This window comes from Acipenser ruthenus, chromosome 59, assembly GCF_902713425.1.
Source record: "Acipenser ruthenus chromosome 59, fAciRut3.2 maternal haplotype, whole genome shotgun sequence".
NCBI lineage: Eukaryota > Metazoa > Chordata > Actinopteri > Acipenseriformes > Acipenseridae > Acipenser > Acipenser ruthenus.
Genome location: NC_081247.1, coordinates 3914206 through 4058384, shown reverse-complemented (window position 1 = coordinate 4058384; position 144179 = coordinate 3914206). Strand labels below are relative to the sequence as shown.

At 46.0% G+C, this 144179-nt stretch overlaps 2 protein-coding genes across 3 annotated transcripts; both read left to right on the top strand.

Annotated features, from left to right (window-relative positions):
- The first annotated feature begins 29451 nt into the window (after nucleotides 1-29451).
- LOC131725047 (interleukin-11-like) lies at nucleotides 29452-43195 on the top strand. The gene is made up of 5 exons (XM_059018446.1): nucleotides 29452-29712; nucleotides 34765-34919; nucleotides 38333-38419; nucleotides 38972-39133; nucleotides 40898-43195. Exons 1-5 carry the CDS (start codon nucleotides 29706-29708, stop codon nucleotides 41063-41065), a joined length of 579 nt encoding a protein of 192 aa, XP_058874429.1. The 5' UTR covers nucleotides 29452-29705; the 3' UTR covers nucleotides 41066-43195.
- Nucleotides 43196-57603: 14408 nt separating this feature from the next.
- LOC117410069 (C-Jun-amino-terminal kinase-interacting protein 4) lies at nucleotides 57604-137256 on the top strand. 2 transcript variants are annotated; one of them, XM_059018323.1, is made up of 28 exons: nucleotides 57604-57806; nucleotides 67431-68275; nucleotides 68955-69149; nucleotides 74313-74433; nucleotides 74630-74700; nucleotides 77449-77507; nucleotides 77749-77821; nucleotides 83520-83767; nucleotides 83873-83988; nucleotides 84273-84330; nucleotides 87794-87946; nucleotides 92907-92949; nucleotides 94114-94244; nucleotides 94587-94640; nucleotides 94794-94961; nucleotides 95608-95767; nucleotides 103308-103382; nucleotides 107427-107474; nucleotides 108087-108228; nucleotides 112809-112872; nucleotides 115304-115384; nucleotides 125609-125676; nucleotides 127094-127245; nucleotides 128781-128952; nucleotides 132155-132268; nucleotides 133520-133636; nucleotides 133879-133965; nucleotides 135328-137256. In XM_059018323.1, the coding sequence occupies exons 2-28, from the start codon at nucleotides 68195-68197 to the stop codon at nucleotides 135414-135416; spliced, it is 2940 nt and encodes a 979-aa protein (XP_058874306.1). In that variant the 5' UTR covers nucleotides 57604-57806; nucleotides 67431-68194; the 3' UTR covers nucleotides 135417-137256. The 2 variants fall into 2 exon arrangements, with proteins under 2 accessions (XP_058874306.1, XP_058874304.1); XM_059018321.1 differs by lacking the exons at nucleotides 132155-132268; nucleotides 133520-133636; nucleotides 133879-133965; nucleotides 135328-137256 and having other exon boundaries at nucleotides 57605-57806; nucleotides 127097-127245; nucleotides 128781-129008.
- Nucleotides 137257-144179: the final 6923 nt, after the last annotated feature.

The window sequence follows — 144179 nt, the reverse complement described above, 5'->3', positions numbered from 1 at the left end:
GTCACTTCCAATAGGAGCTCGTTTGTTTGACGTCTCATCCTGAAGGACGGAGCACAAGGAGGTTCAGTGTCTTGCTCAGGGTCACACACACACAGGGAGTCAGTGGCTGCTGCAGAGTCACTTCCAATAGGAGCTCGTTTGTTTGACGTCTCATCCTGAAGGACGGAGCACAAGGAGGTTCAGTGTCTTGCTCAGGGTCACACACACACACAGGGAGTCAGTGGTGGCTGCTGCAGAGTCACTTCCAATAGGAGCTCGTTTGTTTGACGTCTCATCCTGAAGGACGGAGCACAAGGAGGTTCAGTGACTTGCTCAGGGTCACACACACACAGGGAGTCAGTGGCTGCTGCAGAGTCACTTCCAATAGGAGCTCGTTTGTTTGACGTCTCATCCCGAAGGACGGAGCACAAGGAGGTTCAGTGTCTTGCTCAGGGTCACACACACACACAGGGAGTCAGTGGGATCTCAACCTCCTGGTTTCAAGCTCTTTTCTTTAACCACCGGACCACCAAGCCCAGCTATATTTACAATAACCTTTTTTTGGTTCATTACATTAGTGAATAAATCCATAGCGCCATAAAACCAGGGGGCGACGCCGTGTTGCTAGTTTGTGGTCGTTAACCCCGTTGCTAAGCACATGACGCATCGACTTTCCATGCTGGAATTTCACTACCGTCTCCATTGTTCCTGTTTGCGGAAGTGACGGGTGGAGAGGCGGGCTTCTGATTGGCTCTTTAAATATAGGATTTAAACAAGGGGCCTATTTTGGGAAGTTGTTTCTGACAAACAGTTTTTTCCTAAAATGTAATTATTACTAAACCTTTCAATATAGAACAAAAAATCAACAGTGCTCGTCAGGGTGACGTAGGCGAAGGATTCCCACGACACGGTGATTGTTATTATTACTGCATCTGAGGATTACAAAAGCGATGCAGACTAATGGCGCAGTCAAGCTTACGGAAAAGTGAGGCAAGCGAGGAATTACCAGATTCCCAGAGAGAGAAAAAAAAAGAAAACGGGACTTTCTTTATTCTTCAATTCACTGACGCCGCCGCAAATCCGACGCAGTTACAATGACAGTATGTCATCATTATTAATAACACAACACAGTCATCGTTTACAAATTAAACACTGGCTGTATTTATATTATAGAGCAGAACAGCTCGTTGCTTTCTTTCTGTTGTCATCGAATAAAAAAAAAAATAGATCAACTATTACCATTTAAACGTGATATATGCTGAATATAGAGACAAACACAGAGACTTAGATAGAGAGACAGTATGACAGACACACAGATACTTAGAGACAGATAGACAGTATGACAGACATATAGATACTTAAATAGAGACAGATAGACAGTATGACAGACATAGATACTTAGAGAGACAGATAGACAGTATGACAGACACACAGATACTTAGAGAGACAGATAGACAGTATGACAGACACACAGATACTTAGAGAGACAGATAGACAGTATGACAGACACACAGATACTTAGAGAGACAGATAGACAGTATGACAGACACACAGATACTTAGAGAGACAGATAGACAGTATGACAGACACACAGATACTTAGAGAGACAGATAGACAGTATGACAGACACACAGATACTTAGAGAGACAGATAGACAGTATGACAGACACACAGATACTTAGAGAGACAGATAGACAGTATGACAGACACACAGATACTTAGAGAGACAGATAGACAGTATGACAGACACAGAGATACTTAGATAGAGAGACAGATACAGTATGACAGACACACAGATACTTAGAGAGACAGATAGACAGTATGACAGACACACAGATACTTAGAGAGACAGATAGACAGTATGACAGACACACAGATACTTAGAGAGACAGATAGACAGTATGACAGACACACAGATACTTAAATAGAGACAGATAGACAGTATGACAGACACACAGATACAGTGGCTCTCAAAAGTATTCACCCCCCTTGGACTTTTCCACATTTTATTGTGTTACAACATGGACTCAAAATGGATTTAATTAGGAGTTTTTGCCAGTGATCAACACAAAAAAGTCCATAATGTCAAAGTGAAAAATAAAATCTACAAATTGTTCTAAATTAATTACAAATATAAAACAGAAAATAATTGATTGCATAAGTATTCACCCCCTTTGCTATGACACACCCAAATAAGCTCTGGTGCAACCAATTGTCTTTAGAAGTCACATAATTACTTGAATGGAGTCCACCTGGGTGCAATTAAGGTGTTTCACATGATTTCAGGTTAAATACACCTGTCTCTGGGAGGTCCCACAGTTGGTTAGTACATTTCATAACAAAAACTAGCTGGGAGACACTGTGCATACGGCAACAATAGCCCGGTGCTTCACAAAATTGGCCTTTATGGGAGAGTGGCAAAAAGAAAGCCATTGTTGAAAAAAACTCGCATCAAATCCTGGCTAGAGTTTGCCAGAAGGCATGTGGGAGACTCTGAGACCAAGTGGAAGATGATTCTATGGTCTGATGAGACCAAAATAGAGCTTTTTGGCCTCAACGCTAAGCACTATGTTTGGCGCAAGCCTAACACCACACATCATCCTGAGAACACCATCCCTACTGTGAAGCATGGTGGTGGCAGCATCATGCTATGGGGATGCTTCTCTGCATCAGGGCCTGGAAAGCTCGTGAAGATAGAGGGCAAAATGGATGCAGCAAAGTACAGAGAAATCCTGGAGGAAAACCTGCTGAAGTCTGCAAGAGACCTGGGACTTGGGAGAAGATTCATCTTCCAGCAGGACAATGACCCCAAACATACAGACAAAGCCACACTGGAGTGGCTTAAAAACAAAAAGGTCAGTGTCCTGGAGTGGCCCAGTCAAAGCCCGGACCTCAATCCAGTTGAGAATATGTGGAAAGAGTTGAAAATTGCTGTTCACCAAAGGTCCCCATCCAACCTGACAGAGCTTAAGCAATTTTGCAAAGAAGAATGGGCAAAAATTGCAGTGTCCAGATGTGCAAAGCTGGTAGAGACTTATCCAAATAGACTTATGGCTGTAATCGCTGCCAAAGCTACCAAATATTGACTCAAGGGGGTGAATACTTATGCAATCAATTATTTTCTGTTTTGTATTTGTAATTAATTTAGAACAATTTGTAGATTTTATTTTTCACTTTGACATTATGGACTCTTTTGTGTTGATCAGTGGCAAAAACTCCTAATTCAATCCATTTTGATTCAATGTTGTAACACAATAAAATGTGGAAAAGTCCAAGGGGGGTTAATTTTTTTGAGAGCCACTGTGATAGACAGATAGATAGACAGTATGACAGACACACAGATAGTTAAAAATCCATTATAAAAATGGCTGTGTTAATCAAGAGACAATTGGAGCTAACTTAAAACATTAACTTGGCTACCAAGATAAGAAAAAAAATAGACATGGTCCAGGAAGCTAAACAGAATCTGAATTATTAAACACATAATCCGTAAGATGGTTTATTTTATTTCGGATTGGCGCTGACACACCCTAATACATTACTGTGCTGTTAATTTGCTCAGCACACCGATACGGGTTTGTACTAAAAAAAATAAAATAAATAAAACTGGCTACAAGTAGCAAAACCGGGACGATTAACACATGTGCTGTATGAGTCCAGATTCCCGGGGGTCTGGTATTAGCGCTGCACAGACTGTAGCTTGTGAGGAGTCCAGATTCCCGGGGGTCTGGTATTAGCGCTGCACAGACTATAGCTTGTGAGGAGTCCAGATTCCCGGGGGTCTGGTATTAGTGCTGCACAGACTATAGCTTGTGAGGAGTCCAGATTCCCGGGGGTCTGGTATTAACGCTGCACAGACTATAGCTTGTGAGGAGTCCAGATTCCCGGGGGTCTGGTATTAACGCTGCACAGACTATAGCTTGTGAGGAGTCCAGATTCCCGGGGGTCTGGTATTAGTGCTGCACAGACTATAGCTTGTGAGGAGTCCAGATTCCCGGGGGTCTGGTATTAGCGCTGCACAGACTGTAGCTTGTGAGGAGTCCAGATTCCCGGGGGTCTGGTATTAACGCTGCACAGACTATAGCTTGTGAGGAGTCCAGATTCCCGGGGGTCTGGTATTAGTGCTGCACAGACTATAGCTTGTGAGGAGTCCAGATTCCCGGGTGTCTGGTATTAGCGCTGCACAGACTATAGCTTGTGAGGAGTCCAGATTCCCGGGGGTCTGGTATTAGCGCTGCACAGACTGTAGCTTGTGAGGAGTCCAGATTCCCGGGGGTCTGGTATTAGCGCTGCACAGACTATAGCTTGTGAGGAGTCCAGATTCCCGGGGGTCTGGTATTAGTGCTGCACAGACTATAGCTTGTGAGGAGTCCAGATTCCCGGGGGTCTGGTATTAACGCTGCACAGACTATAGCTTGTGAGGAGTCCAGATTCCCGGGGGTCTGGTATTAACGCTGCACAGACTATAGCTTGTGAGGAGTCCAGATTCCCGGGGGTCTGGTATTAGTGCTGCACAGACTATAGCTTGTGAGGAGTCCAGATTCCCGGGGGTCTGGTATTAGCGCTGCACAGACTGTAGCTTGTGAGGAGTCCAGATTCCCGGGGGTCTGGTATTAACGCTGCACAGACTATAGCTTGTGAGGAGTCCAGATTCCCGGGGGTCTGGTATTAGTGCTGCACAGACTATAGCTTGTGAGGAGTCCAGATTCCCGGGTGTCTGGTATTAGCGCTGCACAGACTATAGCTTGTGAGGAGTCCAGATTCCCGGGGGTCTGGTATTAGTGCTGCACAGACTATAGCTTGTGAGGAGTCCAGATTCCCGGGGGTCTGGTATTAACGCTGCACAGACTACAGCTTGTGAGGAGTCCAGATTCCCGGGGGTCTGGTATTAGCGCTGCACAGACTACAGCTTGTGAGGAGTCCAGATTCCCGGGGGTCTGGTATTAACGCTGCACAGACTACAGCTTGTGAGGAGTCCAGATTCCCGGGGGTCTGGTATTAGCGCTGCACAGACTACAGCTTGTGAGGAGTCCAGATTCCCGGGGGTCTGGTATTAGCGCTGCACAGACTACAGCTTGTGAGGAGTCCAGATTCCCGGGGGTCTGGTATTAGCGCTGCACAGACTACAGCTTGTGAGGAGTCCAGATTCCCGGGGGTCTGGTATTAGCGCTGCACAGACTACAGCTTGTGAGGAGTCCAGATTCCCGGGGGTCTGGTATTAGCGCTGCACAGACTACAGCTTGTGAGGAGTCCAGATTCCCGGGGGTCTGGTATTAGCGCTGCACAGACTACAGCTTGTGAGGAAATATTCTCTCTAAAGCGTGGCGTGGTTCTGCGTTCCTGGACTACATGAGGAACTCGGGACCGCGATTAGGATCGACAGGGATGCTCCTGACGAAAACAAATGTTACCGTTGAATTTATTACGTATAGTATTTTTTTTTTTTATAATTATATATTATTATTCATTGCAAAAACTGTACAATAAATACCCATAAATGCTATATATATATATATATATATATATATATATATGGAGTAGTGGTTGGGGCTCTGGACTCTTGACCGGAGGGTCGTGGGTTCAATCCCAGGTGGGGGACACTGCTGCTGTACCCTTGAGCAAGGTACTTTACCTAGATTGCTCCAGTAAAAACCCAGCTGTATAAATGGGGAATTGTATGTAAAAATAATGTGTAAAAAATAATGTAATTGTATGTAAAAATAATGTGATATCTTGTAACAATTGTAAGTCGCCCTGGTTAAGGGCGTCTGCTAGGAAATAAATTATATATATATATATATATATATATATATATATATATATAGCAAAAAAAAAGGCTTTTGTGCACTACAGTGCTTAATATTGACGAGGTGCTGACCAGTATAAGGTAATTACATGCAATAAAAAGTGAAGTCTCTACTGAAAAACAAGTGTTCAGAATTCTTTCAGCCAGACCACCAGTTTAAACAGCTTACCAAAAAGTGTTCGTAGAGACATTCATGGTCGCACTCTCGTCATTTTTCTTCAAAAGGATTAATTATTTAACTCCTGCTCATTTATTTTCTTAATAAAATGTATCTTTATTAATTTAAAACCATGACCATGAATGTCTCTACGAAAACTTTTTTATTGCATATATATATATATATATATATATATATATATATATATATAATGAAATGTATTAAAACAATACATTAATAAATAAAAACATATAATATTTAGATATTACATCCAGTTCAATTCATATTAGTCACCCCATTACTTGAACACATTATTCATAGCAATAGAATACGTTTACATGTATAATATTTTTAGTATTTACAAACCCACACATATGGAAAGCCATCTGGGTCAAAACACATTATTTACTACACGCTTCAAATATTTAGTACACGTATTGATTTGGACCAATCAGAATATATAAAAAACTACGTGTTCTAAATAAATGTAAATTAACTACACAGTATCTACGTAGGGCCTGGTCATTTTACAGCAGTATCTATGTAGGGCCTGGTCATTTTACAGCAGTATCTACGGAGGGCCTGGTCATTTTACAGCAGTATCTACGTAGGGCCTGGTCATTTTACAGCAGTATCTACGTAGGGCCTGGTCATTTTACAGCAGTATCTACGTAGGGCCTGGTCATTTTACAGCAGTATCTACGTAGGGCCTGGTCATTTTACAGCAGTATCTACGTAGGGCCTGGTCATTTTACAGCAGTATCTACGTAGGGCCTGGTCATTTTACAGCAGTATCTACGTAGGGCCTGGTCATTTTACAGCAGTATCTACGTAGGGCCTGGCCATTTTACAGCAGTATCTACGTAGGGCCTGGTCATTTTACAGCAGTATCTACGTAGGGCCTGGTCATTTTACAGCAGTATCTACGTAGGGCCTGGTCATTTTACAGCAGTATCTACGTAGGGCCTGGTCATTTTACAGCAGTATCTACGTAGGGCCTGGTCATTTTACAGCAGTATCTACGTAGGGCCTGGCCATTTTACAGCAGTATCTACGTAGGGCCTGGTCATTTTACAGCAGTATCTACGTAGGGCCTGGTCATTTTACAGCAGTATCTACGTAGGGCCTGGTCATTTTACAGCAGTATCTACGTAGGGCCTGGTCATTTTACAGCAGTATCTACGGAGGGCCTGGTCATTTTACAGAAGTATCTACGTAGGGCCTGGTCATTTTACAGCAGTATCTACGTAGGGCATGGCCATTTTACAGCAGTATCTACGTAGGGCCTGGTCATTTTACAGCAGTATCTACGTAGGGCCTGGTCATTTTACAGTAGTATCTACGTAGGGCCTGGTCATTTTACAGCAGTATCTATGTAGGGCCTGGTCATTTTACAGCAGTATCTACGTAGGGCCTGGTCATTTTACAGCAGTATCTACGTAGGGCCTGGTCATTTTACAGCAGTATCTACGTAGGGCCTGGTCATTTTACAGCAGTATCTACGTAGGGCCTGGTCATTTTACAGCAGTATCTACGTAGGGCCTGGTCATTTTACAGCAGTATCTACGTAGGCCTGGCCATTTTACAGCAGTATCTACGTAGGGCCTGGTCATTTTACAGCAGTATCTACGTAGGGCCTGGTCATTTTACAGCAGTATCTACGTAGGGCCTGGTCATTTTACAGCAGTATCTACGTAGGGCCTGGTCATTTTACAGCAGTATCTACGTAGGGCCTGGTCATTTTACAGCAGTATCTACGTAGGGCCTGGCCATTTTACAGCAGTATCTACGTAGGGCCTGGTCATTTTACAGCAGTATCTACGTAGGGCCTGGTCATTTTACAGCAGTATCTACGTAGGGCCTGGTCATTTTACAGCAGTATCTACGTAGGGCCTGGTCATTTTACAGCAGTATCTACGGAGGGCCTGGTCATTTTACAGCAGTATCTACGTAGGGCCTGGTCATTTTACAGCAGTATCTACGTAGGGCATGGCCATTTTACAGCAGTATCTACGTAGGGCCTGGTCATTTTACAGCAGTATCTACGTAGGGCCTGGTCATTTTACAGTAGTATCTACGTAGGGCCTGGTCATTTTACAGCAGTATCTATGTAGGGCCTGGTCATTTTACAGCAGTATCTACGTAGGGCCTGGTCATTTTACAGCAGTATCTACGTAGGGCCTGGTCATTTTACAGCAGTATCTACGTAGGGCCTGGTCATTTTACAGCAGTATCTACGTAGGGCCTGGTCATTTTACAGCAGTATCTACGTAGGGCCTGGTCATTTTACAGCAGTATCTACGTAGGCCTGGTCATTTGACAGCAGTATCTATGTAGGGCCTGGTCATTTTACAGCAGTATCTACGTAGGGCCTGGCCATTTTACAGCAGTATCTACATAGGGCCTGGCCATTTTACAGCAGTATCTACGTAGGGCCTGGTCATTTTACAGCAGTATCTACGTAGGGCCTGGTCATTTTACAGCAGTATCTACGGAGGGCCTGGTCATTTTACAGCAGTATCTATGTAGGGCCTGGTCATTTTACAGCAGTATCTACGGAGGGCCTGGTCATTTTACAGCAGTATCTACGTAGGGCCTGGTCATTTTACAGCAGTATCTACGTAGGGCCTGGTCATTTTACAGCAGTATCTACGTAGGGCCTGGTCATTTTACAGCAGTATCTACGGAGGGCCTGGTCATTTTACAGTAGTAATTTAATTTAAGAATCAACTTAAGAGTAATTTCGATGGATGCGCACCGATGAAGCGATTTATTTTCTGTGTGGAAATCAAAATAGTCTTTCTGTACCGTGCCATTGAATAAGCATCAGGAACCTGATTCCCTACGTGCCAGTACTGATGGTACACGAATCAGAGTCTCTGTCTCCGGTAACCGGCACGTATTTTAAATGTTTACAGAGTCACGATATGCACACAGATCTCCTGATTCCTGCATAATTGTATGATTCAGTCAGTCGTACTTGTGATGCAATGAAGAGAACATTAGGAACTTCTATTACAAACTACAATAAGCTACTAGAGTTTAATAGGGCTAACAATGTTTTTTTAGTAAAAATGCTGATGAAGAAGTAGCCAAATTGTGTTTTTTAAAGCAGCCAAAAACCGCACTTACATTTAAGATTTCATGTATATTACAAAAGCAAGTGTTACACATTTATTTTTTTTAAAAAATGTTATAAACTATGTATTAATTTATCTGCTTTGCTTGTTTTTTTTTCTCACAATTTACAGAACCAGAACCGCTTCTTTATTTTTGTAATGTTGTTGAAGCCGACATCCTGGGATCCTTCAAGAAGCTGACACGCTGGGATCCTTCAAGAAGCTGCTTGATGAGATTCTGGGATCAATAAGCTACTAACAACCAAACAAGCTTATTGGTCTGTAGTTACCTGGTTCTGTTTTGTCTCCCTTTTTGTGGATCGGTATTACGTTTGCAATTTTCCAGTCTGTCGGTACAACCCCTGTGTCAAGAGACTGTTGCATGATCTTGGTTAGCGGTTTGTAAATAACTTCTTTCATTTCTTTGAGTACTATTGGGAGGATCTCATCTGGCCCAGGGGATTTGTTTATTTTAAGAGCTCCTAGTCCCTTTAACACTTCTGCCTCTGTTATGCTAAAGTTATTTAAAATTGGATAGGAACAGGTTGACGTGTGGGGCATGTTGTCCGTGTCCTCCTTTGTAAAAACCTGTGAAAAGTAATCATTTAATATATTTGCTATTTTTTTTCTTCATCTATGATTTTGCCATTTGTGTCTCTTAGACATTTAATAACCTCCTTTAAATTGTCCAGAACTGTCAGCGGATATGTTCTTTAAAAATACATTGAAAAACAATTGTAACTGTACAGTTCTGAAATTGGTGACAAATAAAAAATAACAGCGTTTGTGTGATTTTATTGGGGGAGGACATTATTATTATTATTATTATTTATTTCTTAGCTGACGCCCTTATCCAGGGCGACTTACAATTGTTACAAGATATCACATTATTTTTACATACAATTCCCCATTTATACAGTTGGGTTTTTTTACTGGAGCAATCTAGGTAAAGTACCTTGCTCAAAGGTACAGCAGCAGTGTCCCCCACCTGGGATTGAACCCACAACCCTCCGGTCAAGAGTCCAGAGCCCTAACCACTACTCCACACTGCTGCCCAGGACATGATAGACTATACCGGACGCTGTGGGGATTGAAGCTCTGTGCTGGTGATGACCTCATAATCGAAAGGAACAGAAAGAGAACATGCACGATACAAATAACTAGACCACCAAAGGCAGTATTTACCTGCAAGATGCTTTCAAAACAAGACACATTTGGCTGGAAAAACTACCAATCTGGCAGCACTGACCAGGGGAGTAGACTATAAAAGTCGCATGCGAGACGCATTCATTACCTATTCAATGTTACCTCAAGCTCAATGAACAAATACTGTATAAATACTGTATATCTGTTTAGGAAATCTTGGATTTGGACTACACCACTGGTACCTACGTAGGGGCTGCTCATTTTACAGGCATGCAGCGTCATTGCAAGAGTAGCCAATCACCTTCGGGATAACATCTTTTGAATTTCAGAGATGAAATAGGCTTTAAAAAAATCAATAAGGAAAATTGCAAACCATGGTGGTGAGAGATGTTCTTCTAAGCTGCAAATCTAGATTTGCTGAATGCTGCCGACTTCTTGAGATAGACCGTGCTGACCGTGACACGGTTCAGTTTGTATTAACAATGCACACAATCTGTTTTTTATTTTCTAATTATATTTATTTCAGTTTTACTAATATTGAGTTACCATAGCTAATATTACATTCCATATCAGATCATGGCGACTTACAATCGTAAGCAAATACATTTCAAGGATCACAGTACAAGTAATAATACAATTAAGAGCAAGATAAATACAAAGACTTTGGTTCTAGCAAGTACAAGTATGACAAAATACGATTCAATAATACAGCAGATAACAGTGTCACATCGGGATATAATTAAATACAAAATACTACAGATTAAATAACACTTGACAGATTACAGTACTCTAAAGTACAGGATTAAATGCAGTAAAATAGGGGGCAGATAAGAGCAAGTAAAGCGCATTTAAGGAAGGGTGATAAGTGTCCCAGGGGAAAAACAGAGGAGTTCTACAGGTGCTGTCTGAAGAGGTGAGTCTTGAGGAGGCGCCGGAAGGTGGTCAGGGACTGGGCAGTCCTGACATCTGTAGGAAGGTCGTTCCACCACTGCGGGGCGAGGATGGAGAAGGAGCGGGCTCTGGAGGAAGGGGAGCGTAGCGGAGGTAGAGCCAGTCTTCTAGTGCAGGAGGAGCGGAGAGGTCGAGTGGGGGTGTAGGGAGAGATGAGGGTCTGGAGGTAGCTGGGTGCAGTCTGGTCAAGGCATCTGTAGGCTAGTACAAGAGTCTTGAACTGGATGCGAGCGGTGATCGGGAGCCAGTGGAGTGAGCGGAGTAGTGGAGTAGCGTGGGCGAAGCGAGGCAGAGAGAACACCAGGCGGGCAGCAGAGTTCTGGATGAGCTGGAGCGGACGGGTGGCGGACGCAGGGAGGCCAGCCAGGAGGGAGTTGCAGTAGTCTAGGCGGGAGAGTACCAGGGTACTTGTTTAAAATTACATGTTAATTCTAGTGGGGTTACCACTGGATTAAAGCGGTTTCTAAGGCTCTGAAGCTGCTGGTTGAAGAATGGGCAAAGATTGCAGTGTCCAGATAGGCAAAGCTGGTAGAGACTTATCCAAATAGACTCATGGCTGTAATCGCTGCCAAAGGTACCTCTACCAAATATAGACTCAAGGGGGTGGTAAATAAAATGTAAAGTGGAAAAGTCCAAGGGGAGTGAATAATTTTGAGAGCCACTGTGTGTATATATATATATATATATATATATATATATATATATATATATATATATATATATAAAAAACTTTTACTATATATAAAAACCTATACTATATATATATATATATATATATATATATATATATATATATATATATATATATATATATATAACTTGAAAAAGGAGCAAAATCAAAAATGAAAAGGTAATGTAGGTACACAAACAATTGATACAAAAAATCAATTATATCAGGATGTTTTGGACTACAAAAACAAACTTATCTTTAAAAAATAAATATCAATTTAAGATGATGGGAAAATAAAAGTTCAGTTTTGCCCAGTTATTCAAAGCCTCCCTCTCTCTCTGGTTTTCTCTGAACCTCATTGTTTTCCTCCTCACGCTCACTTCCTGATTGAGCCTGTGGTCAAACCATTGATGTATCGTCCGCTCCTAATTGCAGGCCCTCACGAACACAGATGCGCTTAAACTGTGTGGGAACACACCTGCAGACACAGTGAGAGAGAGAGACACACACACACACACACCGAGAGAGAGAGAGAGAGACACACACACACACACACACACACACACACACACACACACACACACACACACACACACACACACCGAGAGAGAGAGAGAGGCACACACACACACACACACACACACCGAGAGAGAGAGACACACACACACACACACACCGAGAGAGAGAGAGACACACACACACACACACCAAGAGAGAGACACACACACACACACACACACACCGAGAGAGAGAGACACACACACACACACACACACACACACACACACACACACCAAGAGAGAGACACACACACACACACACCAAGAGAGAGAGAGACACACACACACACACACACCAAGAGAGAGAGAGAGACACACACACACACGCCAAGAGAGACACACACACACACACACACACACACACACCAAGAGAGAGAGAGACACACACACACACACACCAAGAGAGAGAGAGACACACACACACACACACCAAGAGAGAGAGAGACACACACACACACACACACCAAGAGAGAGACACACACATACACACACACCAAGAGAGAGACACACACATACACACACACAACAAGAGAGACACACACACACCTGCAGACACAGTGAGAGCGAGAGACACACACACACACAGCAAGAGAGACACACACACACACACACACACACACACACACACACACACACACACACACACACCAAGAGAGACACACACACATACACACACAACAAGAGAGAGACACACACACACCTGCAGACACAGTGAGACACACACACACACACACCGAGAGAGAGAGAGAGACACACACTAAGAGAGAGACACACACACATTGAGACACATACACACACCGAGACACAAACGTACACACTGAGACACAAACACTGACACACAAAGTTATTTTTTATTTGTTTATGTACTGGAATTAGTGCATGTGCAGTTCAAGTTCATGTTGAAGTTAAAATACTTGGCATGACAAGTCTGTCTCTGTCTCTCTCACACACACTGAGAGACACACACTGACACACACACACACTGGCACATACATACACACACTGACACACACACAGTCAGTGACACACACACTTACACAAACACACACACTGACACTGAGACACACACACTGACACACACACACACTGGCACATACACACACACACTGACACACAGACACACAGTCAGTGACACACACACTGACACACACACACACAGTGTCCGTGACACACACAGTCGACTCATCTCTTCTCAGTCAAAGCTCAGCAGTGCAGTTCTCAGCATACAGTTAAAAGAATGTCTTTGTCTCTAAAGGCCAGTCCAGGGAAAATAATGCGTGGCCTTTGAAGGGCCGGCCTGACTGCTGAAGTGCCTTCTTGTGTAACCCAGGCGTCACTGAACTGTATTCGTTTTCCTGTTTTCTACAAGCCCTAAAAACAACAGTGTCACTGTGACAGGACAGCACCGTGATGATCAAAATAGCAGAACAAAACACGGGACTGTGGAACACAGACCAGGGGCCAAAAGAAACACATGAAACACGACACAGGGGCCAAAATAAACACACGAAACACGACACAGGGGTCAAAATAAACACACGAAACACGACACAGGGGTCAAAATAAACACACGAAACACGACACAGGGGTCAAAATAAACACACGAAACACGACACAGGGGTCAAAATAAACACACGAAACACGACACAGGGGTCAAAATAAACACACGAAACACGACACAGGGGCCAAAATAAACACATGAAACACGACACAGGGGCCAAAATAAACACACGAAACACGACACAGGGGCCAAAATAAACACACGAACCACGACACAGGGGCCAAAATAAACACATGAAACACGACACAGGGGCCAAAATAAACACACGAAACACGACACAGGGGCCAAAATAAACACACGAAACACGACACAGGGGCCAAAATAAACACACGAAACACGACACAGGGGCCAAAATAAACACACGAAACACGACACAGGGGCCAAAATAAACACACGAAACACGACACAGGGGCCAAAATAAACACACGAAACACGACACAGGGGCCAAAATAAACACACGAAACACGACACAGGGGCCAAAATAAACACACGAAACACGACACAGGGGCCAAAATAAACACACGAAACACGACACAGGGGCCAAAATAAACACACGAACCACGACACAGGGGCCAAAATAAACACACGAAACACGACACAGGGGCCAAAATAAACACACGAAACACGACACAGGGGTCAAAATAAACACACGAAACACGACACAGGGGTCAAAATAAACACACGAAACACGACACAGGGGCCAAAATAAACACACGAAACACGACACAGGGGCCAAAATAAACACACGAACCACGACACAGGGGCCAAAATAAACACACGAAACACGACACAGGGGTCAAAATAAACACACGAAACACGACACAGGGGTCAAAATAAACACACGAAACACGACACAGGGGTCAAAATAAACACACGAAACACGACACAGGGGTCAAAATAAACACATGAAACACGACACAGGGGCCAAAATAAACACACGAAACACGACACAGGGGCCAAAATAAACACATGAAACACGACACGTTGATCCCATTGTCATGAAACTTGCTATTAACACTATTTAGCAGAATATATTGAGACTATGAGATTGTGGGGATATTGGAGGGTGTCTGTCTGTCACTCTTCACACCTTTTCTCTGGAGAGCTGCTTATCCCATTGTCCTGACCCCTGTCTGGTGTATGGGAATGTGATCCATGCCCGTACTGGGGGTGCGGAGGCAGCGGTTTGCGAGTGTGTTTTGAGTTCTTGTGGAATGTGTGGAATGCCCCGGTCCTGCTCTATCACTGCTGTTTGATCTGGGCAGCGCTAAGAATAGATGTGTTGTTGTGTGAGAGGCAGGGTCACCAGAGAAGAAACAAAAACATCAATCCATACAACTAACAGCACAGATTAACCACAGCAATCATTATTATTATGAATTAGTCATCAACAACTGCTGCTGCTGCAGAGTCACTTACAAGAAAACCTCGTTTGTTTGACGTCTTATCCGAAGGACGGAGCACAAGGAGGTTAAGCGACTTGCTCAGGGTCACACACAGTGAGTCAGTGGCTGAGCTGGGATTTGAACCACCTGGTATCAAGACCCTTTCTTTAACCACTGGACCAGCAAGCCCTATCACAGTGGTTCCTAACCTTTTTCAGTGTTGGGACCACCTTGGTGTTTGGATTTTTCCCACAGACAACCTGCCACGTATTTGTGAAGGCGTTATCATTAGCAGAGGAGAAGCCATACTAATGGGGGATTTCAACTTCCCCCATATAAAATGGGAAAACCCGGTGGGGAGCACGACGGACGAAATTGAAATGGTGGAAATGACAAATGACTGCTTCCTAATGCAATTTGTCAAGGCACCGACTAGAGGGGAGGCATGCCTTGATTTAGTCTTTTCAAATAACGAAGACAGAATAACTAAAACAGAGGTCAGAGAGAAATTGGCAAACTCAGACCACAACATGGTCTCATTTGAAGTGATTTTCAAAACCCAAAAAGTAATGACTAAAGCTAAGGTTTACAATTTTAGAAAAGCAAACTATGAAGGTATGAAAACAGAGACTAACAGAAGTAGATTGGAGTAAAATAGAGAAAACATCCACAGAAAAAGGATGGCTATTTTTTCTTTTTAAATGTAGCACTAGAGGCGCAAAACAATTGCATCCCAAAAGTAGACAAATCTAACTCTAAAACAAAATGGCCAACGTGGTTTAATAGATCAATTAAAAAAAAATATTCAGCGAAAAAAGGCACTTTACAGAGCATTTAAAAGGGACCAAAAACAAAGCACACAGAAAGAGTACTTGGAACTGCAAACACAAGTCAAAAAGGAAGTTAGAAAGGCCAAGAGAGAGATAGAAATCAATATTGCTAAGGGGGCTAAAACCAATTCCAAAATGTTTTTCAATATTATAACAGCAAGAGAACATTCAAAGAGGAGGATAAATGTCTAAGAGACACAAATGGCAAAATCATAGATGAAGAAAAAAAAAATAGCATATATATTAAATGATTACTCACAGGTTTTTACAAAGGAGGACACGGACAACATGCCCGACATGTCGACCTGTTCCTATCCAGTGTGTTTGGCGGCACACACAATTACATTTTCCATTTTGTTCAGGGCACTGCAAGAACCCACGTGTCTTCCCAGTCGTTTTTCATTGGAAAAGGCCATTGCACACTGGATCCGATGACGCATCCAAATTTAACATGCGTCTGTCTAAACAGAAAAAAACGATAATGTGCATTCCCCATAGCAGCTTGCACACTAATTGTCGAACAACTTTGATGTGTCAATTTTGGAATCGAAACAAGTTTGATTTGATCTGATTTGACGTGCGTTAAAAATGACATTGACCGGGGGCTCCCGAGTGGCGCATCCAGTAAAGGCGCTCCTCGCAGGATGTGCTCTATAGCCTGGAGATCGCTGGTTCGAATCCAGGCTATGTCACAGCTGACCGTGACCGGGAGTTCCTAGATCTGTGTTGTCCTCCGGCACTATAGGTCTGGTAGCATTGCTGTGGATCTGCAGTGCGAAAAATGACGGCTTGGAAGGAGCACGTTTCGGAGGACTCGTGTTCCAGCCTCCATTTCCTGAGTCGGCGGGGGGGTTGCGAGCGGTGAGCCGGGGATACAGATAATAATTGGGCATGCTAAATTGGGGTGAAAACCGGGGTAAAAATAATTGGCGACGACTAAATTTATAAAAAAAAAAAAAAATGACATTGACCAATGAAAAACGACTGGGAAGACACGTGGGTTCTTGCAGTACCCTGAACAAAATGGAAAATGTAATTGTGTGTGCCGCCTAACAAAAATTACTTTATGACAGATCCAGCAAAGATTACAAAGACTTTGAAAATAAAAGAACACATATGGAAAGACATTGCTGTAGACTTGTGCATGAATGATATGGATTATAAAACATGAAAATGTGGATTCTGTGCAGTGTAGGTTACTACAAGCATATGCTTTGTACTTCAGTTGTAGTCGAGGAAGTAAAGAAACAACCTAACCTGGAGACACACATCAGAGAAAGAAGAGTGACAGGGCAAGAGCGGTCAGGGCTGAACAGTCACAAAAGAGGGGCAGTACATGAAAGAGATGGAAAGTATTTTCAGTAGCTCATTGCTAGCTTCACAACTTTGAGATATATAAGAACATAAGAACATAAGAAAGTTTACAAACGAGAGGAGGCCATTCAGCCCATCTTGCTCGTTTGGTTGTTAGTAGCTTATTGATCCCAGAATCTCATCAAGCAGCTTCTGAAGGATCCCAGGGTGTCAGCTTCAACAACATTACTGGGGAGTTGGTTCCAGACCCTCACAATTCTCTGTGTAAAAAAGTGCCTCCTATTTTCTGTTCTGAATGCCCCTTTATCTAATCTCCATTTGTGACCCCTGGTCCTTGTTTCTTTTTTCAGGTCGAAAAAGTCCCCTGGGTCGACATTGTCAATACCTTTTAGGATTTTGAATGCTTGAATCAGATGTGCAATGGCCTTTAGTGCTTGTTTCACATTAAAAGCTGTTTCAGTTAATGGCGGTTTTGAAGGCGATGCTTGGTATTGCATCAAAGGGAGCTGTAATAAATATATATTAATTTATAAACACGCCCGTAATAAAAGAAAACAGATAAAGGGTTAAAATGCAGACTGCATACATATCTTATAATTATATATCACGTGGTTAAAGATGTTTGTTGTGTTGTAATATTGGCAGCACAACTTGTGATTGTGTAGAAATTGCTTTTTGCAAGAATTGTGTAATCGAATTTTGGGAGTTGTTTGCGGAACACCTGGAGTTTATTCACAGACCACAGGTTGGGAACCACTGGCCCTATCATAACCCTCCACACAGCCAAGACAGAAGCATGGTTTATACTCTGGAGGGTGTATTAATATTACTATGCATTAGTTTACCAGGGTTTGTTTTTTAATATGCTTTACCAGACCTCTCTGTGCTTTACAATGCTTCCCTATGCTTTACCAGACCTCTCTGTGCTTTACAATGCTTCCCTATGCTTTACCACACCTCTCTGTGCTTTACAATGCTTCCCTATGCTTTACCAGACCTCTCTGTGCTTTACAATGCTTCCCTATGCTTTACCAGACCTCTCTGTGCTTTACAATGCTTCCCTATGCTTTACCAGACCTCTCTGTGCTTTACAATGCTTCCCTTGCTTTACTACACCTCTCTGTGCTTTACAATGCTTCCCTATGCTTTACCAGACCTCTCTGTGCTTTACAATGCTTCCCTATGCTTTACCAGACCTCTCTGTGCTTTGCAATGCTTTCCTATGCTTCAGCACTGGTATAAGGTGTATGTTAGGAATGCGTGGAGGAGATGTTATGGGGGCTGTGGGGGGGGGGGGTGTCATTCCTGAGCAGTGAGTGCCCCCCCTCTTACTCACTGACTGACCTCAGGGGGGGGAGAGAGGGGGGGGGCTCTTTGTTCTGTCAAATATTTGGGGCCCCGTCACAGACTCTGAGACGTCAAACAGGCTTTATGAGACAGAGGTACTGACGTACAGAGGGAGAGGGTTAGGGGGGAGAAGGGGGAGTGGAAAGGAGAGAGAGAGGAGAGGGGAGAGGAGAGAGAGGGAATAGAGTGGGGGAAAGGAGAGGAGGGGAGGGAGGGAATGGGGGGTGCAGGAGAGGAGAGGGGAGAGGAGGGGAGGGAGGGAATAGAGGGGTGCAGGAGAGGAGAGGGGAGAGGAGGGGAGGGAGGGAATAGAGGGGTGCAGGAGAGGAGAGGGGAGAGGGGAGAGGGGAGAGAGGGAATAGAGGGGTGCAGGAGAGGAGAGGGGAGAGGAGAGAGAGGGAATAGAGGGGTGCAGGAGAAGAGAGGGGAAAGGAGAGAGAGGGAATAGAGGGGTGCAGGAGAGGAGAGGGGAGAGGAGGGGAGGGGAGGGAGGGAATAGAGGGGTGCAGGAGAGGAGAGGGGAGAGGGGAGAGAGGGAATAGAGGGGTGCAGGAGAGGAGAGGGGAGAGGAGGGGAGGGGAGGGGAGGGAGGGAATAGAGGGGTGCAGGAGAGAAGAGGGGTGAGGGGAGAGGGAATATAGGTTAGGGAATAAGAAAATATGAGAGGGAGGGGGATAGAGGGGTAGAGGGAGAGAAAGGGGGATAAAGGGAGAGACAAAAGAGGGATAGAGGGAGAGAGGGGGAGAGAGAGAGGAGAAAGAGGAGAGAGGGAGGGTGGATAGAGAGAGGAGGATCGAGTCATAGGGTCAGTGAGGGGAAAAGAGAAATTGACGTCAAGAGAGAGAATAGAGGGAGGAGGAGACATGCGGGAGAGAATAGAGAGGAGCGGTCAGTAAGGAAGATGAAGGAGAAGAAAGACAAAGGGATGGGGTGACATCACGAGAGTGAGAGAGTGAAAGAGTGGGAAATGAAGAAACAGACTTAAAGAGAGCCAGCCTGTCCGTGACATCCACCCCCATCCCAGCAATATAAACCAGCCTGTCCGTGACATCATCCACCCCCCATCCCAGCAATATAAACCAGCCTGTCAGTGACATCCACCCCCATCCCAGCAATATAAACCAGCCTGTCAGTGACATCATCCATCCCCCATCCCAGCAATATAAACCAGCCTGTCAGTGACATCCACCCCCATCCCAGCAATATAAACCAGCCTGTCCGTGACATCCACCCCCATCCCAGCAATATAAACCAGCCTGTCAGTGACATCATCCATCCCCCATCCCAGCAATATAAACCAGCCTGTCAGTGACATCCACCCCCATCCCAGCAATATAAACCAGCCTGTCAGTGACATCCACCCCCATCCCAGCAATATAAACCAGCCTGTCAGTGACATCCACCCCCCATCCCAGCAATATAAACCAGCCTGTCAGTGACATCATCCACCCCCCATCCCAGCAATATAAACCAGCCTGTCAGTGACATCATCCACCCCCATCCCAGCAATATAAACCAGCCTGTCCGTGACATCATCCACCCCCCATCCCAGCAATATAAACCAGCCTGTCAGTGACATCATCCATCCCCCATCCCAGCAATATAAACCAGCCTGTCAGTGACATCATCCACCCCCCATCCCAGCAATATAAACCAGCCTGTCAGTGACATCATCCACCCCCCATCCCAGCAATATAAACCAGCCTGTCAGTGACATCATCCACCCCCATCCCAGCAATATAAACCAGCCTGTCAGTGACATCATCCACCCCCATCCCAGCAATATAAACCAGCCTGTCAGTGACATCATCCACCCCCCATCCCAGCAATATAAACCAGCCTGTCCGTGACATCCACCCCCCATCCCAGCAATATAAACCAGCCTGTCCGTGACATCCACCCCCCATCCCAGCAATATAAACCAGCCTGTCAGTGACATCATCCACCCCCCATCCCAGCAATATAAACCAGCCTGTCAGTGACATCATCCACCCCCATCCCAGCAATATAAACCAGCCTGTCCATGACATCCACCCCCCATCCCAGCAATATAAACCAGCCTGTCAGTGACATCATCCACCCCCCATCCCAGCAATATAAACCAGCCTGTCAGTGACATCATCCATCCCCATCCCAACAATATAAACCAGCCTGTCAGTGACATCATCCACCCCCCATCCCAGCAATATAAACCAGCCTGTCAGTGACATCATCCACCCCCATCCCAGCAATATAAACCAGCCTGTCAGTGACATCATCCACCCCCCATCCCAGCAATATAAACCAGCCTGTCAGTGACATCATCCACCCCCCATCCCAGCAATATAAACCAGCCTGTCAGTGACATCATCCATCCCCATCCCAGCAATATAAACCAGCCTATCAGTGACATCATCCATCCCCCATCCCAGCAATATTAACCAGCCTGTCAGTGATATCATCCACCCCCCATCCCAGCAATATAAACCAGCCTGTCAGTGACATCATCCACCCCCCATCCCAGCAATATAAACCAGCCTGTCAGTGACATCATCCACCCCCCATCCCAGCAATATAAACCAGCCTGTCAGTGACATCATCCATCCCCATCCCAGCAATATAAACCAGCCTGTCAGTGACATCATCCACCCCCATCCCAGCAATATAAACCAGCCTGTCAGTGACATCATCCACCCCCCATCCCAGCAATATAAACCAGCCTGTCCGTGACATCCACCCCCCATCCCAGCAATATAAACCAGCCTGTCCGTGACATCCACCCCCCATCCCAGCAATATAAACCAGCCTGTCAGTGACATCATCCACCCCCCATCCCAGCAATATAAACCAGCCTGTCAGTGACATCATCCACCCCCATCCCAGCAATATAAACCAGCCTGTCCATGACATCCACCCCCCATCCCAGCAATATAAACCAGCCTGTCAGTGACATCATCCACCCCCCATCCCAGCAATATAAACCAGCCTGTCAGTGACATCATCCATCCCCATCCCAGCAATATAAACCAGCCTGTCAGTGACATCATCCACCCCCCATCCCAGCAATATAAACCAGCCTGTCAGTGACATCATCCACCCCCATCCCAGCAATATAAACCAGCCTGTCAGTGACATCATCCACCCCCCATCCCAGCAATATAAACCAGCCTGTCAGTGACATCATCCACCCCCCATCCCAGCAATATAAACCAGCCTGTCAGTGACATCATCCATCCCCATCCCAGCAATATAAACCAGCCTATCAGTGACATCATCCATCCCCCATCCCAGCAATATTAACCAGCCTGTCAGTGATATCATCCACCCCCCATCCCAGCAATATAAACCAGCCTGTCAGTGACATCATCCACCCCCCATCCCAGCAATATAAACCAGCCTGTCAGTGACATCATCCACCCCCCATCCCAGCAATATAAACCAGCCTGTCAGTGACATCATCCATCCCCATCCCAGCAATATAAACCAGCCTGTCAGTGACATCATCCATCCCCCATCCCAGCAATATAAACCAGCCTGTCAGTGACATCATCCATCCCCATCCCAGCAATATAAAGCAGCCTGTCAGTGACATCATCCACCCCCCATCCCAGCAATATAAACCAGCCTGTCAGTGACATCATCCATCCCCATCCCAGCAATATAAACCAGCCTGTCAGTGACATCATCCATCCCCATCCCAGCAATATAAACCAGCCTATATAGAGCCTATATATATCATTCTATATAGAGGGGGTGCAATTCAATATGTTAACAAGGGAACATTATTCAGCAGCTTTCATTGGACTCTATGAAGCTGAGGGAGTTCATTCTATATAGAGGGTGTGCAATTCAATATGTTAACAAGGGAACATTATTCAGCAGCTTTCATTGGACTCCATGAAGCTGAGGGAGTTCATTCTATATAGAGGGTGTGCAATTCAATATGTTAACAAGGGAACATTATTCAGCAGCTTTCACTGGACTCTATGAAGCTGAGGGAGTTCATTCTATATAGAGGGTGTGCAATTCAATCTGTTAACAAGGGAACATTATTCAGCAGCTTTCATTGGACTCTATGAAGCTGAGGGAGTTCATTCTATATAGAGGGGGTGCAATTCAATATGTTAACAAGGGAACATTATTCAGCAGCTTTCATTGGACTCTATGAAGCTGAGGGAGTTCATTCTATATAGAGGGGGTGGAATTCAATATGTTAACAAGGGAACATTATTCAGCAGCTTTCATTGGACTCTATGAAGCTGAGGGAGTTCATTCTATATAGAGGGGGTGGAATTCAATATGTTAACAAGGGAACATTATTCAGCAGCTTTCATTGGACTCTATGAAGCTGAGGGAGTTCATTCTATATAGAGGGGGTGGAATTCAATATGTTAACAAGGGAACATTATTCAGCAGCTTTCATTGGACTCTATGAAGCTGAGGGAGTTCATTCTATATAGAGGGGGTGGAATTCAATATGTTAACAAGGGAACATTATTCAACAGCTTTCACTGGACTCTGTGAAGCTGAGGGAGTTCATTCTATATAGAGGGTGTGGAATTCAATATGTTAACAAGGGAACATTATTCAGCAGCTTTCATTGGACTCTATGAAGCTGAGGGAGTTCATTCTATATAGAGGGGGTGGAATTCAATATGTTAACAAGGGAACATTATTCAGCAGCTTTCATTGGACTCTATGAAGCTGAGGGAGTTCATTCTATATAGAGGGTGTGCAATTCAATATGTTAACAAGGGAACATTATTCAACAGCTTTCATTGGACTCTATGAAGCTGAGGGAGTTCATTCTATATAGAGGGTGTGCAATTCAATATGTTAACAAGGGAACATTATTCAGCAGCTTTCATTGGACTCTATGAAGCTGAGGGAGTTCATTCTATATAGAGGGGGTGCAATTCAATATGTTAACAAGGGAACATTATTCAGCAGCTTTCACTGGACTCTATGAAGCTGAGGGAGTTCATTCTATATAGAGGGTGTGCAATTCAATATGTTAACAAGGGAACATTATTCAGCAGCTTTCACTGGACTCTATGAAGCTGAGGGAGTTCATTCTATATAGAGGGTGTGCAATTCAATATGTTAACAAGGGAACATTATTCAGCAGCTTTCATTGGACTCTATAAAGCTGAGGGAGTTCATTCTATATAGAGGGGGTGGAATTCAATATGTTAACAAGGGAACATTATTCAACAGCTTTCACTGGACTCTATGAAGCTGAGGGAGTTCATTCTATATAGAGGGTGTGCAATTCAATATGTTAACAAGGGAACATTATTCAGCAGCTTTCATTGGACTCTATGAAGCTGAGGGAGTTCATTCTATATAGAGGGGGTGGAATTCAATATGTTAACAAGGGAACATTATTCAACAGCTTTCACTGGACTCTATGAAGCTGAGGGAGTTCATTCTATATAGAGGGGGTGGAATTCAATATGTTAACAAGGGAACATTATTCAACAGCTTTCACTGGACTCTATGAAGCTGAGGGAGTTCATTCTATATAGAGGGGGTGGAATTCAATATGTTAACAAGGGAACATTATTCAGCAGCTTTCATTGGACTCTATGAAGCTGAGGGAGTTCATTCTATATAGAGGGGGTGGAATTCAATATGTTAACAAGGGAACATTATTCAGCAGCTTTCATTGGACTCTATGAAGCTGAGGGAGTTCATTCTATAGGGGGATGCAACACTTTTGGCCAGAGCTGTGTGTGCTGTTCTGCACATGCTGCTGATATATGGCATTGGAGAGGGGAGAAGAGGGAGAGGGAGAGGGAGAGGGAGGGGGGGAGGGGGACGGGGAGAGGGGGGAGGGAGAGGGAGGGGGAGAGGAAGAGGGAGGGGGAGAGGGGGAGGGAGAGGGAGAGGGATGGGGAGAGAGGGAGAGGGAGGGGGAGAGGGAGGAGGAGGGAGAGGGGGACAGGGAGAGGGGGAGGGGGGACAGGATGTGGCCTAGGTTAGCTGATGAGAGGGAAAGTCTGAGAGACTTTCCTCTCCTCTGTCTCCCTCCGTCTTGTTCTGTTTGTTTTTGTCAGAGATTCCTCTAGAGGCTGTCTGACACTCACTCTCTCCTTTAGTCATTCCCCTCTCCCTCTCTCCCTCCCTCTTTCTTCCCTATCCCTCGCTCTCCCTCTCTCTCCCACTCTCCCTCCCTTTCTCCCCTATCCCTCGCTCTCCCTCTCTGCTCTCCTCTCCTCTCGCTCTCCCACTCTCCCTCCCTCTTTTTTCCCTATCCCTCGCTCTCCCTCTCTGCTCTCCCCTCTCCTCTCCTCTCCCTCCCCTCCCTCTCTCTTCCTCCCTCTGGGGCTGGTTCATTGTCTTCTCTGTGTTTACTACACTGTGCAGTGATTTTACTATGGGATACTGCAGTACACTTTGAAAGGACCTGGTTCATTATCTTCTCTGTGCTTTACTACACTGTGCAGTGCTTTTACCCCTTTGAAAAGGCAGTGTGTGTGTGTGTGTGTGGGGGGGGGGGTGATGTCATATACGAGGACAGTCTCTGTGTTTTGGCAGCTCTGTCTCTTGTTGCTCTGCAGCTAGTGTGAGATTTCAGTCACACGCGTAACTCTAGAAGGCTGTCTGTCTCTGTCTCCTCTCTTCTCTCTTCTCTCTCTCTTCTCTCTCTGCTCTCCTCTCTCTTCTCTCTCTCTTCTCTCTCCGCTCTCCTTTCTCTCCTCTCTTCTCTTACTTCCTTTTGGCTCGGAAGGCAGTTAGTCAGAAGTAAAGACGCAAGAAGTTTGGAAAGAAAAGGCTTTCACTCTGGCAGCTGGTCAAGAATCACAAAGAGAGAGAGAGAGAGAGAGAGAGAGAGAGAGAGGATGTAAATATTTTGGTATTTCCTCATTGTCTCAGGGAGAGTTAATTCCAATGTTGCACAAAACAGAGCAAGAGAAAGAGAGGGGGAGTGGGAAAGGGAGAAAGAAGGAGGAAGAGGAGAGAGAGGAGAGAGAGGAGAGAGAGAGAGAGAGAGAGGAGAGAGAGAGGAGAGAGAGAGGAGAGAGAGAGAGAGTGAAGAGAGAGAGAGAGTGAAGAGAGTATATGGAATATATATACGGATATACCGATATATGTCTAGAGAGTCTGATTGTGATGAAACTCGCTTAGGACTTTCTTTAGCTCACAAGAATCTGGGGGTGTGTCTCCCGCGTTGTGTGGAGGCTGTCTGTCTGTCTGTCTGTCTGTCTGTCTGTCTGTCTGTCTGTCTGTCACACTTGCATTTTTACACACACACACACACATATATATATACATATAGAAAGTGTCCCACAATAAAAGCACAGTAAAGTGTAATAAAGCATGGTAAAGCATAGGGAAGCATTGTTAAGCACAGAGGGTATGGTGTGTGTGTCTGTGTGTGTGTGTCTGTGTGTGTGTGTGTGTGTGTGTGTGTCTCTGTCTGTGTGTGTCTGTGTCTCTCTCTTTGTGTGTGTGTGTGTGTGTGTGTGTGTGTGTGTGTATGTGTGTCTCTCTCTGTCTGTCAATCTGTAGGTCAGGTGATCTCTCTCTGAGTTACAGCGGAACCGCAGCAAGGAAAGAGGGAGTGATGAAAACCAGAAGAAACGCGGGAGACAGAGACAGAGAGAGAGAGAGAGAGAGAGAGAGAGAGAGAGAGAGAGAGAGAGAGAGAGAGAGAGAGAGCAGGAAGGGGGAGGGGGGAGGAGTTACTCAGCAGCACAGCTGGGACATGAAAGCCGTGTTTGATGTTTGATGTTTGTTGATGTGGTCAATTTAAACACACTTGGAAAGTTTAAAACAGACTCAGACCCAGAAACACTGAGATGCATTGCGATATACTGAGACACACACTGAGACACACACTGAGCTACATTGAGACACACTGAGACACACACTGAGACACACTGAGAGATACACTGAGATACACTGAGAGATACACTGAGATACACTGAGACACACACTGAGATACACTGACACACTGAGAAACACTGAGAAACACACTGAGACACACACTGAGAGACACACTGAGATACACTGACACACTGAGAGATACACTGAGATACACTGAGACACACACTGAGACACACACTGAGAGACACACGGAGAGACACACTGAGACACACTGAGAGATACACTGAGATACACTGAGACACACTGAGAGATACACTGAGATACACTGAGACACACACTGAGACACACACTGAGAGACACTGAGAGATACACTGAGATACACTGAGACACACACTGAGATACACTGAGACACACTGAGACACACTGAGAGACACACTGAGATACACTGAGACACACTGAGACACACACTGAGATACACTGAGAGACACACTGAGATACACTGAGACACACTGAGACAGTGAGATGTACTGAGACACACTGAGATACACACTGAGATACACTGAGAGACACACTGAGATACACTGAGACACACTGAGATACACTGAGACACACTGAGATACACTGAGACACACTGAGACACAGTGAGATACACTGAGACACACTGAGACACAGTGAGATGTACTGAGACACACTGAGATACACACTGAGACACACACTGAGATACACTGAGACACACACTGAGATACACTGAGACACACACTGAGATACACGGAGACACACTGAGATACAGAGACACACACTGAGATACACTGAGATACACACTGAGATACACTGAGAGACACACTGAGATACACGGAGACACACTGAGATACAGAGACGCACACTGAGATACACTGAGACACACTGAGACACACTGAGATACACTGAGACACATACTGAGATACACTGAGACACACTGAGATACACTGAGATACACTGAGACACACTGAGATACACTGAGATGCACACTGAGACACAGTGAGATGTACTGAGACACACTGAGACACACACAGAGACACACTCAGACACTGAGATACACACTGAGACACACTCAGACACTGAGACACATTGCAATACACTGAGATTCACACAAACACAGAGAGGGTAGTGTAGGGGTCATATTTTGGGAAATGCTCCTGTAGCCAATCACAGTGCAGGAATTACCTCCTCAGTGAATGACCTCATTGGAAATGCATGAACTTTCTCACGCTGACTACATCAATCTCCCTCCCTCCCTCCTTCCCTCTCTCTTCTCCCTTTTTTCTTTCCTCTTTCCTCTCTCCTCTCTCCCTTCTCCTCCCCTCTCTCCTCTCCTCTCCCCTCTCCCCTCTCTCTCCTCTATCCTCTCTCTCCTCTCTCTCCCCTCTCCCCTCTCTCTCCTCTCTCCTCTCTCCTCTCTCCCCTCCCCTCTCCCCTCTCTCTCCTCTCTCCTCTCTCCTCTCTCCTCTCTAATCAGCTGCAATCTCCTGAGGGATGTTTACATTCCTCTCACACTCTAGTAGAGAGAGTTCATTGTCCTGGGAAACCACAGACTCACAGAGAGCTCCTGATTCACTTCCTCACCGACCCCACAACAAGATCTGACAGGCAGGGGTGTCCGTCTGTCTGTCTGTCTGTCCGTCTGTGCACCCCTTCATCCCTCCCTCCGTCCATCTGTCTGTCACACTTCACACATTGCAGCATGCATCTGGAGAAGCACCTATCGCATTGTCTTGAAACTTTGTATTAACATTATTTAGCAGAAGATATTTAACATTCTTGGGATATAGGGAGCTGTCTGTCTGTCTGTCTGTCTGTCTGTCACACTTTTAGACCTTGAGAACACAAGACGTTATTCCACACACTGTAAATCATTTCAATAGATTTTGCCAGGACACCTTATTCACTTACCTTGAAAGTCTTCAATATTATTTATTGCCACACTATAAAACCCTGTACAGAACTACAGCAGCTACCCAACAAGCGTAGTGCGCTAGCATTGTCTGCAGTGTGCTGGGCAGAGCCTGGCTGTACTGTCCTGTACACAGGGCAATGCTGGCGGGACCGCACTATACAGAACTAATATAAAATCCTGGAGAGAGGGGAGAGGAGAGGAGACAGAGTGGAGAGAAGAGAGGAGGGAGGAGACAGGAGAGAGAGGATAGAGGAGAGAGCGGAGAGGAGACAGGAGAGAGAGGATAGAGGAGAGAGCGGAGAGAGGGAGAGGAGAGAGGGGATGGAGGAGAGGAGAAGGAGAGAGGAGAGAGAAAGGGGAGAAATAGGAGAGGGGAGAAGAGAGGGAAGAAAGGACAGAGGACAGAGGAGAGAGGAGAGAGGAGAGAGCAGGATAGAGGAGAGAGGAGAGGACAGAGGACAGAGGAGAGAGAAAGAGGAGAGAGGAGAGGAGAGGACAGAGGAGAGATGGGAGAAGAGAGGAGAGTGGAGAGAGGAGAAAAGGGAGAGAAGAGAGATGAGACAAGAAATAAGAGAGAGGGGAGAGTGGAGAGGAGAGGAGAGAGAGGAGAGTGGAGAGAGATGAGAGAGGAAAGAGAGGGAGGAGACAGAGAAAGTAAGAAATAGGGAAATGGGAAGACATGGGAAGAAATGATAGGGTGGGAAAGATACAGTGAGATATACTGAGACAGAGAGGGAGAGAGAAAAAGAGAGAAGGACAAGGAGAGGTATAGAGGAGAGAGAGGGTGAGTGGACAGGGTGAGTGGAGAGAGGAGGGAGGGAGGGAGGGAGGGAGGGAGGGAGTCTGTCTGATTTTGTGAATGGCTTAGTGAGTGACTCATTATTTGTCATGCTGCTCTCTGAGTATAAAGGAAGTTGTGAACATGCCTGTGCATCTCAGCAAAGCTGCAAAAACGTGTCTGTCTGTGTGTGAGAGGAGCCCGCTCTGTATCTCCACATCTCTCTGTCTCTCTGTCTGTCTGTCCCACACTCTCTCCATCTCTCCATCTCCCTCTCTCCCTCTGTCTGTCTGACTGTCTCGCTGCAACCTGACTGGAAGAGCAAATCACCTGGGAACAGAGAATCGACCCTCAACCATGAACAGTAAGTAACTTCACTGAGAGCTGAGTGTCAGTGTATTCAGAGAGACTTCACTGAGAGCTGAGTGTCAGTGTATTCAGAGAGACTTCACTGAGAGCTGAGTGTCAGTGTATTCAGAGAGACTTCACTGAGAGCTGAGTGTCAGTGTATTCAGAGAGACTTCACTGAGAGCTGAGTGTCAGTGTATTCAGAGAGACTTCACTGAGAGCTGAGTGTCAGAGTATTCAGAGAGACTTCACTGAGAGCTGTGTGTCAGTGTATTCAGAGAGACTTCACTGAGAGCTGAGTGTCAGTGTATTCAGAGAGACTTCACTGAGAGCTGAGTGTCAGTGTATTCAGAGAGACTTCACTGAGAGCTGAGTGTCAGTGTATTCAGAGAGACTTCACTGAGAGCTGAGTGTCAGTGTATTCAGAGAGACTTCACTGAGAGCTGAGTGTCAGTGTATTCAGAGAGACTTCACTGAGAGCTGAGTGTCAGTGTATTCAGAGAGACTTCACTGAGAGCTGAGTGTCAGTGTATTCAGAGAGACTTCACTGAGAGCTGAGTGTCAGTGTATTCAGAGAGACTTCACTGAGAGCTGAGTGTCAGTGTATTCAGAGAGACTTCACTGAGAGCTGAGTGTCAGTGTATTCAGAGAGACTTCACTGAGAGCTGAGTGTCAGTGTATTCAGAGAGACTTCACTGAGAGCTGTGTGTCAGTGTATTCAGAGAGACTTCACTGAGAGCTGAGTGTCAGTGTATTCAGAGAGACTTCACTGAGAGCTGAGTGTCAGTGTATTCAAAGAGACTTCACTGAGAGCTGTGTGTCAGTGTATTCAGAGAGACTTCACTGAGAGCTGAGTGTCAGTGTATTCAGAGAGACTTCACTGAGAGCTGAGTGTCAGTGTATTCAGAGAGACTTCACTGAGAGCTGAGTGTCAGTGTATTCAGAGAGACTTCACTGAGAGCTGAGTGTCAGTGTATTCAGAGAGACTTCACTGAGAGCTGAGTGTCAGTGTATTCAGAGAGACTTCACTGAGAGCTGAGTGTCAGTGTATCCAGAGAGACTTCACTGAGAGCTGAGTGTCAGTGTATCCAGAGAGACTTCACTGAGAGCTGAGTGTCAGTGTATTCAGAGAGACTTCACTGAGAGCTGAGTGTCAGTGTACTGATATGAAACATAAGTGGACAGCAGTGTGGAGTAGTGGTTGGGGCTCTGGACTCTTGACCGGAGGGTCGTGGGTTCAATCCCAGGTGGGGGACACTGCTGCTGTACCCTTGAGCAAGGTACTTTACCTAGATTGCTCCAGTAAAAAAACCCAACTGTATAAATTGGTAATTGTATGTAAAAAATAATGTGATATCTTGTAACAATTGTAAGTCGCCCTGGATAAGGGCGTCTGCTAAGAAATAAATAATAATAATAAGTGACTTCATTGAGAGCTGAGGCATCTAGTAGTGTTAGTATTATAATCAGTATTATTATCAGTATTATTACTAGCAGTGTGTTACAATAATCAGTTCTCAATGAGACAAAGCACTGCATTAGATCAGTCTGTCTGAAGCAGCAAGTCTCAGCTCAGCTCTGTTCTAGATCAGTCTGTCTGAAGCAGCAGGTCTCAGCTCAGCTCTGTTCTAGATCAGTCTGTCAGAAGCAGCAGGTCTCAGCTCAGCCCTGTTCCTAGATCAGTCTGTCAGAAGCAGCAGGTCTCAGCTCAGCTCTGTTCTAGATCAGTCTGTCAGAAGCAGCAGGTCTCAGCTCAGCTCTGTTCTAGATCAGTCTGTCTGAAGCAGCAGGTCTCAGCTCAGCTCTGTTCTAGATCAGTCTGTCTGAAGCAGCAGGTCTCAGCTCAGCTCTGTTCCTCACATGATAAAAGGACACTTTGTTAACTTTCCTCGTGTGTCTCGATTGAGAGATCAGGTCACAGATCTTGAGCCCCAATCTCTCATTTCTAGTTCTATTATTATTATTTAGTCATTTAGCAAAAAACTTACAGAGACTAGGGGGGTGAACTATGCATCACAACTGCTGCTGCAGAGTCACTTACAATAGGACCTTGTTTGTTTTACGGAGCACAAGGAGATTCAGTGACTTGCTCAGGGTCACACGCACACACGCACACACACACACACACACACGCACACACACACACACACACACACAGTGAGTCAGTGGCTGAGCCGGGATTTGAACCTCCTGGTACAAGTATTTCTTTAACCACTGGACCAGCAAGCCTCCTAGTTCTGATGAGCAGCTGTGCTGGAGTCTGTGTGGAGTAGTGGTTCGGGCTCTGGACTCTTGACCGGAGGGTCGTGGGTTCAATCCCAGGTGTGGGGACAACGCTGCTGTACCCTTGAGCAAGGTACTTTACCGAGATTGCTCCAGTAAAAACCCAACTGTATAAATGGGGAATTGTATTTAAAAAATAATGTGATATCTGTATAATGTGAAATAATGTATAATGTGATATCTTGTAACAATTGTAAGTCGCCCTGGATAAGGGCGTCTGCTAAGAAATAAATAATAATAATAATAACTCAGGTAAACCTGCATGTTGTTTAGTTGTTTCTGAGAGTCCACAAGCAGAACCTCTGTGTGTAATCAGAACTCAACATTAAACAGGCGCAGCGGGTTGTGGGAATTGGGCCTGTAGGGTTGAGCTATTGATTGGTTGGTTAAGATATTGATCGATTAAGCTATTGATTGGTTGATTGGTTGGTTAAGTTGTTGATTGGTTCAGCTATTGGTTGGTTAAGATATTGATTGGTTGGTTAAGTTGTTCATTGGTTCAGCTATTGGTTGGTTAAGATATTGATCTATTAAGCTATTGATTGGTTGATTGGTTAAGAGATTGATTGGTTGGTTAAGTTGTTGATTGGTTCAGCTATTGGTTGGTTAAGAGATTGATTGGTTGGTTAAGTTGTTCATTGGTTCAGCTATTGGTTGGTCCTGTAGTTATCTCACATGTACAGACAGCAGGGAGGCTGTCTTGTGTTTAGAGATGAGTGAGCTGTATCAATGGACTCCATCCTGGACACACACTGATCTCTGTACAGCTCTGGATATATATCATCATGTAATCAAAGAAACTACAAAATGATCTTGCAAAAAAAGTCTACCGGAAGCCATAATAGAAGTACAGTAGATTTCAGAAATTGTTTTCAGTTTTTCGTTGAGTATCTGGAAAGCTGCAAAGCGGTGTGTAATTCAATATGTTAATGTACCATTATTCAGCAGGTTTCATTCCACTTTATGAAGGAAAATGCATTCATTCTATAGGGGAGGAGATGCAACACTTTTGGTCAGAGCTGTACATGCGATTCTGTAATAAATACTGTGCATACATGAATGCTAACCTACAGGACATACTGCCTTACATTTGAACTGCAATGTTAATTTGAACTGTGACCTAATACTTTTAAATATACAATAATACACACAACACCACAATACACACAATAATACACACAATAATACACACAATACCACAATACACACAATAATACACACAACACCCCAATACACACAACACCTCAATACACACAATAATACACACAACACCTCAATACACACAATAATACACACAATACCACAATACTACACATAACAAAACACACAACACCTCAATACACACAACAATACACACAATAATACACACAACACCTCAATACACACAACACCTCAATACACACAGCACCTGTGCTCTAGTCTAGCTGCTGTAGTCAGCAATCACTGTGCTCTAGCTGCTATAGATACAGTATGGTATGCTGTACATGCGATTCTGTAATAAATACTGTGCATACATGAATGCTAACCTACAGGACATACTGCCTTACATTTGAACTGCAATGTTAATTTGAACTGTGACCTAATACTTTTAAATATACAATAATACACACAACACCACAATACACACAATAATACACACAATAATACACACAATACCACAATACACACAATAATACACACAACACCCCAATACACACAACACCTCAATACACACAATAATACACACAACACCTCAATACACACAATAATACACACAATACCACAATACTACACATAACAAAACACACAACACCTCAATACACACAACAATACACACAATAATACACACAACACCTCAATACACACAACACCTCAATACACACAGCACCTGTGCTCTAGTCTAGCTGCTGTAGTCAGCAATCACTGTGCTCTAGCTGCTATAGATACAGTATGGTAAGAGACAGGGAGAGGGGGGTCGACTGGACACTGATATTAGTTTAGTGAGGAGAGGCAGGGGGAGGGAGTGTTGTGACTTGTTCATTACTTCATGTTTCAAGCCCCGCCCCTCTTGTCAGTGTAAACAGTGTCTTTGTAACACCACGGCCCATGCTAGCATGCAAATTCTCAGGCTGTTATCTGTGTCTCTGATGCAATCACCGCTATAAATCACATCCTGAACAAACTACTGGCAGTGAGATTTCAGATATGTGATACAGAAGATAGAGACATCACAAAGAAAGAGAGAGAGAGAGAGAGAGAGAGAGAGAGAGAGAGAGAGAGAGAGAGAGAGAGAGAGAGAGAGTAGTTACCTTGCTACTGAAAGCTGCAGACAGACAGACAGACAGACAGACAAAGTGCCTGAAACTAAACTGAGTCAAGTAGACAAGCGTTTGGGCTCCAGTGTGTATTAATGCCTTCATCATCCAGAACTTCACTCAAAATCAGAAGAGACTAATAAAGAACTCAAGCTGGCAGACACACAACCCGTCCTTCAGAGATGTAAAACAAACAAGGTCCTAATGCAAGGGACTCTGCAGCAGCCGTTGTGATGCATGGTCAGTCGCTTGGATAAATGTGTCTGCTAAATGACTCATTAATAATTAATTCATTTGGCAAAATGTGTTGTATCCTGTTTGGTGATTTCATTCAAATGTAATACCACTCTTATCAGTGTAAACAGCTGTATAACGCAGGGTTACTGGCCCTGCCAATATGCAAATACTTTGACAAATTTCCTTATTGACAGAATACAAGGCAAAATACTTTCTCTAACCTCTCTCTCTCTCTCTCTCTCTCTCTCTCTCAGATTTCTCTGCTCAGATCCTATTGGCTCTCTTCAGCTTGTTCTGTGACATCACCAGCGTGGTCTCCGCCCCCCACCGTTACCGCGGCGACTTCAAAAGTCTTGTCAATCAGGCGCAAACTCTGCTGACAGAGAGCAAACACCTGCTAAACCACATGGTGAGGAAATGAACCAGAAACACACCCTACCCCCTACCCCCTACCCTACACTCTCTCCTACTACCTCTCCCCTCTCTCCTTTCTCCTCTCTCTCCTCTCCTCTCCCCTCTCTCCCTCACTCTCTCCTCTCCCCTCTCTCCCTCACTCTCTTCTCTCCCCTCCTCACTCTCTCCTCTCCTCTCCTCTCTCTCTCTAATAAAGCTCTTGTTGTTTTCAGTGCAAGGAGGATGTTACTCAATCCAGGAATTCTCTCCTCAGTGTTTTGGCTGCAATTCAAACTCTCTGTCTGCATTAGAGAGTTCAAGACTAGACTCTCACCTCCGAATACAGGAAGTGTCTCTCAGAACACTGGCCTGTGAATTAGTATGCAGCCGAGTCTGTCTCTTATATCAGTTAATATGTACATCGACCCTGTCTCTTATATCAGTTAATATGTACATCGACCCCGTCTCTTATATCAGTTAATATGTACATCGACCCAGTCTCTTATTATTATTATTTATTTATTAGCAGACGCCCTTATCCAGGGCGACTTACAATCGCAAGCAAATACATTTCAAGTGTTACAATACAAGTAATACAATAAGAGCAAGAAATACAATAACTTTTGTTCAAGTGTGACAAACCACAATTCAATAATACAGCAGATAATAGTGATAGTGACATCAGGATATGATTAAATAGTGATAGTTACATCAGGATATGATTAAATACAAAATACTACAGGTTAAACACTTGGCAGATTACAGTATTCTGAAGTACAGGATTAAATGCAGTAAAATAGGGGGCAGATAAGAGCAAAATAAAGCACATTTAAATGAAGGGTGATAGTGTCCCAGGATACAAACAGAGGAGTTCTACAGGTGCTGTTTGAAGAGGTGAGTCTTAAGGAGGCGCCGGAATGTGGTCAGGGACTGGGCAGTCCTGACATCTGTAGGAAGGTCATTCCACCACTGCGGAGCAAGGGTGGAGAAGGAGCGGGCTTTGGAGGCAGGGGAGCGTAGCGGAGGTAGAGCCAGTCTTCTAGTGCAGGCGGAGCAGAGAGGTCGAGTGGGGGTGTAGGGAGAGATGAGGGTCTGGAGGTAACTGGGTGCAGTCTGGTCAAGGCATCTGTAGGCGAGTACAAGAGTCTTGAACTGGATGCGAGCGGTGATCGGGAGCCAGTGGAGCGAGCGGAGTAGTGGAGTAGCGTGGGCGAAGTGAGGCAGAGAGAACACCAGGCGGGCAGCAGAGTTCTGGATGAGCTGGAGCGGACGGGTGGCGGACGCAGGGAGGCCAGCCAGGAGGGAGTTGCAGTAGTCTAGGCGGGAGTGTACCAGGGCCTGGACCAGGAGCTGGGTAGCGTAGTTGGTGAGGAAGGGTCGGATTCTTCGGATGTTGCTCAGGAAGAATCGGCAAGTGCGTGCCAGAGTGGAGATGTGCTGGGAATAAGAGAGGCAGGGGTCCAGGGTGACTCCAAGGTTCTTAGCGGAGGAAGAGGGAGAGAGTGTGGTAGATTCCAGAGGAACAGAGATAGAGAGATCAGAGGAGGGGGAGGAGGCGGGAAAGAAAATGAGGTCAGATTTAGAGAGGTTGAGTTTGAGGTGATGCGAGTGCATCCAGGAGGAAATAGCAGAGACAGGTAGAGATGCAGGAGGAGATGGTGGAGTCAGAGGTGGGGAAGGAGAGGAAAATCTGAGCATCATCAGCATAGAAATGGTATGAGAAACCATACCATTTAGTCGACTCTGTCTCTTATATCAGTTAATATGTACATTAAGGGGTCTTTTTTTCCAGATTTAACTTAAATCTTGTATTTTTTCCCCGGATTTATAAATGTTGTGAAAATAAATAAGTACAGTATATATATATATATATATATATATATTGTAAAAGATTGTTGCTCACACGGGTTCGTGCCCCTTTAAAATTACGACCCAGCACAGAGAAATTGAGTTTTTAAGCGCGGTTGCGCTACTTTTAATTAAACACAAAAACAAACAAAAACCTAACTCCGTTTGGAGCGCTTACTAAACAGGTACTTTCCCTGACTAACTTCCAGGACGGCTAAGCCGTTTACCTGACACCACAAACCAAACAAACCACGCAGGTCTCCAGCACTTACTTTTATATGACTGCTCGGAAGCAGAGCACCTCTCTTCAGCTTCCTTCTGCTCAGCAGCCTTGAGCAGACAGACTGCTCCTCTTAAATACCCTGCACCTGGTCCCAATTCTCAATTACTGCCCAGGTGCAGGGGATAATTAAATAATAAAACAGTTAAATTAAACAAAAGAACAATTAACAAAACTGATTAACTGAAAAACAAAACAATTAAATACAAAAGGTGCATTTTCTTTCTTTTTTCTTCTTCAGGGAGGTTTCAACCCCCTCCCTGCTGTCTCACACAACACGCTGCCTTACTATATATATATATATATATTTTAAATGTGTACATTCAGATATAATTTATAAATCTCTTAACAAGATTTAACATTTAGCTAAATATTTACCTGGCCAGCTAAACCTGGAGTTTGTATGGAAATGAGCTCCTCCCGCTTTGTGCTTTCTCTCGATTTGATTGGCTCTTGTAATGCCAATCAGGAAATATGCAAATTTCAGCATTACAAGAGCAAATCAAATCGCGTGAAAGCACAAAGCAGGAGGGGCTCTGCATACAAACTCCAGGTTTAGCTGGCCAGGTAAATATTTAGCTAAATGTTAAATCTTGTTAAGAGATTGATAAATTATATCTGAATGTACACATTTAAAAAATATATTTATTTATTTTCACAACATTTATAAATCCAGGGAAAAAAATACAAGATATGGGTTAAGACATCTTAAAATAGTAACGCTTTTTTTTACACATGGCACCCCACAGTACATCGACTCTGTCTCTTATATCAGTTAATATGTTTAGTCGACTCTGTCTCTTACATCAGTTAATATGTTTAGTCGACTCTGTCTCTTATATCAGTTACTATGCAGTTTTGTCTCTCTTGTAAAGATCCACGTTTTTTTAATCTATGATGCCCTCTAGTGTCTGTTTGATATATTTGCAATAACATTTCTTAAAATCAAAATAATGCACCCATTTAATACCAATACAACCAGATGGAGATTTAAAAAATAATCTCAACAATGATTTAAAATCTATCTATCTATCTATCTATCTATCTATCTATCTCTCTATCTCTCTATCTATCTATCTATCTCTCTCTCTATCTATCTATCTATCTATCCATCTCTCTCTATCTCTCTATCTATCTATCTATCTATCTATCTATCTATCTCTCTATCTATCTCTCAATCTCTCTATCTATCTATCTCTCTATCTCTCTATCTATCTATCTATCATCTATCTCTATCTCTATCTCTCTATCTGTATGTGGTGCAGTGTGACATGAAGTGCATCTCTCTCTCTCTCTCTCAGAAGTCCCACTCTGATGCAGACGGGGATCACAAGCTGGACTCTCTGCCGGTCCTGTCTGTCAGCGCCACCAACCTCTCAACAGCACAGGTACGGGAGAGCAGGAGAACATGAGAGAGCATTGCAGATACTGATTCTCTTAATGAGAGCATTGCAGATACTGATTCTCTTAATGAGAGCATTGCAGATACTGATTCTCTTAATGAGAGCTTTGCAGATACTGATTTTCTTAATGAGAGCATTGCAGATACTGATTCTCTTAGTGACAGCATTGCAGATACTGATTCTCTTAATGAGAGCATTGCAGATACTGATTCTCTTAATGAGAGCATTGCAGATACTGATTTTCTCAATGAGAGCATTGCAGATACTGATTCTCTTAATGAGAGCATTGCAGATACTGATTCTCTTAATGAGAGCATTGCAGATACTGATTCTCTCAATGAGAGCATTGATTCTGACACTACTGCTAATACTACGATGCTACTGGCAGTCATGATACTGATGAGAATGCCAATGGTAATGTAATAATACTCATAATATAGACCATGATCTACTTCTCTATGACAGTATATTAACCCTCCTCCCTCTCTCTCTCCCTCCCCTCCCCCTCTCCCCTCCCTCTCCTACCCCCTCTCTCAGGTGAAATCGACTCTCTCCAAGCTCCTCTCAGACCTGTTCTCCTATGAGAAGCATTTTGATTGGCTGCGCCGGGTGAGCGAGCGACCTCATCACGGGCACCTCCCCAAAGTGGTAGGAGTCCTGACTCACATCCGCAACATGATCGCCAGCCTACAACACCAGGTGAGACACCACGACAAACACAACAACACAAACACAACAAGAGATACCAACACATACACGACAACGAGTACAATGCAGAACAACAAAATACACAACAACACAAACACAACAAGAGTACAATACACACCAACAGGTGAGGCAACAACAGATAATACAACAATAATACACAACAAGACAACTACACGACTACACATACACTTATACAATTGTGTTGGTAAGTCAGTGTGGTGTCGTGGCGGGCAGTCAATGCTGGTCACCGGCAGGAATAGGAAACCCAGACTCAGAACCTGCAGTTTACACTCTTACACACACTTTCAATAATTCAACAAAAACAAGTTTTAAACAAAACTCTTACCCAATACAAACTCGAACACAAATGAACACAACGGCACCTAAACTACAGCTATCCCAGTGCAGGGCAGACAGTACACCCTGCGTCTCTCACCCTGCTCTCTGCATATGCTCTCCACCCTGCTCTCTCCATGTGCTCTCACCCTGCTCTCCACCCTGCTCTCTCACCCTGCTCTCTGCATGTGCTCTCACCCTGCTCTCTCCATGTGCTCTCCACCCTGCGTCTCTCACCCTGCTCTCTGCATGTGCTCTCACCCTGCTCTCTCCATGTGCTCTCCACCCTGCTCTCTGCATGTGCTCTCCACCCTGCTCTTGCATGTGCTCTCCACCCAGCTCTCCACCCTGCTCTCTCCATGTGCTCTCCACCCTGCTCTCTCCATGTGCTCTCCACCCTGCGTCTCTCACCCTGCTCTCTCCATGTGCTCTCCACCCTGCTCTCTCACCCTGCTCTCTCCATGTGCTCTCCACCCTGCTCTCTCCATGTGCTCTCCACCCTGCTCTCTCCATGTGCTCTCCACCCTGCTCTCCACCCTGCTCTCTCCATGTGCTCTCCACCCTGCTCTCTCACCCTGCTCTCTCCATGTGCTCTCCACCCTGCTCTCTCACCCTGCTCTCTCCATGTGCTCTCTCACCCTGCTCTCTCCATGTGCTCTCCACCCTGCTCTCTCACCCTGCTCTCTCCATGTGCTCTCTCACCCTGCTCTCTCCATGTGCTCTCCACCCTGCTCTCTCACCCTGCTCTCTCCATGTGCTCTCTCACCCTGCTCTCTCCATGTGCTCTCCACCCTGCTCTCTCACTCTGCTCTCTCCATGTGCTCTCCACCCTGCTCTCCACCCTGTTCTCTCCATGTGCTCTCCACCCTGCTCTCTCACCCTGCTCTCTCCATGTGCTCTCCACCCTGCTCTCTCACCCTGCTCTCTCCATGTGCTCTCCACCCTGCTCTCTCACCCTGCTCTCTGCATGTGCTCTCCACCCTGTTCTCTCCATGTGCTCTCCACCCTGCTCTCCACCCTGCTCTCTCCATGTGCTCTCCACCCTGCTCTCTCACCCTGCTCTCTCCATGTGCTCTCCACCCTGCTCTCTCACCCTGCTCTCTCCATGTGCTCTCTCACCCTGCTCTCTCCATGTGCTCTCCACCCTGCTCTCTCACCCTGCTCTCTCCATGTGCTCTCTCACCCTGCTCTCTCCATGTGCTCTCCACCCTGCGTCTCTCACCCTGCTCTCTCCATGTGCTCTCCACCCTGCGTCTCTCACCCTGCTCTCTCCATGTGCAAATACAAAGCAATACAGCAACTGCCCCAACTATACAAATACAACAATACTACCACACAATAACTGCGGTAATGGATGTGTCTGTGTCTGTATTAACCCTCTCCTCTCCCCCCCTCTCTCCCCTCTCTCCCCCTCTCCAGATGATACAGTTGAATGTGCCGCGCCCGCCACCCCCCTCCCCCTCGCTGCCCCCCCCCCACCCCCCCGTGTGGGAGGCGGTCCAGACAGCGCACGCCATCCTCAAGAGCTTCCGGCTCTTCTCTGACTGGTCAGTGCGGGCGCTGCTCTCGCTCAGTGACAGGCTCTGATTGGACGGAGAGAGGGGGAGGACAAATGGACGCAATACTTGAATCAGCAGGCTGAGTTAAAGAGATCCCAACTGACAAAACAACATCTCACCTGTCTGTTCTGCACCTCACACACACACAGGTCCCAAACGTGCAGTTTGGAAAGAAATTCATAGTTACAGCAGAACATGGAAATCTGTTACACCCACACTTCCAGGTCAGCAGTGTCTTGTGGGTCGCTATCTGAAAGCGTGTCAGTCAATAAGCAAAGCTGAAGAAGAAGCCAGTGAAGGGGACGGGGGACAATTTCACCCTCCAGCTGCACACAGAGATGTCACCACCCCAGTGTAGCAGTCTGGTTTGTGCACAGAGATGTCATCACCCCAGTGCAGCAGCCTGGTTTGTGCACAGAGATGTCATCACCCCATTGTAGCAGCCTGGTTTGTGCACAGAAATGTCATCACACCAGTGTAGCAGCCTGGTTTGTGCACAGAGATGTCACCACCCCAGTGTAGCAGCCTGGTTTGTGCACAGAGATGTCATCACCCCAGTGCAGCAGCCTGGTTTGTGCACACAGAGATGTCATCACCGCAGTGTAGCAGCCTGGTTTGTGCACACAGAGATGTCATCACCCCAGTGTAGCAGCCTGGTTTGTGCACAGAGATGTCATCACCGCAGTGTAGCAGTCTGGTTTGTGCACAGAGATGTCACCACCCCAGTGCAGCAGCCTGGTTTGTGCACAGAGATGTCATCACCCCAGTGCAGCAGCCTGGTTTGTGCACAGAGATGTCACCACCCCAGTGCAGCAGCCTGGTTTGTGCACAGAGATGTCACCACCCCAGTGTAGCAGCCTGGTTTGTGCATACAGAGATGTCACCACCCCAGTGTAGCAGCCTGGTTTGTGCACAGAGATGTCACCACCCCAGTGTAGCAGCCTGGTTTGTGCATACAGAGATGTCATCACCGCAGTGTAGCAGTCTGGTTTGTGCACACAGAGATGTCATCACCCCAGTGTAGCAGCCTGGTTTGTGCACACAGAGATGTCACCACACCAGTGTAGCAGCCTGGTTTGTGCACAGAGATGTCATCACCCCAGTGCAGCAGCCTGGTTTGTGCACAGAGATGTCATCACCCCAGTGCAGCAGCCTGGTTTGTGCACAGAGATGTCATCACCCCAGTGCAGCAGCCTGGTTTGTGCACAGAGATGTCATCACCCCAGTGTAGCAGCCTGGTTTGTGCACAGAGATGTCACCACACCAGTGTAGCAGCCTGGTTTGTGCACAGAGATGTCATCACCCCAGTGTAGCAGCCTGGTTTGTGCACACAGAGATGTCATCACCCCAGTGCAGCAGCCTGGTTTGTGCACAGAGATGTCATCACCGCAGTGTAGCAGTCTGGTTTGTGCACAGAGATGTCACCACCCCAGTGTAGCAGCCTGGTTTGTGCACACAGAGATGTCATCACCCCAGTGTAGCAGCCTGGTTTGTGCATACAGAGATGTCATCACCGCAGTGTAGCAGTCTGGTTTGTGCACAGAGATGTCACCACCCCAGTGTAGCAGCCTGGTTTGTGCACAGAGATGTCATCACCCCAGTGTAGCAGCAGACATCATGCTGTACAGGAGAGCCATGCCTTGCTGTAACTCTGTGTTTCTTTCCATGTAGAAGGACTGTCTAGAGGAAGTGTGATGTATCTGAAAGCCCGTGTAGTAGCTGGGTATAAACAGATATCAAATGAAATGACATATTTTTGCTCTAACTATGTGCTTCTTTCCAAACTGCAACTGTGAGATTCAGGGGCTGCTCTCTCCTCCCTCTCACAGCGTTGACCGACACACTTTGTCAAAGATTTCTTCATTCTCTTTGAAAATCTTTATTTTATAACAAACCTGCACTTCCGTTTTGTACCACAAGTAGGCACCACCGTTGTGTATCTCTCTCGTCAGCTGACACGGGACCAGTATAACAAACCAGTTTAACCACTAAGGCCACTGGTTTACCATTCAGCGAGATTACTTATTTATTCCAATTGTGTCTGGAAGACAGATTGTCTTTGTAAGTTATTTATTTATTTATTTATTTCATTATTATTATTATTATTATTATTATTATTATTATTATTATTATTATTATGATGATGATGAATATTAAAGCCGAGGTGTAGACTGCAGCATGTTGTAGTTATTCTTATGTTCTGTTGTTTCATTGATTCTGATTCTGTTTTGAAGGAGTTTTCTCCTCTCCTCTCTGATTGATTTTATTTATTTGTGTGTTTGTTTGAATTTCTATTTAATTCCTATTTATTTAATTTATTTCAGTCAGAGGCTCCACTGGCTTTTATATGCCGGATGCATTTTGTACTCTTTGTTATTTAATTTTTAAAAATGAATAAAAATATAAAATTTATACAAAAAAGAATCTGTGATTGTCTTAAATTATTTAGCTGTGTCTGTGTGTCTGTCTGTCTGTGTGTCTGTCTCTTTGTGTCACTGTGTGTGTGCGTGTGTGTCATTGTGTGTGTCTGTGTGTCAGTGTGACAGTATGTGTGTCAGTGTGACAGTGTGACAGTGTGTGTGTCTGTGTGTCAGTGTGACAGTGTGTGTGTCAGTGTGACAGTGTGACAGTGTGTGTGTCTGTGTGTCAGTGTGACAGTGTGTGCGTCAGTGTGACAGTGTGTATCTGTGCGTCAGTGTGACAGTGTGTGTCTGTGTGACAGTGTGTGTGTCAGTGTGACAGTGTGTATCTGTGTGTCAGTGTGACAGTGTGTGTGTCAGTGTGACAGTGTGTATCTGTGCGTCAGTGTGACAGTGTGTATCTGTGCGTCAGTGTGACAGTGTGTGTCTGTGTGTCAGTGTGACAGTGTGTGTCAGTGTGACAGTGTGTATCTGTGCGTCAGTGTGACAGTGTGACAGTGTGTGTCTGTGTGTCAGTGTGACAGTGTGTGTGTCAGTGTGACAGTGTGTATCTGTGCGTCAGTGTGTCAGTGTGTGACAGTGTGTGTCAGTGTGTCAGTGTGTTTGTGACAGTGTGTGTGTGTGTGTCTGTGTGACAGTGTGTGTCAGTGTGTCAGTGTGACAGTGTGTGTGTCAGTGTGTTTGTGACAGTGTGTGTGTCAGTGTGTTTGTGACAGTGTGTGTGTGTCAGTGTGACAGTGTGTCAGTATGTCAGTGTGTTTGTGACAGTGTGTGTGTGTCAGTGTGACAGTGTGTCAGTGTGTTTGTGACAGTGTGGGTGTGTGTCAGTGTGACAGTGTGTGTGTGTCAGTGTGACAGTGTGACAGTATGTCTCTCTATATATTTAGGAAGCTCCCTACAATCTCCTTTTTCAATCTCAATAGTGTCTCTCTGAAGACTGCAGCTGTTTATAGACGGAGCTCGCATTCAACATGATGCAAAGCAGGGACCGAAAAATGAATCATATCGTATCGTATCGTATCGTATGGCATGGCATGGCATCGTATCATATCGCATCGTATCGTATGGCATGGCATCGTATCGTATCGTATCGTATCGTATCGTATCGTATCGTATGGCATGGCATCGTATCGTATCGTATGGCATGGCATCGTATCGTATCGTATCGTATCGTATCGTATCGTATCGTATCGTATCGTATGGCATGGCATCGTATCGTATCGTATCGTATGGCATGGCATCGTATCGTATCGTATCGTATCGTATCGCATCGTATCGTATGGCATCGTATCATATCGTATCGTATGGCATGGCATCGTATCGTATCGTATCGTATCGTATCCTATCGTATCGTATCGTATCGTATCGTATGGCATGGCATCGTATCGTATCGTATCGTATGGCATGGCATCGTATCGTATCGTATCGTATCGTATCGTATCGTATCGTATGGCATGGCATCGTATCGTATCGTATCGTATCGTATCGTATCGTATCGTATCGTATCGTATCGTATCGCATCGCATCGTATCGTATGGCATGGCATCGTATCGTATCGTATCGTATGGCATGGCATCATATCGTATCGTATCGTATCGTATCGTATCGTATCGTATCGTATGGCATGGCATCGTATCGTATCGTATCGTATCGTATCGTATCGTATCGTATCGTATGGCATGGCATCGTATCGTATCGTATGGCATCGTATCGTATCGTATCGTATGGCATGGCATCGTATTGTATGGCATGGCATCGTATCGCATCGCATCGTATCGTATGGCATGGCATCGTATCGTATCGTATCGTATCGTATCGTATCGTATCGTATCGTATGGCATGGCATCGTATCGTATCGTATGGCATCGTATCGTATCGTATCGTATGGCATGGCATCGTATCGTATGGCATGGCATCGTATCGCATCGCATCGTATCGTATGGCATCGTATCGTATCGTATCGTATCGTATCGTATCGTATCGTATCGTATCGTATCGTATCGTATGGCATGGCATCGTATCGTATCGTATCGTATCGTATCGTATCGTATCGTATCGTATCGTATCGTATCGTATGGCATGGCATCGTATCGTATCGTATGGCATCGTATCGTATCGTATCGTATCGTATCGTATCGTATGGCATGGCATCGTATCGTATCGTATGGCATCGTATCGTATGGCATGGCATCGTATCGTATCGTATCGTATCGTATCGTATCGTATCGTATCGTATCGTATCGTATGGCATGGCATCGTATCGTATGGCATCGTATCGTATCGTATCGTATCGTATCGTATCGTATGGCATGGCATCGTATCGTATGGCATGGCATCGTATCGTATCGTATCGTATCGTATGGCATCGTATCGTATCGTATCGTATCGTATCGTATCGTATGGCATGGCATCGTATCGTATCGTATCGTATCGTATCGTATCGTATCGTATCGTATGGCATGGCATCGTATCGTATCGTATCGTATCGTATCGTATCGTATCGTATGGCATGGCATTGTATCGTATCGTATCGTATCGTATCGTATCGTATCGTATCGTATCGTATCGTATCGTATGGCATGGCATCGTATCGTATCGTATCGTATCGTATCGTATCGTATCGTATGGCATGGCATTGTATCGTATCGTATCGTATCGTATCGTATCGTATGGCATGGCATTGTATCGTATCGTATCGTATCGTATCGTATCGTATCGTATCGTATCGTATCGTATCGTATGGCATGGCATCGTATCGTATCGTATCGTATCGTATCGTATCGTATCGTATCGTATCGTATGGCATGGCATCGTATCGTATCGTATCGTATCGTATCGTATCGTATCGTATGGCATGGCATTGTATCGTATCGTATCGTATCGTATCGTATCGTATCGTATCGTATCGTATCGTATCGTATCGTATCGTATGGCATCGTATCGTATCGTATCGTATCGTATCGTATCGTATCGTATCGTATGGCATGGCATCGTATCGTATCGTATCGTATCGTATCGTATCGTATCGTATCGTATGGCATGGCATCGTATCGTATCGTATGGCATCGTATCGTATCGTATCGTATGGCATGGCATCGTATTGTATGGCATGGCATCGTATCGCATCGCATCGTATCGTATGGCATGGCATCGTATCGTATCGTATCGTATCGTATCGTATCGTATCGTATCGTATGGCATGGCATCGTATCGTATCGTATGGCATCGTATCGTATCGTATCGTATGGCATGGCATCGTATCGTATGGCATGGCATCGTATCGCATCGCATCGTATCGTATGGCATGGCATCGTATCGTATAGTATCGTATCGTATCGTATCGTATGGCATGGCATCGTATCGTATCGTATCGTATCGTATCGTATCGTATCGTATCGTATGGCATCGTATCGTATCGTATCGTATCGTATCGTATGGCATGGCATCGTATCGTATCATATCGTATCGTATCGTATGGCATCGTATCGTATCGTATCGTATCGTATCGTATCGTATCGTATCGTATGGCATGGCATCGTATCGTATCGTATCGTATCGTATCATATCGCATCGTATCGTATGGCATGGCATCGTATCGTATCGTATCGTATCGTATCGTATGGCATCGTATGGCATGGCATCGTATCGTATGGCATGGCATCGTATCGTATCGTATCGTATCGTATCGTATCGTATCGTATGGCATGGCATCGTATCGTATCGTATGGCATGGCATCGTATCGTATCGTATCGTATCGTATCGTATCGTATCGTATCGTATCGTATGGCATGGCATCGTATCGTATCGTATCGTATCGTATGGCATGGCATCGTATCGTATGGCATGGCATCGTATCGCATCGCATCGTATCGTATGGCATCGTATCGTATCGTATCGTATCGTATCGTATCGTATCGTATGGCATGGCATCGTATCGTATCGTATCGTATCGTATCGTATCGTATCGTATGGCATGGCATCGTATCGTATCGTATCGTATCGTATCGTATCGTATCGTATCGTATGGCATGGCATCGTATCGTATCGTATCGTATGGCATGGCATCGTATCGTATGGCATGGCACCGTATCGCATCGCATCGTATCGTATGGCATCGTATCGTATCGTATCGTATCGTATCGTATCGTATCGTATCGTATCGTATCGTATGGCATGGCATGGCATCGCATCGTATGGCATCGCATCGTATCTTATCGTATCGTATCGTATCGTATCGTATCGTATCGTATGGCATGGCATCGTATCGTATGGCATGGCATCGTATCGCATCGCATCGTATCGTATGGCATGGCATCGTATCGTATCGTATCGTATCGTATCGTATCGTATGGCATGGCATCGTATCGTATCGTATCGTATCATATCGCATCGTATCGTATGGCATGGCATCGTATCGTATGGCATGGCATCGTATCGTATCGTATCATATCGTATCGTATCATATCGTATCGTATCGTATCGTATGGCATGGCATCGTATCGTATCGTATCGTATCGTATGGCATGGCATCGTATCGTATCGTATCGTATCGTATCGTATCGTATCGTATCGTATGGCATGGCATCGTATCGTATCGTATCGTATGGCATGGCATCGTATCGTATCGTATCGTATCATATCGCATCGTATCGTATGGCATGGCATCGTATCGTATGGCATGGCATCGTATCGTATCGTATCGTATCGTATCGTATCGTATGGCATGGCATCGTATCGTATCGTATCGTATGGCATGGCATCGTATCGTATGGCATGGCATCGTATCGTATCGTATCATATCGCATCGTATCGTATGGCATGGCATCGTATCGTATGGCATGGCATCGTATAGTATCGTATCGTATGGCATGGCATCGTATCGTATCGTATCGTATCGTATCGTATCGTATCGTATGGCATGGCATCGTATCGTATCGTATGGCATGGCATCGTATCGTATCGTATCGTATCGTATGGCATGGCATCGTATCGTATCGTATCGTATCGTATCGTATCGTATCGTATCGTATGGCATCGTATCGTATCGTATCGTATGGCATCGTATGGCATGGCATCGTATCGTATGGCATGGCATCGTATCGTATCGTATCGTATCGTATGGCATCGTATCGTATCGTATCGTATCGTATCGTATCGTATCGTATCGTATCGTATCGTATGGCATGGCATCGTATCGTATGGCATCGTATCGTATCGTATCGTATGGCATGGCATCGTATCGTATGGCATGGCATCGTATCGTATGGCATCGTATCGTATCGTATCGTATCGTATCGTATCGTATCGTATTGTATCGTATCGTATCGTATCGTATGGCATCGTATCGTATGGCATCGTATCGTATCGTATCGTATCGTATGGCATCGTATCGTATCGTATCGTATCGTATGGCATCGTATCGTATCGTATCGTATCGTATGGCATCGTATCGTATCGTATGGCATGGCATCGTATCGTATCGTATCGTATGGCATGGCATCGTATCGTATCGTATCGTATCGTATCGTATCGTATCGTATCGTATGGCATTGTATCGTATCGTATCGTATCGTATCGTATCGTATCGTATCGTATCGTATGGCATCGTATCGTATCGTATCGTATCGTATGGCATCGTATCGTATCGTATCGTATCGTATGGCATCGTATCGTATCGTATCGTATAGTATCGTATCGTATGGCATGGCATGGCATCGTATCGTATCGTATCGTATCGTATCGTATCGTATCGTATGGCATTGTATCGTATCGTATCGTATCGTATCGTATCGTATCGTATCGTATGGCATGGCATCGTATCGTATCGTATCGTATCGTATGGCATCGTATCGTATCGTATCGTATCGTATCGTATCGTATCGTATCGTATGGCATGGCATCGTATCGTATCGTATCGTATCGTATCGTATCGTATCGTATCGTATCGTATGGCATGGCATCGTATCGTATGGCATGGCATCGTATCGTATCGTATCGTATCGTATGGCATCGTATCGTATCGTATCGTATCGTATCGTATCGTATTGTATCGTATCGTATCGTATGGCATGGCATCGTATCGTATCGTATCGTATCGTATCGTATCGTATCGTATCGTATGGCATGGCATCGTATCGTATCGTATCGTATCGTATCGTATGGCATGGCATCGTATCGTATCGTATCGTATCGTATCGTATCGTATCGTATGGCATCGTATGGCATCGTATCGTATGGCATGGCATCGTATCGTATCGTATCGTATCGTATGGCATCGTATCGTATCGTATCGTATCGTATCGTATCGTATCGTATCGTATCGTATCGTATGGCATGGCATCGTATCGTATCGTATCGTATCGTATCGTATCGTATCGTATCGTATCGTATCGTATCGTATGGCATGGCATCGTATCGTATCGTATGGCATCGTATCGTATCGTATCGTATCGTATCGTATCGTATGGCATGGCATCGTATCGTATGGCATGGCATCGTATCGTATCGTATCGTATGGCATCGTATCGTATCGTATCGTATCGTATCGTATGGCATGGCATCGTATCGTATGGCATGGCATCGTATCGTATCGTATCGTATCGTATGGCATCGTATCGTATCGTATCGTATCGTATCGTATGGCATGGCATCGTATCGTATCGTATCGTATCGTATCGTATCGTATCGTATCGTATCGTATGGCATGGCATCGTATCGTATCGTATCGTATCGTATCGTATCGTATCGTATGGCATGGCATCGTATCGTATGGCATGGCATCGTATCGTATCGTATCGTATCGTATCGTATCGTATGGCATGGCATCGTATCGTATCGTATGGCATGGCATCGTATCGCATCGTATCGTATCGTATCGTATCGTATCGTATCGTATCGTATGGCATGGCATCGTATCGTATCGTATCGTATCGTATCGTATCGTATGGCATGGCATCGTATCGTATGGCATGGCATCGTATCGTATCGTATCGTATCGCATCGTATCGCATCGTATGGCATGGCATGGCATCGTATCGTATCGTATCGTATCGTATCGTATCGTATGGCATGGCATCGTATCGTATGGCATGGCATCGTATCGTATCGTATCGTATCGTATCGTATCGTATCGTATCGTATCGTATGGCATGGCATCGTATCGTATGGCATGGCATCGTATCGTATCGTATCGTATCGTATCGTATCGTATCGTATCGTATCGTATCGTATCGTATCGTATCGTATCGTATCGTATTGTATCGTATCGTATTGTATCGTATCGTATCGTATCATATCATATCGTATCGTATCGTATGGCATGGCATCGTATCCTATCGTATCGAAATCAATAACATCTCAGCACGTTCCACAACTCAATCAATTACAGGAATACAACAAGATAAGCAATAAACAAACATGTCAGACTGGACTTCAGCACAGTAAACTTCACACACACACACACACAACAATGATCTGATCAGCACACTGACACACAGAACAGTGTGCAGCTCAGGAGCACAGTAACTTCACACACACAACAATGATCTGATCAGCACACTGACACACAGAACAGTGTGCAGCTCTGGAGCACAGTAAACTTCACACACACACACAACAATGATGTGATCAGCACACTGACACACAGAACAGTGTGCAGCTCTGGGGCACAGTAAACTTCACACACACACACACACAACAATGATCTGATCAGCACACTGACACACAGAACAGTGTGCAGCTCTGGAGCACAGTAAACTTCACACACACACACAACAATGATCTGATCAGCACACTGACACACAGAACAGTGTGCAGCTCTGGAGCACAGTAAACTTCACACACACACACAACAATGATGTGATCAGCACACTGACACACAGAACAGTGTGCAGCTCTGGAGCACAGTAAACTTCACACACACACACACACACACACACACACAACAATGATCTGATCAGCACACTGACACACAGGACAGTGTGCAGCTCTGGAGCACAGTAAACTTCACACACACACACACACAACAATGATCTGATCAGCGCACTGACACACAGAACAGTGTGCAGCTCTGGAGCACAAGTTTAGCATCTCCTACAATTTTAGGATTGAGACATAATTTAAAAAAAAACAAAAAAACAATATGAACATAATTTAGATATTTTATTTAACATCATGCAATCAAATAACATACTAAATGATATCGTAAAGCCATCACAGTCGTACAGTAGTGTTTCATGTTAGATTTCAAAATGTCACTTTCTTTATTTTTGCAATTTGTCAGTTTTTCATGAAGTATATGGAAAAATACAAAGCGGTGTGTAATTCAATATGCAACATTATTCAGCAGGTTTCATTCGACTTTATGAAGCTAAATTAGTTGTACCATTTATTAACCTGTAACACTCTGCCCTCTAGTGGATGAAAGAAATACAACAGTAAGAAATATATCTGGACCTGAATACGCAGTCATGTACCATTATTAAGCTGCAACACTCTGCTGCCCCCCTAGGGGATGAGGAGAAGTTTAACATGGTATTTCCTAATCATGTAATATTAATAAAACTAATAATTTATAATTGACTAGCCCCCCCCCCCCTCTCATCCCTCCTCTCCTCCACTCTCCCTCCCTCTTCCCCCCTTAGCTGTACGTGAACAGAACTGCACAGCGGGGCTGCGTCTGAGTCGAGACACAGAGGAGAGTAAATCACAGAACTGACCAGCCCTGCAGCGCTATCTCCTATCTCCTATCAAAGAGAATCCACACCAGGAGACTCCTATCAAAGAGAATCCACACCAGGAGGCTCCAATCAAAGAGAATCCACACCAGGAGGCTCCAATCAAAGAGAATCCACACCAGGAGGCTCCAATCAAAGAGAATCCACACCAGGAGGCTCCTATCAAAGAGAATCCACACCAGGAGGCTCCAATCAAAGAGAATCCACACCAGGAGGCTCCAATCAAAGAGAATCCACACCAGGAGGCTCCAATCAAAGAGAATCCACACCAGGAGGCTCCTATCAAAGAGAATCCACACCAGGAGGCTCCTATCAAAGAGAATCCACACCAGGAGGCTCCTATCAAAGAGAATCCACACCAGGAGGCTCCTATCAAAGAGAATCCACACCAGGAGGCTCCGATCAAAGAGAATCCACACCAGGAGGCTCCTATCAAAGAGAATCCACACCAGGAGGTTCCTATCAAAGAGAATCCACACCAGGAGGCTCCTATCAAAGAGAATCCACACCAGGAGGTTCCTATCAAAGAGAATCCACACCAGGAGGCTCCTATCAAAGAGAATCCACACCAGGAGGCTCCTATCAAAGAGAATCCACACCAGGAGGCTCCTATCAAAGAGAATCCACACCAGGAGGCTCGCTGGTCCAGTGGTTAGAGAAAGGGTCTTGATACCAGGAGGTTCAAATCCCGGCTTAGCCACCGACTTGCTGTGTGTGACGGAGAAGTTTAACATGGTATTTCCTAATCATGTAATATTAATAAAACTAATAATTTATAATTGACTAGCCCCCCCCCCCCTCTCATCCCTCCTCTCCTCCACTCTCCCTCCCTCTTCCCCCCTTAGCTGTACGTGAACAGAACTGCACAGCAGGGCTGCGTCTGAGTCGAGACACAGAGGAGAGTAAATCACAGAACTGACCAGCCCTGCAGCGCTATCTCCTATCTCCTATCAAAGAGAATCCACACCAGGAGACTCCTATCAAAGAGAATCCACACCAGGAGGCTCCAATCAAAGAGAATCCACACCAGGAGGCTCCAATCAAAGAGAATCCACACCAGGAGGCTCCAATCAAAGAGAATCCACACCAGGAGGCTCCTATCAAAGAGAATCCACACCAGGAGGCTCCTATCAAAGAGAATCCACACCAGGAGGCTCCTATCAAAGAGAATCCACACCAGGAGGCTCCTATCAAAGAGAATCCACACCAGGAGGCTCCGATCAAAGAGAATCCACACCAGGAGGCTCCTATCAAAGAGAATCCACACCAGGAGGTTCCTATCAAAGAGAATCCACACCAGGAGGCTCCTATCAAAGAGAATCCACACCAGGAGGTTCCTATCAAAGAGAATCCACACCAGGAGGCTCCTATCAAAGAGAATCCACACCAGGAGACTCCTATCAAAGAGAATCCACACCAGGAGACTCCTATCAGAGAGAATCCACACCAGGAGGCTCCTATCAAAGAGAATCCACACCAGGAGGCTCCTATCAAAGAGAATCCACACCAGGAGACTCCTATCAGAGAGAATCCACACCAGGAGACTCCTATCAGAGAGAATCCACACCAGGAGGCTCCTATCAAAGAGAATCCACACCAGGAGGCTCCTATCAAAGAGAATCCACACCAGGAGGCTCGCTGGTCCAGTGGTTAGAGAAAGGGTCTTGATACCAGGAGGTTCAAATCCCGGCTTAGCCACCGACTTGCTGTGTGTGACCCTGAGCAAGTCACTGAACCCCCTTGTGCCCCGTCCTTCAGATGAGACGTCAAACAAAAGAGCTCCTATTGGACGTGACTCTGCAGCAGCAGCAGTTGTTGATGATGCATAGTCTCTGTCAGTCACTTTGGATAAGTGTCTCATAAATTACTCATTAATTATTATTATTATTATTATTATTATTATTATTATTATTGTTATTATTATTATTATTATTATTATTATTATTATTATTATTATTATTATTATTATTATAATTTAATAATAATAATAATAATAATAATAATAATAATAATAATAATAATAACTCCAGAGGAAATATTATAGTTTAGGCTGTCACTCGTATCAGCAAAATCCCCTCTAATACACCATTATAAAACCAGACCACAGTAACTCAGCAAGGTAATCCCCCCCCTCTCTCCCACATACTTGTACTGTGCACTTACCATAGCTCACCACACCTCTTTGTGCACTTACCATAGCTCACCACACCTCTCTGTGCACTTACCATAGCTCACCACACCTCTCTGTGCACTTACCATAGCTCACCACACCTCTCTGTGCACTTACCATAGCTCCCCACACCTCTCTGTGCACTTACCATAGCTCACCACACCTCTCTGTGCACTTACCATAGCTCACCACACCTCTCTGTGCACTTACCATAGCTCACCACACCTCTCTGTGCACTTACCATAGCTCACCACACCTCTCTGTGCACTTACCATAGCTCACCACACCTCTCTGTGCACTTACCATAGCTCACCACACCTCTCTGTGCACTTACCATAGCTCCCCACACCTCTCTGTGCACTTACCATAGCTCCCCACACCTCTCTGTGCACTTACCATAGCTCCCCACACCTCTCTGTGCTTTACAATGCTTCCCTATGCTTTACCAGACCTCTCTGTGCTTTACAATGCTTCCCTATGCTTTACCATAAACTCTCTGTGCTTTACAATGCTTCCCTATGCTTTACCAGACCTCTCTGTGCTTTACAATGCTTCCCTATGCTTTACCAGACCTCTCTGTGCTTTACAATGCTTCCCTATGCTTTACCAGACCTCTCTGTGCTTTACAATGCTTCCCTATGCTTTACCAGACCTCTCTGTGCTTTACAATGCTTCCCTATGATTTACCACACCTCTCTGTGCTTTACAATGCTTCCCTATGCTTTACCAGACCTCTCTGTGCTTTACAATGCTTCCCTATGCTTTACCAGACCTCTCTGTGCTTTACAATGCTTCCCTATGCTTTACCAGACCTCTCTGTGCTTTACAATGCTTCCCTATGCTTTACCAGACCTCTCTGTGCTTTACAGTGCTTGTCCACACCTCCCTATGCTTTACCACACCTCTCTGTGCTTTACAGTGCTTGTCTATGCTTTACCATACCTCTCTGTGCTTTACAATGCTTCCCTATGCTTTACCACACCTCTCTGTGCTTTACAATGCTTCCCTATGCTTTGCCACACCTCTCTGTGCTTTACAATGCTTCCCTATGCTTTACCAGACCTCTCTGTGCTTTACAATGCTTCCCTATGCTTTACCAGACCTCTCTGTGCTTTACAATGCTTTCCTATGCTTTACCAGACCTCTCTGTGCTTTGCAATGCTTTCCTATGCTTTACCAGACCTCTCTGTGCTTTACAATGCTTCCTTATGCTTTACCAGACCTCTCTGTGCTTCACAATGCTTCCCTATGCTTTACCAGATCTCTCTGTGCTTTACAATGCTTCCCTATGCTTTACCAGACCTCTCTGTGCTTTACAATGCTTCCCTATGCTTTACCAGACCTCTCTGTGCTTTGCAATGCTTTCCTATGCTTTACCAGACCTCTCTGTGCTTTACAATGCTTCCCTATGCTTTACCAGACCTCTCTGTGCTTCACAATGCTTCCCTATGCTTTACCAGATCTCTCTGTGCTTTACAATGCTTCACTATGCTTTGCCAGACCTCTCTGTGCTTTACAATGCTTCCCTATGCTTTACCACACCTCTCTGTGCTTTACAATGCTTCCCTATGCTTTACCAGACCTCTCTGTGCTTTACAATGCTTCTCTATGCTTTACCAGACCTCTCTGTGCTTTACAATGCTTCCCTATGCTTTACCACACCTCTCTGTGCTTTACAATGCTTCCCTATGCTTTACCAGACCTCTCTGTGCTTTACAATGCTTCCCTATGCTTTACCACACCTCTCTGTGCTTTACAATGCTTCCCTGTGCTTTACCACACCTCTCTGTGCTTTACAATGCTTCCCTATGCTTTACCAGACCTCTCTGTGCTTTACAATGCTTCCCTGTGCTTTACCAGACCTCTCTGTGCTTTACAATGCTTCCCTATGCTTTACCACACCTCTCTGTGCTTTACAATGCTTCCCTATGCTTTACCAGACCTCTCTGTGCTTTACAATGCTTCCCTATGCTTTACCACACCTCTCTGTGCTTTACAATGCTTCCCTATGCTTTACCACACCTCTCTGTGCTTTACAATGCTTCCCTATGCTTTACCAGACCTCTCTGTGCTTTACAATGCTTCCCTATGCTTTACCACACCTCTCTGTGCTTTACAATGCTTCCCTGTGCTTTACCACACCTCTCTGTGCTTTACAATGCTTCCCTATGCTTTACCAGACCTCTCTGTGCTTTACAATGCTTCCCTATGCTTTACCACACCTCTCTGTGCTTTACAATGCCTCTCTATGCTTTACCAGACCTCTCTGTCCTTTACAATGCTTCCCTATGCTTTACCAGACCTCTCTGTGCTTTACAATGCTTCCCTATGCTTTACCAGACCTCTCTGTGCTTTACAATGCTTCCCTATGCTTTACCAGACCTCTCTGTGCTTTACAATGCTTCCCTATGCTTTACCAGACCTCTCTGTGCTTTACAATGCTTCCCTATGCTTTACCAGACCTCTCTGTGCTTTACAATGCTTCCCTATGCTTTACCAGACCTCTCTGTGCTTTACAATGCTTCCCTATGCTTTACCAGACCTCTCTGTGCTTTACAATGCTTCCCTATGCTTTACCAGACCTCTCTGTGCTTTACAATGCTTCCCTATGCTTTACCACACCTCTCTGTGCTTTACAATGCTTCCCTGTGCTTTACCAGACCTCTCTGTGCTTTACAATGCTTCCCTATGCTTTACCAGACCTCTCTGTGCTTTACAATGCTTCCCTATGCTTTACCAGACCTCTCTGTGCTTTACAATGCTTGACTATGCTTTACCAGACCTCTCTGTGCTTTACAATGCTTGTCTATGCTTTACCAGACCTCTCTGTGCTTTACAATGCTTCCATATGCTTTACCACACCTCTCTGTGCTTTACAATGCTTGTCTATGCTTTACCTCTCTGCTTTATTACACTTTGCTGTTGCAAATACTTCAGCGCTATAATCCACTCACTTCCTCTTTTTAAATCAGCGCTATAATCCACTCACTTCCTCTATTCAAATCACGGCAAGACAAGCTTCAAGTTTGACTATTTTTGTAACCTGTCGATTTCCTGTCGGCGCTGAAGGGGTTAACCAACCCAGGTGTTTCCTGAGCTCTGTCACATGACCTCCTCTGCCGCACCGCGATCATGTGACGAGCAAAGTTTCGGAAAGTTCAAATATACACCACAATACAGGAACTAGATAAGTCCCGCCCTGCTCACTCTCCCATTTGCTAAGAAGCTTCTATCTGGTGTCGGCATTGGGCCGTCTTGTTGTCACTCAGCCACCGATGTCCCGCCCCCGTCCTTGGGACTTGAAATTGATACTTAGCGAATTCTGAGGAGAGAGAGAGAGAAGGAAAAATAGAGAAGACGAGAAAATCGATTAAAACAAGAAAACAGAGCCATGATGTGAAGAGAAGAGAAGAGGAGAGAAGAGGGACGGAGGGACAGACAAGGTAAGAGAGACGAAGTGACTTCTTAATGCTAACGCTGCAAAATACTAACACAGTTCGACTTTAAAAAATACGTTTTAAATGTTCTCAATTATTATTATTATTATTATTATTATTATTATTATTAGTAGTAGTAGTAGTAGTAGTCGTAGTAGTCGTAGTAGTATTGTTGTTGTTGTTTTGAAATGTCCTTACAAACATAACTAAAACTTACACTAACTTGACTTTTGAAATTCCTAGTGTGTGTCTCAGTAGATTTTGTATCCAGTATATTTTGAACCGCTATATTTGGTAAAACCTGTGTAACTATTTGAATGTTATTGAGAGATGAGAGAGAGGTGGCGAGTCTAACATTACAGAGGTAATGTAATTTAAGACAGAGAGAGAATATGAGAGGAGAGGAGGGAGTGTGAGAGAGGGGAGGGAGTGGCAGACACTGTTGAAGCAGCAAAGGTCATTCAAAATGATCTAGACAGCATTCAAAATTGGGCAGACACATGGCAAATGAAATTTAATAGAGAAAAGTGTAAAGTATTGCACGCGGGCAATAAAAATGTGCATTATAAATATCATATGGGAGATACTGAAATTGAAGAAGGGAACTATGAAAAAGACCGAGGAGTTTATGTTGACTCAGAAATGTCTTCATCTAGACAATGTGGGGAAGCTATAAAAAAGGCCATCAAGATGTTCGGATATATTGTGAGAAGTGTTGAATTTAAATCAAGGGAAGTAATGTTAAAACTTTACAATGCATTAGTAAGACCTCACCTAGAATATTGTGTTCAGTTCTGGTCACCTCGTTACAAAAAGGATATTGCTGCTCTAGAAAGAGTGCAAAGAAGAGCAACCAGAATTATCCCAGGTTTAAAAGGCATGTCGTATGCAGACAGGCTAAAAGAATTGAATCTATTCAGTCTTGAACAAAGAAGACTACGCGGCGATCTGATTCAAACATTCAAAATCCTAAAAGGTATAGACAATGTCAACCCGGGGGACTTCTTTGACTTGAAAAAAGAAAAAAGGACCAGGGGTCATAAATGGAGATTAGATAAAGGGGCATTCAGAACAGAAAATAGGAGGCACTTTTTTACACAGAGAATTGTGAGGGTCTGGAACCAACTCCCCAGTAATGTTGTTGAAGCTGACACCCTGGGATCCTTCAAGAAGCTGCTTGATGAGATTCTGGGATCAATAAGCTACTAACAACCAAACGAGCAAGATGGGCTGAATGGCCTCCTCTCGTTTGTAAACTTTCTTATGTTCTTATGTTCTTATGTTCTTATGAGAGGGAGAGGAGGAATGAGAGAGGGAGGGAGTGTGAGAAGAGATGGGTGAGAGGGAGAGTAGGAATGAGAGAGGGGAGGGAGTGTGAGAAGGGATGAGAGAGGGACGGAGAGGAGGAATGAGAGAGGAGGGAGTGTGAGAAGGGATGGGTGAGAGGGACGGAGAGGAGGAATGAGAGAGGGGAGGGAGTGTGAGAAGGGATGAGGGAGAGGAGGAATGAGAGAGGGGAGGGAGTGTGAGAAGGGATGGGTGAGAGGGAGAGGAGGAATGAGAGAGGGGAGGGAGTGTGAGAAGGGATGAGAGAGGGACGGAGAGGAGGAATGAGAGAGGGGAGGGAGTGTGAGAAGGGATGGGTGAGAGGGAGAGGAGGAATGAGAGAGGGGAGGGAGTGTGAGAAGGGATGAGAGAGGGACGGAGAGGAGGAATGAGAGAGGGGAGGGAGTGTGAGAAGGGATGAGAGAGGGAGAGGAGGAATGAGAGAGGGGAGGGAGTGTGAGAAGGGATGAGAGAGAGGGACGGAGAGGAGGAATGAGAGAGGGGAGGGAGTGTGAGAAGGGGTGAGAGAGAGGGACGGAGAGGAGGAATGAGAGGGGAGGGAGTGTGAGAAGGGATGAGAGAGGGTGAGGAGGAATGAGAGAGGGGAGGGAGTGTGAGAAGGGATGAGAGAGAGGGACGGAGAGGAGGAATGAGAGAGGGGAGGGAGTGTGAGAAGGGGTGAGAGAGGGAGAGGAGGAATGAGAGAGGGGAGGGAGTGTGAGAAGGGATGGGTGAGAGGGACGGAGAGGAGGAATGAGAGAGGGGAGGGAGTGTGAGAAGGGATGAGAGAGGGACGGAGAGGAGGAATGAGAGAGGGGAGGGAGTGTGAGAAGGGATGAGAGAGAGAGGGACGGAGAGGAGGAATGAGAGGGGAGGGAGTGTGAGAAGGGATGGGTGAGAGGGACGGAGAGGAGGAATGAGAGAGGGGAGGGAGTGTGAGAAGGGATGAGAGAGAGGGACGGAGAGGAGGAATGAGAGAGGGGAGGGAGTGAGAAGGGATGGGTGAGAGGGACGGAGAGGAGGAATGAGAGAGGGGAGGGAGTGTGAGAAGGGATGGGTGAGAGAGGGAGAGGAGGAATGAGAGAGGGGAGGGAGTGTGAGAAGGGATGGGTGAGAGGGAGAGGAGGAATGAGAGAGGAGAAGGGATGAGAGAGGGAGAGGAGGAATGAGAGAGGGGAGGGAGTGTGAGAAGGGATGGGTGAGAGAGGGAGAGGAGGAATGAGAGAGGGGAGGGAGTGTGAGAAGGGATGGGTGAGAGAGGGAGAGGAGGAATGAGAGAGGGGAGGGAGTGTGAGAAGGGATGAGAGAGAGGGACGGAGAGGAGGAATGAGAGAGGGGAGGGAGTGTGAGAAGGGATGAGAGAGGGAGAGGAGGAATGAGAGAGATATGATCTTTACGAAGCAGTTCATTCTCTACAGCCAGTCCATCCAAGCAAGCCAGTCCATCCAAGCAAGCCAGTCCAAGCAAGCAAGCCAGTCCATCCAAGTAAGCCAGTCCATCCAAGCAAGTGGCTTTGCTTCAGGGATAACTTGATAAGGCAAGTCACCTCTAACAGGTCCCAAGCATCCCGAACAGCTCTGCAGGTTTTACCTGCATCTTGTAGGCACAGGTTTATACAATGTCCCAGGCAGGGAATGTGAATGGCTGTAGGGTTTTGTTGCTTGAATTGTGACCAGACATATTTGCTGCTCCATCGGATGCTTGTCCCCTGCACAGTCGATGTCATGTTGCAGCGTCTCAGAATGGCATTCAGCACACTGTAGATAGCAGCCGAGTCAGTCTGAGGCAGGTCAACTAAACCAATACAATCCTCATGAATGATGCACTCCTCGTCTACCCTGCGAAATAATGCGACCAGCTGTTCTTTGTTGGCAATATCACAGGTCTGGTCAGCAAGTATTGAATAAAACCCTGCCTCACATCTCTGTTAGGAGTCTCTGTAACATGTAAAGTGATATGAGTTGTATTAGTTTGTTGTCAATGTCGTGGGACGTGTCAGCTGTTTCAATAACACTGCACAGTGATACTTCTGTTGGGCCCTTATTTGAGAATCCAGTTGTTTTGAAGTCTGCGTTTGGAATTGTGTTTTAGGATTCGACAGAATTGTTCCAATTTTGGAAACATCAACTGTGAGCCCCTCCATGTTTCTGTTAACGTTTAAGCACTTAGCTGTGTAGAACCCACAATATGTACACAAAAGTGTTCCCTCCCTGTACAGAGTGTTAGCTAGCTGTAGTCTTTAACCCATGCAGACTGCTCTTGCTGGTCTTGGACCCTCTTTGTTGTTTCCACTATAGCGAGTCGACTGGTTGGCAAGGCCTGGTAAGATCCTTGCAGCATTTGGAGGATCACACTACAGCGGGATTGTGACAGTCGTCGAGACTGGTTCTGATGCAGTTTTTTTTAATTTGGAATCGGCAATTATTTTACACCCAATTTTCTCCCAATTTGGAATGCCCAATTATTAAACCCGGCTCACCGCTGCAACCCCCGAACTCGGGATAGAGGAAGACGAGCACTCGCGTCCTCACTGCAGCCCACCTTGAAGCTATTACAGAACTGCAGCGTCGGAGGACCATGCAGTTCTGAACCGCACACAGACACGCCTGCAGGCACCCGGCCAGCCACAGCGGTTGCTGATGCACGGTGAGCCAAGGACTCGCCAGCCAACCTGAACCCTCCCTGCCCGGGCAGCGATTGGCTAATTGTGCGCTGCCCCCTGGGAACCCCCGGCCACGGTCGGCAGTGGCATAGCCTGGATTCGAACTGGTGATCTCCAAGCTATAGGACGCATCCTGCACTCCGGCAGAGTGCCTTTACTGGATGTGCCACTCGGGAGCCCACGATTCAGTTTCTGCAGATGCATATTGGTGTGTAGTTGCTGCTTCGTTGTCATGTGCAGGTGTCGTATCGAGATGTGTTTGGTAGCTTGGCTGTTGTTCAAGTTAAAAAAACAATCAGTAATTGATTTATTTGCATGCGTCGTATTTGTAGTCTAGCACAATGCTCTTGTTGAATTACATGCAGTATGTGATTGGCACAAAAATCTTTCTGCGGCGCCAATAATCCTGTTGCTTATTTTGTCCAGGGGAGTAATGTAGCCAGGTAAAAAACATAATCATTCATTTTGCGATAGACACGCAACATTTTGAGGAAAATATCTTCTAATGGGAGAGAAATCTATTAAATGAACTGAGTTTCCCAGGGTGAGAAGATTTGTTATAAAATGTGTCTTGCATGGTGTTCGTAGGGGAGGGGTTTCCTGAAGGGGGCTGAACAGAGACGTCATGGCCAGGGACCGTAGGAAAATATTGATATTTTTTTACAGTTTTTTTTTAGAGTTACAGTTGGGTTTGAACCCTGGTCTGGTTCAGACGTATTCTTTTGAAGTTTAAATCCTGTTTGTGATTCACTCGCTGCTTGGGTCTGTTCTTCGTGTTTGTGATTCACTCGCTGCTTGGGTCTGTTCTTCGTGTTTGTGATTCACTCGCTCCTTGTGTCTGTTCTTCGTGTTTGTGATTCACTCGCTGCTTGTGTCTGTTCTTCGTGTTTGTGATTCACTCGCTGCTTGTGTCTGTTCTTCGTGTTTGTGATTCACTCGCTGCTTGTGTCTGTTCTTCGTGTTTGTGATTCACTCGCTGCTTGTGTCTGTTCTTCGTGTTTGTGATTCACTCGCTGCTTGTGTCTGTTCTTCGTGTTTGTGATTCACTCGCTCCTTGTGTCTGTTCTTCGTGTTTGTGATTCACTCGCTGCTTGGGTCTGTTCTTCGTGTTTGTGATTCACTCGCTGCTTGGGTCTGTTCTTCGTGTTTGTGATTCACTCGCTGCCTGTATCTTCGTGTTTGTGATTCACTCGCTGCTTGGGTCTGTTCTTCGTGTTTGTGATTCACTCGCTGCTTGTGTCTGTTCTTCGTGTTCGTGATTCACTCGCTGCTTGGGTCTGTTCTTCGTGTTTGTGATTCACTCGCTGCTTGTGTCTGTTCTTCATGTTTGTGATTCACTCGCTGCTTGGGTCTGTTCTTCATGTTTGTGATTCACTCGCTGCTTGTGTCTGTTCTTCATGTTTGTGATTCACTCGCTGCTTGGGTCTGTTCTTCGTGTTTGTGATTCACTCGCTGCTTGGGTCTGTTCTTCGTGTTTGTGATTCACTCGCTGCTTGGGTCTGTTCTTCGTGTTTGTGATTCACTCGCTGCTTGTGTCTGTTCTTCGTGTTTGTGATTCACTCGCTGCTTGTGTCTCTTATTATTTTTGCCCGGTCTGTCTCTGGTTTCAGTATAACAGATGTGGTTCGTTTTCAGTGCCTCTCTTTGGAGGGAGGAGCAGAGGGTCAGGGTGAAGGAGAGACAAAGAGAAATATGTTTTTTTTTCTCTCTGTTTTGGATCCTTGCAGTTCACACTGACTGAGCGTCACACTAAGTTGGTTATTATTGGATAGACCGGACTAGTTCTTCTGTTTTTTTTGTTTTTCTCCAGTTTTGTTTTGTTAGTGATTTGAGCTGACAATCTGCAGGGATGGCAGTAAGACTCACGTTGCACAGCGGTGTGATCCAGTCCTGTTTTCACTAGGAGTTTAATAATAAGACACACCTGAGCTTGTTAGCTAGACACACTGGGGCTGATCAAGCTGGTAGTAAAACCTGGACTGGGTGACACTGCTGTGCAACAGGAGTCTTGGTTCCCTCCCAATAATAATAATAATAATAATAATAATAATAATAATAATAATAATAATAATAATAATAATAATAATAATAATAATAAGCCTGCACTGGGTGGCTCTGCTGTGCAGTAGGAGTCTTGTTTGCTCCACAGTCTCTGCTCTCAGTTCAGGGGATTCTCTGGAAAGGGAAGTGAGCCGAGAGGCTGGCATCAAAAATAAACCTGATCGACAGGAAACCCCGTGAAACACACTGACACACACACACACACATACTGACACACGCACACACTGACACCCACGCACACACTGACACACACACACACACACTGACACCCATGCACACACACTGACACCCACATACACCCTGACATACACACTGACACACATACACACTGATACACACACACTGACACACCCACATACACACTGACACCTACATACATACACTGACACACACTGACACACACATACACTGACACACACTCACACACACACACTGACACACACAGATACACGCTGACACACACTCACACACACACACACACTGACACACACATACACACAGATACACACACACACACACACGCTCACACACACACACACACACACACTGACACACACACACACACACACACTGACACACACATACACACAGATACACGCTGACACACACACACTCTGACACACACACTGACACACACACCAGGGCTCTACATTTAGATTTTTTACTACTAGCCCCTTGGGGGGCACTGAGGTAGTGTTTTTACTGGCCCGGAAACATATTCAATCTTTTCTCAAATGACTTTGTTTAATGCTGACATTAGAACCGTGCAGAATTGAGTAAACTGCATTCTCCTACTGCAGGCATTCAAGAAATGTGTTCATTAAATTAGCAAAGTGCTCCCCAGTGCTTTCTTCCACAGCAATATGGAAGAATCTAAAACATGCTATATTAAAAACCAGAGCAATACATCAATAGCTGCCATCTTTCAATAAGCCTTGCAGGATTTTGTGAAGATCCGTTTCACACACCAGATAAACGAGCCGAGCGCACGTGCAAACTGCACTGTGAACACAAACAGACTCGGACCTGAAAAAAAACGAAAGGGGAAGAAAATAAAACTTTAGCTTGCATGCATATTCTTTCATGACGGTTTTTAATTTCCCTGTGTTTAGTAATCTGTACGGTAACCAAAGAGAGCCCACGTCTCAAATAGAAAAGTGGCTAAGCGAAGCCTTTCTCTATATGCTGTTGTATTATTTCAGCCATTTAACATGCACACATTGCTGTGCTTGTCAGAGAATTGAAAACACTGTGTTCAGGATTTGAAAATGTATGTGCACAAATGAGACTCGTTTTTTACAAGCAAACCTGCAACCGAACTGTTACCATGGTAACAGCAAAGCTAAAAGGTCAACAGATTTATACTAATCCTAATAATAAACACTATTCAAACAATAATCATAATAAAAATAATCGTCCTCAGGTCTTTGTCGCTTGTAGCCTCTCCCAAGTCCGCACCAGTCGTACTGCTGATACGAACGAGTCCTGTAAAGATTGTGAATGACATTTCTGACCTGAACACATTGTATCCCAAATCAAAACGTTAGACAGTTAGATCCCGTTGTCCAGCTTCCACGTGGCGTCTCTGGGTCTCATCGGATTCATCTTTTTTCGCTGCAGTCACAGCAGCAGACAAACACCTGCTGTCTTGCATGCAGGCAATAAAATGTGCATTATAAATATCATATGGGAGATACTGAAATTGAAGAAGGAATCTATGAAAAAGACCTAGGAGTTTATGTTGACTCAGAAATGTCTTCATCTAGACAATGTGGGGAAGCTATAAAAAAGACCAACAAGATGCTCGGATATATTGTGAGAAGTGTTGAATTTAAATCAAGGGAAGTAATATTAAAACTTTACAATGCATTAGTAAGACCTCACCTAGAATAATGTGTTCAGTTCTGGTCACCTCGTTACAAAAAGGATATTGCTGCTCTAGAAAGAGTGCAAAGAAGAGCAACCAGAATTATCCCGGGTTTAAAAGGCATGTCGTATGCAGACAGGCTAAAAGAATTGAATCTATTCAGTCTTGAACAAAGAAGACTACGCGGTGATCTGATTCAAACATTCAATATCCTAAAAGGTATAGACAGTGTCGACCCAGGGGACTTTTTTGACCTGAAAAAAGAAACAAGGACCAGGGGTCACAAATGGAGATTAGATAAAGGGGCATTCAGAAGAGAAAATAGGAGGCACTTTTTTACACAGAGAGAATTGTGAGGGTCTGGAACCAACTCCCCAGTAATGTTGTTGAAGCTGACACCCTGGGATCCTTCAAGAAGCTGCTTGATGAGATTCTGGGATCAATAAGCTACTAACAACCAAACGAGCAAGATGGGCTGAATGGTCTCCTCTCGTTTGTAAACTTTCTTATGTTCTTATGTTCTTAACTATTACTATGAGTCTGGATATGAAGGCAACTAAATGTTGAATTCCCAACAAAATAGCTGCTGATCTGTTGCTGCACTGAGTAAAGGAAGCTCTCGGTTTCCACCCCGCTCCCAACCCCTTATACTGCACGCTCTGAGCTCCTTGTGTCTCCTCTGGTAACTTTATCGGGTGTATTGAAGGGCTGTACCAATTCACTGTGTATCAATACTAGACTGCAGCACAGAGGACTACAGCTCCCAGCATCCCTGTCCATTGCTGCAGGTGCAGAGGCATGCTGGGAGCTGTAGTTATAGCTCATTGTAGTTCACAGAGTGGGTTTTATAGCTGGTAGGACCACAAACACTCCCTAATGCCTCGTTTTATTATGAAGAAAACAGCCCTTCATTAAAGGTTCACGTGATGTTATTGTGCATCACATATATAGCCAATCAGCAGCATTGATTGGATCGCTCATGCATCGATACAGCCCTATGAGAGAGAGGCTCAAAACCAAACATAGGAACACACACACACACACGCACGCACGCACACACTGATACACACAGACACACACGCACGCACGCACACACTGACACACACACACACACACAGACACAGACACGCACACACTGACACACACAGACACACTGACACACACAGACACACACACACGCACGCACGCACACACTGACACACACAGACACACACACACAGACACACACACACGCACGCACGCACACACTGACACACACAGACACACACACACGCACACACTGACACACACAGACACACACACACGCACGCACGCACACACTGACACACACACACGCACGCACACACTGACACATAGACACACACACACAGACACACACACACTAAATAAACAGACCCAATGGATGCAGTGAGGGGGACAGGCATGCAGATTGGATCAGCTTTTAAATATTAGTTTTACTATTTAACAATCAAAACTGCTTTTTTTAAATGATATTTTATGGATTTTTTAAATGTATTTGTTTGTTTTTAATTGCTCTTCTAACAAACTGGCTTTTTTATCTTCATTTTTCTCATTTTAATATTAAACTTATTTTTAATATATTTTATATTAGACTTATTAATTGTTGCTTTTATGTTTATCTTAGTTTTCTCATTTTACAATTAAACTATTTATTTATTTATTTATTTATTTATTTATTCCATTTTTGTTTTAGACAGAGACGAGCACACAGAGAGAGGAAGAGACGGACACAGAGACTCACAGAAACAGAGACACTGTCAGTAGGTTTGTAAGCTACAGACACACATGCACCCAGACAGACAGACAGACAGTATTAGTTAGTTATAGAGATCCACACAGACAGACTGATAGCCTGACGGACACAGAGACAGACAGATTGACACACACACACAGTATTAGGTAGTTATAGAGATCCACACAGGCAGACTGATAGCCTGACAGACACAGAGACAGACAGATTGACACACACACACAGTATTAGTTAGTTATAGAGATCCACACAGACAGACTGATAGCCTGACGGACACAGAGACAGACAGATTGACACACACACACAGTATTAGTTAGTTATAGAGATCCACACAGGCAGACTGATAGCCTGACAGACACAGAGACAGACAGATTGACACACACACACAGTATTAGTTAGTTATAGAGATCCACACAGGCAGACTGATAGCCTGACAGACACAGAGACAGACAGATTGACACACACACACAGTATTAGTTAGTTATAGAGATCCACACAGACAGACTGATAGCCTGACAGACACAGAGACAGACAGATTGACACACACACAGTATTAGGTAGTTATTCAGACACACACACACCCTTTACACAGACGGACACACACACACCCTTTACACAGACGGACACACACACACACACACACAGATTAACACACAGACACGCTCTCTCCACTCTCGGACGGACAGCGGTGTGTCGATGTGTGTGCGATGGATCTGGACGGGCTGGTTCTGGATCCGGACCCCGAGGCAGTGAGTGAGGAGGCAGGGCAGCTCTACGCACACCTGCAGGTGGGTGATCTAGCCTGTGTTACACGTGTCTAGAAAGGAAGAGCAGCTCAAAGCAACACAGACTGAGCAACAAATAACAAAACCCAGTGTCTGAGCGACTGCAATGATAAGAAACGCTGACTGAAATAACATTAACGAGGGAACGGGTCAACAGAGACGCCTCCCAACACCTTGTGGTCGAGGCCCCGGCAGAGCTGCGATCAAACGGGGACCCCGATATCCGAGACAGGCCCTAATAAAGTGATCAGGACTGAGATCAGCAAGCAGAATGAAAACTACAGCTCCCAGCCTGCCTCAGCACAGGCAGTAACAGCGAGGGATGATGGGAGCTGTAGTTTTATTACAGAGACAGGTCCTAATAAAGTAACTGGGTCACTAAAATGATCAGGACTGAATGATCAGCAAGCAGAATAAAAACTACAGCTCCCAGCCTGCCTCAGCACAGGCAGTAACAGAGGGATGATGGGAGCTGTAGTTTTATTACAGAGACAGGTGAATTTGGACAGGTCCTAATAAAGTAAGTGGGTCACTAAAATGATCAGGACTGAATGATCAGCAAGCAGAATAAAAACTACAGGTCCCAGTCTGCCTCAGCACAGGCAGTAAGAGGGATGCTGGGAGCTGTAGTGCATTACACAGGAGGAACACTGTGTGTTTGACTGGTTGTGTTCTATTTCAGGTTCTGATCGAGTCCCACGGGCCCGGCTGTGTGGAGGGGCTGCTACCGGTTCTGGTGTCGCTGCTGGAGAGTCTGGCCCAGTCCAGAACCAGACTGAGTGAGAGAGAGAATGAGAGCGAAAGAGAGAGGGAGGAGAGAGAGACACTGCTGGAGCAATTTGAGAGAGAGAGGAGCAGGAGGAGAGAGACTGAGGAGGTGAGAGGGGAGAGAGAGGGAGATAGACTGAGGAGGAGGGAGAGGGAGGAGGGAGAGGGAGGAGGGAGAGACTGAGGAGGTGAGAGGGGAGGGAGATAGACTGAGGAGGAGGGAGAGGGAGGAGGGAGAGACTGAGGAAGTGAGGGAGAGAGACTGAGGATGTGGGAGAGGGAGGAGGGAGAGACTGAGGAGGTGAGAGGGGAGGGAGATAGACTGAGGAGGAGAGAGAGGGAGGAGGGAGAGGGAGGAGGGAGAGACTGAGGAGGTGAGGGAGAGAGACTGAGGATGTGGGAGAGGGAGGAGGGAGAGACTGAGGAGGTGAGAGGGGAGGGAGATAGACTGAGGAGGAGGGAGAGGGAGGAGGGAGAGGGAGGAGGGAGAGACTGAGGAGGTGAGGGAGAGAGACTGAGGATGTGGGAGAGGGAGGAGGGAGACCCTGCTGGAGTAATTTGAGAGAGGAACAGGAGGAGAGAGACTGAGGAGGGGAGAGACACACGGAGAGGGAGGTGAAGGGAGTGTGTTTATAAATCCTCGCAAATTTAAATAAAAAAAAAGCTTTATTGGCATGACAGGTTTCACAGGTATTGCAATAAAATAAAATACAAGTATGGAACGTTTCTTATTTAACATGCATGCAGAGTGTGGGGTCTGGTTATTTAGGGTGTGTGTAGAACAGGGGTTCTCAAACTTTGTCATAGTTAGTCTCCCTGAGCTATAAAAGGCCCAGTCTGTCAACTCATGAAACTCAGATCCCACTGATAACCAAAAGTCTGCGACTGGCCTTTGTGAAAATCTCTGCTGCAGTTCCTTGTCGCTTGGCAGGTGGATAAGGCTTTCCTCTTCTTTTAAAGACAGTATATCTGTGGGGTTCAGCTTAAAGGTGAATGGGTTCCTGATCCTCTGATTACGTTTGTCTTTTCCCGCTTCAGGAAAGTATTCATGAAACTGCTCCTGCAGGCCCCCTAAGCGCTGAACAATTACATCCTTGATACTGTCAACTGACAGCGCACTGTTCCACAACGTCCTCTAGTGTTGAAAATATGCAAACAGATCCCTGCTGCACACGTGAAGACCACAGCTCAAGTTTGTTAATGAATGCTGCTATCCGATCATTAGCAATGAAAACATTTGCATCTCGTCCCTGAAGTGACACATTCAGAGAATTCAGTCGGTCGAATGCGTCAGCCAGATTTGACAACAAGGATATCCACCGAGTGTCCCTGACATGCTGTACAAGTGGAGAGTTATTGTCTGCAAGAAAAATAGACATCCTTGCGCAGTTCACAGAGTCTTGTCAGCACCTTGCCCCTGGACAGCCAACGGACTTCTGCGTGTAACAGCCTCGGTGTGAAGTTTGCCCCCATCTCTTCACATAAAATGGCAAAAATCCTTGAAGTAACCGGGTTCCTATCCGTCCAGCGCACAGGAAATATCTCCGCTTCGCCTTTCAGGGGAGCGTCTTTGAGTTTTCCATGCTGCCATTCGGCCTCTCCTTAGCCCCCCACACATTCTCAAAGTGCATGGATGCCATCCTAGCTCCCTTGCGGCTGCAAGGGATCAGGGTGATGAACTACCTAGATGACTGGTTGATTTGTTCCCATTCCCAGGAGGGGGCAGTGGCCCACACAGTGATTGTGACGGAGCATCTGTCGAGGCTGGGTCTCACCCTCAACGATGCTAAAAGCCAATTTAATACTGTTGCAAAGTACGTTCTACTTGGGTCTCTGGCTGGATTCCCTCATGATGCAAGCCTACCTGTTGGACGACAGAGTAACTGCCATTCGCAACTGTCTTGCCCTGTTTCAACTAGGGTCCACAGTGCAATTGGTGTTGTGCCAAAAATGACTGCGTCTGATGGCCGCAGCTTCATCAGCCATCCAACTGGGGTTGCTTCACGTGCGCCCACTTCAAGCTTGGGTCATTGCCTTTCGGCTACACCCCAAGCACGACAGACACCGTCAGCTGACAGTGCCTCGCCTGTGTTGGGAAGCGCTACGCTGGTGGAGGCAAGCCCCTCACCTGAGCGAAGGCGTAAGAATGGGAGTGATTTTCGGTTGGGGGGCGGTGCAGAGGAGTCCGCGGGTCACTGGACATCCCTGCACATAAACTCACTAGAGCTGAAAGCGGTTCACATTGCGCTGCAACATTTCCTCCCTGTGCTCAAAAACAAACATGTACTTGTCCACACGGACAACGTGTCAGTGGTTGCGTACGTGAACCACCAGGGAGGACTTCAGTTCCCTGGGTTACACCGTATAGCCTTTCGGCTGCTGATCTGGGCACAGAGACACTTCCTGTCCCTCCAGGCAGTACACCTCCCGGGAGAGGTGAACTGGGCAGCAGAGGGTCCTCACTCGTCTGAATGGCGACTGCACCCTCAGGTGGTGCAGCACATTTGGGAACGCTTCGGGGAAGGCCAGGTCGACCTCTTTGCCATGGCAGAGGCGACCCATTGCCCCCTGTGGTTCTCCCTCCACAGCTGCAGAGGTCCACTAGGCGTCGACGCCCTAGCGCACGAATGGCCCAAAGCGCTTTTGTACGCTTTCCCGCCTAAACCGCTGCTCCCTGTCTTCCTCGAAGTTCAGGAGAGACGAGGCGACAGTTCTCCTGGTGGCCCCCAGATGGCCCAGGAGAATCTGGTTTCCGAACCTTTGCCAGCTGCTGCGAGGCCAGCCCTGGGAGATCCTGCTGCGCTGGGTCTTTTTTTCTGTAAAAATCATAATTTTGGTTTTCTCTGGGTTTATTTCTAAAGCCAAGGTTTTGCAGTACTGCTCTAGTGTTGCTAGTTTCTGCTGAAGACCTTGTTCTGTAGGTGACAGTGAGACCAGGTCATCAGCATAAAGGAGACACTTGATTTCTGTGTTGTCGCTAGCGAGTCCAGGGACAGGGGACTGTTCCAGCTCTGTGGCCAGCTGGTTTATATAGAGATTAAATAATGCTGGACTGAGACTGCAGCCCTGTCTCACTCCCCGTCCCTGTGTGAAGAACTCTGTTTTGTTGTAATGTATTTCCACGCTGCGTTTGTTCCCTGTACACATGGATTTGATGACATCATACACTTCGCCTCCAGTGCCACTTTGGCACCCAGGGCTCTCCCTTACAATACTCCAAATACAAAAGCTTTTTTGAAATGTGCAAAGCAGATTGTATTATGGTGTACGTGCTGGTTTATTAAAGGGTGCAGGGTGTAGATGTGATCTGCACTGCGGTGATGGGAGAGGAACCCGATCTCACTTCTGCTCAGACGTTGTGCTCCTGTATGAATTTCAGTAATCGGCTGTTAATAATGTTGCAGAACATCTTCCCCAGCTTACTGCTAACACATAGTCCTCTATAATCATTGGGGTCGAATTTGTCTCCTTTATTATATATTGGAGTTTGTGGGGCTAATCACGTTAGTTTGTTTAGTAATTAATTTAAACAATTAATACATTTGAATAATTAAATTGTTTATATTTCTGTGTGTTAATTAACATGAATGAATACTATATGAACATTACTATATTTGACTATTAGTTATCTATTAAATAATCTGAGTGTTCATTTACATTAATTAAGACCTCATTATAATCATTTTTAATTAATGACGTGTATGAGATCGAGGAATTACAATGAACACACAAAACACCCTCGAGCAGAACAAGACAGGTTCAAATATAACAAAACACCCTCGAGCACAACGATGCTCAGATATATTGTGAAAAGTGTTGAATTTAAATCAAGGGAAGTAATGTTAAAACTTTTTGAATATTGTGTTCAGTTCTGGTCACCTCGTTACAAAAAGAATATTGCTGCTCTAGAAAGAGTGCAAAGAAGAGCAACCAGAATTATCCCGGGTTTAAAAGGCATGTCGTATGCAGACAGGCTAAAAGAATTGAATCTATTCAGTCTTGAACAAAGAAGACTACGCGGTGATCTGATTCAAACATTCAAAATCCTAAAAGGTATAGACGATGTCGACCCAGGGGACTTCTTTGACCTGAAAAAAGAAACAAGGACCAGGGGTCACAAATGGAGATTAGATAAAGGGGCATTCAGAACAGAAAATAGAAGGCACTTTTTTACACAGAGAATTGTGAGGGTCTGGAACCAACTCCCCAGTAATGTTGTTGAAGCCGACACCCTGGGATCCTTCAAGAAGCTGCTTGATGAGATTCTGGGATCAATAAGCTACTAACAACCAAACGAGCAAGATGGGCTGAATGGCCTCCTCTCGTTTGTAAATGTTCTTATGTTCTTAACATACACTTATAGCACTGTCAGTTTCGCTTTACTGTTCTGCAGAGGAAAGAAAACCGTGACACCGTCAAAGTAACATAAAGGTGCAGCACATGAATATCTGCAATCTGCAAGCACATTTATTCACATGGGACTACGTTTGGCATTGATTAAATGGGAATCGGAGTTATAGTGCACTTTTTTATATATATATAAATTTAGTCGTTGCCAATTATTTTTATTATTTTCTCCCAATTTGGAATGGCCAGTTATTTTTAGGCTCAGCTCACCGCTACCACCCCTGCGCTGACTCGGGAGGGCGAAGACGAACACACACTGTCCTCCGAAGCGTGTGCCGTCAGCCGACCGCTTTTTTCCACACTGCGGACTCACCATGCAGCCACCCAAGAGCTACAGCGTCGGAGGACAACGCAGCTCTCGGGCAGCTTACAGGCAAGCCCGCAGGTGCCCAGCCAGACTACAGGGGGCGCTGGTGCACGGTGAGCCGAGGACACCCTGGCTGACCTAACCCTTCCTCCCCCCGGGCGACGCTCGGCCATTTGAGCGCCGCCTCCTGGAAGCTCCCATCCTCGGTCGGCAAAGGAATAGCCTGAACTCGAACTCGCGACGTCCAGACTATAGGGCACATCCTGCACTCCACACGGAGCGCCTTTACTGGATGCGCCACTCGGGAGCCCCCAAGTTATAGTGCACTTTAAATACACTGTTTATGTGTATTGTAAAGGGTAGGGTCTGGAATTTAAATATCTACGTCTTGTCTTGCTGAAACAGTATGTTTATAACCAGTTTAGCCTTTTCACATCTCTCGCTCTCTCTCTCTCTCTCTCACTCAGCGGTTCCTCTAGAGCAGGTAGAAGGGGTTCTGTGGAGATTCGATGGATGGAGGGGGTGTGTTTATTAATTTTCTCTCTCTCTCTCTCTCAGCGGTTCCTGGAGCTCGACGATGCTCTGGAGCAGGAGCGCCGCGCCCTGCAGGGGAAGGTGAGGGCTGCAGAGACACGCAGCCGAGACATGGAGAGGAAGGCAAGAGAGTATGCAGACCAGAGTGAGTGAGAGAGAGAGAGGCTGGTTCATCGTCTTCTCTGTGCTTCACTACCCTGTGCAGTGCTTTTACTATGGGATACTGCATACATTTTGAGAAGGGGCTGGTTCATTATCTTCGCTGTGCTTGTGTAAATATCAGGTATAGAGGAGTTTCCCTTAATGTTACTCCTTGTTTTCTGTTTCCTGTTTCCTGTCAGTGGCGGCGCTGGAGGAACAGAGAGCCAATCAGAGCCGGGAGCTGAGTGCACTGCGGCACACGCACACCAAGGTCAGGGGTCACAAGTGGGGGAGGGGGGGCATTTTGCTGCATGAAATCCAGTTTTCCGTTGAGGAAACATTTTAAACTGTGTTTCAGAGAGGGGTTGCAGCTCGTTGACTGATAAGTTCCAGAATCAGGAGGAAAACTACAGCTCCCAGCATGCCTCAGCACCAGCAGTAACAGCAAGGGATGCTGGGAAATGCACTTATTTTGTATTGCTATACATTCTCAGAAAAAGTCAGCAATGATTCTGGAGTGTGTGCTTTGCATGAAAAGATAATTACTAACATCACACCTTCAACGTGTAACTTCTCTGAATATACCTGTCTGCAAATAGCTAGTTTACTTTAAAAGATTTTCATGTGCAGACGTGAGGTCATCTAACTTACCGTTACTAGAACTACTTATTCGGTTAGCTTCCTATGTGACTATATTTAAGGGACAGCTCTGGGCATCCCCCCCCCCACGTAGAATTAGCTGATTTAGCTTCACAAAGTGGAATGAAACCTGCTGAATAATGTTACCTTGTTAACATATTGAATTACACACCCTCTATATAGAATGAACTCCCTCAGCTTCATAGAGTCCAATGAAAGCTGCTGAATAATGTTACCTTGTTAACATATTGAATTACACACCCTCTATATAGAATGAACTCACTCAGCTTCATAGAGTCCAATGAAAGCTGCTGAATAATGTTCCCTTGTTAACATATTGAATTGCACCCCCTCTATATAGAATGAACTCCCTCAGCTTCATAGAGTCCAATGAAAGCTGCTGAATAATGTTCCCTTGTTAACATATTGAATTCCACCCCCTCTATATAGAATGAACTCCCTCAGCTTCATAGAGTCCAATGAAAGCTGCTGAATAATGTTCCCTTGTTAACATATTGAATTCCACCCCCTCTATATAGAATGAACTCCCTCAGCTTCATAGAGTCCAATGAAAGCTGCTGAATAATGTTCCCTTGTTAACATATTGAATTCCACCCCCTCTATATAGAATGAACTCCCTCAGCTTCATAGAGTCCAATGAAAGCTGCTGAATAATGTTCCCTTGTTAACATATTGAATTCCACCCCCTCTATATAGAATGAACTCCCTCAGCTTCATAGAGTCCAATGAAAGCTGCTGAATAATGTTCCCTTGTTAACATATTGAATTCCACCCCCTCTATATAGAATGAACTCCCTCAGCTTCATAGAGTCCAATGAAAGCTGCTGAATAATGTTCCCTTGTTAACATATTGAATTACACACCGCTTTGTAGTTTTCCAGGTACTTAATGAAAAACTGACTGGAAAAATGTGACATTTGGAAATCTAACATGAAATAGTACTGTATTGCTATTATGGCTTCCGGTAGACTTTTTTTCTGCGATTATCTGCATTGTTTTAATGATGTCTCAGTCCTACTCTAGGTGATGCTAAACTTTTGGCCAGAGCTGTGGTTCTCTTGGACCAGGTTTCAAGCCACTGTTCTGAAAAAGTGGCTTTGTGTTCCTCAACTCTAGGCTGGTTCGTCTGCACAGTCCCTGCTGATGTCTCACCCGGTCTCTCTGCTTCTCGCCACACAGTCCCAAAGCTGAGGGAACGTTCATTTAGAGAGTGAAGTTTTTTTAGGAACAGTGGCTTGAAACCTGCTTCCAGGAGATCACCAGGAGACCTAGTTTGTCTCCCCAGGTGTGCCGTGCAGTGGCCTGAAACCTAGAATCCTGAAACCAAGTTCCAAGCCGCAGTGGCTCCGCGTTCCCTCCGCTCTCGGGCTGTGTGCACGTCTCCCCTTTATCCAAGGCGACTTACAGAGACTAGGGTGTGTGAACTATGCATCAGCTGCAGAGTCACTTACAATTACGTCTCACCCGAAAGACGGAGCACAAGGAGGTTCAGTGACTTGCTCAGGGTCACACAATGAGTCAGTGGCTGAGGTGGGATTTGAACTGGGGACCTCCTAGTTACAAGCCCCTTTTCTTTAACCACTGGACCACACAGAGTAGGAAGGAGTCTGTCTGTCTTGTTGCACTTTCCATATTGTTGTTGTGTTGTTGTTGTTGTTATTTATTTATTAGCAGACGCCCTTACCCAGGGTGACTTACAGTTGTATACAAAAAATACATAAAAGAATTACAGTATAATTAAGAGCAATTATGAGAATTCCTGTCATGAGTGTCTTTTATCTTTTGTAACTATAATGGCCTTTCCTCCATGTAGTTTCGGATGAGAAGTAAAACAAACAAGGTCCTATTGTAAGTGACTCTGCAGCAGCAGTTGTGATGCATAGTTCACCCCCTAGTGTCTGTAAGCCGATTTTGGATAGAAGCGTCTGCTAAATGACTCATTAATAGCAGTAGTTTGTTGGTGTTGAAGTTCTCAGCTGAGTTTCACACAGCAGAGGTCTTGTTTTGTTATAATCGTTGTCGTTGGAGCTGAGGGATGTTTCCTGACAGCTGTGCTGCTTTCCTGAGGGCTCTTTTTAAAGGTGTGCTATTAACACAAGTGCTGCCTCTGATTTTCCATGTATTCATTTATATTTGATTCAATTAGTCAGTTTACAGGGAGCACCTCCTGCATCACACTGACCACAGAGCTGTTCAGAGCTGCATTTATTAGTGAGGGAAGCCAAGATAACTCTCCTCTCCTCTCTCTCTCTCTCCTCCTCGCTCTCTCCTCTCTCCTCCTTTTCCTCTCTCGTGCATCTTCTCTCCTCTCTCTCTCTCTCTCTCTCGCTCACTCTCTTGTTTTTTGTTTTTCTCTCAGTTGCTCCGGAGCTACAAGGAGATGCTGGATCAGATAACCGCCTCGAGCAACCCACCCAGGTACAGCCCACAGCTCAGGGACTGATGCACGCACACACACATACGCATACACACACACACACACACACACACACACACACATACACACAACGGCACACTACCCTGGGACTGATACACACACCCTCCATGTCACTCTGTCACTCTTTGTCACTCACTGTGTCACTCTCACTCTCTCTCTGTCACTCTCTCTGTCACTTTCTCTCTATGTCACTTTCTCTCTCACTCCTGTTTTTCTCTGCAGGGCTCAGAAACGCTCTCTGGGGTCAGAGGTCGAGGCGGACCAGGGATACCCAAAATCCATCAGCACCCCACAGGTAGAGAGAAGGAGAGAGAAGGGGAGAGTTTAGACTGCAGTTGTAGATCTCTTGCTCTACCCCTCCTACTCTGCACTGGACTTGCCTGACCTCAGCACCACGCTACTGGATCCTCAGCTGATGCACTATCCTTCCACTATTGCACTGCTCCCATGTCATTGTAGATAAATGATTTCCATTACATGAGAGTAGGTGTTAAAACTTGCTGATATTGGACGCAGCTCTCACCGAGATAAGCACCAGCTAAGACATAGCTTCTTTTACTGTGAACTAATGTGATCAATCTGCGTTTCCTTCCATCTGATGATGTATATCTATATCCTTCTGTCTGGTGTTAATTGCTGAAGTGTAATGCTGGCTCCAGGGATCAGCCTATTTTGCCTCCCTGCCGCATCAGCACACACAACAGCTGCAATGCTGGCTCCGGGGATCAACCACAGTGCGGCCTCCCCAGCGCATCAGCATGACAACCGTCTGGACTGAGCTGAGTAGGGTACATCTCTGGGGTCTTCAAGTGGGCACCTTCCATCCTCAGTGTTTCGTCGACTAGCCCACGACACCTTAAGAGGGCTCGACAGTTATTCTGGCGTCCCAGCGTCACCCCCCTCCTTCCCCCACTCAGCTAAGACCAGCTTACTTACCTTCCTTTACATCAACGTTTCTTTTTTATTTCTACTGTGTTTGAGGTCCACAACCAGAATCTTTTCATCTCAACCAGAGCAGTTGCTGCTCCTCTCTGCTGCTTCAGATAAGTTCTTCACAATGCATCACAACTCTTAACCACTGAATCCGACGTCTCTGAGAAACCGGGTTGTAGAGTGTGCCACAAATCCTTGACAACCCACTTCCACTGGGTAAACCCGGACTCTCCATCCTCGCTGTTCCGCTTCAGTGGCTAGTTGAGCATACCGCAGTTTCTTCCTCTCATATGCCTCATCTACAGCATCCTCCCATGGCACTGTTAACTCTACCAGGTGAACGAGGCATGCTGATCCAGAACAGTATATCAGGTCGAAAGTTAGTGGTGGCAATCTCAGGTGGGAAAATAAGCCGTTGTCCAACATCTGCCAGCATTTTCCAGTCTCTAGCAGCTTCCAGTTGTCCTAGATGAGTTTTGGTTTTAATACCTTTTCTTGGAGTTTGCTCCCCTGGATGGAGGAATGTTGTTCTTCGTGTGTCATATTGTAGGAACAATTTAATAACTGATAATTTAGATTTTATCTGGGTTGATTAGTTCTCTTATTAATAATATTTAACTGACGTGTTACAAAGATCGAGGATTTACTATGAACACACATTCACACGCTAGACACAAGGAACGTTTAATCAATAGTAGTATTTTATTAAGTACACAAATATTAAACAGAAATCAGAAGAGTCGGAAAGTAAATCTTAAGTCTCTAGTACAAAACACAAGTCACAAGCTTTCACTGCATTCATGCGGCTAGCAGGGCAATTGAAATATGGCACCGCCTATCACCTCACACACCAAGTAGCAGCTTCAACAGCCAAGCAGGCTGTGACATAGGTAGTAACTTGCTCACACACATACACGCCCACATACTCACACAGCCTGAACTGAAATGATGCAGACAATCTTAGAATATATCACATTAAGCGTATTAATGGGGGCAGCAGTGTGGAGTAGTGGTTAGGGCTCTGGACTCTTGACCGGAGGGTCGTGGGTTCAAATCCCAGTGGGGACACTGCTGCTGTACCCTTGAGCAAGGTACTTTACCTAGATTGCCCCAGTAAAAACCCAACTGTATAAATGGGTAATTGTATGTAAAAATAATGTGATATCTTGTAACAATTGTAAGTCGCCCTGGATAAGGGCGTCTGCTAAGAAATAAATAATAATAATAATTAATGGTATATAGATTAAAGATATGACAAGTTTACTTTTAAAGAAATTCTTCATTCAACCATATGAGGTAGATTACTTATAGTTACTTCTCAAGTTTCACTGAAAGTTATTTCACATGCAAAGTGTGCAAACTAAATAATTAACAGTTCAATTCTATGTGAATGTGTTACAGTTAATTAATTTAGTTCCATGAAATGAAAATGCAACTGGAATTATACTCAACGGTTCCTTGAAGCTTAGAATTTTGGTCCGCTGGTTTGGAAACTCAATCTGTTGAAGTGTCCAGTACAAAAACTCTCCTCTCAGCAACAAAGTCTTCAATCCCACGTTGGATCAAACTCGACAACAAAGCTTTCAATTCTCAATAGAATCAACAAACAGCTGCAACAAGGTCTTCAGTCCTCGGTATAGGATCCACAGCAGCGCCCGTCCGCTCTGTCCTCTTCGCTGAATCTTTTAGCTACGCAGGTAGCAGGGCACAGGGCACAGTTTCTTTTGGATACTGTGGTTTTAGGTGTACAGCAGACCCAGACTTCTTGTCTGATAACAGTCACTATCAGTTTTACGGCAGTCCTCCAGCCGGGCCTCAGTTGCTTGTGGTCGTTGACTCGCTTGCAGCTTGCTTCCTCGGCTTGGGTCCGTTTTCAGGCAGAGTCCCGGAGTTGCACGTGTGAATTATCTGTACATAGTTCAACTGTCCGCTCAGCCTAATTCAGTACAGGCGTCGGTCCTCTAATCGAATAATAGTTCAGTATGTCTGCAAGAGAGAGGCCCTCTTCTCAAGACACAGCAGTTTGCCCTGTTTCTCAAGACACACAGTTTCATGTATTAACACTAGCACCACCACAGCCGCTTTTTGAACGGCTTTTGCAATTCAAATTTTAAATCTCTCCGCGTATGTGAATATCTTGTGCATGTCCGTTCTTAAGTGTTACTAAATATTTGAATTAAATACCCATACGGTGTTTCAGCTGCAGAATCGTAAAAATGAATACGTTATAAGCACTTGCTTCTTCAACCGCCAGACCCGCGGCATATTGAAATCAATACAATATAGCCAACAATGTGAAAGAACGTATTCATACGTATTCATTGTGAAAGAACGTATTATAATCCTGTTGGAGTGCTTGAAACACTTCTACACATTATATATTATTATTATTTGCACTACATTTCTCAGGCAGAACGACTGTGCCACCCTGAGTGTGACGGTGCAAAAAAAAAAAAAAAAATGTGCGTATTCCAAGCTCTGCACAGATCAGTGACCATCGGGACTGAGGCATTTTACAATGCAACGAAGTGCGGTGTGGATGTACTGGATCAAATGGCACGGCTGTATTCTGTCAAAGGTGGTACTCGCAGGTGGCCTGTTGCTGTTTTTTAAAAAGTTTTGGACCTGGCAGCCATCAATGCTTTGGTTTTGTACAAGGAGGGCACCGGCAACACAATCACTCGGAGGGACTTCATTTTGCAGCTAGCCCTGGAGCTACAGCAGAAACATTTTGAGAAGAGACAGGAAAGCCGACTGGCAAATGCCCCTCAACCTTCAGCCAGCACTGCGCCCATTGACACATGGAATGAAAGAGAGTGCCAGGTTGCTAAATGCAATAAAAACAGAACTTTTGATGTCTGCGCCCGTTGTGAAAAGGCAAGTTTGTGGCAAATGCACTGGTACAGTTGAAAAGCGTGTTTTCTGTGTAGATTGTACTTAGAAAGCTGTAATAGAACTCGGAACAGAGAGACAGCCTTTGAACTCAAAGCGCTTTCACGTTGCATAAGTTATATTTTTGTTTTATGCTATTTTTATAATTTTATATGTGCATACCGCTTTCTACACCTGTTTACACAGAAGTTTATTGCATAAAGTTTATTTTATTACAGTTGTTTACGTGTGTGCTCTTTTTGAAAAAAATTAGAAAAAAGTTTAATTTTCAATGTAAATACGGTGTTTCTGCTCTGAAAATGTTATGTATGATGTTCATAAATAAAAATATTAAGTTGTATCCGATTGTTTTTCATTTTCATATCGAAGCTGTTTTAAAATGGAGCTGCACATTTTGCGGGTGCGTCAGTTGTATTTAGTCTGAAATCTCGGCGGTTCAGTGTAAATATCATATTCAGGGAATATGTCCCACAATATAATGTTGGAATTGGTGGCAACCTGTTGGTCATGCTGCACTTGTCTTCCAATGTTAAAGCCAAACATCGCAGCACCTGGTCATGACGCCTTGGCTATGACCCACCTTACATCCTGTCAAAATGTGTCTTAATGAAGCTGGTGATGAACACAAAGGACACCACGGATCCTCTCCTACCCATAGATTAAGGTTCTGTGGTGATGGGAGAACCAGATGAGGAAACTGATCCTGCTCTGGTCCATTGTCCGTAGATCTCGCCAGCCGATCTTGCGTTGTTCCACACTCTCCCATCTCATCCATCCTCCCTGCTTGGCCTGGGAAACGGCCTTTACGCACCTCATCCTCTCCTCCTGCTTTTGCACCTCGTTGACTACCAGCTTCCTCCGTTGAGCTGGGGCTGCCTTGCGCCATGTAGGAGGAGCTGAGCTGAGACCAAGACCCCCTCTTCCATGCTGAACTTGCCCCATGACATCACTGATACGAAGGGCAGCCTTTGCATCTTCCACAGCTTCCTTTGCTGCCCACTTAATAATAATAATGGCACACTTAAACTCCTCGGTTAGAGCCAAGACTGGCAGCTGCAGTATCCCTTTACCATACAGTCCCACTCTGCTGAGGCAGCATGGAACTCCTAACCATTTCCTGGCGTATGAATTGATTAATGCTTCTGGCTTCTTCACTGTTGTCATGGAAACCTCCTACACAGTGAGTGGCCACAGAAGTTTTGGCAGTAGACCAAACAAAGCCCCAGAGTTTAAGTTTGCCCTATAAAGCGCTGCTGTCTGTGCTCTTCAACCCTTGCACTGCTTATTGTCTCACTTCTCCCACACTAACTGTGTCCTTTAGGTCCCTGGAACAGGGTGACGTGTTTCATGTGTGGGTAGTCACTGGAAAATACTGACAGACACAGACATGAGAGTAGGTGTTAAAACTTCATGCTGATATTGGACTCAGCTCTCACCAAGATAAGCACCAACTGAGACACAGCTTATTTTACTAATGTGATCCATCTGCATTTCCTTCCATCTGATAATGTAGATATCCTTCTGCCTGGTGTTGATGGCTGAAGTGTAATGCTGGCTCCAGGGATCAGCCTATTTTGCCTCCCTGGCGCATCAGTACACACAACGGCTGCGATGCTGGCTCCGGGGATCAACCACAGTGCGGCCTCCCTAGCGCATCAGCATGACAACCGTCTGGACTGAGCTGAGTAGGGTACTTCTCTGGGGTCTTCAAGTGGGCACCTTCCACCCTCGGTGTTTCGTCGACTAGCCCACGACACCTTAAGAGGGCTCGACGGTGGTTCTTGCGTCCCAGCATCACCTCCCGTCCCCCGTCCCCCACTCAGCACTCTACTGTGCTTCAGGTCCCCGTCCAGAATCTTTTCATCTCAACCAAAGCCAGTTGCTGCGCCTCTCTGCTGCTTCAGATAAGTTCTTCACTATGTGTCGCAACTCTTGACCACTGAATCCGACGTCTCTGAGAAACCGGGTTGTAATCCTAACTTGCTGCATCCTAGTTCATATTGTATTCTAGTAGTATTGTAACCCTGTACTGCCCTGTAACCCCTGCAAGTCGCCTTGGATAAAGGGGTCTGCCAAATAAACTAATAATAGGGAGAGGGAGAGGGACAGTGAAGCTCCAGACACTGCAGAGGCACTCCTTACATTTTTTTGTCGTGTGGTTTTTGAAGGCGGGGCTCACTGAAGAAGAGGAGCTGATTGACAAGGAGGAGGAGAGACAGGAAGTGAAAGAGCCTTCCCCTGTGGATGACATCATCAACGCCACCCCTGAATTGGCCCATGTGGATGACATCAACTCCACCCCTGAATTGGCCCATGTGGATGACATCATCAGCTCCACCCCTGAATTGGCCCATGTGGATGACATCATCAACTCCACCCCTGAATTGACCCATGTGGATGACATCATGACAACAAGGTGAGAGAGGATTACTAGTTACTTAGGAAAGAATAACTAGAGATGTGATATTTAAGAGTGTTGGTGCTCGAGGGAAATTAACCTGTCTGTCGCCCCCCCTCCCAGCTCCCCCCTCCCTCAGGAACACGCCGCTCTCAGGAACACGGACTCTGTCTTCACGGAGCTCTCCGGAATCTCAACCAGCGACATCGACGACGTGGACATGGGGGCCAGCTTACACGGTGCAGTACAACCAGTATACACTCCCAGTACAACCAGTATACACTCTCCAAATACTGCCAGTATACACTCCCAGTACAACCAGTATATACTCTCCAAATACTGCCAATATACACTCCCAATATAACCAATAACCAATATACATGATAACTGCATAAATAAACCATTAAAACCTACTACCTTTACCTTCTCTGACTGTTTACCCTCTCCTCTCTTCTACCCTCTCTCCTCTCTCCCGTCTCCCCACTCTGCCCTCTCTCTCCCCACTCTACTCTCTTCTATCCAGTGATGGGAGGACAGTTTGAATCGCTCATCTCTGATAATGAGGAGTTGAAGAGAGACAAGTGAGTATCCCTAGTGGAATCTGAACTGGTGAAGCACATTCCCAGTCCCTCTCCCAGTTTTTTTGTTTTTTTTTGCTCAGTCTGTGTTGCTTTGACTGTGAGTTCAGGAGCTGCTCTTCAGTTCTAGCTGCACTGCCATAGACATGTGCAACACAGGCTAGATCAGCACCATCTAGTGGTCTGACACTTGGATTTCCTTTAGTTTTGCTGGTAATACACTCGCTATTATTAATAATAATAATAATAATAATAATAATAATAATAATAATAATAATAATAATAATAATAATAATAATAATAATACCGGGTTTAAAAAAATGTCGCATGCAGACAGGCTAAAAGAATTAGAATCTATTCAGTCTTGAACAAAGAAGACTACGCGGCGATCTGATTCAAACATTCAAAATCCTAAAAGGTATTGACAATGTCAACCCGGGGGACTTTTTCGACCTGAAAAAAGAAACAAGGACCAGGGGTCACAAATGGAGATTTGATAAAGGGGCATTCAGAACAGAAAATGGAGGGCACTTTTTTACACAGAGAATTGTGAGGGTGTGGAACCAACTCCCCAGTAATGTTGTTGAAGCTGACACCCTGGGATCCTTCAAGAAGCTGCTTGATGAGATTCTGGGATCAATAAGCTACTAACAACCAAACGAGCAAGATGGGCTGAATGGTCTCCTCTTGTTTGTAAACTTCTTATGTTCTTTAATAATAATAATAATAATAATAATAATAATAATAATAATAATAATAATAATAATTAGCATTTAGCAGACGCTTTTATCCAAAGCGACTTTCAGATACTAGGGGGTGAACTCTGCATCATCAACAACTGCTGCTGCTGCTGCTGCTGCAGAGTCACTTCCAATAGGAGCTCGTTTGTTTGACGTCTCATCTGAAGGACGGAGCACAAGGAGGTTCAGTGACTTGCTCAGGGTCACACACACACAGGGAGTCAGTGGCTGCTGCAGAGTCACTTCCAATAGGAGCTCGTTTGTTTGACGTCTCATCCTGAAGGACGGAACACAAGGAGGTTCAGTGTCTTGCTCAGGGTCACACACACACACACAGGGAGTCGGTGGCTGCTGCAGAGTCACTTCCAATAGGAGCTCGTTTGTTTGACGTCTCATCCGAAGGACGGAGCACAAGGAGGTTCAGTGACTTGCTCGGTCACACGCACACACACACACACACACACACGCACGCACACACACACGGAGTCAGTGGCTGAGTTGGGATTTGAACCTCCTGATATCAAGCCCCTTTCTTTAACCACTGCACCAGCAAGCCTAGATGGCACACTTGAGACTGTAAGGTCTGTGTGTTCTTTAAAGGAGTTGACATCGTTCCCCTAAGTAGCACTGCGTGAAGCGGTGATGGGATTACCAGGATGGAGTTCTCCACTGAAATCAGGGGCCGACAGTCTGGGGTCGCTGGTGTCGATCGGGCTGATTTACTATTCAGAGTGAAGAAACAGCTGCGTGGGTTCATTATTAATGGGACACCAGTTAATTGAACTTTTGTGGTGATTTAATGCATTGACACGCTTGATCAGACGCTTGGATTTGAAGTCACCATTCTGCATTGTCAGTTTGAAAATGGAATTGCGTTTGCATGTTATTCACAGTGCATTTATTTGCTTTGTTTGTTTTTTTAACCAAACAAAAAATAAAGGTCTCCGTTGTTATCTTATATGTTAATTGCGGTAGTGTGTTATATTTATTGTCATTATTAATTCATTCATGCTGCAAAAATGATTCATTTCATTTCATTGAATGCAGTAACTGGGCGCGTTCATTTGCCCAACCCAGCATTTCGGGTTATACCTGTTCTTCCAGGCCTCCGCAGCTCCCCAAAATAGCCTGGATCCATAGGAACAACATTACAATACCTGAAGTGTACAGCAGCTCATTTAAGAGAGTCTGGCGTGCTGTGTGTCTGTCAGAGTGTCTGTGTGTCAGCCTGTCTGTGTTGGGGTCTCTCTCTCTCTCCTCTCTCTCTCTCTGTGTTGGGGTCTCTCTCTCTCTCCTCTCTCCTCTCTCTCCTCTCTCTCTCTCTGTGTTGGGGTCTCTCTCTCTCCTCTCTCTCTCTCTGTGTTGGGGTCTCTCTCTCCTCTCTCCTCTCTCTCTCTCTCTCTCTCCTCATGATTGGGATCCATCTGTGATGGAGAATATTCCCGTACTCCATCACTAATGCCTAATCCCTACAGTATAACAAAACATGTGTTTAACAGCTAACAAGAATCTAACATACATACTGTTTATTTACTGTGACTAGCAATACAAACAAAATGTAAATGGAACTTACCTGAGTTGTGTTGACGGGGTCCTGAGGGTACAGGAATCCTGAAAATTAAGAGAAAGAAAAGTTTAAAAGCAACATAAAGAACGTCAGTAAAAACCTTGTGTGGAGTTTATAGGAAAGGTGCACATTCTCTATAGAATGACATGATGTTTTAGTCGTCTGTTTTATTAAGTTTGCGTTTTGTTTGTAGTTACTTACCGGTGGTGATGTGACTTGAGTATGGGGGCAGCCGTGTTTAGGGAGCGTGCACATGTGTGCAACCTCCTGTTACAGCACGGGAACGCGCTTAATTGAAGTCTATGGCGGGGGCGCACCCAGTGCAAGTCCATGGGGGGGGGAAGTAAAAATGCATAGACATTAGATAATAAAGAAAATGTTACTTTCGTTTCCCCCTACTCTGGTAGTTTAGTCCGAAGGTGGGGCTAACTAGAAGACTAGGGTGTATAGGAGGTGTCTTCAGATAACTGCGAGAGAGAGTATGTAGGCAGCAGTGTGTCTTGAAACTGAATGTCCACAGTAACATATTGGGATAGCAGGGAATCCTGAGTAATTCCATTCCTCTGTATGTTCTGATTTGTTTGTTGATTTATTTATTTGTATTTATTTTCCTTGTTCTGTGTCTTGCACCGGTTGACGTTACACCAGACACTGGGTCTCTCTGCTTTAACCACCCCTTGTCCACGACTCTCTTCCTGTGCTCTCCTCTTCTTGTGCAGTTAGAAGAGCAGCAGCCTGCAGTGCGGCTCTCCTGCATGTTTGCAGCGTGCAGCAGGATTGATCGCAAGATTTTTGAAGAAACGTGTTTCTAAAAACATTTGTCCTTGTGTATTCTGGGCTTAATCTTAACATGTTGCATCCTAGCTCATATTGTATTCTAGTCGTATTATTATTTGCACTTACTGTAAACTGCACTGTATTTAAATGAGTCTTGGACTGTAACACCTGTAAGTCACCTGGGATAAAGGCATCTGTCAAATAAACTAATAATAATAATAATAATAATAATAATAATAATAATAACAATAATAATAATAATAATAATAATGACCCGGGTTCCAGTCTGTGCTGATGCTGAATCACTGGGATCCTGTAAGACTTCCTGTTGTTGTTTAGTGTTCTTTTCTGTTCTCTCTCTCTCTATGTCACTTCCTGTCAGCCTCGTTCTGGACGCTGCGCGCCGCGCCCTCATCTCCCGCGTGGAGGAGCTGACCAATGAGAGAGCAACGCTGGGGCTGGAGGCGGAGTCACTGAGAGACACTGCCACGCGACTGGAGGGGAGGCTGAAGGACAGCGAGGAGGAAGTGAGGCGGTGAGGCAAACAGGAAGAGAGCCGGGGTGGGGTATAACACAGAGAGAGAGATAGATAGATGGGTAAGTAGACAGATACAGACAGACACAGATGGATAGGCACACGTGCAGGCTCTCTCTCTCTCTCTCGTGGAGGATTGTGGGAGCAGCTTGCAGAGAGAGGTACGCTGGTGAGGTAGGACCATTTATTTAATGTTTATCTATTTTGTGTATTTGTTTATTGGTATTTATTTAGTTGTTATTTGTGGATTGTGTGTGTGTGTTTGTTTGTTTGTAAGTTAGTGGTGTGTGTTTGGAGGTCCCACTATGGGGTCTCATTCCGGAGGGCAGGGGCTCACGCACCTCGACACGAGGTCCGGTGCCTGCCTGACCCCGGGGTGTCGGTGGAGGAGTGCCTGCTGGCAGTAGGAGAGGTGTTGGGGTTTGAAAATATTAGGTCAGCGTCAAGAATGAACAAAGCGCTGGTAATATTTTAGCGGAGGTGACGCTGGTGAACAGGCTGGTAGAGGAAGGCTTCACAGTGAAAGGTGAATTTGTTCAGGTTCCCCCCTGGTGACCCCGGTAACGAAAGTGATTGTTTATAATGTGGGGGTGAGTGGGAGGAAGAGTTGGCTCCTGCACCGCAGCCAGAGCCCGTGCAAACCGAGGAGGCAACCCAGCCGCAGCCAGAGCCCGTACAGACCGAGGAGGCGACGCAGCCAGAGCCCTTACAAACCGAGGAGGAGGCGACCCAGCCGCAGCCAGAGCCCGTACAGACCGAGGAGGAGGCAACGCAGCCAGAGCCCGTACAAACCGAGGAGGAGGCGACCCAGCCACAGCCAGAGCCCGTACAGACCGAGGAGGAGGTGACCCAGCCGCAGCCAGAGCCCGTACAGACCGAGGAGGAGGTGACCCAGCCGCAGCCAGAGCCCGTACAGACTGAGGAGGAGGCAACCCAGCCACAGCCAGAGCCCGTACAGACCGAGGAGGCGACGCAGCCAGAGCCCGTACAGACTGAGGAGGAGGCAACCCAGCCACAGCCAGAGCCCGTACAGACCGAGGAGGAAGCGACCCAGCTGCAGCCAGAGCCCGTACAGACTGAGGAGGCGACGCAGCCAGAGCCCGTACAGACCGAGGAGGAGGTGACCCAGCCGCAGCCAGAGCCCGTACAGACCGAGGAGGAGGCGACGCAGCCAGAGCCCGTGCAGACCGAGGAGGAGGCGACGCAGCCAGAGCCCATACAGACCGAGGAGGAGGCGACGCAGCCAGAGCCCGTGCAGACCGAGGAGGAGGCAACGCAGCCAGAGCCCGTACAAACCGAGGAGGAGGCCACCCAGCCGCAGCCAGAGCCCATACAGACCAAGGAGGAGGTGACCCAGCCGCAGCCAGAGCCCATACAGACTGAGGAGGAGGTGACCCAGCCGCAGCCAGAGCCCGTACAGACTGAGGAGGAGGCAACCCAGCCACAGCCAGAGCCCGTACAGACCGAGGAGGCGACGCAGCCAGAGCCCGTACAGACCGAGGAGGAGGTGACCCAGCCGCAGCCAGAGCTCGTACAGACCGAGGAGGAGGCGACCCAGCCGCAGCCAGAGCCCGTGCAGACCGAGGAGGAGGCGACCCAGCTGCAGCCAGAGCCCGTGCAGACCGAGGAGGAGGCGACTCAGCCGCAGCCAGAGCCCGTACAGACCGAGGAGGCGACGCAGCCAGAGCCCATACAGACCGAGGAGGAGGTGACCCAGCCGCAGCCAGAGCTCGTGCAGACCGAGGAGGAGGTGACCGAGCCAGAGCCCGTGCAGACCGAGGAGGAGGCGACGCAGCCACAGCCAGAGCCCATACAGACCGAGGAGGCGACGCAGCCAGAGCCCATACAGACCGAGGAGGAGGTGACCAAGCCACAGCCAGAGCCCGTGCAGACCGAGGAGGAGACGACCCAGCTGCAGCCAGAGCCCGTACAGACCGAGGAGGAGGCGACCCAGCCGCAGCCAGAGCCCGTGCAGACCGAGGAGGCGACGCAGCCAGAGCCCATGCAGACCGAGGAGGAGGTGACCCAGCCGCCCGCAGCCAGAGCCTGTGCAGACCGAGGAGGAGGTGACCCAGCCGCAGCCAGAGCCCGTGCAGACCGAGGAGGAGGCGACTCAGCCAAAGCCCATGCAGACCGAGGAGGAGGTGAACCAGCCGCAGCCAGAGCCTGTGCAGACCGAGGAGGAGGTGACCCAGCCGCGGCCAGAGCCTGTACAGACCGAGGAGGAGGTGACCCAGCCGCGGCAGGACACTGGAGCAGAGCCGCCAACGCAACTGCCTCGCACAAAGAGACCCAGCCACAGCCTGTCACTGACGGGCTCGGAGGAAAACACAGCAATTGCTGAGAATGGTGAAGAACCATTCAGGGAAGTAATTAAAAAGAAAAGACTTAAACAGGAGCCTGTGCTGACAGGGAGACTGCAAGCTCCAGCCGGGGCGCCAGTCCCTCCTAGCGTGAAGGAGGGGAGAAGCAGAGCGGGGGGTGAGTCGGGCGCGGTGCAAGACTCCCCGCTGGCTGAATCTCAGCCGCCCGAAACAGTGTTTTTATTAATATTTATGCCCCTGATAAAGGGGGGGGGGGGATCGAATTTTATTTAAGTTAAATTGAAACAAGCTCTTTTTAATAATAATAATAATAATAATAGTGTCCAACTAACCTCTCCCTGTCAATTTCTGCTAATTGTACTGTACCATCCTGACCTCTCGCTCACTTTCTTGATTAACTTAACTATCTCCTCTCCTCCCTCCCCTCTCTGTCTACCCCAACTGTCCTGTTGGGTGATTTCAATATCCTGCTGGACAGGGTGAGGGGGCGGCTGCAGTGGTGGAAGGGACTGTCCTTCAAGGGCCGCGTGCTGGTCATTAACAATCTGGTGGCCTCTAGCATGTGGCACAGGCTGGACCCACCCCGAGGCCTGGTGGAGGAGATCCAGAGAGTGCTGCTGGAGTTCTTTTGAAGCGGGAGACACAGTTTGAGGCAGGCGGTCCTGTACCTCCCCACTGACGAAGGGGGGCAGGGGCTGGTCAGCATTGCCAGCAGGGTGGCAGTCTTCAGACTGCAGGCGGTGCAGGGACTCTTGTGTACTGGGGAGGAGGCTCATTGGAAGAGGCTGGCCTGTTTCCTCCTCAATAGAGTCGGGGGGGCTGGGATTAGGAAAATACCTGATTTTAATTGAGAACATCAGTTTTGGTAAAGCATGACTTTCCATATTTTATCAAAGTATTTTAAACACCTGGCAGCTAGTGAGGGTGGAGAGGGATGAGGGGTCCCTGACAGTGCAGGCCCTGTTTGAGGAGCCCATCTTTTTTAATCCACTCTTTCCAGTTAAGTTCCTCCAGTCATTGATGCTCTGTGACCTTGAGCTCTCATGCTGGCTAACTGCCTCCCAGCTAGCTGCACAGCTGGGCTGGCACTCAGAGAGGCTCGCAGAGAGACTGATGGGTGAGCTGAGGGGCTGCCTCTCCCTACAGCTCAAGGAAGTCCTGAGGGAGGAACTGTCCAGAGGCACAGAGCATAGACCGATTTCCTTATTCCCAGGGGTGATTGTTTCACCAGTAGCAGGTGAGGAAGGAGAGGGGGGTGAGAGAATGGAGGGGCCTTACTTAATTTGCACAGTGTGAAGGAAATTGTCTTTCACACAATGAATAGCAAAAATGTGTACAAATTGTGTGTTAAAGCCATGATGTAAAGTAGGCTAAGGGGTCTGGTAGACTCCAAGTGGAGAGCTCACCTGTCTGTAGAGGAGGGGCGCAGGCCGGTGTGGAGGGTGCTGTACAAGCCGCCCCTCACCAAGAGAGTGGGGGACCTGCAGAGCAGGATTCTCCACTGCGTTGTGTCCACGGGCAGGTTTCTCCACAGAGTGAACCCCTGCATTAGTGCGCAGTGCGCTTTCTGCTCAGCAGAGGAAACTGTTTTTCATTCCTATAGTGAGTGTGAGAGGCTGCGGCCACTTCAATTCATTGCAGGGAATCCTGAATGATTTAGGGGGTGTTTTTAATAATTATTATTATTTATTTCTTAGCAGATGCCCTTATCCAGGGCGACTTACAATTGTTACAAGATATCACATTATTTTTACATACAATTACCCATTTATACAGTTGGGTTTTTACTGGAGCAATCTAGGTAAAGTACCTTGCTCAAGGGTACAGCAGCAGTGTCCCCCACCTGGGATTGAACCCACAACCCTCCGGTCAAGAGTCCAGAGCCATAACCACTACTCCACACTGCTGCCCTAATAAGGAGCTTTTTATTCTGGGGGTTCCGTACAGTTTTAAAATGAAAAGCAGGTGTGTTTTAATTAATTTTTGAATTAGACAGGCAAAATTGGCCATTTTAAAGACAAGAAAAAATCAGCTCTCTGGTTGTGGACTGACCCGTCTGGTGGTTCAGTTTAGGGTGCTCGTGGTCAGCCAGATCAGAGTAGATTATTTTAAACTGGTCAGTAACCTGGAGAGCTTCCAGGAGAGGAGGTGTGTGGGAGACGCCTCGTGTGCTGTGAGTCAGGAGGGGGAACTCCAGTTTATTTTCTAGTTTTCATTTTGTTTTGTATTTCTTTTTGTTTTACACTGTTTTTTTTCATCTGGTGTTAATCTGTTTTTACAGAAAGAAAAACGCTGTTAATTTTATAGTTTTTTTTATTGTTGTGTTTGTATTTTATGATCCTTTTATTTCTTTAAAATGTGTTTTTAAACAAAGCATGCTGGTGTTTAGGAGTTTATGCTGATGCGATGTGGAGGTTTTTGCTGATCCCCAGAGCCAGCAGAAATCCTAACTTTGTTGTGTTTTACCTTATTGTGTTTTATGGACTTTAATTAGAATCTCTCTCTCTCTCTCTCTCTCTCTCTCTCTCTCTCTCTCTCTCTCTCTCTCTCTCTCAATTCAATTCAATTCAATTCAATTCAATTCAATTCAATTCAATTCAATTCTCTCTCTCTCTCTCTCTCTCTCTCTCTCTCAGGCTGCGTCAGGAGTTGGAAGAGGCTCAGAAGAGTGACCCTGAGGTAACAACAACAAACAAGCATCTCAACACATTCTCACTCCTCTCGCCTCACTCATAAGAACATAAGAAAGTTTACATATGATCTGCGTTCAGTTTGATAATTAATCTTTTATGCGGGACTTTGTCAAAAGCTTTCTGGAAATCTAATAAACCATGTTGTATACTTTGCAATTATCCATTTTCAATGTTGCATCCTCAAAAAAGTCAAGTAGGTTAGTTAGACACGATCTCCCTTTCCTAAAACCGTGCTGACTGTCTCCCAGGATATTGTTACCATATAGGTAATTTTCCATTTTGGATCCTATTATAGTTTCCATAAGTTTACATATAATAGAAGTCAGGCTTATTGGTCTGTAGTTACCTGGTTCGGTTTTGTCTCCCTTTTTGTGGATCGGTATTATGTTTGCTATTTTCCAGTCTGTCGGTACAACCCCTGTGTCAAGAGACTGTTGCATGATCTTGGTTAGCGGTTTGTAAATAACTTCTTTCATTTCTTTGAGTACTATTGGGAGGATCTCATCCGGCCCAGGGGATTTGTTTATTTTAAGAGCTCCTAGTCCCTTTAATACTTCTGCCTCTGTTATGCTAAAGTTATTTAAAATTGGATAGGAACAGGTCGACATGTGGGGCATGTTGTCCGTGTCCTCCTTTGTAAAAACCTGTGAAAAGTAATCATTTAATATATTTGCTATTTTTTTTTCTTCCTCTATGATTTTGCCATTTGTGTCTCTTAGACATTTAACCTCCTCTTTGAATGTTCTCTTGCTGTTACAATATTGGAAAAACATTTTGGAATTGGTTTTAGCCCCCTTAGCAATATTGATTTCTATCTCTCTCTTGGCCTTTCTAACTTCCTTTTTGACTTGCGTTTGCAGTTCCAAGTACTCTTTCTGTGTGCTTTGTTTTTGGTCCCTTTTAAACGCTCTGTAAAGTGCCTTTTTTCGCTGAATATTTTTTTTAATTGATCTATTAAACCATTTTTGCCATTTTGTTTTAGATTTAGATTTGTCTACTTTTGGGATGTAATTGTTTTGTGCCTCTAGTACTACATTTTTAAAAAACAGCCATCCTTTTTCTGTGGATGTTTTCTCTATCACACCTCACTCTTCTCACACTTCTCTCACCTCTCTCTCTCTCTCTCTCTCTCTCTCTCTCTCTCTCTCAGTCCTCTCTCCCCCCCGCTCTGCGGCGGCGGTTCTCTCGTTTGGAGATGGCCCGTGTTGTGATGGAGAGGAATCAGTTCAAGGAGCGTCTGATTGAGCTGCAGGAGGCGCTGCGAAGAACACAGGATATGCGGTGAGTCTGTCTGTCTGTCTGTGTCCGTCTTTTTAATGTCTGTTTGCTTATCTGTCTGTTTGTCTTTCTGTATCGTGTGTGTATGTGTGTGTGTGTGTGTGTGTTTGTCTCTCAGTGTGTGTGTGTGTGTGTGTGTATCAGTGTAGTTGTGTGTCTGTCTCTGTGTTTCTTTCTGCATCGTGTGTGTGTGTGTGTGTGTGTGTATGTGTTTGTCTCTCAGTGTGTGTGTGTGTGTGTGTGTGTGTATCAGTGCAGCTGTGTGTCTGTCTCTCTGTGTTTCTTTCTGCATTGTATTCTGAACTCCTGGTTGTTTTTAAGCAGCTTGTTTATCTTCTCTTTCAGAGCAACGAAAGAAGAAAGGAATGTTGAGGAGAAGCGATCGAGTGTGTGGAGGAAGTGAGTGAGGAGAGGGGTGAGGGAGAAAGTGGGAGAGGGAGAGAGATCAATTGATAGATGATACATTCCCTCTCTCCCTCTCCCCCTCCTCTCTCTCTCCCCCTCCTCTCTCCCCTCCTGTCCCTCTATCTCTCCCCTCCTCTCTCCTCTCAGGTTTCATCGTTTATTTGGTTTGACGAAGGACCCCTTAGCTCCGTCCCCTGTCGCATCACACCGTCAGACTCCGCCCCCTGTTGCATCACACCGCCAGACTCCGCCCCTCACAGTCGGCGAGCCCAAAGACCTGAACCGTCTCTACGCAGCGAACAGGAACACGAGAGAGTGAGAAGCAGTGTGCTATAAACACACAACACTGAGTCTAACTGCTGTTATAAACACAACAGAGTCTAACTGCTGTTATAAACACACAACACAGAATCTATCTGCTGTTATAAACACAACAGAGCCTAACTGCTGTTATAAACACAACAGAGCCTAACTGCTGTTATAAACACAACAGAGTCTAACTGCTGTTATTAACACAACAGAATCTATCTGCTGTTATAAACAAAACAGAGTCTAACTGCTGTTATAAACACAACAGAGCCTAACTGCTGTTATAAACACAACAGAGCCTAACTGCTGTTATTAACACAACAGGGCCTAACTGCTGTTATAAACACAACAGAGCCTAACTGCTGTTATAAACACAACAGAGTCTAACTGCTGTTATAAACACACAACACAGAGTCTAACTGCTGTTATTAACACAACAGAGCCTAACTGCTGTTATAAACACAACAGAGCCTAACTGCTGTTATTAACACAACAGAGCCTAACTGCTGTTATAAACACAACAGAGCCTAACTGCTGTTATTAACACAACAGAATCTATCTGCTGTTATAAACAAAACAGAGTCTAACTGCTGTTATAAACACACAACACAGAGTCTAACCCCCCCCCCCCCTGCCTCCCTGCCCCTCCCAGCTCCGGCAGTGTGGACTCCTCGGACGTGCCCCCTCCTCTCTGTCTCTCTCCGAGGGACAGGAAGTGTGAGCTGTACCGTGAGATCCGCAGTCATGTGTGGAGCATGCTGGGAAAACAGCAGGTGCACGGCTGGAGCCTGCCGCCTACCACGGACACGCAGGTACCACGGCAACACACTGCCACAGCAACACAATATCACAGAAACACACTGCCACAGCAACACAATATCACAGAAACACACTGCCACAGCAACGCAATATCACAGAAACACACTGCCACAGCAACACACTATCACAGCAACACACTATCATGGAAACACACTGCCTCAGCAACACACTATCACAGAAACACACTGCCTCAGCAACACACTATCATGGAAACACACTGCCACAGCAACACAATATCACAGAAACACACTGCCACAGCAACGCAATATCACAGAAACACACTGCCACAGCAACACACTATCACGGAAACACACTGCCACAGCAACACAATATCACAGAAACACACTATCACAGAAACACACTGCCACAGCAACACACTATCACAGCAACACACTATCATGGAAACACACTGCCTCAGCAACACACTATCATGGAAACACACTGCCACAGCAACACAATATCACAGAAACACACTGCCACAGCAACGCAATATCACAGAAACACACTGCCACAGCAACACACTATCATGGAAACACACTGCCACAGCAACACACTATCATGGAAACACACTGCCTCAGCAACACACTATCATGGAAACACACTGCCACAGCAACACACTATCATGGAAACACACTGCCTCAGCAACACACTATCATGGAAACACACTGCCACAGCAACACAATATCACAGAAACACACTGCCTCAGCAACACACTATCACAGAAACACACTGCCTCAGCAACACACTATCACAGCAACACACTATCATGGAAACACACTGCCTCAGCAACACACTATCACAGAAACACACTGCCTCAGCAACACACTACCACAGAAACACACTGCCTCAGCAACACACTATCACAGCAACACAATATCACAGAAACACACTGCCACAGCAACACACTATCATGGAAACACACTGCCTCAGCAACACACTATCACAGAAACACACTGCCTCAGCAACACAATATCACAGAAACACACTGCCACAGCAACACACTATCATGGAAACACACTGCCTCAGCAACACACTGTCACGGAAACACACTGCCTCAGCAACACAATATCACGGAAACACACTGCCACAGCAACACACTATCACGGAAACACACTGCCACAGCAACACACTATCATGGAAACACACTGCCACAGCAACACAATATCACAGAAACACACTGCCTCAGCAACACACTGTCACAGAAACACACTGCCTCAGCAACACACTGTCACGGAAACACACTGCCTCAGCAACACACTACCACAGAAACACACTGCCACAGCAACACACTACCACAGAAACACACTGCCACAGCAACACACTATCATGGAAACACACTGCCTCAGCAACACACTACCACAGAAACACACTGCCTCAGCAACACACTACCACAGAAACACACTGCCACAGCAACACACTATCATGGAAACACACTGCCTCAGCAACACACTACCACGGAAACACACTGCCTCAGCAACACACTACCACGGAAACACACTGCCTCAGCAACACACTATCATGGAAACACACTGCCTCAGCAACACACTATCATGGAAACACACTGCCACAGAAACACACTATCATGGAAACACACTGCCACAGCAACACACTATCACGGAAACACACTGCCTCAGCAACACACTATCACAGAAACACACTGCCTCAGCAACACACTATCATGGAAACACACTGCCACAGCAACACACTATCATGGAAACACACTGCCACAGCAACACACTATCACGGAAACACACTGCCTCAGCAACACACTATCACAGAAACACACTGCCTCAGCAACACACTATCACAGCAACACACTATCATGGAAACACACTGCCTCAGCAACACACTATCACAGAAACACACTGCCTCAGCAACACACTATCACAGCAACACAATATCACAGAAACACACTGCCACAGCAACACACTATCACAGAAACACACTGCCACAGCAACACAATATCACAGAAACACACTGCCTCAGCAACACAATATCACGGAAACACACTGCCTCAGCAACACACTATCATGGAAACACACTGCCTCAGCAACACACTACCACAGAAACACACTGCCTCAGCAACACACTACCACAGAAACACACTGCCTCAGCAACACACTATCACAGAAACACACTGCCTCAGCAACACACTACCACAGCAACACAATATCACAGAAACACACTGCCACAGCAACACACTATCATGGAAACACACTGCCACAGCAACACACTATCACAGAAACACACTGCCTCAGCAACACACTATCACAGCAACACAATATCACAGAAACACACTGCCACAGCAACACACTATCACAGAAACACACTGCCACAGCAACACAATATCACAGAAACACACTGCCTCAGCAACACAATATCACGGAAACACACTGCCTCAGCAACACACTATCATGGAAACACACTGCCTCAGCAACACACTACCACAGAAACACACTGCCTCAGCAACACACTACCACAGAAACACACTGCCTCAGCAACACACTATCACGGAAACACACTGCCTCAGCAACACACTATCATGGAAACACACTATCATGGAAACACACTGCCTCAGCAACACACTACCACAGAAACACACTGCCACAGCAACACACTATCATGGAAACACACTGCCTCAGCAACACACTATCATGGAAACACACTGCCTCAGCAACACACTATCACAGCAACACACTATCATGGAAACACACTGCCTCAGCAACACACTACCACAGAAACACACTGCCACAGCAACACACTATCATGGAAACACACTATCACAGCAACACACTATCATGGAAACACACTGCCTCAGCAACACACTATCATGGAAACACACTGCCTCAGCAACACACTGTCATGGAAACACACTATCACAGCAACACACTATCATGGAAACACACTGCCTCAGCAACACACTATCATGGAAACACACTGCCTCAGCAACACACTATCACAGCAACACACTATCATGGAAACACACTGCCTCAGCAACACACTATCATGGAAACACACTGCCTCAGCAACACACTATCACAGCAACACACTATCATGGAAACACACTGCCTCAGCAACACACTACCACAGAAACACACTGCCTCAGCAACACACTATCATGGAAACACACTGCCTCAGCAACACACTATCATGGAAACACACTGCCACAGCAACACACTATCATGGAAACACACTATCACAGCAACACACTATCATGGAAACACACTGCCACAGCAACACACTATCATGGAAACACACTGCCTCAGCAACACACTATCACGGAAACACACTGCCACAGCAGCACACTATCATGGAAACAGACTGCCTCAGCAACACACTATCACAGCAACACACTATCATGGAAACACACTGTCACAACAACACACTATCATGGAAACACACTGTCACAACAACACACTATCATGGAAACACACTATCACAGCAACACACTATCATGGAAACACACTGCCACAGCAACACACTATCACAGAAACACACTGCCACAGCAACACACTATCATGGAAACACACTGCCTCACAACACACTGTCATGGAAACACAGTGCCACAGCAACACACTATCATGGAAACACACTGCCTCAGCAACACACTATCATGGAAACACACTGCCTCAACAACACAATATCACAGAAACACACTGCCTCAGCAACACACTATCACAGCAACACACTATCATGGAAACACACTGCCTCAGCAACACACTATCATGGAAACACACTGCCTCAGCAACACACTATCACGGAAACACACTGCCTCAGCAACACACTATCACAGAAACACACTGCCACAGCAACACACTATCATGGAAACACACTACCACAGAAACACACTGCCTCAGCAACACACTACCACAGAAACACACTGCCACAGCAACACACTATCATGGAAACACACTGCCTCAGCAACACACTATCACAGCAACACACTATCATGGAAACACACTGCCTCAGCAACACACTATCACAGCAACACACTATCATGGAAACACACTGCCTCAGCAACACACTACCACAGAAACACACTGCCACAGCAACACACTCCCACAGAAACACACTGCCACAGCAACACACTATCATGGAAACACACTGCCACAGCAACACACTATCATGGAAACACACTGCCTCAGCAACACACTATCATGGAAACACACTGCCTCAGCAACACACTATCACAGAAACACACTGCCACAGCAACACACTATCACGGAAACACACTATCACAGCAACACACTATCATGGAAACACACTGCCACAGCAACACACTATCATGGAAACACACTGCCTCAGCAACACACTATCACAGAAACACACTATCATGGAAACACACTGCCTCAGCAACACACTACCACAGAAACACACTGCCTCAGCAACACACTGTCATGGAAACACACTGCCACAGCAACACAATATCACAGAAACACACTGCCTCAGCAACACACTATCATGGAAACACACTGCCTCAGCAACACACTGTCATGGAAACACAGTGCCACAGCAACACACTATCATGGAAACACACTGCCTCAGCAACACACTGTCACAGAAACACACTGCCTCAGCAACACACTATCATGGAAACACACTGCCTCAGCAACACACTATCATGGAAACACACTGCCTCAGCAACACACTATCACGGAAACACACTATCACAGCAACACACTATCATGGAAACACACTGCCTCAGCAACACACTATCACGGAAACACACTATCATGGAAACACACTATCATGGAAACACACTGCCTCCTCAACACACTATCATGGAAACACACTGCCTCAGCAACACACTGTCATGGAAACACAGTGCCTCAACAACACACTGACTCAGCAACACACTACCACAGAAACACACTTCCACAGTAACACATTACCACGGAAACACACTGCCACGGTAACACACTGCCTTGGCAACACACTGCCTCACAACACACTACACATTATAGATCAATTAAAAAAAATATTCAGAGAAAAAAGGCACTTTACAGAGCGTTTAAAAGGGACCAAAAACAAAGTACACAGAAAGAGTACTTGGAACTGCAAACACAAGTCAAAAAGGAAGTTAGAAAGGCCAAGAGAGAGAGATAGAAATCAATATTGCTAAGGGGGCTAAAACCAATTCCAAATGTTTTTCCAATATTATAACAGCAAGAGAACTTTCAAAGAGGAGGTTAAATGTCTAAGAGACACAAATGGCAAAATCATAGATAAAGAAAAAAAATAGCAAATATATTAAATGATTACTTTTCACAGGTTTTTACAAAGGAGGACACGGACAACATGCCCCACATGTCGACCTGTTCCTATCCAGTTTTAAATAACTTTAGCATAACAGAGGCAGAAGTGTTAAAGGGACTAGGAGCTCATAGGTACTGACATTGTCGACCCAGGGGACTTTTTCAACCTGAAAAAAGAAATCAGGGGTCACAAATGGAGATTAGATGGGGGCATTCAGAACAGAAAATAGGAGACACTTTTTTTACACAGAGAATTGTGATGGTCTGGAACCAACTCCCCAGTAATGTTGTTGAAGCTGACACCCTGGGATCCTTCAATAAGCTGCTTGATGAGATTCTGGGATCAATAAGCTACTAACAACCAAACGAGCAAGATGGGCTGAATAGCCTCCTCTCGTTTGTGAACTTTCTTTTGTTCTTATGTAAATTGAGCCAGCTAAGTTTTGATGGCAGTCGCAAAATAGTTAGTGATACATGTGCGTCTGTTTGATTGTAACAATAAAGTGCCATTCCTGATCACTAAATTCTGTCTTGTGAATACATTACAATGGCATTCAAGCAAAGCAAACAGAATTTGCAAACTCTGCCAAGGAAATATTTCATTCAAAGGAGGAAGCACTTAATGTGCGCCACATTATTTTATTTTTATTTTATTTATTTGCTTATTTATTTTTAAATAAAGGCTACTTATTTTATCTTTTTGGTAAGAAACTATATCTGTGCAATAACTGTAGATAAAGCATTCTGTATTGGAAGCCACGCGGTTATTATTGATGGATCACAGAGTCATCGCTGACATAAACCAAACAGATGTTGTTTTGTTTTCGATTTAGTTCCTGAGAAGAATAGTCGCCGCAGTTATTATTATTGAGGTGTACCTGCCGCTCGCTGTGATATTGTTTTCTGTAAAACATTGATATCCTGTCAGTTAATTATTATTTATTTCTTAGCAGACGCCCTTATCCAGGGCGACTTACAATTGTTACAAGATATCACATTATTTTTACATACAATTCCCCATTTATACAGTTGGGTTTTTACTGGAGCAATCTAGGTAAAGTACCTTGCTCAAGGGTACAACAGCAGTGTCCCCCACTGGGGATTGAACCCACAACCCTCCGGTCAAGAGTCCAGAGCCCTAACCACTACTCCACACTGCTGCCCTAAGAAGAAGTTAAGAAGAGGATTAATGCAAAGCTTGTTTTAACGTTGTCTATATTACACCTATTTTCTACATTTTCTTTAAATTCTGATGAAATGAATAAATCGATACCCAGGTAATAAAAAGAGACCCGGGTAGCGTCCGGTCATTTAAAACCCAACGGGTCCCCGTGTCAGCCTCTAATATCTATGCAGTATAATGCATTCTCTCTATTATTTAGTGTTAGGGTTGGGGTCAGTGTTAGTGTATAATGCATTCTCTCTATTATTTAGTGTTAGGGTTGGGGTCAGTGTTAGTGTATAATGCATTCTCTCTATTATTTAGTGTTAGGGTTGGGGTCAGTGTTAGTGTATAATGCATTCTCTCTATTATTTAGTGTTAGGGTTGGGGTCAGTGTTAGTGTGTAATGCATTCTCTCTATTATTTAGTGTTAGGGTTGGGGTCAGTGTTAGTGTATAATGCATTCTCTCTATTATTTAGTGTTAGGGTTGGGGTCAGTGTTAGTGTATAATGCATTCTCTCTATTATTTAGTGTTAGGGTTGGGGTCAGTGTTAGTGTATAATGCATTCTCTCTATTATTTAGTGTTAGGGTTGGGGTCAGTGTTAGTGTATAATGCATTCTCTCTATTATTTAGTGTTAGGGTTGGGGTCAGTGTTAGTGTGTAATGCATTCTTTCTATTATTTAGTGTTAGGGTTGGGGTCAGTGTTAGTGTATAATGCATTCTCTCTATTATTTAGTGTTAGGGTTGGGGTCAGTGTTAGTGTATAATGCATTCTCTCTATTATTTAGTGTTAGGGTTGGGGTCAGTGTTAGTGTATAATGCATTCTCTCTATTATTTAGTGTTAGGGTTGGGGTCAGTGTTAGTGTATAATGCATTCTCTTCTATTATTTAGTGTTAGGGTTGGGGTCAGTGTTAGTGTATAATGCATTCTCTCTATTATTTAGTGTTAGGGTTGGGGTCAGTGTTAGTGTATAATGCATTCTCTCTATTATTTAGTGTTAGGGTTGGGGTCAGTGTTAGTGTATAATGCATTCTCTCTATTATTTAGTGTTAGGGTTGGGGTCAGTGTTAGTGTATAATGTATTCTTTGTCTCTCTCTCCTCTCTCTCAGGTTGCAGTGTTGATGCAGTCAGTCCCTGCACTGGTGCAGCTCAGAATCCTGGACCAGAGAGACCCGTCCAGCAAGGCAGGTCTCACACCCCTCCCCTACACACCTCTCCCCCTCCCCCTCCCGAAAGAGACCCCTCGAGCAAGGCAGGTCCTCTCACAACCCCTCTCCCCTCTCCCCTACACCATATCCCCTAACCTCTCCCTCCTTCTCCACTGTCCCCTACCCCCTACACACCCCTCAGTCTCTCCTCTCCCTTCACCTCTCCTCTCCCCTCACCTCTCCCCTCAGCCTCTCATCTCCTCTCACATCTACCCTCTGTCTCACCTCTACCCTCACTTCTACCCTCAGCCTCTCATAAGAACATAAGAAAGTTTACAAACGAGAGGAGGCCATTCAGCCCATCTTGCTTGTTTGGTTGTTAGTAGCTTATTGATCCCAGAATCTCATCAAGCATCTTCTTGAAGGATCCCAGGGTGTCGGCTTCAACAACATTACTGGGGAGTTGGTTCCAGACCCTCACAATTCTGTGTAAAAAAGTGCCTCCTATTTTCTCTTCTGAATGCCCCTTTATCTAATCTCCATTTGTGACCCCTGGTCCTTGTTTCTTTTTTCAGGTCAAAAAAGTCCCCTGGGTCGACATTGTCTATACCTTTTAGGATTTTGAATGTTTGAATCAGATCGCCGCGTAGTCTTCTTTGTACAAGACTGAATAGATTCAATTCTTTTAGCCTGTCTGCATACGACATGCCTTTTAAACCCGGGATAATTCTGGTTGCTCTTCTTTGCACTCTTTCTAGAGCAGCAATATCCTTTTTGTAACGAGGTGACCAGAACTGAACACAATATTCTAGATGAGGTCTTACTAATGCATTGTAAAGTTTTAACATTACTTCCCTTGATTTAAATTCAACACTTTTCACAATATATCCGAGCATCTTGTTGGCCTTTTTTATAGCTTCCCCACATTGTCTAGCTGAAGACATTTCTGAGTCAACATAAACTCCTCGGTCTTTTTCATAGATTCCTTCTTCAATTTCAGTATCTCCCATATGATATTCATAATGCACATTTTTATTGCCTGTGTGCAGTACCTTACACTTTTCTCTATGAAATATCATTTGCCATGTGTCTGCCCAGTTCTGAATGCTGTCTAGATCATTTTGAAAGACCTTTGCTGCTGCAACAGTGTTTGCCACTCCTCCTATTTTTGTGTCGTCTGCAAATTTAACAAGTTTGCTTACTATACCAGAATCTAAATCATTAATGTAGATTAGGAATAGTAGATGACCTAATACTGATCCCTGTGGTACACCACTGGTTACCTCGCTCTATTTTGAGGTTTCCCCTCTAATCAGTACTTTCTGTTTTCTACATGTTAACCACTCCCTAATCCATGTGCATGCATTTCCTTAAATCCCTACTGTGTTCAGTTTGAGAATTAATCTTTTATGCGGGACTTTGTCAAAAGCTTTCTGGAAATCTAAATAAACCATGTCGTATGCTTTGCAATTATCCATTTTCAATGTTGCATCCTCAAAAAAATCAAGCAGGTTAGTTAGACATGATCTCCCTTTCCTAAAACCATGCTGGCTGTCTCCCAGGATATTGTTACCATATAGGTAATTTTCCATTTTGGGTCTTATTATAGTTATATAATAGAAGTCTGGCTTATTGGTCTGTAGTTACCTGGTTCGGTTTTGCCTCCCTTTTTGTGGATCGGTATTACGTTTGCAATTTTCCAGTCTGTCGGTACAACCCCTGTGTACCGACAGACTGGGGGGGGGGAAGGGAACGGAAGCGGCTGGACCCTCTGCGCCACCCCATAATGGGCAGGGGAAGAAATCTGCTGACTGGGTTAAAGCAACACCTGCCCCTCTCCCCAAAACATCTGGAGGGGAAAAAGGAGAGGCTTCCCCTGAAGAGGCCGGACCCTCTGCACCACCCAAGAGTGCGCAGGGGGGTAAGGCCGCAGACGGGGCAAAGACCCCGGAAAAAGAAGGCAAAGTCCTCTGGAGGAGTGAAGCGGGGGTAACAGAGCCCCCCACCACACCTAGTGGTGGGTTAGGGGGTGTCCCTGAGAAGGAGACACCCTTGCTGGATCCCCCTGCAAGGCAGGGCGGGAAAGCCACCCGTAAAACAAAACACCTCACCCCCCAGGGATTTGAGCCTTCGACCACCGGAGGAGTAACTGTTCCTGTTGTGCCTCCCGGGACGCAGCAGGGGGTCTCCTCCGGTGGGATAAGGGGGGAGAAGGTGCAGGCTGGGCTGTCCGATGGGGAGATGACAGGCAGGCCGGCCTGCCGTCGACCACCAGTGCGCCTTCCTTGTGTGCACACAAGTGCAAAAAGACTGGCCCCGTCACCACTACTGAGGGTCCGGTTTCAGTGGCGGTCACTGAGGGGGCAAAGGAGGGGCCCCTGGAACAGCTGCCTCTGTTCACCCCCCCCCCCCCCTCTAGCGTGGACAAGGGTCCTGAACCCTGTGTAGACATGGAGTGGGTGGAAGGAACACCTGCTGAGGCAGTTGCAGGTTCCACTGAGAACGTTGAACCCGTGTCGCCGACTATCGCTGACAAGAAATGGAGGGACGTTCGAGCCTGAAAGTTTCATAACCAGTTGTTGAGCTTCGGCAGATCTCAGCGAGGGTCTCCTTTGAGCGTCGCCAACTAATCCTGACAGAAGATGACGGTTCACATCGGTGCATTAAATACTAGTGGTTGTAAGGACAGTTTCTGCAGGGCCCAGGTAATCTCCTACCTGAAAAAGGGAGGTTACTCTGTGTGCTTCCTGCAGGAAATGCACACCACTCTGGAGGCAGAAGCCAACTGGCTGCTGAAATGGGGTGGGGGGGGGAGCGTCTTTCAGCCACCTCACCTACACATCTTCTGGGGTGGCGACACTCTTCTCCCTGTCCTTTCGAGCGGAAGTACTCTGTGAACCACATCGTGTCAGGTCGTGTGTTGCACCACCAGGACAGGGACGCTATTGTTCACCTTTTGAACGTGTACACTCCATCCTCGGGTCCGGAAAGAGTCCAGATTTATCGCTGGATGTTGACCTTCTCTGAGATTAGGCTGGCGTCATTCACGAACCACAACCTAGCGTCCGTGATGGTGGCCCTGGTGCCAGCTGGGCATGCCGCTGCCTACTGGCACTTTAACAGCGTCTTGTTGGAGGACAAGCACTTTGAGCGGTTTCTCCAGGACTTCTGGACGGCCTGGCGCGGCAGGCGACCTCACTTCCCCAGGTGGACTTAGTGGTGGGACGTGGGAAAGCGCAGATCAAAATCTTCTGTCAGGATTACATGAGGGGCACGATCAGGCAGAGTCACGGATCGAGCAGCTGGAAAGGGAGCTGCTCGATCTGGAGAGTCTGGCTCACGGGGGACCAACTTGAGCAGATCGCACACGAAGAGAAAAAGAGCACCTTGTTTGTACGCTGGCGAGTCCAGTTCCTTCAGGAGATGTACCGCGGCACACATTTCTTCTACACATTGGAGAAGAAGACGGGAGACCACAAAAACATCACAGATGATGGCTCCCTTCTGACGGATCCGGAGAGCATGAACAAGAGTGCCAGGGCTTTCTACCCTCTTCTCTCCGGATCCCGTCGACTCCAGCTCATGCAGGGTTCCGTGGGACGGGCTCTGGTGATCAACCATCTGGTGGCATTGATGCAGTGGCATCTGCTGATCGTCCTGAACCCACCCCCCCGAGTTTGTAGCCAGGGTCCAGAGGTAGCTGAAGGATGACTTCTGGGTCGGAAAGCATTCGGTCTCTGCGGGGGTTCTGACCCTCCCTCTGGACGAGGGATGGCATGCATCAGGAGTCAGGTGCACACCTTCCGCCTCCAGACCCTGCAGAGATACCTGTACGCAGACCCGGCCCTGCAGTGGTGCACGCTGGCCTCTACAATACAATTCGAGCGAGGTGTACTTAACTCATTAGTCTTGTGTAAATCAAGTTAAGGAGTTGTCGTATCTCCCCCAGCTCAGAGCTGGCTGGGTTGGTGCCGCTCTGTAATCTCTCCTCTCTCTCTCTCTCTCTCTCTCTCTCTCTCTCACTCTCACTCTCACTCTCACTCTCTCTCACTCTCACTCTGCGTCTCGTTTGTTTTTCAGCTTTGCTGCGCCGTGGCGGTCACCCCCGACAACTCTGGAGCCAAGACGGTAAAACCAGCTTCAGAATCAACCAACAATATAGAGAATATAGAGAAACACACTGGAATAACTGTGCTCTTCCTCTCTCCCCTCTCCTCTCCTGTCCTCCCCTCTCCTCTCTCCCCTCTCCCATCTGTTCTGTCTCCCCTATCCTCTCTCCTCTCCCCTCTGTCCTCTCTCTTCTCCCCTTTGTCCTCCCTCCCCTCCCCTCTCCCATCTGTCCTCTCTCCCCTATCCTCTGTCCTCCCTCCCCTCTCCTCTCCCGTCTGTTCTCTCTCCCCTATCCTCTGTCCTCCCTCCCCTCTCCTCTCCCATCTGTCCTCTCTCCCCTATCCTCTGTCCTCCCTCCCCTCTCCTCTCCCATCTGTTCTCTCTCCCCTATCCTCTGTCCTCTCTCCTCTCCCATCTGTTCTCTCTCTCCCCTATCCTCTGTCCTCTCTCCCATCTGTTCTCTCTCTCCCCTATCCTCTGTCCTCTGTCCTCTCTCCTCTGTCCTCTCTCCTCTCCCATCTGTTCTCTCTCCCCTATCCTCTGTCCTGTCTCCCATCTGTTCACTCTCTCCCCTATCCTCTGTCCTCTCTCCTTTCCCATCTGTCCTCTCTCCTCTGTCCTCTCTCTCAGTCCTCAGTCTGGCTGTTCTCAGGCACGCCCTCTTGCAGTGATGTCACAGTTCTTGACCCCTCGCGCTCCAATCACGTGCTGGATCAGTTCAGCCTCCCGGGCGGAGCCAGAGTGCTGTGTGCAGCGACCATCCCCCCCGCAGGTAAAACAACACCAACCAACATGCACTATAATACACAACAACCAACATGCACTATAATACACAGCAACCAACATGCACTATAATACACAACAACCAGCATGCACTATAATACACAGCAACCAACATGCACTATAATACACAGCAACACCAACCAACATGCACTATAATACACAGCAACCAACATGCACTATAATACACAGCAACCAACATGCACTATAATACACAGCAACCAACATGCACTATAATACACAGCAACACCAACCAACATGCACTATAATACACAGCAACCAACATGCACTATAATACACAACAACCAACATGCACTATAATACACAGCAACACCAACCAACATGCACTATAATACACAACAACCAACATGCACTGTAATACACAGCAACCAACATGCACTATAATACACAGCAACCAACATGCACTATAATACACAGCAACACCAACCAACATGCACTATAATACACAACAACCAACATGCACTATAATACACACCAACCAACATGCACTATAATACACAGCAACCAGCATGCACTATAATACACAGCAACCAACATGCACTATAATACACAGCAACCAACATGCACTATAATACACAGCAACACCAACCAACATGCACTATAATACACAGCAACACCAACCAGCATGCACTATAATACACACCAACCAACATGCACTATAATACACAGCAACACCAACCAGCATGCACTATAATACACACCAACCAACATGCACTATAATACACAGCAACCAACATGCACTATAATACACAGCAACCAGCATGCACTATAATACACAGCAACCAACATGCACTATAATACACAACAACCAACATGCACTATAATACACAACAACCAACATGCACTATAATACACAACAACCAACATGCACTATAATACACAACAACCAACATGCACTATAATACACAGCAACCAGCATGCACTATAATACACAGCAACCAACATGCACTATAATACACAGCAACCAACATGCACTATAATACACAGCAACACCAACCAACATGCACTATAATACACAGCAACACCAACCAGCATGCACTATAATACACACCAACCAACATGCACTATAATACACAGCAACACCAACCAGCATGCACTATAATACACACCAACCAACATGCACTATAATACACAGCAACCAACATGCACTATAATACACAGCAACCAACATGCACTATAATACACAGCAACCAACATGCACTATAATACACAGCAACCAACATGCACTATAATACACAGCAACCAACATGCACTATAATACACAGCAACCAACATGCACTATAATACACAGCAACCAACATGCACTATAATACACAGCAACCAACATGCACTATAATACACAGCAACACCAACCAACATGCACTATAATACACACCAACCAACATGCACTATAATACACAGCAACCAACATGCACTATAATACACAGCAACCAACATGCACTATAATACACAGCAACACCAACCAACATGCACTATAATACACAGCAACCAACATGCACTATAATACACAGCAACACCAACCAACATGCACTATAATACACAGCAACACCAACCAACATGCACTATAATACACAGCAACCAACATGCACTATAATACACAGCAACCAACATGCACTATAATACACAACAACCAACATGCACTATAATACACAGCAACACCAACCAACATGCACTATAATACACAGCAACCAACATGCACTATAATACACAGCAACCAACATGCACTATAATACACAGCAACACCAACCAACATGCACTATAATACACAGCAACCAACATGCACTATAATACACAGCAACCAACATGCACTATAATACACAGCAACCAACATGCACTGTAATACACAGCAACACCAACCAACATGCACTATAATACACAGCAACCAACATGCACTATAATACACAGCAACCAACATGCACTATAATACACAGCAACACCAACCAACATGCACTATAATACACAGCAACCAACATGCACTATAATACACAGCAACACCAACCAACATGCACTATAATACACAGCAACCAACATGCACTATAATACACAGCAACCAACATGCACTATAATACACAGCAACACCAACCAACATGCACTATAATACACAGCAACACCAACCAGCATGCACTATAATACACACCAACCAACATGCACTATAATACACAGCAACCAACATGCACTATAATACACAGCAACCAACATGCACTATAATACACAGCTACACCAACCAACATGCACTATAATACACAGCAACCAACATGCACTATAATACACAGCAACCAGCATGCACTATAATACACAACAACCAACATGCACTATAATACACAACAACCAACATGCACTATAATACACAGCAACACCAACCAGCATGCACTATAATACACACCAACCAACATGCACTATAATACACAGCAACCAGCATGCACTATAATACACAGCAACACCAACCAACATGCACTATAATACACAGCAACACCAACCATCTTGCACTATAATACACAGCAACCAACATGCACTATAATACACAGCAACCAACATGCACTATAATACACAGCAACACCAACCAACATGCACTATAATACACAGCAACCAGCATGCACTATAATACACAGCAACCAACATGCACTATAATACACACCAACCAACATGCACTATAATACACAGCAACCAACATGCACTATAATACACAGCAACACCAACCAACATGCACTATAATACACACCAACCAACATGCACTGTAATACACAGCAACCAACATGCACTATAATACACAGCAACACCAACCAACATGCACTATAATACACAGCAACCAACATGCACTATAATACACAGCAACCAACATGCACTATAATACACAGCAACACCAACCAACATGCACTATAATACACAGCAACCAACATGCACTATAATACACAGCAACCAACATGCACTATAATACACAGCAACACCAGCCAACATGCACTATAATACACAGCAACCAACATGCACTATAATACACAGCAACCAACATGCACTATAATACACAGCAACCAACATGCACTATAATACACAGCAACCAACATGCACTATAATACACACCAACCAACATGCACTATAATACACAGCAACCAGCATGCACTATAATACACAGCAACACCAACCAACATGCACTGTAATACACAGCAACCAGCATGCACTATAATACACAGCAACCAGCATGCACTATAATACACAGCAACCAACATGCACTATAATACACAGCAACACCAACCAACATGCACTGTAATACACAGCAACCAGCATGCACTATAATACACAGCAACCAACATGCACTGTAATACACAGCAACCAACATGCACTGTAATACACAGCAACCAACATGCACTATAATACACAGCAACACCAACCAACATGCACTATAATACACAGCAACCAACATGCACTATAATACACAGCAACACCAACCAACATGCACTATAATACACAGCAACCAACATGCACTATAATACACAGCAACCAACATGCACTATAATACACAGCAACCAACATGCACTATAATACACAGCAACACCAACCAACATGCACTATAATACACAGCAACACCAACCAGCATGCACTATAATACACACCAACCAACATGCACTATAATACACAGCAACCAACATGCACTATAATACACAACAACCAACATGCACTATAATACACAGCAACCAACATGCACTATAATACACAGCAACCAACATGCACTATAATACACAGCAACACCAACCAACATGCACTATAATACACAGCAACCAACATGCACTATAATACACAGCAACCAACATGCACTATAATACACAACAACACCAACCAACATGCACTATAATACACAGCAACCAACATGCACTATAATACACAGCAACACCAACCAACATGCACTGTAATACACAGCAACCAGCATGCACTATAATACACAGCAACCAACATGCACTATAATACACAGCAACCAACATGCACTATAATACACAGCAACCAACATGCACTATAATACACAGCAACACCAACCAGCATGCACTATAATACACAGCAACACCAACCAGCATGCACTATAATACACACCAACCAACATGCACTATAATACACAGCAACCAACATGCACTATAATACACAGCAACCAACATGCACTATAATACACAGCAACACCAACCAACATGCTCTATAATACACAGCAACCAACATGCACTATAATACACAGCAACCAACATGCACTATAATACACAGCAACCAACATGCACTATAATACACAGCAACCAACATGCACTATAATACACAGCTACACACTGTACAATATGATACCCAACTACACACTGTACAATATAATACACAGATACACAACATACAATATAATACAAGTAAATAATGAAATTAATCCATCTCTCGCTCTCTCTCTGTGTCTCCCTCTCTCGCTCTCTCTCTCCCCCTCCCCCCTCCCCCCTCGCTCTCGCTCTTTCTCTCTCTCTCTCTCACGCTCTCTCTCTCTTTCTTTCTCTCTCTCTTTCTTTCTTTCTTTCTCTCTCTCTCTCCTCCTCACAGTGCTCAGCAGTGGCTCAGTAGCTCCCTCTCCAGGCACGGTGTGGATTGGCACTCAGCAGGGCAGGTCTGTATCACATGGCCTCTCAGTCTCCCGCTGTGCTGGGCGTCTCTAGTCATATTAATATTCATTATTATTACGCTGCATTTGTTTTACAGTTATCACTGATTTCATGATTTCTGTGTGAAGTACCCATTGCCATATAATATGTACAGCTCTGGCCAAAAGTGTTGCCTCCCCAGCCTGTAGAATGAACTAATTTAGCTTCACAAAGTGGCATGAAAGCTGCTGAATAATGTTCCCTTGTTAACATATTGAATTCCACCCCCTCTATATAGAATGAACTCCCTCAGCTTCATAGAGTCCAATGAAAGCTGCTGAATAATGTTCCCTTGTTAACATATTGAATTCCACCCCCTCTATATAGAATGAACTCCCTCAGCTTCATAGAGTCCAATGAAAGCTGCTGAATAATGTTCCCTTGTTAACATATTGAATTCCACCCCCTCTATATAGAATGAACTCCCTCAGCTTCATAGAGTCCAATGAAAGCTGCTGAATAATGTTCCCTTGTTAACATATTGAATTCCACCCCCTCTATATAGAATGAACTCCCTCAGCTTCATAGAGTCCAATGAAAGCTGCCGAATAATGTTCCCTTGTTAACATATTGAATTCCACCCCCTCTATATAGAATGAACTCCCTCAGCTTCATAGAGTCCAATGAAAGCTGCTGAATAATGCTCCCTTGTTAACATATTGAATTCCACCCCCTCTATATAGAATGAACTCCCTCAGCTTCATAGAGTCCAATGAAAGCTGCTGAATAATGTTCCCTTGTTAACATATTGAATTCCACCCCCTCTATATAGAATGAACTCCCTCAGCTTCATAGAGTCCAATGAAAGCTGTTGAATAATGCTCCCTTGTTAACATATTGAATTGCACACCCTCTATATAGAATGAACTCCCTCAGCTTCATAGAGTCCAATGAAAGCTGTTGAATAATGCTCCCTTGTTAACATATTGAATTACACACCCTCTATATAGAATGAACTCCCTCAGCTTCATAGAGTCCAATGAAAGCTGCTGAATAATGCTCCCTTGTTAACATATTGAATTCCACCCCCGCTATATAGAATGAACTCCCTCAGCTTCATAGAGTCCAATGAAAGCTGCTGAATAATGCTCCCTTGTTAACATATTGAATTCCACCCCCTCTATATAGAATGAACTCCCTCAGCTTCATAGAGTCCAATGAAAGCTGCTGAATAATGTTCCCTTGTTAACATATTGAATTGCACACCCTCTATATAGAATGAACTCCCTCAGCTTCATAGAGTCCAATGAAAGCTGCTGAATAATGCCCCCTTGTTAACATATTGAATTCCACCCCCTCTATATAGAATGAACTCCCTCAGCTTCATAGAGTCCAATGAAAGCTGTTGAAAAATGTGACATTTGGGAATCTAACATGAAATAGTACTGCACGACGATTATGGCTTCCGGTAGACTTTTATTTTGCAATAGCATTTTGCAGTTTCTTTGATTACATGATGTTAAATAAAAGATTTAAATTATGTTCATATAGGTTTTTTGTTTTTTTTAAATTATGTCTCACCTCCTAAAATTCTAGGTGATGCTAAACTTTTGGCCAGGGCTGTAGTTCCCTGTGAAAACTCCCCTTTCTGTGTGAATATACAGATTTTCTTCTTCATACAGTGTTTCCCTGATTGACGCACTGCGTGTCGCGCTGCATTCAGGATTCTGGCAGCCGGTTGAGTTTGCTTCCTCCCGGTGAATGATTGAACACACACTGCATAGATCTGCACCATTTCTTACAATGTCTTCAACCAGAAAGACAGCAGCAGCATCACAGATGAGAAACATTTCTGCTAAAGATCACTCTGTCCAGTACAAGAAGGGGACAGTTCACATGTCTGTCTGTTATTTTTAAAATGTTTACAGTTTTTATTTTGTTTGATAATTCACTGATTGAAAAAAATAGAATGTCTTTAAAAGGGGGACATAAAAAAACCTGGAATATTCTGCATTTTAGCATTTACAGTTTTTTCAGGTAAGCGTTTCAATATTGAGGAGCGATCTGTAGCGAAAATGATCAGTTTTGAATTCGACCATGCTCATTGTTTTCTGCTTGAATACGTATTAATTTTATCATTTAAATATCTTGAAACACCTATTTTTGTGAAATAAGCCTTTTTTTACCGTGAAAAGAAATCCAGCCTCTATTATTATTAAGGATAGTATTACGTGGTAATAGTGAGATCTCCGCTCTCAGAGACGTTACCATGGCGACCGGGCTGGTTGTTATTATAGGATGTTCTCTCACACTGTTTATACGTCAGTGTTAGGAATCCTATATCAGCTGTTTGTGAACCTGTTTGTGCTGCAAATAACCATCTCTCTTCCCCCCTCTCTCCCCTCTCCCTCTCTCCCCTCTCCTCTTACTCCCTCCTCTCCCATCTCTTCTCTCCAGTATATTCCTCCATTCTGCAGTGACAGATAGGGGGCACTGTGTGCAGTCAGTGAGGCTGCAGGAAGGGGTGCATTCCATCACGTAAGTCTTGGGGTCACTCTGCTTCTGAAAAGACTCCTCACAGGCGATCTTCTAAAACGTCTGTCTGTCTGTCTGTATTTGTTTTTAGAGTGTGTGTGTGTGTGTGTGTGTGTGTGTGTGTGTGTCTGCAGGGGTGTACCCAAGGGACAAAATGCTAGACAAATCCACTTGTCCTTCTTAAAAATCTACTTGCCCCCTTCCTGTCGCACAAAACACACAAAACAGTAGAATATAACTTGTAGGATTTTGGTTTTATTTAACAGTGAACACAGTCAATCCATTAGTGATTAACAGGGGTGGATCTAGCCTTGTAGCTTCACTGGTTCACTAAATTCTTCAAGATACACAAAAGGTTCCCCGTGACCCCACCTCACCTCAACAAGTATAACAAACCTTAAGGAAATGTTCCTTTCAGTGCAGTTTGGAACTCATTTGCTTTTAAAATGTAAGTAACATACTAAGAGTACAACTATAATAAGCAATACTTGGGAGTTATTCAGATATAAAAATAGCTTCTCTCTGTTTTTTTCCACTCTTTCTCTATAAGCTGAATTCAGCTCCTGATGTGCAGGTGTTTGTTTGTTTCATCACAGATATGAAATCATTGCCAGCTATTTCTGCTTCTTTGTGGGATTCAGATTTTTCTTGACGTTCTTTCAGTTTTGTAACGGCTGAACCCCAGATTTTTAAAGGACTTGTGCAGAACCTGTCGGGTTTCTCTGCTTTTTTTTTTCTTTTTTTTTTTTTGCATGCAATATTTACAGTAGGCTCCATCAAATTGTGCAAAAACAAAATCTGTTTTTTCTTTTGCTCATTTCTATTTTTTTTTAAACAGTACACCATTTTACAGCTATTTGTCCTTGTCTAACATCTTGTCCCATGGAGCTCACAGTGACGGCACAGCCACTCTGCTCTGGCACTGCAGGATGTTTGGTGTCTGCCTGTTTTAGTGGCCAGGCTGTGGGCACTTCTCTGGGCAGAGCTGGTTGGTCTGCAGTGCTTCTGCCGGTAGGAGTTTGGGTCTACCTGGTTCAGATGGACCCAGAATTTGGCCGCTCTTTTTTGTCATCATTAGGGGTAAGAGGCCCAGTTCGGCCCTGCACGCGCTATTTGGGGTGCTCCTGTGAACCTGGAGGATGTTTTCACCAAATTCCAAATGGAACGTTTCAGTTGGGCTTTTGTCCCCATTTTAGCCAGACTTTTAGTGGTGGTTTGATTTTGTAGAGATGGTTCTTCATGGCGTAGAAATCCCTGTGTGTTTTTTCTTTTTTAATGCATTTATAGCCAGTAAAGCTCCCTGACGCACTGATGGTCAGACCCAGGTAGGTCTAGCTGGTGCTGTGCTCCAGTGCGGTGTTGCCCAGAGTGAAGCAGTACCTGTTTCCCTGAGATCTGCTTTCTTCTGGAAGACCATCACTCTGGTCTTGTCCAGGTTTACTGACAGTACTGCTTTGGCAGTGACAGGCTCTGCTGAAGACCCTTCTCTGTGAGTGACCGCAGGACCAGGTCATCTCCATAGAGCAGTGTGGCAGGGTAGAACAGAGCCCTGCATGTAAATAGGGGGCAGGGCTAAGCCCTGCTTATTAATGTGTTCATTTAAACGGGTGTTTGTATTTTGTGTTATGATTTAAAAGGTATTCACAGTTTAGTTAAAAACACAATGTAATGTTATGGTTTAAATGTATTGTTTTGTGTTTATTTAGAACAGTGGTCCTCAAAGTGGTGCCCGCGAAGCCAGGCCATCGTGCCCGCGGCAGCTGTTCTTAAATTATGGGTCGTGAACACATTGCTGGCGGGTCGTAGCGTGGGAAAATAAATCAAGCTTTAAACACGCTTTCCAACAAAAGCGTCACAGCAGTCTGTTGACAGTGCTGCTCGCTTATGCTGTGCTTGTACGTACTCAACATATTTTTTTTTTCCTGAAGGGCCTCTGCGATAAGATCAGCTGATTGAATATCTGCATTTTCCCTGCGGTAGCACAAACATAAGTTAGCTGGGTGGGGCATAAACTGTGTCTGTTTCAGTTGCAGGTACTGACAGTAAGTTTAACCAATAGGAGAGTCAAATATCTGCCAAGTTATATGCAGCTGTAGGGGCTCTCGAGTGGCGCGTCCAGTAAAAGCACTCGCTAGAGTGCAGGATGCGCTCTATAGCCTGGACGTCGCCGGTTCGAGTCCAGGCTATTTCACAGCCGACCGTGGACGGGAGCTCCGAGGTGGCGACGCTCAATTGGCCGAGCGTCGTCCGGGGGGAGGGAGGGTTAGGTCGGCCAGGGTGTCCTCGGCTCACCGCGCACCAGCGACCCCTGTAGTCTGGCCGGGCGCCTGCGGGCTTGCCTGTAAGCTGCCCAGAGCTGCATTGTCCTCCGACGCTGTAGCTCTGAGGCGGCTGCACGGTGAGTCTGCAGAGTGTAAAGAAGCGGGCGGCTGACGGCACACGCTTCAGAGGACAGCGTGTGTTCATCTTCGCCCCTCCTGAGTCAGCGCAGGGGTGGTAGCGGTGAGCTGAGACTAAAAATAATTGGGCATTTCAAATTGGTTAGAAAATAATAAAAACTAATTGGCAACGACTAAATTTATAAAAAAAAATTTTAAAAAAAAGTTTTATGCAGCTGTCCAAACATAAGCAAGCACAGGCCATTCACGGTATTCTGCATGAAAACTGGCGAGTAAGTAGCCAATAGGAAAGTGAAAGATCTGACAGCTGTCCAATCATTCGTGAGCAGAGGCGGGGTGTTAATATGCCGGCTAAACACTAAATTTTGCAGACTGTTATTGAGAAATAATACATTTCAGTATTTAGAATTTAATTTTCTATCTATAGATATTTTTTGATTTCAACAGACATGGGAAACGCCGTAGTAGATTTAGTTACGAATCCACTTTCTCTGAATAATTGTACTGGAGATGAGCGATCTTTAAACAGAATTTTGCCAAATTGAAACAAAGCGAGACGCTGTCTGTCCTCTTTTATTTTAGTTTACTTGTTATTGTTTGGTTTGGATGTGGTCTGGCACGGGCAATTGTTAGCAGTTCGCCTCTGCCAGACATCACATGAAAATGCTCCTCTATTGTGATTGGAGTGTCGAATGGGTTTTTATCATTTTTAATGGTTGTTTCTAATCTATTTAGTTGTTTAAGTATTGCAGTTTGTTCTGAATTTTAGATGTTTTAAAAAAACGTTGGTAAAGTCTTTCAAATTAATTTTTCCAAATACTGCCGTTTTAGATCGCCAATTCTTTGTTATTTTTGGAGTGTTCAGACTTTTTAATAAAGTTTTGATCAGTTGATTCTTCCATCTGGGTTCATTTGTTTGGACACATGACCCTCTTTGCTGTTTCTCAGGAGGTATGTGTGGTGTTTGAGTGCTTGGCAGCAGCTGAGTTGGAATTCCCTATGATTGGCTTCCTGTGTTTCTGGTTTGTTGTCTGAGATGTTTTCTGGCTGATTTACACTCACTGTCAAACCATTTCTCTCCAGGTTTGTTTTGTGTGTTTTATTTTTTGTGTTTATTGTTCGGAGATTTGATTCAAATATGTTATTACAATTTTTGATAGCCAAATGTATTCCTGGTTGTTTTGCTATTGTGTTGATTGGAAGCTGTTTAACATGCTTTCTCTGTCAGCACTGAGGAGAGTTTTCTTGTCTTCAGTGCTTGTCTTTGTCCAGTTGTGAGTCTGAGGTTGACCAGTTTGGTGGGAGGGCTCAGATCTCGAGGGGCTGCTCTGAGCTTTTCAGGTACAGGGTTATTTCAGGTGTCTGTAAATGAACACTCTCTGGAGATCTTGAAAACCCTCCTCCCTGTGGTAGGGGAGTCTGAGGGTGGCATGTAAACTGTGCACAGATATTCATCTAGATTAGTAGATAGAATTTCTCCTTTAATTTTGAGCCATGGGTATGTCTCGCCTCTCTTTACTGGGGAAACAGTTTGTGAGCTCCCCTTTGTACACACAATGATGCCCCCTGAGTCGCTGCCACACTTGATCTGGGGGTTTCCAGGGAGGGCACTATCGGCTCCCTGTAGCCGCTGGGACAGTGTGTGGACACGTCTGCACGACTCTGTGTTTCATGGAGAATGATTATGTCTATGTTATTTACATTATTTACAAATTTACTTTTAATTTCAAAGGTTGAGGCATACAGACCCTGAATATTCCAGCTACTAATTCTGAACGTTCCTATTGTAAAGTTACAGTTCACATTTAAATGAGATGAATTTGTGGTTTCCAATGCTTTTTTTGTTTGTTTGTTTTTTAATGTAGGGACGGATTACCTCATTATTTTTGTGCAGATAAGATTGAGGAGTTTTTTTCTCTCGTTCAGTTTTGAGGCGGCCGGGTTTCTTGCTCTGGAGGATGCTGCAGCGTGGCTGTGTTGCTGTGCGGGTCGCTGGCACTGCTCCTGCTGCAGCGTGGCTGTGTGGCTGTGCGGGTCGCTGGCACCGCTCCTGCTGCAGCGTGGCTGTGTGGCTGTGCGGGTCGCTGGCACCGCTCCTGCTGCAGCGTGGCTGTGTGTCTGTGCGGGTCGCTGGCACCGCTCCTGCTGCAGCGTAGCTGTGTGGCTGTGCGGGTCGCTGGCACCGCTCCTGCTGCAGCGTGGCTGTGTGGCTGTGCAGGTCGCTGGCACCGCTCCTGCTGCAGCGTAGCTGTGTGTCTGTGCGGGTCGCTGGCACCGCTCCTGCTGCAGCGTGGCTGTGTGGCTGTGCGGGTCACTGGCACCGCTCCTGCTGCAGCGTGGCTGTGTGGCTGTGCGGGTCGCTGGCACCGCTCCTGCTGCAGCGTAGCTGTGCAGGTCGCTGGCACCGCTCCTGCTGCAGCGTAGCTGTGTGGCTGTGCGGGTCGCTGGCACCGCTCCTGCTGCAGCGTGGCTGTGTGGCTGTGCGGGTCGCTGGCACCGCTCCTGCTGCAGCGTAGCTGTGTGGCTGTGCGGGTCGCTGGCACCGCTCCTGCTGCAGCGTAGCTGTGCGGGTCGCTGGCACCGCTCCTGCTGCAGCGTAGCTGTGTGGCTGTGCGGGTCGCTGGCACCGCTCCTGCTGCAGCGTAGCTGTGCGGGTCGCTGGCACCGCTCCTGCTGCAGCGTAGCTGTGTGGCTGTGCGGGTCGCTGGCACCGCTCCTGCTGCAGCGTAGCTGTGTGGCTGTGCGGGTCGCTGGCACCGCTCCTGCTGCAGCGTAGCTGTGTGGCTGTGCGGGTCGCTGGCACCGCTCCTGCTGCAGCGTGGCTGTGTGGCTGTGCGGGTCGCTGGCACCGCTCCTGCTGCAGCGTGGCTGTGTGGCTGTGTTGCTGTGCGGGTCGCTGGCACCGCTCCTGCTGCAGCATAGCTGTGTGGCTGTGCGGGTCGCTGGCACCGCTCCTGCTGCAGGGTGGCTGTGTGGCTGTGCGGGTCTCTGGCACCGCTCCTGCTGCAGCGTAGCTGTGTGGCTGTGTGGGTCGCTGGCACCGCTCCTGCTGCAGCGTGGCTGTGCGGGTCGCTGGCACCACTCCTGCTGCAGCGTAGCTGTGTTGCTGTGCGGGTCGCTGGCACCGCTCCTGCTGCAGCGTAGCTGTGTGACTGTGCGGGTCGCTGGCACCGCTCCTGCTGCAGCGTGGCTGTGTGGCTGTGCGGGTCGCTGGCACCGCTCCTGCTGCAACGTGGCTGTGTGTCTGTGCGGGTCGCTGGCACCGCTCCTGCTGCAGCGTAGCTGTGTGGCTGTGCGGGTCGCTGGCACTGCTCCTGCTGCAGCGTAGCTGTGTGGCTGTGCGGGTCGCTGGCACTGCTCCTGCTGCAGCGTAGCTGTGTTGCTGTGCGGGTCGCTGGCACCGCTCCTGCTGCAGCATAGCTGTGTGGCTGTGCGGGTCGCTGGCACCGCTCCTGCTGCAGGGTGGCTGTGTGGCTGTGCGGGTCTCTGGCACCGCTCCTGCTGCAGCGTAGCTGTGTGGCTGTGCGGGTCGCTGGCACCGCTCCTGCTGCAGCGTGGCTGTGCGGGTCGCTGGCACCACTCCTGCTGCAGCGTAGCTGTGTTGCTGTGCGGGTCGCTGGCACCGCTCCTGCTGCAGCATGGCTGTGTGGCTGTGCGGGTCGCTGGCACCGCTCCTGCTGCAACGTGGCTGTGTGTCTGTGCGGGTCGCTGGCACCGCTCCTGCTGCAGCGTAGCTGTGTGGCTGTGCGGGTCGCTGGCACTGCTCCTGCTGCAGCGTAGCTGTGTGTCTGTGCGGGTCACTGGTACCGCTCCTGCTGCAGCGTGGCTGTGTGTCTGTGCGGGTCGCTGGTACCACTCTGCTGGTTGCCCACGCTGGGTTGGGGCTTTGTAGGCTGTGGATCGCTGGGTTGGGGATCGCTGAGATCAGGTTCGCTGGGCTGTGGCTCCTTGTGGTCTCAGTGTCTGGGTGTTCCTGTGCACTTGCGGGTGGTTGGGTGTGCTCCTGCCCTTAGGGCATGGTTTGGCTGGGTCACGGCCCAGGTCGGTGTCTTTTGAGGACCATGGTGTGTGTGTCAGTGCTAGAGGTGCACGTGTGTGTCATTGCTAGAAATGTGAGTGTGTGTGTATGTCATTACTAAAGGTGACAGTGTGTGCGCGTGTGGCAAAGTGGTTTGCCACACCTTCACTGTCTCTGCACTGCTCTGCAGTGTGTAGATAATCAGGCTCACTGCTCAGGCTCTCTCTCTGTCTCTTTCTGGGCTTCACTATTTTCTTTTTGCCTGCATTCTGTCTTGCTTTCCTTACTCTTTAATCATTTCCCTCATTTTGTGCAGTTTCTTTATTTTCTCCCAGGATTATTTTTAATTGGGATTCCTGGTCTAAGTGTTGGAAGCCAGGAACCCTGCTGATGAATTTGTTGTATTTGCTGCATTCTAGAGCAAAGTGTTTCTCTGTTTCTACCTCCCCACAATCGCACTGCCCACACAGGCACCTGTCTCTTAGTTTCCAGGTCTGCCTGTGTTGGCCAGTTACCACCTCAAGATTGCCGTCTCTCAGTCTGTGTTTTGTGTGGCGGTCGCTCAGTCTGTGTTTTGTGTGGCGGTCGCTCAGCCTGTGTTTTGTGTGGCGGTCGCTCAGCCTGTGTTTTGTGTGGCGGTCGCTCAGCCTGTGTTTTGTGTGGCGGTCGCTCAGCCTGTGTTTTGTGTGGCGGTCGCTCAGCCTGTGTTTTGTGTGGCGGTCGCTCAGCCTGTGTTTTGTGTGGCGGTCGCTCAGCCTGTGTTTTGTGTGGCGGTCGCTCAGCCTGTGTTTTGTGTGGCGGTCGCTCAGCCTGTGTTTTGTGTGGCGGTCGCTCAGCCTGTGTTTTGTATGGCGGTCGCTCAGCCTGTGTTTTGTATGGTGGTCTCTCAGTCTGTGTTTTGTATGGCGGTCGCTCAGCCTGTGTTTTGTATGGTGGTCTCTCAGCCTGTGTTTTGTCAGGATCTGCCTCAGTTTGGGATATTTTATTTCAGTTAAATATTCAGCTAGGGAATAATTTCTGTTTAGCATTCTGTAGCATTCTAGTTTATTTTGTTTTTTAATTTGGTCTGTCCAATAGTTCATACAATTTTGTTTCCTGAGCTGAGGTGGGTGTGTTTTGCCCCGGCTGGTGTGAAGCTCTGTGATATCAGTATGGCTCTGAGGTGGGTGTGTTTTGCCTGGCTGGTGTGACGCTCTGTGATATCAGTATGGCTCTGAGGTGGGTGTGTTTTGCCCCGGCTGGTGTGAAGCTCTGTGATATCAGTATGGCTCTGAGGTGGGTGTGTTTTGCCCCGGCTGGTGTGAAGCTCTGTGATATCAGTATGGCTCTGAGGTGGGTGTGTTTTGCCCCGGCTGGTGTGACGCTCTGTGATATCAGTATGGCTCTGAGGTGGGTGTGTTTTGCCCTGGCTGGTGTGAAGCTCTGTGATATCAGTATGGCTCTGAGGTGGGTGTGTTTTGCCCTGGCTGGTGTGAAGCTCTGTGATATCAGTATGGCTCTGAGGTGGGTGTGTTTTGCCCCGGCTGGTATGAAGCTCTGTGATATCAGTATGGCTCTGAGGTGGGTGTGTTTTGCCCCGGCTGGTATGAAGCTCTGTGATATCAGTATGGCTCTGAGGTGGGTGTGTTTTGCCTGGCTGGTGTGAAGCTCTGTGATATCAGTATGGCTCTGAGGTGGGTGTGTTTTGCCCTGGCTGATGTGAAGCTCTGTGATATCAGTATGGCTCTGAGGTGGGTGTGTTTTGCCTGGCTGGTGTGACGCTCTGTGATATCAGTATGGCTCTGAGGTGGGTGTGTTTTGCCCCGGCTGGTGTGAAGCTCTGTGATATCAGTATGGCTCTGAGGTGGGTGTGTTTTGCCCTGGCTGGTGTGACGCTCTGTGATATCAGTATGGCTCTGAGGTGGGTGTGTTTTGCCCTGGCTGGTGTGAAGCTCTGTGATATCAGTATGGCTCTGAGGTGGGTGTGTTTTGCCTGGCTGGTGTGACGCTCTGTGATATCAGTATGGCTCTGAGGTGGGTGTGTTTTGCCTGGCTGGTGTGAAGCTCTGTGATATCAGTATGGCTCTGAGGTGGGTGTGTTTTGCCTGGCTGGTGTGAAGCTCTGTGATATCAGTATGGCTCTGAGGTGGGTGTGTTTTGCCCCGGCTGGTGTGAAGCTCTGTGATATCAGTATGGCTCTGAGGTGGGTGTGTTTTGCCCCGGCTGGTGTGAAGCTCTGTGATATCAGTATGGCTCTGAGGTGGGTGTGTTTTGCCCTGGCTGGTGTGACGCTCTGTGATATCAGTATGGCTCTGAGGTGGGTGTGTTTTGCCCTGGCTGGTGTGAAGCTCTGTGATATCAGTATGGCTCTGAGGTGGGTGTGTTTTGCCTGGCTGGTGTGACGCTCTGTGATATCAGTATGGCTCTGAGGTGGGTGTGTTTTGCCTGGCTGGTGTGAAGCTCTGTGATATCAGTATGGCTCTGAGGTGGGTGTGTTTTGCCTGGCTGGTGTGAAGCTCTGTGATATCAGTATGGCTCTGAGGTGGGTGTGTTTTGCCTGGCTGGTGTGACGCTCTGTGATATCAGTATGGCTCTGAGGTGGGTGTGTTTTGCCCCTGCTGGTGTGAAGCTCTGTGATATCAGTATGGCTCTGAGGTGGGTGTGTTTTGCCTGGCTGGTGTGAAGCTCTGTGATATCAGTATGGCTCTGAGGTGGGTGTGTTTTGCCCTGGCTGGTGTGAAGCTCTGTGATATCAGTATGGCTCTGAGGTGGGTGTGTTTTGCCTGGCTGGTGTGACGCTCTGTGATATCAGTATGGCTCTGAGGTGGGTGTGTTTTGCCTGGCTGGTGTGACGCTCTGTGATATCAGTATGGCTCTGAGGTGGGTGTGTTTTGCCTGGCTGGTGTGACGCTCTGTGATATCAGTATGGCTCTGAGGTGGGTGTGTTTTGCCCTGGCTGGTGTGACGCTCTGTGATATCAGTATGGCTCTGAGGTGGGTGTGTTTTGCCTGGCTGGTGTGAAGCTCTGTGATATCAGTATGGCTCTGAGGTGGGTGTGTTTTGCCCCGGCTGGTGTGAAGCTCTGTGATATCAGTATGGCTCTGAGGTGGGTGTGTTTTGCCTGGCTGGTGTGACGCTCTGTGATATCAGTATGGCTCTGAGGTGGGTGTGTTTTGCCCCGGCTGGTGTGAAGCTCTGTGATATCAGTATGGCTCTGAGGTGTGGGTGTGTTTTGCCCCGGCTGGTATGAAGCTCTGTGATATCAGTATGGCTCTGAGGTGGGTGTGTTTTGCCTGGCTGGTATGAAGCTCTGTGATATCAGTATGGCTCTGAGGTGGGTGTGTTTTGCCCCGGCTGGTGTGAAGCTCTGTGATATCAGTATGGCTCTGAGGTGGGTGTGTTTTGCCTGGCTGGTGTGACGCTCTGTGATATCAGTATGGCTCTGAGGTGGGTGTGTTTTGCCTGGCTGGTGTGAAGCTCTGTGATATCAGTATGGCTCTGAGGTGGGTGTGTTTTGCTCTGGCTGGTGTGAAGCTCTGTGATATCAGTATGGCTCTGAGGTGGGTGTGTTTTGCCTGGCTGGTGTGAAGCTCTGTGATATCAGTATGGCTCTGAGGTGGGTGTGTTTTGCCCTGGCTGGTGTGAAGCTCTGTGATATCAGTATGGCTCTGAGGTGGGTGTGTTTTGCCTGGCTGGTGTGAAGCTCTGTGATATCAGTATGGCTCTGAGGTGGGTGTGTTTTGCTCCGGTGTTCTCTGTACTCTCTCTCTCTGTGTCAGTGTGTTTTATGCTTCAGTGTAAATTAACATTGTAACTCCCCCACTCCTGCAGGTACGCGCAAGGTCATGTGATCGCTGGGCTGGCCAATGGCACGCTCCTGATTTTCTGTCGGGATTCGGGTGAGTCTCTGATCCTGTCAGATTCTGTTTAATTTCATAAACATTTATACTTTAGTTTTAAAACACATTTAAACTGCAACACATTGGGGGAGTCTGTCTCTGTGTATTACACTGTGTGAGAGAGCCTGTCTCTGTGTATTACACTGTGTGAGAGAGCCTGTCTCTGTGTGTTACACTGTGTGAGTGCAGTCTGTCTCTGTGTGTTACACTGTGTGAGAGAGCCTGTCTCTGTGTGTTACACTGTGTGAGAGAGCCTGTCTCTGTGTGTTACACTGTGTGAGAGAGCCTGTCTCTGTGTATTACACTGTGTGAGAGAGCCTGTCTCTGTGTATTACACTGTGTGAGAGTCTGTCTCTGTGTGTTACACTGTGTGAGAGAGCCTGTCTCTGTGTGTTACACTGTGTGAGAGAGCCTGTCTCTGTGTGTTACACTGTGTGAGAGAGCCTGTCTCTGTGTGTTACACTGTGTGAGAGAGCCTGTCTCTGTGTGTTACACTGTGTGAGAGAGCCTGTCTCTGTGTGTTACACTGTGTGAGAGATCCTGTCTCTGTGTGTTACACTGTGTGAGAGAGCCTGTCTCTGTGTGTTACACTGTGTGAGAGAGCCTGTCTCTGTGTGTTACACTGTGTGAGAGAGCCTGTCTCTGTGTGTTACACTGTGTGAGAGAGCCTGTCTCTGTGTGTTACACTGTGTGAGAGAGCCTGTCTCTGTGTGTTACACTGTGTGAGAGATCCTGTCTCTGTGTGTTACACTGTGTGAGAGAGCCTGTCTCTGTGTGTTACACTGTGTGAGAGAGCCTGTCTCTGTGTGTTACACTGTGTGAGAGAGCCTGTCTCTGTGTGTTACACTGTGTGAGAGAGCCTGTCTCTGTGTGTTACACTGTGTGAGAGAGCCTGTCTCTGTGTATTACACTGTGTGAGAGAGCCTGTCTCTCTGTGTTACACTGTGTGAGAGAGTCTGTCTCTGTGTGTTACACTGTGTTGGAGAGCCTGTCTCTGTGTATTACACTGTGTGAGTGCAGTCTGTCTCTGTGTGTTACACTGTGTGAGAGAGCCTGTCTCTGTGTATTACACTGTGTGAGTGCAGTCTGTCTCTGTGTGTTACACTGTGTGAGAGAGCCTGTCTCTGTGTGTTACACTGTGTGAGAGAGCCTGTCTCTCTGTGTTACACTGTGTGAGAGAGTCTGTCTCTGTGTGTTACACTGTGTGAGAGAGCCTGTCTCTGTGTGTTACACTGTGTGAGTGCAGTCTGTCTCTGTGTGTTACACTGTGTGAGAGAGTCTGTCTCTGTGTATTACACTGTGTGAGTGCAGTCTGTCTCTGTGTATTACACTGTGTGAGTGCAGTCTGTCTCTGTACATTGCTGTATAACATTGACACTCAAACTCCCTGTTGCTAAACTCTCTTCCTGTTTATCAGTAGCAGGTTGGGATCTGCTGTCTCCTCGCACTCTTGCATTGGCACCACCCCCCCTGCAGCCCATTCGCTGCTCCCTGGCCGTGGGGGCGGAGCTCTGGTGTGGCTACTGGAACAGGATATACATCATTGACGCAGAGAAGGGGGTTGTGGAGGTGAGAGCAGGATCAGTGCTGTTATACAAATATCCATCAGATCAGTGCTGTTATACAAATACCCATCAGATCAGTGCTGTTATACAAATATCCATCAGATCAGTGCTGTTATACAAATATCCATCAGATCAGTGCTGTTATACAAATATCCAGCAGATCAGTGCTGTTATACAAATATCCAGCAGATCAGTGCTGTTATACAAATATCCAGCAGATCAGTGCTGTTATACAAATATCCAGCAGATCAGTGCTGTTATACAAATATCCATCAGATCAGTGCTGTTATACAAATATCCAGCAGATCAGTGCTGTTATACAAATATCCATCAGATCAGTGCTGTTATACAAATATCCATCAGATCAGTGCTGTTATACAAATATCCATCAGATCAGTGCTGTTATACAAATACCCATCAGATCAGTGCTGTTATACAAATATCCATCAGATCAGTGCTGTTATACAAATATCCATCAGATCAGTGCTGTTATACAAATACCCATCAGATCAGTGCTGTTATACAAATATCCAGCAGGGATTAGTGCTGTTATACAAATATCCATCAGATCAGTGCTGTTATACAAATATCCAGCAGATCAGTGCTGTTATACAAATATCCAGCAGGGATTAGTGCTGTTATACAAATATCCATCAGATCAGTGCTGTTATACAAATATCCGTCAGATCAGTGCTGTTATACAAATATCCATCAGATCAGTGCTGTTATACAAATACCCATCAGATCAGTGCTGTTATACAAATACCCATCAGATCAGTGCTGTTATACAAATACCCATCAGATCAGTGCTGTTATACAAATATCCAGCAGGGATTAGTGCTGTTATACAAATATCCATCAGATCAGTGCTGTTATACAAATATCCATCAGATCAGTGCTGTTATACAAATATCCATCAGATCAGTGCTGTTATACAAATATCCATCAGATCAGTGCTGTTATACAAATATCCATCAGATCAGTGCTGTTATACAAATATCCATCAGATCAGTGCAGTTATACAAATATCCATCAGATCAGTGCTGTTATACAAATATCCATCAGATCAGTGCTGTTATACAAATATCCAGCAGATCAGTGCTGTTATACAAATATCCAGCAGGGATTAGTGCTGTTATACAAATATCCATCAGATCAGTGCTGTTATACAAATATCCGTCAGATCAGTGCTGTTATACAAATATCCATCAGATCAGTGCTGTTATACAAATACCCATCAGATCAGTGCTGTTATACAAATACCCATCAGATCAGTGCTGTTATACAAATACCCATCAGATCAGTGCTGTTATACAAATATCCAGCAGGGATTAGTGCTGTTATACAAATATCCATCAGATCAGTGCTGTTATACAAATATCCATCAGATCAGTGCTGTTATACAAATATCCATCAGATCAGTGCTGTTATACAAATATCCAGCAGGGATTAGTGCTGTTATAATATCATACCGCTGGGTATTATTGCTGTTATAGTCCAGTGGTGTCTTGTACAGTGTTAAAACCACCCCACCCCCAGCTCTCGTTCCAGGTCTCCCCTCGCCCTGAGCAGCAGGTGCGCTTCCTATGCGGGACAGGAAGTGGTGTGTGGGTTTCCTGTCGGCTGGACTCGGTTCTGCGGCTGTACGAGACCCCGAGCCACCGACTCACACAGGAGCTGGAGATCGAGTCCCTGGTGTGCGCCACGCTGGGTCAGTTTCTCTACTCCTACCCCTAACCCTACCCCTACCCCTCCTCTACTCCACTCCTGCACCGACTCACACAGGAGCTGGAGATCGAGTCCCTGGTGTGTGCCACGCTGGGTCAGTTTCTCTACTCCTACCCCTAACCCTACCCCTACCCCTCCTCTACTCCACTCCTGCACCGACTCACACAGGAGCTGGAGATCGAGTCCCTGGTGTGCGCCACGCTGGGTCAGTCTCTCTACTCCTACCCCTAACCCTACCCCTACCCCTCCTCTACTCCACTCCTGCACCGACTCACACAGGAGCTGGAGATCGAGTCCCTGGTGTGTGCCACGCTGGGTCAGTTTCTCTACTCCTACCCCTAACCCTACCCCTACCCCTCCTCTACTCCACTCCTGCACCGACTCACACAGGAGCTGGAGATCGAGTCCCTGGTGTGCGCCACGCTGGGTCAGTTTCTCTACTCCTACCCCTAACCCTACCCCTACCCCTCCTCTACTCCACTCCTGCACCGACTCACACAGGAGCTGGAGATCGAGTCCCTGGTGTGTGCCACGCTGGGTCAGTTTCTCTACTCCTACCCCTAACCCTACCCCTACCCCTCCTCTACTCCACTCCTGCACCGACTCACACAGGAGCTGGAGATCGAGTCCCTGGTGTGTGCCACGCTGGGTCAGTTTCTCTACTCCTACCCCTAACCCTACCCCTACCCCTCCTCTACTCCACTCCTGCACCGACTCACACAGGAGCTGGAGATCGAGTCCCTGGTGTGTGCCACGCTGGGTCAGTCTCTCTACTCCTACCCCTAACCCTACCCCTACCCCTCCTCTACTCCACTCCTGCACCGACTCACACAGGAGCTGGAGATCGAGTCCCTGGTGTGCGCCACGCTGGGTCAGTCTCTCTACTCCTACCCCTAACCCTACCCCTACCCCTCCTCTACTCCACTCCTGCACCGACTCACACAGGAGCTGGAGATCGAGTCCCTGGTGTGCGCCACGCTGGGTCAGTTTCTCTACTCCTACCCCTAACCCTACCCCTACCCCTCCTCTACTCCACTCCTGCACCGACTCACACAGGAGCTGGAGATCGAGTCCCTGGTGTGTGCCACGCTGGGTCAGTCTCTCTACTCCTACCCCTAACCCTACCCCTACCCCTCCTCTACTCCACTCCTGCACCGACTCACACAGGAGCTGGAGATCGAGTCCCTGGTGTGCGCCACGCTGGGTCAGTTTCTCTACTCCTACCCCTAACCCTACCCCTACCCCTCCTCTACTCCACTCCTGCACCGACTCACACAGGAGCTGGAGATCGAGTCCCTGGTGTGCGCCACGCTGGGTCAGTTTCTCTACTCCTACCCCTAACCCTACCCCTATCCCTCCTCTACTCCACTCCTGCACCGACTCACACAGGAGCTGGAGATCGAGTCCCTGGTGTGCGCCACGCTGGGTCAGTTTCTCTACTCCTACCCCTAACCCTACCCCTACCCCTCCTCTACTCCACTCCTGCACCGACTCACACAGGAGCTGGAGATCGAGTCCCTGGTGTGCGCCACGCTGGGTCAGTTTCTCTACTCCTACCCCTAACCCTACCCCTACCCCTCCTCTACTCCACTCCTGCACCGACTCACACAGGAGCTGGAGATCGAGTCCCTGGTGTGCGCCACGCTGGGTCAGTTTCTCTACTCCTACCCCTAACCCTACCCCTACCCCTCCTCTACTCCACTCCTGCACCGACTCACACAGGAGCTGGAGATCGAGTCCCTGGTGTGTGCCACGCTGGGTCAGTCTCTCTACTCCTACCCCTAACCCTACCCCTACCCCTCCTCTACTCCACTCCTGCACCGACTCACACAGGAGCTGGAGATCGAGTCCCTGGTGTGCGCCACGCTGGGTCAGTCTCTCTACTCCTACCCCTAACCCTACCCCTACCCCTCCTCTACTCCACTCCTGCACCGACTCACACAGGAGCTGGAGATCGAGTCCCTGGTGTGCGCCACGCTGGGTCAGTTTCTCTACTCCTACCCCTAACCCTACCCCTACCCCTCCTCTACTCCACTCCTGCACCGACTCACACAGGAGCTGGAGATCGAGTCCCTGGTGTGCGCCACGCTGGGTCAGTTTCTCTACTCCTACCCCTAACCCTACCCCTATCCCTCCTCTACTCCACTCCTGCACCGACTCACACAGGAGCTGGAGATCGAGTCCCTGGTGTGCGCCACGCTGGGTCAGTTTCTCTACTCCTACCCCTAACCCTACCCCTACCCCTCCTCTACTCCACTCCTGCACCGACTCACACAGGAGCTGGAGATCGAGTCCCTGGTGTGCGCCACGCTGGGTCAGTTTCTCTACTCCTACCCCTAACCCTACCCCTACCCCTCCTCTACTCCACTCCTGCACCAACTCACACAGGAGCTGGAGATCGAGTCCCTGGTGTGTGCCACGCTGGGTCAGTCTCTCTACTCCTACCCCTAACCCTACCCCTACCCCTCCTCTACTCCACTCCTGCACCGACTCACACAGGAGCTGGAGATCGAGTCCCTGGTGTGCGCCACGCTGGGTCAGTCTCTCTACTCCTACCCCTAACCCTACCCCTACCCCTCCTCTACTCCACTCCTGCACCGACTCACACAGGAGCTGGAGATCGAGTCCCTGGTGTGTGCCACGCTGGGTCAGTCTCTCTACTCCTACCCCTAACCCTACCCCTACCCCTCCTCTACTCCACTCCTGCACCGACTCACACAGGAGCTGGAGATCGAGTCCCTGGTGTGCGCCACGCTGGGTCAGTTTCTCTACTCCTACCCCTAACCCTACCCCTACCCCTCCTCTACTCCACTCTCTCTGCAGGTCCCTCTCTCTACTTTCTCTCTCTCTCTCTCTCTCTCTCTCTTTCTCTCTCTCTCCTCTCTCTCACCCCTCTCTCCTCTCTCCTCTCACTCACCCCCCTCTCTCTCTCTTCGCAGGTCCCTCTCTCTCCACTCTCTCTGCAGGTCCCTCTCCTTTCTCTCTCTCTTGCTCCTCTCACTGCTCTCTCACCCCTCTCTCTCTCTCTCTCTCTCTCTCTCTCTCTCTCTCCCCTCTCTCCTCTCTCTGCTGGTTCCTCTCTCCTCTCACTCACCCCCCTCTCTCTCTCTTCGCAGGTCCCTCTCTCTCCTCTCTCTGCAGGTTCCTCTCACCTCTCACTCACCCCCCTCTCTCTCTCTTCGCAGGTCCCTCTCTCTCCACTCTCTTTCCTTTCCAGGTCTCCTCTCTCGCTCTGCTCTGCGGGCGGCTCTGGGTGGGAACAGGAAGTGGAGCCGTCTTCTCCCTCCCCCTGCGTCAAGGTGAGTAACTGACAACAATTGAAGAATGTGACATTTGGAATCTCACATGAAATACTACTGCACTGCTATTATGGCTTCCTGTAGACTTTTTTTTAGCCATATCATTTTGTAGTTTCTTTGATTACATGATGTTAAATAAAACATGCGGAATTCAGTGTCAGATAAATATATAAAGGGATCTCTGTACAAAAAGAAAGACACCTTTGTATTATATCAGTGTGATTCACGCAAACATATTTAAGTACATTTTTGTGTACATTTCAAACTGGCAGATCATACTTTCATTTAAGCCGCTGCAGAGGCACAGAACAGTTTAATTGCGTGTGTGTTGTTTTTGGTTAAAGCATATTAATTGAAATTGTATTGCGTTAAACTGAAAATGGTATCTAAGGTACATTTCATAAAAGCTTTATTTTAAATAAAGGACCTACTTCTTAGCAGACGCCCTTATCCAGAGCGACTTACAATTGTTACAAGATATCACATTATTTTTACATACAATTACATTATTTTTTACACATTATTTTTACATACAATTCCCCATTTATACAGTTGGGTTTTTACTGGAGCAATCTAGGTAAAGTACCTTGCTCAAGGGTACAGCAGCAGTGTCCCCCACCTGGGATTGAACCCACGACCCTCCGGTCAAGAGTCCAGAGCCCTAACCACTACTCCACGCTGCTGCCCTGCATATATTGTACATTGGGGAAACTAAAAGACGTTTAGCAGATCGTTTTGTGGAACATTTATGAAGCATTCGAATCAACACCTTGACATTTCCAGTAGCCCGACTCTTCAACAGCAATAATCACACTGCTGAAGACATCACCATCTGTGGAATCAGTCCGTGTTTTGGTACAAATTCTACTCGGAAGCAAAGAGAACGTGAGCTTATCTTCAAACTTAGAACTTCGGAGCATCTTGGAATGAACATTCTATTCTGACATCATCTTAACATCATCCTCAGAATTTCTGAAAATCAACACAGCTGAAGAAGGGCTTTTGTCTGAAACGTCCTGAAATAAAATATTTTTTTAATCATTTAAACATTTTGTGTACATTATTTTGATTTTATTTTTTTAATATTTTTTCTTTATATATATATATATATATATATATATATATATATATATATAAATTACCTTATTGTGCAAGACTTTATTCTTACAGATCAACCTGAATGTGACAGTCTCTCTCTCTCTCTCTCTCTCTCTCTCTCTCTCTCTTTCTCTTTCTCTCTCTCTCTCTCAGAGCCCCTCAGTGATACAAACTCTCAGACCTCCGCTATCCCATACTGCTGTCTGCCTGGTGCTCAGCTCTGTTACCATGGGCACAGAGACGCCGTCAGATTCTTCATCTCTGTGCCAGGTGCGTGTGTGTGTGTGTATATCTGTCTGTGTGTCTCCCTGCCTGTGCGTCTCCCTGCCTGTGCGTCTCCCTGTCTGTGTGTCTTGTGTGTCTGTCTCCCTGTCTGTGCGTCTCCCTGTCTGTGCGTCTCCCTGTCTGTGCGTCTCCCTGTCTGTGCGTCTCCCTGCCTGTGCGTCTGCAGTGTAGTGTTGGAGTAGCGCTGGTTGTAATCCCTCTCTGTGTCTTTGTGTGTAATTGTGCAGGCTGTGTAAACCCCTCGCTGGCTGTGGAGGGCGTGCAGACGGAGCTGGTGATGAGTGGAGGAGAGGGATACATCAACTTCAGAATCGGTGAGAAACACACAGACAAACTGCAATAGTAATTCAGACAAATGTTTCCACATTCAAACAAAGGCATTCAAACGTTTGTCTGCGAACGTGACTTCTTTCTTAGTCTCTTCCGGTCTTGTGTTTCTGATCCAGTGAAGTTCTGGATGATGAAGGCACTAATACACACCAAACGCTGGTCTGCTTGACTCAGTTTAGTTTCAATCACACTGATGAAGGCACTGGAGCCCAAACGCTGGTCTGCTTGACTCAGTTTAGTTTCAGTAACACTGTTGAAGGCACTGGAGCCCAAACGCTGGTCTGCTTGACTCAGTTCAGTTTCAATAACTCTGATGAAGGCACTGGAGCCCAAACGCTGGTCTGCTTGACTCAGTTTAGTTTCAGTAACACTGATGAAGGCACTAGAGCCCAAACGCTGGTCTGCTTGACTCAGTTCAGTTTCAATAACTCTGATGAAGGCACTGGAGCCCAAACGCTGGTCTGCTTGACTCAGTTTAGTTTCAGTAACACTGATGAAGGCACTAGAGCCCAAACGCTGGTCTGCTTGACTCAGTTTAGTTTCAATAACACTGATGAAGGCACTAGAGCCCAAACGCTGGTCTGCTTGACTCAGTTTAGTTTCAATCACACTGATGAGGCACTGGAGCCCAAACGCTGGTCTGCTTGACTCAGTTTAGTTTCAGTAACACTGATGAAGGCACTAGAGCCCAAACGCTGGTCTGCTTGACTCAGTTTAGTTTCAATAACGCTGATGAAGGCACTAGAGCCCAAACACTGGTCTGCTTGACTCAGTTTAGTTTCAATACCACTGATGAAGGCACTAGAGCCCAAACGCTGGTCTGCTTAACTCAGTTTAGTTTCAATCACACTGATGAAGGCACTAGAGCCCAAACTAGAGCTGGTCTGCTTGACTCAGTTCAGTTTCAATAACACTGATGAAGGCACTGGCGCCCTAACGCTGGTCTGCTGGACTCAGTTTAGTTTCAATCACACTGATGAAGGCACTGGAGCCCAAACGCTGGTCTGCTGGACTCAGTTTAGTTTCAATAACTCTGATGAAGGCACTGGAGCCCAAACGCTGGTCTGCTGGACTCAGTTTAGTTTCAATCACACTGATGAAGGCACTGGAGCCCAAACGCTGGTCTGCTTAACTCAGTTTAGTTTCAATAATGCTGATGAAGGCACTGGAGCCCAAACGCTGGTCTGCTTGACTCAGTTTAGTTTCAATCACACTGATGAAGGCACTTGATTGATTGATTGCATGTTTGCAGTTCCCGGTGACGACGGCGTGTTGCTGGCTGGGTGCACAGTCACTTCCTGTGCTGTAGGTGCTGTGGTGAGTAATGTCTCTTGTCTTCCTGTCAGGTGATGGGGAGGAGGGTACGGCCGATGCCATGCTGAGGAGAGCCGAGAGGAGTCACATGATCATCTGGCAAAGCCACGCCCACCTGTGACCCGGGCAAAGAACACAACTGCGGGGGGCAATTAAACAGTGTGAGGGGCAGTTTATACAACGTGGAGGCAGTTTACAAAAGAATATGAGGAACGTAAGAGAATTCCCATATTGAGAGGGTTCAGCCCATCAGAGCTCCTCCGGTTCCAAGCAGCTGATTGATCTCAGAACCTTGTCAAGTTGGGTCTTAAAGCATCCCGGGGATTCAGCATCAGCTACGTAGCTTGGTAATCCTTTGTAACCCCCAGTAACCCATCACACCCCCTCTCCACTCTCTGTGTGAAGAAGCGTCTCCTCCTCTCTGCTCAGTTCATGTCCATGTGTGTCTTTGTTCCTGGTTTCTGCCCTTGAGGTTTTGGTTTTCAGTTTAACTTTGTCCACTCTACAACGCTACAGTTTAAACATGCCCCCTGCCCCTCTCCCCGAGGTGAGGCTGTGTGAGTTTGATATTAAACTGATTCAGCCGCTGCACTGACAGAGTGTGAAGAAAATAACCTTGCAATCCGGAGGGATGGCACTGCCCCGGACAGGGGGGCTGATACCCCAACAGTGACTCTACCACCCAGGGGTAACATCATGGAATTCAATACCCCAAACAGGGCAGAACTGGAAGGCAATTTTATGCCACAGGGAGAGAACAACCATAGACTGGAATTTATTACCCTAGGGGTGGAACCAAGTGGAATTCAATCCGGACCGGAAGAGTTTAATACCCCAGAGTGCAACTGAATGGAATGGAATTGATTGCCTAATACCCAGCAGGGCAGTATCTAATGGAGGCACACTGTCGGGGTACTCAGGGGTGTGTTTGTGTGATTTGATTGTTTGTTGGTTTTTAATGTTCTTGGAGTTTTAGGATGCTGCTGTTTCTCTACCTCCCTGCCTTACTTCAATGTGAATTATGTTTACACTAGAAGTCTTTCTCAGTGTCTTCAATGTGAATTCAAAGACTAACGTTTCCACTAGAAGTCTTTCTCAGCATCTTCAGGTGTTGGACTACATTGAGAGACTCAATTCGGCACTATTTAGTGTTTAATAGTTCTGGATGCAAGGAAGAATGAAATAGAACAGGAGAGAAATAATTAGAATGTGTTATTATTATTAGTTTATTTAGCAGACGCCTTTATCCAAGGCGACTTACAGAGACTAGGGTGTGTGAACTATGCATCAGCTGCAGAGTCACTTACAACTACGTCTCACCCGAAAGACGGAGCACAAGGAGGTGAAGTGACTTGCTCAGGGTCACACAATGAGTCAGTGGTTGAGGTGGGATTTGAACCGGAGACCTTCTGGTTACGAGCCCCTTTTCTTTAACCACTGGACCACACAGCCTCCTAGCCTCCTCTATACTTTCATGTATGAATGAGAGAGAAAAAGCAAAAAAGAACAAAAGAACAAAAAATTAGGTCATGAAGACAACAAAAAAGAGAGAAGGAAGAAAAGTGAGTTAAAGACAGAAAAGAGAAAAGAGAACAATAAACAATTCAGGAATCCTTAAAAAATCCCTGGCTCCCTCAGTCTCTCTGGCTTGAACCCATTTCTCTCTCTCTCTCTCTCTCTCTGTCTCTCTCTCTCTCACTCTGTCTCTCTCACTCTGTCTCTCTCTGTCTCTGTCTCTCCTCTGTCTCTCTCTCTCTCTCTCTGTCTCTCTCTCTCTCTCTCTCTCTCTCTCTCTCTCTCTCTGCTCCTCGTACTCTCAGGGACCCTTTTTAACGAAACACATCCTGTACATAGCTGCAGCTGTGAATCCGGTTTCCTTGGAAACAAGCTGTCGGGGATTGAAAGCCGTGTGCAAATAAACACAGCTCTTTATATTAAAACTGAGTTTGTTGAATCACAAAGTTTGCCTCGTGAGTTCTTTGCACGTCCCTGTGGCAGTGTGCCCCGCCCCTGTGTGTACTTTGTGTTCTGTTGCGTTAATGTTGGTGTATAGGTATTGGAGCACGGGATATAAATGGGTCTGTGTAGCACGAGTGATTTCAAATATATATTTGTATTTAGACATGAGGATGGCACAATCACTTCACGTGCAGATTATCAGGGGTATTTGTATGTGAGCACAGGGAAGGGCACAAATTAGTTCACCTGCAGATGTACCGAGATTCCAAATTGAATGCAGTCGAGTCTCGGTACACCTGCATAAAAGATGCAGTGTTTCACTCACTCGGTGTTCAGGGCGAGAGAACGGGAGACAAAGTCAGGAGTAAGCTTTAAATAATAATACAATTAGAATTGCCATACGTGCTGAATTAGATCAGCGTGATACGTGTTTGTTTAGCGTTCGTCCCGTTTGTTAGTGTCTGTTTCGTTTAGTGTTAGTACGTTTTGTTTGTTTATTTTGGCCTAAAGTGGCGTGTGCTGTTTTTGTTTTAATCTTTTATTTGTTTGTGTGTTTAATACTCTGAGCGCCGCAGCGTCTCAGTTTCACCTGCCAGTACTGCCCGTCTGTGTGTTTCTTTCTGGCCTGACGTCACCCCTACAGCCAGCCTGTTCACAAGGGCACAAACATGGTAAAAGGTACCGGTGTGGACAGGGGGAGTCGCTCACCGGCACACACACACTGAGAGATACACACACACACTGAGAGATATATACACACACTGAGAGATATACACACACACTGAGAGATATACACACACTGAGAGAGACACACACACTGAGAGATACACACACACACAGAGATATACACACACACAGAGATATACACACACTGAGAGATATACACACACTGAGAGATACACACACACACACACTGAGAGATATACACACACACTGAGAGATATACACACACACTGAGAGATATACACACACTGAGAGATATACACACACTAAGAGATACACACACACTAAGAGATACACACACACTGAGAGATATACACACACACTGAGAGATACACACACACACTGAGAGATATACACACACTGAGAGATATACACACACACTGAGAGATATACACACACTGAGAGATACACACACTGAGAGATACACACACACACTGAGAGATATACACACTGAGATATACACACACACTGAGAGATATACACACACTGAGAGATACACACACACTGAGAGATACACACACAGAGAGATACACACACACACTGAGAGATATACACACACACTGAGATATATACACACACACTGAGAGATACACACACTGAGAGATATACACACACTGAGAGATATACACACACACTGAGAGATATACACACACACTGAGAGATATACACACTGAGATATACACACACTGAGAGATACACACACACACTGAGAGATACACACACACACTGAGAGATACACACACACACTGAGAGATATACACACACTGAGAGATACACACAGAGATATACACACACAGAGATATACACACACACACTGAGAGATACACTGAGAGATACACACACTGAGAAATATACACACACTGAGAGATATACACACACAGAGATATACACACACTGAGAGATACACACACACTGAGAGATACACACACACACTGAGAGATATACACACACACTGAGAGATATACACACACTGAGAGATACACACACACACACTGAGAGATACACGCACACACTGAGAGATATACACACACTGAGAGATACACACACACTGAGAGATATACACACACTGAGAGATACACGCACACACTGAGAGATATACACACACTGAGACAGACACAGAGACACTTTAGCAGACTTTGCATAAATATTTTCTACTCAAGGTTGTAACAGCAGAAGAAAGTCAGACAGAAATCCAGCACATCCTATCGACTTAATTTACTAAACTTCAATAAATGACCAACAAAATAATGTATTGTAACACTTCTTCAACGTTTTTGGAGTGAAACAAGACTCTGGGAGACCAGGTGCGATTCAAAACTATGACAAGTTTCATTTTCATTAAGCAACTGGTGGAACAACAAATCCCTGTTTGGGTCAGGGTTCACGCTAAAATAATAAACTCCTATTTCTAATTTATGTTCAATTGTCTCCACTCTCCTTCACTCTCAAGCATCTTCTCTCACCACACTCTATCTCTCTTCCACTCCACAGACTCACTCTGGTTCTTCTGACTGCTTCACAGTTACAGCCCTCTCGTTCATCCTCCCTCTCTCTCTCTCTCTGTCCCTCACAGTTTCAGAGCAACCACTCTAGTTGAAGTCTGCGCACGTCCTCCCTCTCCCTTTTTATAACCTTGGGAGGCCCCGCCCACCACCCGGAACAACCAGTCGGATCCAATCCCCATGACCCTCCGGCTCCTGCCCATTTCTGGAGAGTAGAGAAGAATGATCCCAACTGGTGCATCCCCCCCCCCCACCACACACATTCCCTAACTAACAGCGTGCCCCGTATTCTCACAATACACATAACACTAAACAAGACATGTCAAAACAAACACACAAGACAAGCAAGTGTCCAGCAGGATGCCAGGGTCATTACATAGCCCCCCATCATGGAGGAAGGACCGGAGGCCGATGCCATCATTGTGGGCGTGTTCTCCTCTCATGTGCTGGTCCCCTGTCGGCCACAGGGGACGGACACAAACTGAACGCAGTAGGGATTCAAGGAAATGCATGCACATGGATTAGGGAGTGGTTAACATGTAGAAAACAGAAAGTACTGATTAGAGGAGAAACTTCAAAATGGAGCGAGGTAACCAGTGGTGTACCACAGGGATCACTATTAGGTCCTCTGCTATTCCTAATCTACATTAATGATTTAGATTCTGGTATAGTAAGCAAACTCGTTAAATTTGCAGACGACACAGAAATAGGAGGAGTGGCAAACACTGTTGAAGCAGCAAAGGTCATTCAAAATGATCTAGACAAGATTCAGAACAGGGCAGACACATGGCAAATGAAATTTAATAGAGAAAAGTGTAAAGTATTGCACGCAGGCAATAAAAATGTGCATTATAAATATCATATGGGAGATACTGAAATGGAAGAAGGGAACTATGAAAAAGACCTAGGAGTTTATGTTGACTCAGAAATGTCTTCATCTAGACAATGTGTCGAAGCTATAAAAAAAAGGCCAACAAGATGCTCAGATATATTGTGAGAAGTGTTGAATTTAAATCAAGGGAAGTAATGTTAAAAACTTTACAATGCATTAGTAAGACCTCACCTAGAATATTGTGTTCAGTTCTGGTCACCTCGTTACAAAAAGGATATTGCTGCTCTAGAAAGAGTGCAAAGAAGAGCAACCAGAATTATCCCGGGTTTAAAAGGCATGTCGTATGCAGACAGGCTAATAGAATTGAATCTATTCAGTCTTGAACAAAGAAGACTACGCGGCGATCTGATTCAAACATTCAAAATCCTAAAAGGTATAGACAATGTAAGCCCGGGATAATTCTGGTTGCTCTTCTTTGCACTCTTTCTAGAGCAGCAATATCCTTTTTGTAACGAGGTGACCAGAAATCTCATCAACCAGAAGTACAGAGGACTGAGGAGCCAGTAATGTGGAATTCAAATGGAATTGAATCACTCCATAGATTCACTACGTCCTTCTAAACCACACTCTCGTCAGTAGCTAACATTTTGCACAGAAATATCTGCAGATCTTATCGTACAAAAACAGGTTTCCATCAAATTTTCCAACAGCTGTACTCAGTGGCGTGCCGTCAGGACCTTCAAGGTATTCTCTGCTGACCAGACAGTGCCAAGTAAACCGTCAGTCAAATGGCATTACGTTGCCTCACTCACTTGTGTACAGTGTGCTTGCTTATACTATGAAACATACTACTCTAATTATTATGTGTTCATTTGTCTGACGCCTTTATCCAAGATGAATTACAGGGTTTACTAGAGGTTTTTTAAGAGTCTAGGGGTTTCCTGAAGGGGATGTGATCAGCCAATAACAGATCTGCATTTCCCCCGCATTAGTCTAAAACGACCAGACGCTAGAAAAAAAACAGTTGAGGGTATTCTCCGTTTCAGTTCAAGGTCTTGCGTGAGTTTAACCAATAGGCGAGTCGAAGAATGTCCTTTTTTTTAGTCAGGCAACCAATCAGGACTGAGCAGAGGCGGGCCATAAATCTCCCAGGGTATTCTCTGCCTCACTTGAAGGGCCTGCTTTAGCAACCAATGGGAAAATCAAAGCTCTGACAGCTGACCAATCATTAGTGAGCAACCCCAATACATGAATATTCCTTGGTTAGCACTGCAGTTAGGAGGATAGCTGGATTTCACACGATATTGCTTATAAATATACATTGATAAATACAAATACCTTTACAACATCTAATTATTTCAAATTTTATCTTACACTAAAATAAAAAAATGTGAGAAAACGGAGACATCATAGTCGATTTGGTTACGAATCCTTTTTCAAGGAGAACTTTCTCTGAAAAATTGGAGATTGTTAAAAAAGGGAGAATTACACCACAGATCCCTGAGCTGAGACGAGAAGGGAAAGGATAAACTCGGCACTTTCAGAATTCAAATTATGAAAGGTATCTGTGGCTTACAGGTAGCTGCCACTTAAAAAAAGGAGTGGGGTGGGGGGTGGTTGCAACGACTCTGCTACCCCAGTCCATTTTGTCCCAGAATCTCATCAAGCAGCTTCTTGAAGGATCCCAGGGTGTCAGCTTCAACAACATTACTGAAGAGTTGGTTCCAGACCTTCACAATTCTCTGTGTAAAAAAGTGCCTCCTATTTTCTGTTCTGAATGCCCCTTTATCTAATCTCCATTTGTGACCTCTGGTCCTTGTTTCTTTTTTCAGGTCTCCTGGGTCGACATTGTCTATACCTTTTAGGATTTTGAATGTTTGACTCAGATCGCCGTGTAGTCTTCTTTGTTCAAGACTGAATAGATTCAATTCACATATCAACATATACAGTATATGTGTGTATGTATGTATTAGGGATGCATAAGCAAATCGTCTTGGATTTCAACATCAGCGTTCTGTACTGAGCGGTCAGGGCTTGATTAGCGGCTCAGGCTTCAGGTGTCTGTGACAGTGCCGGCATGGTAATCTGTCACATGACTTTACATACTTTACATCTCTCTGCGTAACACCACACTAAAGTTTTACTATATCAGAACAGGTTTTTAATTATAATCCTGGTCTGGTGACCAAACAATAATCCCAGGCACTACACAACAATGTGTAATGCACTGGAATAAATAAACGGGTTGCAGTCCTACATAATAAACACAGTCCAGTTACACACACAAAATACAAACACGGTCACCAGTCCTGGGTGCGTGCTGCAGTGCTCAGGGTGCTAATACAGTTATTATCGGGTGACGGCTCCGGAACGCGTTCGCCGTCTACTAATAATAACAATCAACAATTAGAGACGAGACAAAACAAAGAAAACACTCACGTACAATATATCAACACTGGTCCTTCCGGGTCGTTTCCTTAATCACCACTGAAGGACCAGATCACGTCGCTCTGTCCTATATTTGTACCGTCACTCGTGACCCCTTGGTAAATGATTGCAGCCACTCCTCCAAACCGTTTAATGGCCAACCACTCATTATCGACCACGCTTCCAAGGGAGCAGCTTTTTGCTGATGCACAGTATCGGTTGTTCTACTGCGTCTACCTTTTGGTACAAAACCGCATCCAAACCAACATCCGACGCATCGGTGTAGAGGATGAATCTCTTGGTAAAATCTGGTGTGATGAGAGTGGGGGCCTGGCAGAGTCTTAATAGTATCAAATGCCCCCTGACACTCTACTGACCACTTAATCAAATTTGGATTTTGGTTTTCCCAATTTTCCCCATTAAAAATCCCAAATATTGAGTCTCTGTTTTGGCAAACGCATATTTTTGCAAGTTAGCTGTCAGCCGGGCTACCCTTAGAGACTAAAGGACGGCCGTGATCCTAGCCAGATGCTCTCGCCAGGTGGAGCTGTAAATAACCACATTGTCAATATACGCTGCCGCATATTCCTGATGCGGGACCTGGTCCATCAGTCTCTGAAAGGCAGCAGGCGCACCTTGTAGCCCATGACCCCATGGTAACTCATGACCCCTTGGTAAACGATTGCAGCCGCTCCTCCAATCCGCGGCTGCCACATCGTTTCCCTTCCGGGTCGATGAGTTAGTGCACCGGAGCTCCGCCCCCTTTCTAGATGACCGACTCCCTTTTAACCCGGTGTGACAGAGAGCGAATGATTCTTGGTGCTAGATCTCCCTCCCGACCTGTGAGGGCGCTGTGTAAAGGTTATAGAGTACCCTGGACTAAATGGCATGACAATTTATTCCTTGGGTTAGGTGGAAGTCGGGCCATCTAGAAAAGGGGCGGAGCTATGGTACCCAACTCAATGACCCGGATGGGAGACGGCATGGCATCCGCGGATTGGAGGAGCGGATGCGCTCGTTAACCAAGAGGTCATGGGGGAGGGTATATGGGGGTGGTAGTGTAAGCAATCTGTTCCTTGGTAAATGGCTAAATACAACCTACAAGGAGCCTGTGTTATTTGCTGAGAGCCGTGAGTTTTGTCCTGTGTTTTGTCCTGTGTTTTGTCCTGTGTTTTGTCCTGTGTTTTGTCCTGTGTTAGTGTTTGTTGTAACTGTCTGTTTGTCTTAAACTAGACTACCAGTAACACGATCCGGAGCTGTAGAGCAAGCCAGCATCCACCCGGACATCACTTTCACCCCTGCATTCACTGAGAACTGTATTACACCACTAGCACCTATTCACTGTCACTAAAAACTGTGTTTGTGTTCTGTGTTTAGTGTGGGTGTACAAAAACTGGACTTTTTGGTTACGGGTCAAACCCGGAGGATTATAAATACCGAG

Coding starts and splice junctions, on each gene's coding strand:
- LOC131725047 (XM_059018446.1), top strand. Junction 34,920..38,332: donor AACACCTGCTAAACCACATG/GTGAGGAAATGA, acceptor TCTCTCTCTCAG/AAGTCCCACTCTGATGCAGA. Junction 39,134..40,897: donor TCGCCAGCCTACAACACCAG/GTGAGACACCAC, acceptor CCCCCTCTCCAG/ATGATACAGTTGAATGTGCC.
- LOC117410069 (XM_059018323.1), top strand. CDS start 68,195: ATGGATCTGGACGGGCTGGTTCTGGATCCGGACCCCGAGGCAGTGAGT. Junction 77,508..77,748: donor GCCTCGAGCAACCCACCCAG/GTACAGCCCACA, acceptor TTTTCTCTGCAG/GGCTCAGAAACGCTCTCTGG. Junction 92,950..94,113: donor CTCAGAAGAGTGACCCTGAG/GTAACAACAACA, acceptor TCTCTCTCTCAG/TCCTCTCTCCCCCCCGCTCT.